Source organism: Muscardinus avellanarius, assembly GCF_963383645.1.
Source record: "Muscardinus avellanarius genome assembly, chromosome: 18".
Lineage (NCBI taxonomy): Eukaryota > Metazoa > Chordata > Mammalia > Rodentia > Gliridae > Muscardinus > Muscardinus avellanarius.
Genome location: NC_137804.1, coordinates 24,985,391 through 25,129,569, shown reverse-complemented (window position 1 = coordinate 25,129,569; position 144,179 = coordinate 24,985,391). Strand labels below are relative to the sequence as shown.

General features: G+C 41.7%; 3 protein-coding genes across 3 annotated transcripts; 1 reads left to right on the top strand and 2 right to left on the bottom strand.

Moving 5' to 3' along the window:
* Window positions 1–5,539: 5,539 nt before the first annotated feature.
* Window positions 5,540–9,351, top strand: PDE12 (phosphodiesterase 12; the record flags this gene model as incomplete). The annotated part of the gene is made up of 3 exons (XM_080715900.1): window positions 5,540–6,793; window positions 8,656–8,734; window positions 8,909–9,351. The coding sequence occupies 3 exons, from the start codon at window positions 5,540–5,542 to the stop codon at window positions 9,349–9,351; spliced, it is 1,776 nt and encodes a 591-aa protein (XP_080572026.1).
* Window positions 9,352–22,180: 12,829 nt separating this feature from the next.
* Window positions 22,181–36,306, bottom strand: LOC308276806 (ADP-ribosylation factor 4; the record flags this gene model as incomplete). Its single annotated transcript, XM_080715693.1, has 6 exons — window positions 22,181–22,267; window positions 23,726–23,851; window positions 26,380–26,451; window positions 32,175–32,284; window positions 32,468–32,548; window positions 36,240–36,306. 6 exons carry the CDS (start codon window positions 36,304–36,306, stop codon window positions 22,181–22,183), a joined length of 543 nt encoding a protein of 180 aa, XP_080571819.1.
* Window positions 36,307–45,723: 9,417 nt separating this feature from the next.
* Window positions 45,724–105,323, bottom strand: DENND6A (DENN domain containing 6A; the record flags this gene model as incomplete). Its single annotated transcript, XM_080715616.1, has 20 exons — window positions 45,724–45,855; window positions 46,805–46,879; window positions 49,763–49,865; window positions 50,873–50,982; window positions 51,087–51,140; window positions 56,915–57,004; window positions 60,121–60,185; window positions 60,826–60,891; window positions 64,945–65,039; window positions 67,126–67,221; window positions 67,941–68,063; window positions 77,777–77,832; window positions 80,142–80,204; window positions 81,166–81,245; window positions 85,049–85,154; window positions 89,026–89,106; window positions 93,737–93,849; window positions 96,808–96,850; window positions 96,958–96,996; window positions 105,087–105,323. The coding sequence occupies 20 exons, from the start codon at window positions 105,321–105,323 to the stop codon at window positions 45,724–45,726; spliced, it is 1,827 nt and encodes a 608-aa protein (XP_080571742.1).
* Window positions 105,324–144,179: the final 38,856 nt, after the last annotated feature.

The following is a 144,179-nucleotide window of genomic DNA, read 5'->3' as shown; positions in this document are numbered from 1 at the left end:
ATTGGAAAATAAATACTTATATATATATAAAGACTTTCAGAGGAGAATAAAGTCTTCTAGTGTCCCCATAGCGACTTTATGTAAATATTATAATCAATTGGCAATATTTTTTTTATCCTGTTTCCATATTTGCTATTTGTTTACATAACACTTTCAGGAAATCTTTGCCAAAATCAAACAGGTAAGATGTGTAAACTTTGTGGGTATGCTTGGAGAGAAAAATAGGAAAAGTTGTAATTAGAAGCCACACAGCATATTCTCCATCTAAATAAAAGCCTACATTAATACTTTGTGCCTAAATAAATTTGGGGAGTGAATACATTTTGGTGACACATTGATGGCATATTTGACAAATATTTGAGAACCTTCTCTGTGCCAGTCTCCATGTCAAAATTTTGTTGTTGTTTGTAAAATCAAACTATCTTACTGGAGAAAACAAAATTATTGGCTGGGTGTGGTGGCACATACTCATAATCCCAGTACTTGGGAGACTGAGACAAGAGGCTCACAGGTTTGAGAATTGAATCATTGAAAATGGAGCTAGTGAGTTGCAAAGGAGGTAAAATACCAGCCAGGTTATCAAACACTGCTGCTTTATTCGGACCCAGCACCCTCGGGGAGTCAGAGGCCATGGGGGAAGGGACCAATGAGCCATGCGTTTGGAGAGTCGCACATAGTCCCAATGAGAGTCGCACCTAGTCCCAATTGGCCGGCTGGGTTACATGGCATAGCAGAAGCACCGATGTTTTATAGGCATGCCGATTCTCTTGCAACATCTGTAGTCTCGTGACCTCTGGAGTCTGTCTTGCGATGTTTGGAGTTTCGAGGCAACTGGAGTCTCACGATATCTCTGCTTCTGGCCTCCAGGGTCCTGCCTCCTGTCCCCGCCAAGGGGTCACCTGGGGGTAGGGGGACCCGACCTATCAAGAACAGCCTCAGCAAGTAGTGAGACTCTCATTAATCTAGGGAGACTCTGTTTCAAAATAATATAGGAGTGGGGGTTTAGCTCAGAGGTAGAATGCCTCTGGGTTCAATCCCCAGTACCACAAAAAAAAAAAAAAGAAAAAAAAAAAAAATATATATATATATATATATATATATATATATATATTGGCTTTTTGAATGCTAATTTGGTCAGGCTAAATTATAAAGACTAAAGGCAGAAGGTGTATTTACACACACCTACTCCCAGCTATTCAATTCAAACACTGATTTGGTGCTCAGTGAAGAGGTTTTGCATACAATTCCAAATCTTAGCCAATTGACATTCATCTAGGGAAATTATCCTTGTCAGTGGAATTCCTTTTTTTTTTTTTTCCCTGTGGTACTGGGTGGGGATGGAATCCAGGAGCTTTCTACCTCTAGGTTACACTTCCAGACCTATTTTATATTTTGCTTGGAAACAGGGTCTCACTAGTTGCTGAGAGCCTAAGTAGTTGAACCTGGCTTTGAACCTGCAGGATCCTCTTGTCTTGGCCTCCTAAGTACTGGGATTTCAAGCGTGCGCCACCATGCCTGGCTTTAGTGAAATTCCTTTTAAAAAGTCTTATGCATGTTCTTTTGTGTGTGTGAGTGGTACTGGGGGGTAGAACCCAGAGGCTTTCTACCTCCGGGCTATACTCCCAGACCTATTTTTGGAAACAGGGTCTCACTAAGTTGCTGAGAGCCTCACTAAGTAGCTGAGGCTGGCTTCGAACCTGCGCGATCCTCCTGTCTCAGCCTACCAAGCATGGGGATTACAAGTGTGCGCCACCACACCTGGCGGCTTATGCATGTTCTGAGTTGGACTCCAAACAGCAATTTGGTCTACAATTGCTTTGATCTCTATAAAGGTTTGCAATTTTTGAAAATTTCATATGGATGGAATCACACAGTATATAATCTTTTTTCCCCCAATCTAAGAACTTTTTTTTTTTTTTTTTTTTTTGCAGTTCTGGGGATGGAACCCAGAGACATTCTACCTCCAAGCTACACCCCAGCCCTATTCTTTATTTGGAAACAGAGTCTCACTGAGTCGCAAAGGGCCTCACTAAGTAGTAGTTGAGGCCGTCCTCGAACCATGATCCTTCTATCTCAGCCTCCCAAATGCTGAGATTATAAGTGTGCACCACCACGCCCGGCTTCTAAGAACATTTTATTTTTAAGGCTTTTGGAATGTGGAATGGAATGGAATGAATACTTGTACTCCCCGGAATCATATGATGAAGCCCTAACCACTGAGGTGATGGCATTGATCTGAGGTGCTTTCTCTTACTGGGCTCTTGTGCAATGGGTCCTGACAAATAAAGCCCAAGGACTAATGGAAGGGGTAGTATTATGAAAATTCATTTGTGAGCCAAAGAAAGACAAAAAATAGACTAGCTCCCGCACAGGGAAGGGGCTCTGGAAAGGAAGTCGCCCTTATGTGGTCTTTTGTGTCCACCTTCTTTTATTTAAATGTGTCTGAGGTTCCTCTGTATGTTGTATGTAATAGAAATTCATCCTTTTTATTGCTGAACAGAATTCTATTATATATATCATACTTAAGTTACCCATTTGCCAGTTGATAGATGTAGGGACTGCTTCCAGTTTGGGGCTACTATTATGAATAGTGCTGCCATAAACATTTGTTTACAAGTCTGTGGATGTACATATACATTTTTATCTCTCATGGAGCAAAAATCTAAAATGGAATCGCTAAGTCAAATGGTAAGTCTATGTTTAACCTTTTAAAAAATTGTCCAGACTACTTTCCAAAATGGCTCATTTTACATTTCTCCCTGTGCCAGTATTGGGAAATGACTTCAAAATATATTTGAAAATAGCTCTGGTATTAGAAAGACGGAGCTTGGGTGCAGGCAGGAACTCAGAAAAGAACCCTGCAGTTTCCAGCACCAAGGAGAACAGAGATAGCCCCAGGGCCCTTTTTCATTGTAAAGACAAGCTAAAATTTCCCAAGGATGTGGGAGGATGCCACAAGCCTTCAAAAGATCTAAGGCTTGGGGTCTGTACCAGAGACAGGGAAGAACCTATAGGAAGAAATCCCCACATCAAAAAACCTGCCCTGGAGAAAGGGTGGATCTAGTCAGGTCAGAAGATTCTTTATAAAAGCTGTTCTGTATCCAAAAACTTCAGTAACTTATTTTCAAGTTACTCCCCTATAGTACCTCTGGTATAGGGCTTTAATCTGTCCCTTCTTTCTGCCTTTGTATGTTGTACCACTTTAACAGTTTTTGGCGCTGTTACACTCCCAAACAATGTAGAAAGGTTCCAGTTCTTCCACATCTTTGCCAGCACCTGATAATGTCTTTTTGTGTGTTTGGCAAGTGTCTGTTTGGGGCATTTACTGAAGCTTGAACCCTGGGGCATTCTAACTCTGAGCTATACCCTCAGTCCTATTTTATTTTTTTGTTTTGTAATACAGTCTCTAAGTTGCTGTGTGCCTCACTCAGTTGATGAAGCTGACCGCAAACCTACAATCCTACTGTTCCAGCCTCCCAAGTACTAGGGCTACAAGTGTGTGCCACCATGCCTGGCTCATATTTTATTTTGAAGCAGGATTTTGCTAAATTGCTGATGGCCTTGCTAAGCTGCTGAGGCTGGCCTTGAACTGGCACTTCTCCTTTCTCAGCCTACCAAGTATTGGGATGGAGGCATGCACCACCACGTTCAGCCCTTAATTCCAATTTAACTGGGAGTCTTGTATTTTTATTTGCTAAATCAGGCAACTCAAAATAGAAAAGATGCAGCTGGGCGTGGTGACCCACACTTGTAATCTTATATTTGGGAGGCTGTGAAACAGGACCACAGGTTGGAGGCCAACCTCCGCGACTTAGTGAGACTCTCAGTGACTCAGCCAGACAAAATAAAACCAGATGTGTAATTCCAGGACTTGGGAGGCTGAGACAGAAGGATCACAGATTCAGGATCAGACTTGGCAATACAATGAGATCCTGTTTCAAAATAAAAATAAAATTGGCTGGGGTAAAACAAAATAACAATAATACTAATAAATTATTAAAGACTAAGAATGTTTAAAAATAGAGAGCTGGGTGTAGTGATACATGCATGTAATCCAAGTACTTGAGAAACTGAGACAGGAGGATCACAGGTTCACAGCCAGCCACAGCAGTTTAGCAAGGCCCTGGGCATCTTAGATCCTATTTCAAAAATAAAGGATATAGCCCAGTGTGGTGGCGCATGTTTGTAGTCTCAGTACTTGGGAGGCTGAGACAGGAGGATCAAAGGTTCTAAGGCAGCCTCAGCAATTTAGCAGGGTCTCAGTAACCCTAGTGAGACTCTGTTTCCAACTAAGAAATAAAATCAGGCTGGGGTGTAGCTTGGAGGTAGAATACCTCTGGGTTCCATCCCTAGTGCCAAAAATAAATAAATAAATAAATAAATAAATAAATAAGATATAATGGGGCTGGGATCCCCAGTACCACAAAAATAAACAAAAGTAAAAACTAACAGGGGATGGAGGTATAGTTAGGAGGCAGAATGCCCCTGGGTTCAATCCCCACGGCAAAATAAATAGAAAAGAATTTCCCATCTCCTTACTAAAAATTAAGCTGGGCGTGGTGGTAGTTGTCTGTAATCCCAGCTACTTGGGAGCCTGTGAGACAGGAGGATAGCAGGTTCAAGGCCAGCCCCATCAGTGTAGCAAAGCCCTCTGCAACATAGTGAGACCTTGCTTCAAAATTAAAAAATAAAGCAGGGCTGAGGGGTGTAGCTCAGATGTAGACATCGCCGAGTTCAATCCCCAGTACCACACCACACCCAGACTCCAGCTTCCCCCAGTCAGTACTCTTCACTTCGGTCGGTTTCCTAGGCTGTCTCCCGCTGTGTCAATAATCTTGCTGGGGCTCCTATCGGCAAGCGATGGAGGGAGACCGGCCTCACTGTGAGGCTTGTGTGCGCCGCCTCTCCATTCGTCACGCTCACCATCAGGGATGATGGTTTGGCGCGTAGGCATTGGCAGAGCACAGAATCCACCCACCAAACCTCGGAAAAGGACTAGCAGGGTCAACAGTACTGTGGAGCGGCCTTCAGCAAGGCCCTCCACGCCCTGAGTGAAGCTGGCGATCCGGCTGGGGCTCCCCCAGTAACCCCGCCGGGGAGCCCGGGGCGGAGAGCGGAACCCGCCCGCCGAGCCCGCGCGACGCTCGCTTCCGGCGGAGCAGCAAGCACGCGGCACCGCCCAGCCACTTCCGGCTTGTTGTGCCGTCCCTCCGCCCTTTGTCTGCACTTTCCACAAAATCTTGAAGCCTGGTATTTCTCTTCGGCGCCTCTATAGTTCCTTAACTCTCACATTCGTATCTCCGGAGCTGAATACCAAAGTTAATCTGTTAGTTCCTAGAGGCGGGGATGGCTGTGGAAAGGAGGAGCAGGCAATTGGGCGTGGCGAAAGTGCGGCGCGGAAGCTCCGGCGGCCTTTCCTGGCCGGCCGGAAGCCTCGGGGCTGAATGGGTCCCGCGCCGGCGGCCGGGGGTCCTCGGTCTCCGCTGGTCGCCGGGCGGTGCCGCGGCCCGGGTCTTGCCGGCCGCTGAGCGCCAGGTTCATGTGGAGGCTCCCGGGCGCCCGCGCTGCGCTTCGTGGGGTCCGGACCGCGGCGGGGCGGCGCTGCCGGGCCGAGGCGGCCGCGGGAGCGATGGAGCGCGCGGTGGTGCGCTGCGTGCCCTCGGAGCCCAAGCTGAGCCTGTCGTTCGCGCTGGCCGACGGCAGCCACAAGAACATGCAGCGCGACCAGAGCGAGCCGCTGGGCCGGGCCCTCAGCCGGATCGCCACCAACGCCCTCAAGGGCCCGGCCAAGAAGAGCAGAAAGAGCCGGCCGAACGCGGGCGGCGGCGCGGCCTGCGCGGGGCCCGAGCCCGTGGTGAAGCTGTACTACCGGGAGGAGGCCGTGGCCGAAGACGTGCTCAACGTGGACGCCTGGCAGGACGGCGCGGTGCTGCAGATCGGTGATGTCAAGTACAAGGTGGAGCGCAACCCGCCCGCCTTCACCGAGCTGCAGCTGCCGCGCTACATCATGGCCGGTTTCCCCGTGTGCCCCAAGCTCAGCCTGGAGTTTGGGGATTCCGCCGGCTCGCTCTTCCGCTGGTACAAGGAGGCTGCGCCCGGGGCGCCGGAGCCTGAAGGCGGTGGCCCCTCTTCTTTGTCCCCCTCTTCGTCCTCGACTTGGACCGAGACCGGTGTGGAGGAGCGCGTCTACACTCCGTCCAACGCTGACATCGGGTTAAGGCTCAAACTGCATTGCACACCAGGCAATGGGCAGCGTTTCGGGCCCAGCCGGGAGTTGGAAAGTGTGTGTCCAGTGGAGGCCGGGCCCGGCACCTGCACTTTTGACCACCGGCATCTCTACACCAAGAAAGTGACGGACGACGCCCTCATCCGCACTGTCTCCTACAACATCCTGGCAGACACGTACGCTCAGACTGAGTTTTCGCGGACCGTGCTGTACCCATACTGTGCACCCTACGCCCTGGAGCTCGATTACCGCCAGAACCTTATCCAGAAGGAACTCACCGGCTACAATGCCGACCTCATCTGTTTGCAGGAGGTTGACCGCGCAGTGTTTTCGGACAGCTTGGTACCAGCGCTCGAGGCCTTTGGACTGGAGGGCGTGTTTCGAATTAAGCAGCACGAAGGCCTGGCCACTTTTTACCGGAAGTCAAAGTTCACCCTCCTCAGCCAGCATGACATTTCTTTCCAGGAAGCCCTGGAATCCGACCCACTTCACAAAGAACTGCTGGAGAAACTAGTTTCATACCCAATGGCTAAGGAGAAAGTGCTCCAGAGATCCTCTGTCCTTCAGGTGATGTAGCTCGGCCTGTCTCTTCACATAACTCCTCCAGGCCTCCTGGGAGGTGGGATGAAGGGATGGCAAGGGAGATTATAATTGAAATGAAACTACCCAGATTTTATTGAACGGTATGTTTACAGCCTAGAACGATGGCCTCCTGTAATCTAAGTATTCGGCAGGCTGAGGCTGGCAGACCACAGGTTTACGGCTAGCCTCAGCAAACTTCCACTACCTAGGCGAGACCTTCTCTGAATAAAAAATAAAATAGGGCCGGGGTTGTAGCTCGGAGGTGGAATGCCTCTGGGTTCAATTCCCAGTACTCCCGCCCCCCCCCATATATTTGTATCTTCTACAAAAAGTTTACTCTCTCATTCATTCAGCTAACAATCTAGAGAGACACATGATAAAAATAAATAATGGCCGGGCGTGGTGGCGCATGCTTGTAATCCCAGCATTCGGGAGGCTGAGACTGGAGGATCACCGTTTGCGGACAGCCTCAGCTACTTAGTGAGGCCCTCTGCAACTTAGTGAGACCCTGTTTCAAAATAAAGAATAAAAAATAGGGCAGGGGGTGTAGCTTGGAGGTCAAACGCCTCTGGGCTCCATCCCCAGACCCGCCAAAAAAAAAAAAAAATAGTAATAGCTATTGTGTGTGTGGGGGGGTGCTGGGGATGGAATCCGGGGACATCTACCTCTGAGCTTCACCCCAAGCGCTATTTTTTTTTTATTCTTTATTTTGAAACAGGGTCTCACTGAATTGCAAAGGGCCTCACTAAGTAGTAGCTGAGTCTGTCTGTGAACTGCGATCCTCCTTTCTCAGCCTCCCAAATGCTGGGATTACAAGCATGTGCCACCACGCCCGGCTGCTAATTATTTTATTTTATTTATTTATTTACTACGTGTCAAACACTGTTTTGACACATTTTAAAGTATTTACAATGCCTGGTGTGTTTTATGAAATGCCTCAACTACTAGGTAGTACTTTTTTTTTGGTGGTACTGGGTGTGGAACCCAGAGGCTTTCTACCTCCGAGCTATACTCAGAGGTAGAATGCCTCTGGGTTCCATCCCAGTACTGCAAAAATATAAATAAATAAGTAAATGTATGTTAAGAGTGTACAAACATAGGTCTGCCTGAATCCAAACCCTGAACTTACCCACTTACAAACATTCTCCATCCTCAGTGTTGCCATCTAAAATGTATTCTGGAGCCAGGCGTGGTGGTGCACGCTTGTAAGCCCAACATTTGGGAGGCTAAGACTGGAGGATCATGGTTTGCAGGCAGCCTCAGCTACTTGGTGAGGCCCTTTGCAACTCAGTGAGACCTTGTTTCAAAATAAAGAATAAAAAGATAGGGCTGGGAGTATAGCTTGGAGAAAGAATGCCCCTGGGTTCCATCCCCGGCACTACAAAAAAATATAAGTAAGTAAATAATAAAATGTATTATTTTCATATTAGCTTTATATGTAGGACTGTTATTAAAATGCGCTATGAAGCTGGGGAGTGGTGACGCAGGCTTGTAATCCTAGTAGTTAGAGGCCGAGACAGGAGGATCGCAGGTCTGTGGTCGGCCTCAGCTACTTAGGCCCTCCACAACGTAGTGAGACCTCGTTTTAAAATAAAAGAATAAAATAGGGCTGGGATGTAGCTCAGAGGTGGAATGCCCCTGGGTCCCATCTCCAGTACCACACAGAAATAAATAAATAAATAAAATGTACTATACTGATCCTATATCCTAAAACTTACCAGATTTCATAATGTTAATCTTCATCGAGAGGAATATGGAATAAAATACCCATTTACCATGTACTCTTAGATAAAAAATGTTCAGGAGAGTGGAGGACACTAACTGAATGCTTGGCATTTTTATTTTAGGTTTCAGTTCTTCAGTCTACAAAGGACTCTTCTAAAAAGATATGTGTTGCTAATACTCATCTCTACTGGCATCCAAAAGGTCGGTTTTATTTGGTTTCACAAGCAACTTAAATAAAGGGACTCAAGGTTGCTAAAGATGTTTTATGTAAATATGTATCTTGACTGTCACCAAATACGATAGTTTATAAGGGTTTTTTTTTAACCTTTTTTAAAACTTTAAAAATACTTATATTAGTGTTTTTTATTTTCACAGGTGGGTACATTCGTCTCATTCAAATGGCAGTAGCCTTGACTCACATTAGACACGTTTCATGTGATCTGTATCCTGGCATACCAGTTATATTTTGTGGGGACTTTAATAGTACACCATCAACAGGAATGTACCATTTCGTCGTCACTGGCAACATTGCAGAGAATCATGAAGACTGGGCTTCCAATGGGGAAGAGGAAAAATGCAACATGTCACTCACACATCTCTTTAAACTGAAAAGTGCTTGTGGTGAACCTGCTTATACAAATTATGTTGGTGGCTTTCATGGGTGTCTAGATTACATTTTCATTGACTTACATGCTTTAGATGTTGAACAAGTGATTCCGTTACCTAGTCACGAAGAAGTTACCACCCACCAGGCCTTGCCTAGTGTTTCCCATCCCTCTGATCACATAGCTCTTGTATGTGATTTGAAATGGAAATAGATTTCTGCTTAAAAGAACTTGTTTTAAGTTTGAAAAGGAAGTTAGTTACTTTGTAGAAAATTTCATAGGAATCAATGCTTATCTGTAACCTTCAAAAGAAGCCTGGACACTAAGGTAAAACATATTCATTCCCTACTAGTTATGTTCTAGATGTCTTTGCTATAAGATTATTCATAACGTTTGCATAGGAGAGTTTATCTTTTTATTTCCCCCGACACTTGGAGGAAAAACAAATATGTTTATGCCTATCAAGAAAAAAATTGGATTGTGTACATTTTTATAAGTGAATTTTAAGCTGATAATTAAGAATTTTTAAAATACCATTTGAATGATTTATAATTTTTTTTCATAACATTTCAAATTGAATCATGTTTCTATGACTGGGGTGGGGGTGTTACATACAAATTAAGGTGAGAGACCTAAGTTCTGACACATGAAAGGAATAACATTTGGGTCTATCTCTACCTCAGTTTGGTTAGCATTTTATAATTCCAGAGCTTTAACAAAAGATTAAAATGGACCATTATCAATAATTACTGTTTCCCTTTTTTTTCCTCTATTCTCCTTTTTTCTTTTCTCTTTTTCAACCCAGGGCTTCACACACACTACGCAAGTAGCCAGTCTACCACTGAACTGCATCCCCAGCACTTTTTATTTACATTAATCCAGCCTAGCTGGTCGTGGTGGCGCACGCTTTTAATCCCCGCGCTTGGGAGGCTGAGACAGGAGGATCACACAGGTTCGAAGCCAGCCTCAGCTACTTAGTGAGGCTCTCAGCAACTTAGTGAGACCCTGTTTCCAAATAAAATATAAAATAGGTCTGGGAGTATAACCCGGAGGTAGAAAGCCTCTGGGTTCCACTCCCAGTACCACCAAAAAATAAATAAATAAATAAAAATAAAAAATATATTAATCCAGGCTGGCCTTGATTTGGGATCTTCCTGCCTAAGCATCTCCAGCAGTTAGGATTATAGTCATGTGTCACTGCAACTGGCTTCCATTTTTTTAACAAAGTATTTTCATTTTCTATCTTCCCTCTTTTATGTGTATGTGGTACCAGGAATTTGAACCCAGGGCACTGAGCTGCACCCCCAGCCACTATACCCCTGTAATTTTGAAACAGAGCCTTGCTAAGTTACCCTATGTTAGTTTCAAACCTGCAATCATCCTGTCTCAGCCTCCCAAGTACTAAGTATTTTCATTCTCTTATTTTTAGTATTTAGTTTGTAGTGGATGGTACAATGGCCACAGTTTATATTCTCACTCATACTGCAGCTCACTTTAATATTTAGGATGGAAGCACAGTTGGCTATTCAAAGTGAATAGCAACATACTCAACTCGATCCTGTTGTCTTTAATAACTTGTCCACGAGAAAATGTTCATAAAACAACAGGGTTCTGTTGGAGAATATACAGCAGAATACATTACTTTATAGAAACTGCCTCTTACTGATAGGGCTTGAGACTTTGGCTCAACTCTGAGCATTTCTATGCTGGAAGCATTTCCCAAATTGTCAGTTTTTATAAATATGGGAAAGAGGAATAGGGTAGTGGGGCTTTTTTGTGTGTGGTACTGAGGATGGAACCAGGGGCATTTGACCTCCGAGCTACACCCCAGCCCAATTTTTTATTCTTTATTTTGAAACAGTCTCATTAAGTTGTGGAGGGCCTCACTAAGTAGCTGAAGCTGGCCACAAACCCAGACCCTCCCGTCTCAGCCTCCCAAGTATTGGGATTACACGTGAGCACCACCACACTCGGCTTCATAGTGGAGCTTTTGAGCATATCTAAAATAAACTATTCTTTTTACAAACTTGAGTTACAGAACAACACTGCATATATAATTTATTAAAAAAGAATATTTAAATGAGAAGTTACAAGAAATTATATTGATTACTATCCAGCCTAGAATGGTAATTAAGCTGTACTTAACCCATTTATTACCATACCTTACTTGTAATGCTTTAGCTGTTTCTTTATTGGTGTCCAGGATAACTATATTTCTGCATGTAGCCGGGTGTGGTGGTGCACGCTTGTAATCCCAGCATTCAGGAGGCTGAGACAGGAGAATTGCAGTTTGCAGACAGCCTCAGCTACTACTTAGTGAGGCCCTTTGCAACTCAGTGAGACCCTATTTCAAAATAAAGAATGAAAAATAGGGCTGGGGGTGTAGCTCGGAGGTAAAATACCCCTGGGTTCCCTCCCCAGTACTGCAAAATAAATAAATAATAAATTAAAAAATATATTTCTGCATTTAATTTGTAGCTCAGGAATTAAAAGGCTACTCATCTTAAGAAATTTTCTGGCCGGGCGTGGTGGCGCACGCTTGTAATCCCCGCGCTTGGGAGGCAGAGACAGGAGGATCGCGCAGATTCGAAGCCAGCCGCGTGCGCTGGCTTAGGAGACCCTGTTTCCAAATATAAAAATGTAAAGATAGGTCTGGGAGTGTAGCCCAGAGGTCGAAGGGCTTCCAGGAACCCCAGTACCACAAAAAAAAAAAAAAAAGAAAAGAAATTTTCTGTTTTCCAGTCTTGAAAAGCCTCATTTCAAATTTTTAATCTATGAAACCAATACTGTAAGAAGTGTCCTGTCTTGATAATGTGCTTTGGGCTTTCATATTCTGTTTACTAGTAAACATATTGCCAGCTCTCAGTTTAGTCTGTGAGAGAACAAAAGGGCTCACCTATACTTCAGATCAGTCCTTAAAGTTCTTGGCGGGCGTGGTGGCGCTCACTTGTCATCCCACCATTTGGGAGGCTGAGGCAGGAGGTCCGCGGTTTGCTGACAGCCTCAGCTACTTAGGCCCTTTGCAACTCAGTGAGACCCTGTTTCAAAATAAAGAATAAAAAATAGGGCTGGGGGTGTAGCTTGGAGGCAGAATGCCCCTGGGTTCCATCCTCAGTAGCAAAAAATAAAAAAAGTACTTGTTGGGAAATATTGAAGTGGCATTTTCTGGAGACCTTGCTTATAAAAAGTTATAAATTTAAAAAATGATGCTACTGAGTTGTACCTACCTAAATACCATTTTCAAGAGCATTTTAGCAGTTTATAAATATACAAAGCCAAAAGCTGATTCTTTTGCAAAATAATTATTTTCTTCCTAAAATTTATGGTCTGCTTTCAAATATTGACAGACCAATATGGTGACATAAGAGAAAAAATTAAGTTTCTCAGCAAAAAGTTGAGAATCAGCCAGGTGTGGTGGTGCACGCCTGTAATCCTAGTACTTGGGAGGCCATGACAGGAGGATTGAAGGTTTAAGGACAGCCTCAGCAATTTACTAGAGCCTGTTTCAAAACAAAAAAGGCCGGAGTGTAGCTCAGAGGTAGTCTGTCCCTGGGTTCAATCCCCAGTACCAAAAATAAAAGTTGAGAAACATTTTTGCAGAAAAATTGTTACTCGTGCCCATGAAAGAAGCATACAGGTAATATCATGGCTGGCTAGAGTGAAATCTGGTCAGAAAACTCTTAAGTACGTTTCAGATATTCTGAGGGTATAGCTCAGGTAGAATGCCTCTAGGTTCCATTTGGTACATCCAGTGTTGAGCAACCATCTAATTCTAAAGCAGGAAAGTTCTTACCCATTAAGCAGTCAAACCCCTTTCCCACCTCCCCGTAGCACCTGGCAGTTAATCTGATTTCTACCTCTATGAATCTACTTATTTTTGGTATTTCATGCAAATGAAAACAATGTACAACTATTTTTATTTGGCCTTTTCCAAGGCTCAGTCCATGTTATAGCATACATCACTACTTCATTCCTTTTGATGGTTAATGTCCCACTGCATGGACATACCACATCTTGATTATCTGAATAGACATTTAAAAATTGCTTCCAAGCTGGGCGTGGTGGCGCACGCTTGTAATCCCAGCATTCTGGAGGCTGAGACCAGAGGATCATAGTTCGCGGACAGCCTCAGCTACTTAGTGAGGCCCTCTGCAACTCAGCGAGACCCTGTTTCACAATAAAGAATAAAAAATAGGGCAGTGGGTGTAGCTCGGAGGTCGAATGCCCCTGGGTTCCATCCCCAGACCCACAGGAACAAAAAAAAAGCTTCTATATTTTGGCTATTGTGTCTAGTGCTGTTAATAGTCGTTTATGCACAAGTTTTAGGTTTGAACTAAATTTATCAATTCTTAAGGGTGTATACCCAAGAGTAGGTTTCTGGGTCATGTATAGTTTTAATTTCTTGGGAAACTGCCAAACCATCTTCCACAATAGCTGTACCACTTTACATTCCCTTTAGTGATACGTAAGTACAGGGTTCCATTTTCTCCACATCCTCCTCAACTTATTTTTCACTTTAAAAAATAGCTATCTTGCCGGGCATGGTGGCGCACACTTGCAATCCCTGCGCTTGGGAGGCGGAGACAGGAGGATCGCACAGGTTCCAAGCCAGCCTTGCTAGCTTAAGGAGACCCTGTTTCCAAATAAAAATATAAAAATAGGTCTGGGAGTGGAGCCCAGAGCCCGGAGGTAGAAGGGTTCCATCCCCAGTACCACCAAAAAAAAAAAAAAAAAAAAAGCTATCTTAGTGGATGTGAAACAGTATCCCTATGAATTTTTTTTAGGGAGGTAGGGCACTGCGGATTGAACCCAAGGCTGTTCTGTCTCCATGCCAAATCCCCAAGCCCTTTTTATTTTTTGTTTTGAAACAGGGTCTAGCTAGTTTGCTGAGTCTCACTAACTTGTTGAGGCTGGCCTCAATACAGACCTTTTCTTTGAATATCCATAAATGAAAAGCTGTATTACATGCATTTAGTATACATAGGATCATATATTTATCTCCAGTGCAACTTGTTTCTTAAAAATAAATTGTAGCTGCAGGGTGTGGTGGCCCATGGTTGTAATCCCAGTACTTGGGAGGCTGAGACCGGAGGCTCGCAGGTTTAAAGCCAGCCTTAGCAATTTATTGAGGCTCTCTGCAACCTAGTGAGATCCTGTTATCAAATAAATAAAATTGGGTTGGGGGTATATCTTGGAGGTAGAATCAGAATTCAGCTGATTCAATTCCCCGACCAAAACAAAAACAAAACCAAAACATTGTAGTTTAGCAATCCTAGTATGTGGGAGGCTGAGACAGGAGGATCACAGGTTGGAGCCTCAGCAACATAGCAAGAGTCTCAGCAACCTGACAAGACTGTTTCAAATTTTAAAAAAATTTTAAGGACTGAGGATGTAGCTTGGAGAGAGAATGTAGCTTGGAGATAGAATGCCCCCGAGTTCAATCTCCAGTACCACTACCAAAATAATAATACCACAAAAACAAAAACCTCAGGATTTCTGAAATGTTTCAGTTAAGATTTTGGAATACAACTAAGTAAGTATAATAATACAACTAAGTAAGTATAATAATAATAATTATTATTATTATATCATAATACACACTTTTCCATGTCAAGAGATGGTACCTTTTAACCAAAACACGATTTAGTTGTATTTTTATATTTTAAGCAGTGCATTAGGAACATCTTCACACACATACATTGTTCAGTTATTTGGTATAACTATAATAGTGGTCCAAGAGAATCATCAAGCCAGTGTTAACCGCAGGTGTCCTAGAATGAAGTGACATCTTGTGGTCTTGATTTACATTTCCTTGATGGGGATGTGTTCCAAGACCCCCCCGCCCCACCCATATGATGCCTGGAACAGCAGATACTACCAAGCCCTGTATATGGTATTTTTCCTTTCATCCCTATAATAAAATTTAATTTATACAGTAAGCATAATAAGAGATTAGCAAACACTAATAAAATAGAAAAGCTATAGCATATTACAATAAAGGTTATTTAAAATTTGTGGTTAGCTGAGTGTGGTGGTGTATGCTTTGATCCCAGTATTTGGGAGGTTGGGATAGGATTGCAGGTTTGCAGCCATCCTCAGCAACATAGTGAGGCCCTCTGCAATTTAGGAAGACCCTGTTTCAAAAAAAATAATTATAGGGCTGGGGCTGTAGCTTGGAGGTAGAATGCCCCTGGCTCAATCTCCAGTACCACAAAAACAAAAACAAACCTCGGGTTGGTTTTTCAAATGTTTCAGTTAAGATTTTGGAATACAACTAAGTAAGTATTGACACTAGAAAACCAACCATGGATAAGGGATGGGATAACTACTCTACGTATTACTTGAATGGCACTCAATCTAGCCAAAAAAGAGTCACTGTGATCAAAGTCAGGTTGGTAAATTCTTTAAAAGGCAGCTCCCAAACCGGGCGTGGTGGCGCACTCTTGTAATCCCAGCCTTTAGGAGGCTGAGACAGGAGGATCGGTTCACAGACAGCCTCAGCTACTTGGTGAGGCCCTTTGTAACTCAGTAAGACCCTGTTTCAAAATAAAGAATAAAAAATAGGACTGCGGTTGTAGCCTGGAGGTAGGATACCCTTAGGTTCCATCCCCGGTACCACAGCAAAAAAAAAAAAAAAAAAAAAAAAAAAAAAGAAGGCAGGTCTAAACCTGGCAACACATAGTACTTACGTGCCCACTAAAACTGGGTGTACACCATCAGAATAGTGTAGAAATCACTGAGAAGGCCAGAAAGGAAATTAATTCCACTGTCCTTAGCACACAAATGACATTCACTTAGTACAGCTTTTTTTTGGCCTTAGTTCAGATAAATAATAGCTTTTGCTACTCAATTATCATAATCTTGGTTCTTAAAACATTTTATATGATTTATGGTAGTAACATTTCCAATATTAAATAAATTTTAGCTGGGCGTGGTGGCACACGCTTGTAATACCAGCACTTGGGAGGCCGAGACACGAGGATTGCACAGGTTTGAAGCCAGCCTCAGCTACTTAGTGAGGCTCTCAGCAATTTAGTGAGACCCTGTTTCCAAATAAAATATAAAATAGGTCTGGGAGTATAGCCCGGAGGTAGAAAGCCTCTGGGTTCCAGCCCCAGTACCACAACAAATAAATTTTATATTTTGGTAATTCTATTTCCAATCTGTCTTAAAGTAATATAGTAAGAACCAAAAAGCAGCCAGTAACCTTCCAGTAATGGTAATTTAAGTTACCTGAATGTTACAACATATATACTAGAAGAAAAATATAAAAGTGATTGAACTTAAGGACTCAAGTAACTTTTGGAAGCAAATCCTAATCAATTCCATTCTTATATAATACAGCCATTAAAGTAAAATGTTTAGAGCTGGGCGTGGTGGCACACGCTTGTAATCCCAGCATTTGGGAGGCTGAGGCAGGAGGATGGCTGAGGTAGAATGCTCCTGGGTTTCATCCTCAGAGGTAGAATGCCCCTGGGTTCTATTCCCCAGTACCATAAAAACAAAACAAACAAAAATAACTAAATTGATAACTGGGAAAAGTTCTTGGCATACCAGCATTGCCAAACACTAATGATCTGTGAAGTAAGCTGCTGGTAGCGGACTCTTTCCAATCACATTCTTAGACTGGAATCTTTTGAAATCGGAAATGAGATTCTGGGGTTGTTTCACTAATTTTCCCAATATCAGATCTTCAGGGTACTAACATATATCACTTGCTTTTATTACTCCAATTTTATATCCTAAAAGTTGGTAATAGTGTTTACCTTACTGAAACATCAGCATGCCACCATCAAGTACCTGTTTTCAACAAGTCACAAGTCCACTTTCAACGCTTCAAAACATACCAGGACAGATCTCACATTTAAGAAATTTGATCCCAGTAAGAGACCTGAAAGTAATTATTACATGAGGTAAATTATGTACTTACACTGAAGTAAATAAGTCTCTAAGTGAGACACTGATACTCTACAAAATCAAGGTAACACATTTCACTTGTTTTATTTTCAATAGAGTATGTAAGGCAAGGGGGAGAATCCATGGGATCTGAAATCTTTAATAAATATCAAGATGTTATCAGTGAGGAACAAGGAAAAATATTTTTAAAAAATTACATCAAATCCCAGCATTTGGGAGGCTGAAACAGGAGGATAACTTGCGGCCTGCCTCAACTACTTAGTGTGGCCCTTTGCAACTCAGTGAGACCCTGTTTCAAAATAAAGAATTAAAAAAATATATGGCTGGGGGTCTGGTTTGGAGGTAGAATGCCTGAGTTCCATCCCCAGTACCTTGAAAAAAAATAAAATTACATCACAAAAAATCAGCTGATAGGCTCAACAAAAGACAATGGAGAACTGTATTGACTATTAAAACAATTCTAGCTTACTAGCCAAGGGGATAGAGAACAGATAATGGTACTTTCTTACCCTGATGATACCAGTGAGCCTTTAAGGGAATCAATTCCTCTTCAGTTTCTCTATTAACATGCTTGACAATTATCTGACAGAACAGTCTTTAATCTAGGGACACAATCAACTGTTCTGTGTAAGGGAGGCCAGAGACCTCTCACTGACTGACCAACACTGTCACATTTGAGTGAACAGTAACCACTGGACCGTGAGAGTCAAGTATTTCATAAAACCACTGAACAATGAATTAGGACTTCGACAGTGATTTCATAAGTTTACAAAAAACCAGGGAAAGGCAGTATATAGGGCCATCTCATAATTTATGCTTTTTCCTAAAGCATCTGATTGCTTTTATTTGACAATAAAACTCAAGGTAATTTTCTTTTAAATCTAATACTTTGAGGACTGAATAATTTCGAGGAATACTTTGAGGACTGAATAATTTCGAGGAAATATACATCTAGAAAAAACTGGGCATGGTGGTGCACACGTGTAATCCCAGTACTTGGGAGACTGAGACAGAAGGATTGCAGGTTGCAGGTTTGTGGCCAGCCTCAGCTACTTAGTGAGGCCCTCCACCACATAGTGTGACCCTGTTTCAATATTAATAAAAAATAGGACTGCGGGTGAAGCTCAGAGGTAGAATGCTCCTGTGATCAAATCCCCAGTGCCACAAAAAAATAAAAATAAAAACAAAGAATAAAAAATAGGAGCCAGGTGTGGTGGTGCACACTTGTAATCCCAGTATTTGGAAGACTGAGACGGGAGGATCACAAATTCGCTGACAGCCTCAGCTGCTACTTAGTGAGGCCCTTTGCAACTCAGTGAGATCCTGTTTCAAAAATAAAGAATAAAAAATAGGGCTGGGGGTGTAGCTTGGAGGCAGAATGTCCCTGGGTTCCATTCCCAGTACCGAAAAAAAAAAAAAAAAGAATAAAAAATAGGGCTAGGAGTGTATCTCAGAAGTAGAAAGCCCCTGGGTTCAATCCCTGGTTACACACACACACACACACACACACACACACACACACACACACACAATCTAAAAAAAAAAAAAAAATTCTAGCCAGGCATGGTGGCGCACACTTGCATTTGGGAGGCTGAGACAGAAGGATCTAAGTTCACAGACAGCCTCAGCTCTTTAGGCCATTGGCAACTCAGTGAGACCCTGTTTCAAAATAAAGAATAAAAAATAGGGCTGGTGGTGTAGCTTAGAGGTAGAATGTCCCTTCTTAGGATCTATCCCCAGTACGGCAATAATAGTAATAATAATAATAATAATAATAATAATAATAATAATAATAATAATAATAATTTCTAGAGGTAAAATACATCTGACAGGTTACAAAGTTAATGCTTAAAAAAAAGAAAAAAGCAGCCGGTCATGGTGGTGCATGCTTGTAATCCCAGCATTCCAAAGGCTGAGACAGGATTGCGGTTTGCGGACAGCCTCAGCTACTTAGTGAGTTCCTCTGCAATTTAGTGAGACCCTGTTTCAAAGTAAAGAATAAAATTAAAGGGCTGGGGGTGTAGCTCAAAGGTTGAATGCCCCTGGGTTCCATTCCCAGAATACCCCCCCCAAAAAAAACAAAGGCATCTTGCAAACTGCTTTTGTCCAGTTAATGAAAACTGGGCAATTGAAAAAATTCTTTGTGAAGCCCAGTGCGGCAGTGAATGCCTATAATCCCAGTACTTGGGAGCCTGGGACAGGAGGATCCAAGTTCAAAGGCAGCCTCAGAAATTTAGCAAGACTCTATTTCAAATTAAAAGAGGGGCCCCCAAGCTGAGCATGGTGGTGCATGCTTGTAATTCCAGCATTCGGGAGACAGGAGAATTGCAGTTCTTGGCCACCCTCGGCTACTTAGTAAGGTCCTTTGCAACACAGTGAAACCTTGTTTCAAAAAAAGGGTAAAAAAATAGGTCTGGGGGTATAGCTCAGGGTAGAATGCCCCTGGGTTTCACCCCTAGTACCACAAAAAAAAAAAAAAAAAAAAAAGAAAAAAGAAAAAGGGGCCGGGGTATAGTTCAGAGGTAGAAAGGCCTTGTGTTCACTCCCCAGTAACAAAAACAACAAAAGATTATATGGATTTTCTAGTCCTTCTTTAGGGTCCATGAAAGCACCTTGACTAAACTAGGATAGTTTTTAAAATTAATACAGTGGTGCTGGGCGTGGTGGCGCACGCTTGTAATCCCAGCACTTGGGAGGCTGAGACAGGAGGATCACAGGTTTGAAGCCAGCCTCAGCTACTGAGTGAGGCTCTCAGCAACTTTGTGAGACCTTGTTTCCAAATAAAGTATAAAATAGGTCTGGGAGTATAGTCTGGAGGTAGAAAGCCTCTGGGTTCCACCCCCACGACCACCAAAAATAATAATACAGTGGTGATTTAACTACATTCTTAACATTGAACTTACTGAAATTTTTTATCTACTACTTTGTATCCCACAAAAAAAAAAAAAAAGAGATCTCTTATTTGGATAGGAGGGAAGAGTTCATGTAGTCAACTTTTAGTGAAGTTGTAATCACATCAAGTGATACAAACTAGTTAAACATGTACTTAATCCCAGAACCTTTTTCCTTTTTCTGGCAGTAGGGGCTGAACCAGGAGCATTCTACCTGAGCTAGACCTTCTGCCCTTTCAAATGTTTTGTTTTGAAGAGGGTCTCCCTAGGTGGCTGAGCCTGTGATCATCCTATTTCAGCCTCCCACGTACTGGGATCAGAACCTATTCTTGACAGTGGTAAACTGCTTAATTCCAATCTCCTACTGCTTAATTGTTTTTAGAGAACAATTAAATACACATTTTATAAGCATGTTACTTGGTTTTAGAAATAAATTTTGAGTCATAAATCTATCTGAATCTACTGATGCTGCTAAGAACCAAAAAAAGGTAAGTTTGCATACATAAAACATTAGAAGACATGCAAAGTTATCAAGTTGAGCCCTTAATCAAGGGGCTCTATTTTTATTGCCTTATTAAGAATGAGATGCCAGCCAGGCAGCATGGTGGCGCACGCATGTAATCCCAGCCATTCGGGAGGCTGAGACAGGAGGATCGCAGTCCCTGGACAGCCTCAGCTACTTAGCGAGGCCTTTTGCAACTCAGTGAGACCCTGTTTCAAAATAAAGAATAAAAAAACAGGGCTGGGGGTGGAGTCAGGCACGGTGGAGCTCACTTGTAATCTCAGCATTCGGGAGGCTGAGACTGGAGGATTGCGGTTCACAGACAGCCTCAGATACTTAGTGAGGCCCTTTGTAATCAGTGAGACCGTTTCAAATAAAGAATAGAATAGGGCTGGGTGTAGCTCTGAGGTAGAATGCCCCTGGGTTCCATCCCCAGTACTATTAGGGGAAAAAAAAAAAATCAGAAGCCCCAAATAAAAGTATTAGTAATTTTAAAAGTTAGACACATGCAGCTTTGTACTGAAGTTCTAAAACTTGTGAGGTTGGAAAGTGCGTGTAGGCTTTGTTCTTTAGAGTAGCAGCAATTTGGGCATTCTGTCATGCAAACAGCACTTGAAAAACCATGAAATAGTATTACCTGTAAGTACACACGTGCAGGCTTTTGCTCACCTTATAGTACCAAATGGGATTTTATGAGAGGAAACGAAATTACTGATGTTTTGCCCTGCTCTCTTCTATACATAATAACCCATAATAAGTTTACTTCAGATTAAACAATTAGTAACCCCACGGGGGTTTGTATTGTTGCCTACAGTATGCAAAGTATGCTCATCAATTTGGCTACATAAGAAACACCCATTTCAAATACTGTCAAGACTCAAAAAGAACACATACAAAGATATTTTATTATTTTATTAGGAATAATTCCAAATGGGTTATGAAGAAAACTTACTGTGTTTAATGAGTTTTCAAAAAACTCTCAATGAAGATATGTTCACCAATAAACAATAAAACATTGACAGAACTACCATATACTGGGCAAAAAGACTGATACCAAAAGCAACATGCAACATAAAAAAGATAACAATATAAAGGAAGACAGTCTGCCGAGTATGAAAATCCATCTCAATACAAAGTCTTTGAAACCAGTAAGAATTAGCTATCAAATCCAAACCGCACCGAGGTAAGCCTGGCAGATGAGAGCCAGAAGTCAACAATGGAGGGAAAGTAAGTTCCTCAGTGCAAGAGAGCTGAATAGTGTTCTGGAGTATTTCCCTGGCTGGCATAAGCAGTATCAAAAACTCTTTTTGGTAAAGGATAGAAATAAATACAAATGGAATGCTACATTTTTAAATCGGCAGACTGTCCAGGAATGATAAAGGTGTAAGTAAAGTAGCAAGGGGATAACTTTAAAACATTATTTGTTGTGGGCTCAAAAAACATTCGAAACATTTATTTGGAAATGTCACATTAGCTTTGTCTAGGCATTTAGGCTTAAAGGAAGTAAAATCAAATGAGGATACTTTTTCCTAAGAATTTCTTTAAAAAACCAAGTACATTGCTAAATAGCAACATTACACTTGGTAAACAATAATTGGCAACAAAATAAGTTTAAACGGTGCCCGAAACCAGTCCCAGATACTGCTTTATAACCAAGATGCAAACTAACTTTGTTGTAACAAGCCTAGGCCAATTCTATCAGACGTGTCCTTGGTTAGATCTCCAGTTTCATTTAACGCTTTGAAAGCTCATTTGACAGCCAGTCAAGTCCTTCATACAGACCGGTTCCTTGTGTAGCACAAGTGGCTTGGACATACCACTGTGAAGAAAGGACAAGAAAACATGTGATCAGCAAGATTCTATATAGCCAGTGTTTATATTTTATTTAAACTTCCCCAAATGCCAAGGATACTTCTGAATTAGCAGTTACCATAAGTATATTTAAAAAGGAAACAAAAAATACATACCACAGGAATATGTATAAAGAAATGTATTACATGATTATATCTCACAAACATCATCAAATTTATACTTAATGATCTCTGTAACTATAAAGATCACTCATTCACCTTTAGCTTAAGAGTTTTCTCACGCCCTCTTTGACTCTCACAAGCCCCCTTCCCACCTTCTCACATTTAAAGCTTCTCTCTGTTCATTAGATTTAGTCAAGTCTCCACCATTTCATCTAAGTTGAATATTCATGGGGAAATCAGTGACTAACAAACTCCCCACCTAGTCTTTACAATATTTTATTGCCCCCAAACTAAATTAAATAGAAAAGTCTTATCTTTTCCCCTTTGCAGAGCTACCAGTGGAACTTTGTGCATATCAGGCAAGGACTATGCCCCTGAGCAACATCCCCAGCCCAGAAGAGGCAAAATTTTCAAAGGTTTCCTGACAGTTTAGGAGCCAACTTTTCAGAGAATTTTACTATTTGATATTATGCATCCCTAAAAGCTCTACCTTTTTACATGGACTGAATCTTATCTGTCAAGTAATCCCAGCATTCAAGAGACAGACTGAAGGACCGATCGCAGTTTACAAACAGTCTCAGCTACTTAGTGAGGCCCTCGCAACTCAGTGAGACTCTAGTTCAAAAATAAAACACTAAAGAAAAGGGCTGGGGATGTAGCTTGGCGGTAAAATGCCCCTGGGTTCCATCCCCAGGACCGCCAAAAAACCCCCAAAAACCTAGAGTGCAATTTAGTTACCTCCAAGAAATAGCTTATTTTTATTCTTTTTCTTTCTTTTTTTCTTCTTTTTTTTTTTGCAGGTCTGGGGATGGGACCCAGGAATATTCGACCTCCGAGCTACACCCCCTGCCCTATTTCTTATTCTTTATTTTGAAACCGGGTCTCACTGAGTTGCAGAGGGCCTCACTAAGTAGCTGAGGCTGTCCAGAACCGCAATCCTTTGGTCTCAGCCTCCCGAATGCTGGGATTACAAGGGTGCGCCACCACGCCTGGCCATATTTTTATATTTTTAATTGGCCAGTATTATGCCTTAGAAGAAAAGCCTGACTGTTGCAAGACCACTCATTGCAGATATACCATGTTCAAATTTTTATTTGAACCAATACCATAGTAACCTAGAAGACTCAGGAAAATCATGGATTCTTATCTCTGCAGCAGAGAACATTTGGTTCATTTGTAGCTTATCTTTTTTAAATTATTCTGGGACATCTCGAACAGGCCATAGGGTAAATAGTATTTTCCTTGTTGACACGTTATTGCAAAACTACTGTACAGTACATAAGTATCAACTTCCAAATACTTACGGTTCTATTACGAAGAGACTGAAGACCTAATTTGTCTGTCATCTCACTGATGGCCATGGCGTTTGGCAAATCCTGTTTGTTGGCAAAAAGTAGCAGCACCGCATCTTGCAGCTCGTCTTCCTCAAGCTGGAAACAAAAGCTAAGGAATCAACAACTACCATACTGGAGTCCAATTATTTTAACTAACTGCTCAAAATATGTCTTCCTACACTTATCTTTTTTTTTTTTTTTTTTTGGTACTGGGGTTCCCGGGTTACACTCCCAGACCTATTTTTTTATATTTTTTATTTGGAAACAGGGTCTCTTAGGCCAGCGAGGCTGGCTCTGAACCAGCACGATCCTCCTGTCTCCGCCTCCCAAGCTCGGGGATTACAAGCGTGCACCACCACGCCCAGCTATACTTATCTTTAATCAACATTAAATACAGTATTAAATATCAACCAACTCTATGTAAACTTCAGGTATTTGTGTGTGTGTGTGCGTGGTACTGGGATTCCTGGAAACCCTTCTACCTCCGGGCTATACTCTCAGACTTATTTTATATTTTTATTTGGAAACAGGGTCTCTTAAGCCAGCGAGGCTGGCTTCAAACCTACATGATCCTCGTCTCTGCCTCACAAGCATGGGGATTACAAGCGTGCGCCACCACACCAGGTTTCAGGTACCTTTTTTTGGTGGTATTGGAACTGGGGATTGAACCTAGGGGTGCTCTACCTCTGAGTTACATCCCCAGCCTTTTCTTTCCTCTTTCTTTCTTTCTTTCTTTCTTTCTTTCTTTCTTTCTTTCTTTCTTTCCTTCCTTCCTCCCTTCCTTCCTTCTTTCTTTTCCTTTCTGCAATACTGGATACAGAACCCAGGGGCATTCTACTTATGAGCTATACTCCCAGCCCTATTTTTTATTATTTTGAAACAGGGTCTCACTGAGTTGCAGAGGACCTCACTAAGTAGCTGAGGTTTCTGAGAACTGCAATCCTCCTGTCCCTGTCTCAGCCTCCCAAGTACTGGAATTACAAGCATGCCCCACCACACCTGGCAACATGCCCATTTTAAATGAAATTCATGGTGTGTGAATTATATTTCAATATAATTACTTACAAAAGAATAGAAGTTATCTGGTCATGGTGGTACAAGCCTGTAATCTCAGTACTTGGGAGGCTGAGACAAGATCGTAGGTTTGAGGCCAGCCTTGGCAACTGAGACTCTCAGTAGCCTAGAAATACCATTTCAAACAAAAAATAAAAAGACCTAGGGGTGTAGCTCAGAGAAAGACTGCCCCCGGGTTCAATCTCCAGTACCACAGAAAAGGGGAGGGAAAAAAAATTGATGATATTTGACCCATTAGGGTAAAAAAAAAAAAAAAGCCATCTGGGAATTAGTTATACATACAATGGCAAAATGGTTTTATAAACTGCAATATACTCATAAGGGCAATGAATGAGAATTATGATTTCATTTCAGTAAATATTTCATGGCTAAGCCAGGCGTAGTAGCGCACACTTGTAATCCCAGCATTACAGGCTGCAACAGAAGGACTGCGGTTTGCAGACAGCCACAGCTACTTAGTGAGGTTCTTTGCAACTCAGTGAGACCCTATTTAAAAAAATAAAAAATAAAAAATATGGCTGGGGGTGTAGGCAGAACGCCCCTGGGTTCCATCCCCAGTACTGCAAAAAAAAAAAAAAAAAAAAAAAAAAAAAAAGGAATAGGGTTGAGTCTGTTGCTCAGAAGTAGTAGAATATCCCTGAGTTCAATCTCCACCACCACATACAAACACAAAGCCTACATATCTGAAACCATGAAAAAGTTCCCCAACAAATTTTATCTCTTCAGTACTTTTAATAATATGAATACAGGAAAACATTAATCTCATACATTGCAAAGCCAAGATGGAAATGTCAACCAAATCAACACTTTCAAATGGAATTTTCTATTGTGGTTGCTATTACAAAACATTTCTCAAGAAACTATCGGCAGAGAGCATAGAGAAAACTGAACTTGATGACCTTGGGAACAGGGCTTGTTAACTAGGCTTCCCAGGTCAAAACTGGAGAACTAGAAATTTTATATCTGTAAAATAATAAATTGTACTACCATCAGATATCCTTAACCGGAAATATGTATAAAATCAATCATGGAACATTCTAAAAAACAATGTTCCATGACCCTTTAAGTTACCAAAGTAGTTACTCTCCCGTGTTGTTAGCTTTTAATTACTTATTTTCTGGCACTGGGAATTGAACGCAGGGGCATTCTACCTCTGAGCTATACCCCCTGGCTCTTTCAATTTTTTATTTTGAAACAGGGTTTCACTAAGTTGCTGAGGCTGGCCTGGAATCCGTATCCTCCTGTCTCAGCCTCCCAAGTACTGGATTAGACTTGGGGTGCACTACCATGTCTGGCTCTTGTGTGTTTTTGAAAAACTCTACAGGGGACTGTGGTCCTAGCTCAGTGGCAGAGTTTGCACTTAGCATGTACAATGGCTAGCATCAAATGAACATAAACAGCTCAGTAGGAAGTTTTTATGTCTATTCTTAAGAACCTGTGAATAATAAAATTTCTCAATTTCCTTTTTACCTATAAGAAAAATGCAACCACTAACACTTTCACCCAGAAAAACACACCCTGAAAATGATAAATTTAAGGTATATTCGTACCATTTTCTGCAGTACAGTCGCTCCTTCCTGAATTCTCTCACGATCATTGCTGTCTACCACAAAAATAAGGCCCTGGGAAAAAAGTTTCAATAAATTATAACAAACTTAAGGGACATACTATGAAACATACTAGCAAAATGTTACAAAGGGCTTGACATTAGAAGAAAATATTTCCTTATTAAAAACAAAATCCCTAGCTCTATTATTGAAAGCTGACTTGAATGCTATTTGTGATTTTATATTACTTCAAACAGAAAAAATACCTTATTCTTATCCAATGATCTTTTGGCAGTCCTGGGATGGAACCCTGAGCATTCTACCTCTGAGGTACACCCAGTCCTAGTTTTTTGGTTTTTGTTTGTTTGTTTGTTTTGCGGGTCTGGGGATGAAACCCAAGGGCATTTGACCTCTGAGCTACACTCCCTGCCCTATTTTTATTCTTTATTTTGAAACAGGGTCTCACTAAGTTACGAAGTGCCTCACTAAGTAGCTGAGGTTATCCACGAACAGCGATCCTCCTGTCTCAGCCTCCTGAATGCTGAGATTACAAGATGCACCATCATGCCCAGCCCCTGGTCCTATTTTTTGAAACAGGGTCTCACTGAGTTGGCAAAGGGTCTTGCTAAGTAGCTGAGGCTATCCTCAAACCGCAATCCTCCAGTATCCACCTCCCAAATGCTGGGATTATAAGTGTGTGCCACCACTCTTAGCATTATTCTTTATTTTGATACAGGTTCTCACTGAGTTGCAAAGGGCCTCACTAAGTAGTAGCTGAGGCTGGCCGCGAACTGCGATTCTCCTGTCTCAGACTCTCAAATGCTGGGATTACAAGCATGCACTGCCACGCCTGGCTACCAATGATCATTTTTCTCAACTATGCTAATTATAATTTTTATCCCTTTTCTCTAACATATTTAAGCACAGGTAAATAAAACAGCAAGACAGTCACAAAGTGAGGACAACCGGAAAAACAATAAACCAAAGCTTGTGAAGAGTCATAAATGCAGCCAGGTGTGGTGGTAAATGCCTGTAATCCCAGTACTTGAAAGGCTGAAACAAGGATTGTAGGTTGAAGGTCAGCCTCAGTGACTTGTAGAGGAATGGGCTGAATCTCAAATTTGCTATTCTATCTTGTGTATATTTTAAATTTTCCATAATATGGTTTTTTGGTACTAACGACTGAACCCAAAGACGTTCCACCTCCAACTATACCCTCACCCCTATTATTTTATTTTGAAACAGAGTCTCACTAAATTGCTAAGGCTGGCCTCATACCTGCAATCCTCCTGTTCTCAGACTTCCAAGTAGTGTGATTACAGGTGTACACCACTGCACCTGGCTCATAACAGTTCTTTAAAGCATGTACCTCAGCCGGGCATGGTGGTACACACTTGTAATCCCAGTACTTCAAAGGCTGAGACGGGAAGATCACAGGTTTGAGGTCAGCCTCAGCGAGTAGTGAAACTCTCATAAACTTAGTAAGGTCTTGTTTCTAAATAAAAATAAAATAGATCTGGAGACATAGATTGAATGTTGGTGGGCTCAATTCCCAGTACCACAGGGGAAAAAAAAGCATGTACGTTTACATCAAAATATCTTTTCTAACTAAAGCTATGCCAGTTAATGCACATAAACTTTTTTGGGGGGGGCAGTACTGGTGATTGAACCCAGGGGCATTCTACTTCCAAGCTACATACTCAGCCCTATTTTTTATTCTTTATTTTGAAACAGAGTCTCACTAAGTTGGGGAGGACCTCACTAAGTAGCTGAGGCTGTCCACAAACTGTGATCCTCCTACCTCAGCCTCCCAAGTATTGGGATTACAAGTGTGCGCCACCACGCCCAGCTAAACATTTTTCAATAAGAATGCCATCTAACAAGACATATTACTTGATTTGTTCCAGCTACCCACCTAGCATGTTCACTGCCCTCTATCGCCAATACACCTTACTTGTATGCAATGTTTTAAGTGTTGGAGAAAAAGCAGCATATTGCAAATCTAGTTCTTGCAATATCACACTTTCTATTTTTTAAAATTTTTCTTTTTTTTTTTTTCTTTTTTCTGTGTGGTACTGGGAATTGAGTCCAGAGGCATTCTACCTCTGAGCTATACTCTCAGATCGATTTCATTTCTTATTTGGAAACAGAGTCTCACTAGGTTGCTGAGACCCTCACTAAATAAGCTGAGGCTGTTCTCAAACCTGCAATCCTCCTATCTCAACCTCTCAAGTACTAGGATTATTAACTGCGCCAACACATGCAGCTAAGACCTTCTTTCTTTTTCCCCCTCTCCCTCCTTCCTTCCTTTTTTTCTCTCTCACCCTCTTCTCCCTCCCAGCAACAGCCCAGCCCTACTTTTTATTCTTTATTTTGAAACAGTCTTCTAAGTTGTAGATGGCCTCCCTAAGTTATTGAGGCTGGCTTTGAACCTGCAAGCCTCTTGTCTCAGCCTCCCAAGTACTGGAATTACAAGCATGTGCTACACTCCTGGTGAATACCCTTTTTCATTTTTCTTTTTGGTACTGGGGCTTGAATCCAGGAGCATTCTACCTCCTAACTATATCCCTAGCCCTAACTTTTATTCTTTATTTTGAAACAGAGTCTAAGTTGTGGAGGGCCTCAATAAGATGCTGATGCTAGCTCCAAACCTGCAATCCTCCTGTCTCAGCCTCCCAAGAACTGGGATTACAAGGGTTTACTACCACACCCACATGAAGACTGTTTCAAAAAAAAAGAGATAAAAAGGGCTAGCAGGGCATGGTGGCACATGCTTGTAAAAACCCAAGCATTTAGGAGGCTGCGACAGGAAGATCCGGGTTTGTGGACAGCCTCAGCTACTCAGTGAGGCCCTCTGCAATTCAGTGAGACCATGTGTCAAAATATAGAATTAAAAATAGGGCTGTGGGTGTAGCTCAGAAATAGAATGCCCCTGGATTCCATCAGTACCACACAATAAGAAAAAAAGAGAAAGAGGGAAAGAGGGAAAGAGGGAAAGAGGGAAAGAGGGAAAGAGGGAAAGAGGGAAAGAGGGAAAGAGGGAAAGAGGGAAAGAAAGAAAGAAAGAAAGAAAGAAAGAAAGAAAGAAAGAAAGAAAGAGGGCTGGGTTCCATACTCAGCTTGGAGGTAGAATGCCTTCTAGGTTCAATCCTCGGTAAAACACACACACACACACACACACACACACACACACACACACACACACACAGAAAAGAAAAGAAAGGAAAAGAAAAAGAAACAAATAAATGAATAAATTGGGACTGGGTTAAGCAGAAAGAATGCTCCAATCTTAAAGTTACTCCAAGTCTCAGTTTCCTCTTAAGAGATTTATGATTTAGATAATAGTTCTTTCCAGGATATTTTACAATTGTGGAAATTTTTTTCTTTGGCGCTGGGGATTGAACCTGGGGCATTTTTCTCTTAATCTACACCTCCAACCCTTTTGTTTGTTTTTGGTTTTTGTGGTTCTGGGGATGAAATTCAGGGTCATTCTACCTCTGAGCTTCACTCCCAGCCCAATTTTATTCTTTTTTATTTTTTTCTCTCTTGTATTTCAATTTTTATGTCACTTATTTGTGTTCTAATTTTAATTATTTACTTCCTTCTGCTTGCTTTGAGTTTAATTTCTTTTTTTAGTTCCTTGCATTTCAAGTTGTTTGTCGATCTGAGAGCTGTCTTTTTTTCCTCCCTTTCCTCTCTTTCATTTCTTTCTTTTTTTTTTAAGTGAGTACTTATTATAGCTATAGATTTCCTTCCTAGAAAATCTTTCACTGCATCTCATAAGAAACCCTTCTACCTCCAGGCTACACTCCCAGACCTATTTTTATACTTTTTTTTTTAATTTGGAAACAGGGTCTCTTAAGCCAGCGAGGCTGGCTTCGAACCTGCGCGATCCTCCTGTCTCCACCTCCCAGGTGCGGGGATTATAAGCGTGCGCCACCACACCCAGCTTATTCTTTTCTATTTTGAAACAGGGTCTCAATAAATTGCAGAGGACAGCCGGGCGTGGTGGCACACACTTGTAGTCACAGCATTTGGGAGGCTAAAACAGAAAGATCGTGGTTGGCGGACATCCTCAGCTATGTAGTGAGGCCTTTTACAACTCAGTGAGACCCTGTTTCAAAAATAAAAAGAAAAGCCGGGTGAGGTGGTGCACGCTTGTAATCCCAGCACTTGGGAGGCTGAGACAGGAGGATCGCACAGGTTCAAAGCCAGCCCCAGCTACTTAGTGAGGCTCTCAGCAACTTAGTGAGACCCTGTTTTCAAATAAAGTATAAAATAGGTCTTGGAGTATAGCCCGGAGGTAGAAAAGCCTCTAGGTTCCACTCTCATTACCACAAAAGCAAACAAACAAAGAGAAAAAGAAAAAAAATAGGGCTAGGGGTGTTGCTCAGAGGTAGAATGCCCCAGGGTTCAATCCCCAGTACCACAAAAAAAAAAAAAAAAAAAAAAAAAGCAGAGGGCCTCCCTAAGTTGCTGAGGCTGGCTATAAATCTACGATCCTCCGGTCTCAGCTTCCCAAATGCAAGGATTACAGTGTGCGCCACTATGCTGGCCTCTGTTTTTTTGGTTTTTGTTTTGTTTTGTTTGTTTTGCAGTACTGGGGGTGGAACCCAGAGTCTTTGTAGCCTATGAGCTATACCCCTAGCCTAATTTTTTTATTCTTTATTTTGAAACAGTCTCACTGAATTGTGAAGGGCCTCGCTAAGTAGCTGAGGCTGTCCGCAAACCGTGATTCTCTTAGCCTCCCGAATGCTGGGATTACAAATGTGCGCCACCACACCCGCTTCTGTTTGTTTTGAAATAGTGTCTCTCTAGGTTGCAGAGTCTTGCCAAATTGTTGAGGCCGTCCTCAAACCTGTAATACTCCTGTCTCAGCCTCCCAAGTACTGGGGTTTCAGGCGTGTGCCACCAGGCCCAGCTGTGGAGACATTTTTGATAGCCATAAACTGCTTAGGGAGAGTAACTACTAACATCTGTAGGTAGAGAACAAGGATCCTGTTAAACATTCTACAATACATGACAGTTCTCCTCACAGTTAAAAAATGTTAATAGGATTTTGCTATTGTAAGATCACAAACCAGCAACATCAGCATCACCAGAGAACTTGCTAGGAATACAAGAATCTCAGGCCTTAGCCAGGCTCTACTGAATCAATCTATAATTTTGACAACTATCCAGGTAATTCATATGCACATTAAAGTTGGAGAAACACTAATGATGCTTGGCTTACGTGCCCAAGAGATTCTGACTCAAGTGGTCTAGCACTGTGACTGGGGTTTGCGAATGTTACAGCTTCTCAACTGATTCTAACAAGCAGCCAAATCTGAGAATTCCTAAGCACTAAAGTCTCTTTCATGCCAGTATTATATGTACTACATGACAATAATAAAATATAAGTCAATACAGACTTACCTTAACATATTTTCAGTAAACACTTCACTAAATGCAAATCTATCAGTCTTTTACCATTAGAAACTACTATGATAGTTATACAGACCTTACTTTCAAAACTGAGATTAAAACCAGAAGAACTACTGAGACACCTAATTCATTCTTGAGAACCACATCTGCATCCATCCCACCCCCTCTTCCAAAATCATACCAGGATGGCTATGTAACTTCTACCCCAGGTAACTTAGTTTTCAAAGGCATGAATGAGAATTCCACTATATACGGGAGTAGTGATAAAAGAATATCGACTTATATTATAAACATCAACATGCAAGTAAACACTAATTATTAATATAAAACCCAGGGCATGAAGCCCATTTTTAAAAAGTTACAAAATTCCTTACCTGGGTGTTCTGGAAGTAATGCCTCCAGAGAGGCCTAATTTTATCTTGACCACCAACATCCCACACTGTGAAGCAAATGTTCTTATATTCTACTGTTTCCACATTAAAACCTACAAGAAAAACAAAAATGACCACTGTGCACAATAAAGCATTAAGAAAACAAGCCCTTCTATTGTGGAATTCTCTTAGAATAGCTTTTTAACAGTCCTATCAAGACAATCAGCAAGCTTAACAAAAACAGATTCTATCTGATTATTCCGTTATGATATAAAGCCAACTGTACACTTTCTTACCAATGGTAGGAATGGTAGTGACTATCTCCCCCAGCTTCAGTTTATACAGAATGGTCGTCTTGCCAGCAGCATCCAGTCCAACTAAAAGAACACGTTACAGATTTAAACTCTGAACCAAAAAGCATACGAAGAAATAATCTTACAACAATTCATAATCTGAAATAAAACTGACTGTTCAAGGCACAAATAGGAGTTCTGATTCCCCAAAGCAACACTTCCTACAAGAGACCTTTCCCTTTTTCTTTCTAGACCTAGAGAGGCAGTAAGAAGAGAAGACAAGACATTCTGGCTGATTTGGGCTTTGATCTCTAGTTTTGCCACAACCTAGCTGAATGCTCTTTTTTCTAGTTCTGTTTTTGTGGTGCTAGAGATCACACCCAGGGCCTTGAACTAGCATTCTAGGAAAGCACTGTAACTGAACTATATCCTTAGCCCTAGTTAAGAGTCTAGAGTTTTGTTTTTTAAATCAAGTTACATTAGGAAATAAAGGCCAAAGAATATAGTCCAAAAGGGAATGCGTCAGATAATATTTCTTCCAAGTTAGTTCTTGCTAATTCTATGAATCTGCTATTTTCTTTCTTCCCCCCTCCTTTTTTTTTTTTTTTTTTTTTTTAAGATATTGCTATGTTGCCTGGTCTGGCTTCAAACCCATCATCTTACTTGTCTCACCCTTCCCCTAAGTAGCTGGGATTACAGGTGAGAACTATTTTTAAAACACCAATTATAAAGTGAATCAGAGAACACAGAACAAGTAAATGACAAATTTAATTTTCTTTTTATTTACAGAACAATTTTTTTTTCTTTTTCTGTGGTACTGGGGATGGAATCCAGGGGCTTTTTTTTTTTTTTTTTTACCTCCGGGCTATCCTCCCAGACCTATTTGATACTTTTTTGGAAACAGGGTCTCACTGAGTTGCTAAGAGCCTTACTAAGTAGCTGAGGCTGGCTTTGAACCTGTGCCATCTTCCTGTCTCATCCTCCCAATACTGAAATTACAAGCATCTGCTACCACGCCCAGCTGCAGAGCAAATTTTGAGTAAAAGGTCTTGATGCTAAGGGGAAAATATATGAATTATATCCCAGTCCCCTTAAAATAAGTGAAGACAAGGCTAATTTCACCCCTACCTAATCCACATAAAATCCATAATTTAATTTCTGACATGAAATGTGCACAAATAAGAACCAAAGTCTGATTAATTTGTGTTTTAAAAATGGTCCTATCAAGCCAGTGATGTGCTGCACACCTGCAAGGCCAGTATTTGGGAGGCTGAGACAGAAGAGTGCAGATTAGAAGCAAGCCTCAGCAACCTAGGGAGACCCTGTTTCAAACACACACACGCACACACACGTGAACATACAAACACACCACTGAATCAAGAAGGCAAGGACTGCCGGGCGTGGTGGCGCACGCTTGTAATACCCGCGCTTGGGAGGCAGAGACAGGAGAATCGTGCAGGTTCAAAGCCAGCTGTGCTGGCTTAGGAGACCCTGTTTCCAAATAAAAATATAAAATAGGCCTGGGAGTGTAGCCCGGAGGCAGAAGGGCTTCCAGGAACCCCAGTACCACCAAAAAAAAAAAAAAAAAAAAAAAAAAAAAAAAGGGGGCAAGGACTTTATGCTTTATAAAGAAAAAAGAAGCACACTAATGAAATATGGGGGGGGGGGATTACTAACTGGCAATTCCAGTACTTGAATAGGGTTAAAAGTGATCTATTACAAACCACGTGTGGTGGCGCATGCTTGTAATCCCAGCACTGGGAGGCTGAGACAGGAGGACAGCCTCAGCTACTCAGTGAAGCTCTCCGCAAATTAGTGAGACCCTGTTTCAAAATAAAGAATAAAAAATAGGGCAGGGGGTGTCTCTCAGAGGTAGAATGCCCCTGGGTCCCATGCCCGGTACCGAGAAAAAAAAAAAAAAAGAAAAAAAAAAAAAAAAAGGTGATCTCTTACTTCTGTTGTCAATTACTCATAAAGCCACACAGAAAAATCTTAAAATTATCAAACTTCCCAAACCACCTCTTTCTCTGTACATGAACATACCCCCTCATGTTTATATTTCCTATAAGTTTCCATAAAAGCTGGCTTGGTGTCTAGCATTTTTTAATCAAGGAAAGCTGTTCCTAAATTAAAGTACAAAATAAGAATAGTAAACCTGAGTAATAATGTATGGCAAAATAAATAATCCCAAATTGTGACTTCTGTCCCTACAGAAGGTTCAATATTTGTCTGCTTTCCTTTTCTTCCAATCACTATTTGGGAAGGAGGGGAAAGCTTCCCTAATATAGCAAATATAATAAAGACTAAGGAAATAGTCCAGGTTCATTTCTAGAAAAAGTTAGAATTAGATTCATTTATCATAGTGCAAAGTCCTCCCATTGCCTTTTTCACACTGCCAATGTTCACTCACTTAAAAGCTTAATATGCCTGCCCACCTAAAATAACCCTGTCCTCTTCATAAAGGAGATGTGAGAAACATTTTGATTTAGCTTTGCAAGCAAATGGTGAATAACTGTTTTATGGATTGCAAAGAAGCTGGACAGGAAAATGAAACAAGAACCAAATAAGTACACTTATGCTCTTCATATGCAATACTACAGAAGCTTGCTTTTGAAACTTTCCATGGTAGCAGAGCTTGAAAATAGATCCTTTTATCTCACTCTCTAGAAAACAAGCTTCAACGTTCAAACTTAAGAGGGAACTGAGAAGGTCCAAGGAGCTCGGCTCTGAGCTACAGACTAGAAAGAAGGGGTTACTTACATCACCCAAGTATCAGTTCTCCCCGACCTGAGCAAACAAGGGCTCCTAAAACTGCTAAAAAGCAGTTTTTAAAACTCTATTTTCGAAGAGAATCTAAGAAAAACAACTTTGTAGTTACCATCTATAAACAAGGCCAACTGAAAAGTAAGCGACATGCTGTCCAGTTCAGGTGCTGAACGCTCATCGGGCTTTTTAAAAATACTGGTTCCTAAGATTGCTGTTGTTATTGTTTTGCATTAAACCGTAGGCCAGCTGGACAAATATTAGTTGGAAAACCAAAGATAATAAACCACATATATTTATAGAGTACCTGAAAGCAGCTAGAAGAAACAAATACAATGACAAAATCGGTTTCCATGAAATGAACTCATTACTAAGAAGAGGAGAAAATGAAGCTGAATCCAGCGAGGCAAAGTCTAGCAAAGCGAGCCCTGAGGACTCCGAACTCTTCGCAACCTTGGGCGCCCCCTCCCCAGCCAGCTGGGCTGGTCACTTCCTGCCCGGGCGGCTCCGGGCTCCGGGCAGGCGGCCGCCTCCCGCTCGCATACCAACGGTGTATGCAGTGTGTACACTACGGAGAAAGGGGGAGGAGGAAAGCTGGAGTCGCTCGCCCTCCCTCCCTCCCTCCGGACCGCTGCCCACACCCAGGGACCGGCTGCTGGAGATCGCACGCTCAGGATGGACCTCGCCAGTGTTCGCTTCGCAGATTTTGCTGCCCCCACATCTCTGCCCAATCCTGTAGAGCTTGCAGTTAAACTAAGGACTAAAGTTAGCCCACAAAGAGGGAGCCTCGACCAGGACTCTGACCACGCCTCTACAGGTGACAGATGCGGGGTGGTCGTTCAGTCTGGCCTTCCATTGTTCCCCCTCAAGACTCTTCCCGACCCCGACCCGCCACCCCTCCCCCACCACAGCCGCGCTGGATAAAAACAGGCCCCGAGGCTGCCCCGGGCGAGAGCCCCGGCCTCCTGTCCGCAACCGCGGGGCTGGCCTCGGCTCGCGGGCCCCCACTCACCCATCAAGATGCGCATCTGCTTCTTGCCGAAGAGGCGGGAGAACAGAGAGGAGATGGTGAGGCCCATGGCGGTAGTGGCACTTGCGATGGGCAGAAAAAGCGGTCAGGGGCGTCCCCGGGCCTTCTCCTTTCACGCTCCGGGAAGAGTGAGCGGAAGGGAAGAGACAAACACGGAGGCAGAAAAGGCGGCTGGGAGGGCTCGCTGGTCCGGGTCGGGTGAAGCTCCAGGGCTGGACCAAGCGGGCAGAGGACTTGCTCGGCGACTGGCGGGGCCGCTCGGGCTCCGGCGTTAAGACTCCTCCGGCTGTGCCACGTCACGTAGCGGCCCGGGCGACTCTGGCGGCGGCCCGGCCCCTCCAACGCGGACAGATCCGCGTCACCGCCGCCCCATCCTCCTGCGCTTCCGGCGGCGCCCGCGCCCATGCGCCTGCGCGCGCAGGGGATTGGCCGCCGCTCTGTGACGCGCCCGCTGGCGCACGCGTACTGGGCGGCGGACCGCGTCCCAGGATGCCTCGGCTGGCCGCGTCCAATCAGGCTCGAGGCAGCACTCTTCTCCCGGGTGAATGAGTTGTAGTGGTTGTAATCCCGGCTTCCGGAAGGGCGAGCTAAGCATTATGGGCCCGGTAGTGAGCCTCTGCTCTTTCTTCCTCCGGGGCGTTTTCCTTAGCTCCACGCACGCTGGGGATTCCCAGATCCCACGAATGATACACGTTGCAGGCATGCGAGCAGATGTATGACCTACTGGAGGAATGGAGATGGTCCCGGCCTTCCAGGCGGATCAGTGGTTGATAGCCGACCTGCAAGTGGAGAAACGTAGTACCCTGTTAAGGTGGTAGGCCCCCACACCTTGTCATACTGAAAATCCCAAATCTTTGTCAGGACGAGAACGCCTCAACAACTTTTGCATCGGCTGTTGCTTAAGAGAAGTCATAATCAGCCGGGGGTGGTGGCTCACGCTTGTAATCCGAGTACTTGGGAGAGAATACTGGAGGATCACTGGTTCGCAGCCTCTGCTGCTTAGGCCCTCCGCAACTTAATGAGACCCTATTTCAAAAAACAGGGCTGGGGGTGTAGCTCGGAGGTAGAATATACCTGAGTTCCATTCCCAGTACAGGGGGGAAAAAAAATCTTCAAGGAACGCTTGCTTTTCTTGGACCTTTACTTTCCTAGAAGCTAGATTCTTGATGCTAAGTAGAAAGCCTCACTTTTAAAAATATTCATGATCTCACCAGGCGTGGTGGCGCATGCTTGTAACCCCAGCATTTGGGAGTCTGAGACTGGAGGATTGCGGTTCGCGGACAGTCTCAGCTACTTAGTGAGGCTCTCTGCAACTAGAGACTTTGTTTCAAAATAAAGAATAAAAAAATAAGGCAGGGGATGTAGCTTGGAGGTCAAATGCCCCTGGGTTCCATCCCCAGACCCGAAAAAAAAAATTCACGATCTGGGTTCTACCCTCAGTAACACACACACACACACACACACACACACACACACACACACACACACTATATATATATATATATATATATATATATATATATATATATACACACACATACACACACACATGATCTTACTATTTTTCTGATTACAATATGACATCTTGTAAAAAGTGTTTATTTTTAAAGCAATTCCTCATGAATTTCACCACCTCTCACATATTTCCTCCATAACTACACTGTTGTCAAAGTTTAGAATTAGTAGTGCTCCAAACTCCCAACCTTAAGGTTAAGATACATTCAGCTGGGTGTGGCAACACACACCTGTAATCCCAGTATTTGGGAGGCTAAGACAGGAGGACCCCAGGTTCGAGGACAACCTCAGAAGTAGTGACACTCTCATCAACCTAGTGAGACCTGTTTCAAAATAAAAATTTAAAAATTTTCAAAAATAGAGCTGGGGTGCAACTCGGAGGTAGAATGCCTTGGGGTTCAATCCCCAGTGCCACACACACACAAATAATCCACCCTTCAGTTTTGACCTCCCCTTCCCTAACTTGTCTGAGGGCAAAGAATGAGTCCATTTCTGATGTCATTGTATTCCTTGGATTTGGCACACCACAAACAATAAATATGGTTATGATGGGAAAATGGCCAAATAAACTATGTTATGCCTGTACTGTGGGATACTATCGGGAATTCGACATAGTGTTCTAATAAAAAAGCTCCATAGTACAGTGGGGGGGGGGGTCATACATAAGATTGAACTGTGTGGTGGGAGGAAAGGGGTGCTTTCCCAGGAAGTGAGAGCCTGATATTGGAGCAGTAGTCAGAGAGCTTATCTGTACTTTTTAAAAATCTGCTTTATTAAGACACAGTTTACTGCAACAAGATTCACCGGGGGCGGGGGCGACTGAGGACTGAACCCAAGGTTATTCTACCTCTGAGCTTACATGCCCAGCCCTATTTTATTTTTTACTTTGAAAAGGATCTTGCTAAATTGCTGAGGGTGGCCTGGAACCTGTTATCCTCCTGTTTCACTCTCTTCCACGTACTAGAATTACAGGTATTTGCCACTATGCCCAGCTTCCCGTTAAATTCATGAATCCAGGTGGGTCTCAAACTTAAAAATTTCGAACCAAAGCCTAGAGTTGTTCAAATTAGATTGCCAAGACTCTCACATTTATCAAATCGCAAGGAACAAGGACTAGATTTACACTTCTCATGTTAAATAACCAGAGCAAAACCTAGGCAATTTATCGAACAGTGGTTTTCAAGATAGTGGATGGGGACAACAAAAAATCCTATCTCATAGGGAGCAGATGCATGGAGTCCTGAGCCCAAGCTGCCCCTCATCACCTTGCGAGTGCTGCCCCCTGTAGCCTGGTGAACTCCTTGAGCTGAGCACCAGAGAAAACCAAACCTTGGGAGAAAAAGAACACAATTCCTTCTGAATAAACTTATATGCTACCTATAGGGACGTCTTTAAATATAAAGACAAAAATAGGTTAAATGTATGGAAACAATATGCCATACTACCACTAGTCAAAAGAAAGATGAGAGTTGTTTAGGATGAGTAGATTTGGAGAAAAAAAATACACTCCACAATTATAAGCAAGAGATTTCAATAACCCTCCCTTCATTGATAGAACAAGAAGGTAGAAATTTTTTCAAAAAGGACATTATTAAGCCAGGCGTGGTGGCACATGGTTGTAATCCCAGCATTTGGGAGGCTGAGAATGGAGGATCGCAGTTTGTGGACAGCCTCAGCTACTTAATGAGGCCCTCCGCAACTTAGTGTGACCCTGTTTCAAAATAAAGAATAAAAAATAGGGCAGGGGGTATGGCTCAGAGGTCAAATGCCCCTGGGTTCCATCCCCAGACCTGCAAAAAAAGAAAAAAAGGACATTATTAGACAACTTGACCTACCTGATAATTATAAAACATTCTACCAACTAACAGCAAAATACATTGTTCTCAAGTATACCCAGAACATTTACCAAGATAAACAATACTGTGTAACAAGTCTGAAATATGAAAGAATTAAATCATACCGAGTATACACTTAATCCACACTGAAGTGAAATCAGAAATCAGTAACAAAAATATTTGGGGAAAATCTTCAAATACTTGAAAGTTAAGTAACTCTTTTTAAACAATCCATGAATCAAAGAAAAAGAGTTGGGGATTTAGCTCAGATGTAGAGAACTTGCCTAACATGTACAAGGCACTGGGTTCAATCTCTAGTACCAAAAAAAGGTGTTTTGAACAGAAAAAAATAGATATAGAACGTATTACCATTTGTGGGATGCTAGTAAAGCAGTACTTAAGAGAATATTTACAAAGGAAGGGAAGTCACATTATCTGTGACCTTAACTTCTGCCTTGAATTACTAAAAAAAAAAAAAAAAAAGGAGGGGAGTAAAACCAGTGTAACCAGAAGAAAGGAAAGACAAAAGTAGAAATCTATGAAATAGAAAACAGAAGTATGCCGGGCGTGGTGGTGCAGGCCTGTAATCCCAGTACCTGGGAGGCTGAGACAGGAGGATCCAGGTTCCAAGCAGCCTCAGCAACTTAGTGAGGCCCTCTGCAACTTAGGGCCTGTTTTAAAAGATAAAAATAGTGCTGGGAGTGTAGCTCAGAGGCAGAAAGTCCCTGGGTTTAATCCCTAGTACCACAAAAATTAACTAATTAATTAAAAGGGGTGGGAGTGCATCCCAGAGGTAGAATGTCCCTGGGTTAAATCACCCTGTACAAGGGAGGGAAGGAACGAAGGAAAGAGAGGGAAGGTGGGTACACTGAAAATCAGTATAACCAAAACCTGGTTCTTTGAAATAAAACTTATAAGCCTCCAATATCAGGAATGAGAAGGTTGTATCACTACAGGATATACAGACATTTTAAAAAATAAGCATATACTAAGAACAAGTTTATGCCCTTAAGTATGCTCACCTACATTAACAATATTCTAATATTCTTGAAAGACAAACTACCAAAGCTCACTCAAGAAAATACAATTTTTTGTTTTTGTTTTTGTTACTGGGGGTCAAAACCAGGAACATTCTACCTCCAAGCTACATCCCAAGTGATTTTTACCCCCACCCTGGTCCTGGGGATGAAACAGGACAGAGTCTTGCTAAATTGCTGAGGCTAAACTTAGACTTGCAATCCTCCTATTTCGGCCTCTCAATCACTGGGATTATAGGCATTTGTCACACGCCTAGCTAGATTTAGACATTTTAGTAACCTGTATACATACACACAAGTGTAAACACCATGCTATTACTTTTCTTCCCTTAAAGAGCTCCAGGCAAGCCAGATGCAGTGTACACACCTATAATCCTAGCTAGTTTTTTATGTGTGTCTGATACAAGGAATTGAACCCAGGTGTATTCTACCTGAGCTACACTCCCAGCCCTATTTTTTTTTGGGGGGGGGCGGGTCTGGGGATGGATCCCAGAGGCATTTGACCTCTGAGCTACACCCCCTGCCCTGTTTTTTTATTCTTTACTTTGAAACAGGATCTCACTAAGTTGCAGAGGGCCTCACTTAGTAGCTGAGGTGGTCTGCGAACCGCAATCCTCCGGTCTCAGTTTGGGATTACAAGCATGCACCACCATGACCAGCTTCCTATTTTATTTTTAAACAGGGTCTCGCGGCTAGGTTAATAAGAGTTTCACTACTTACTGAGGCTGTCCTCAGACCTGCAATCCTCCTATTTTAGCCTCCCAAGTACTTGGATTATAAGGGCGCAGCACCATGCCCAGCTAATCCTACCGACTTGGAAGACTGAGATAAAAGGATTATATAGTCTAGGCCAGTCTTGGCAACTTAGTGAAACATTCTTTCAAAATAAAATAGAAAGAGCTAGGGGTACAGGCCAGAGATACAGCAACCCTGGACTCATCCCCAGTACCACAAAAAAGGAAAAAAAAATGACTACAGCTATAGTAAAATGGCTTAGACAGATATAAGATGCCAGCAGATCAGCATACACAGTGCAAAAATAAATTACATGTGTGTGGAGGCCTGAATTCTGACAAAGGAACAAAGATAATGCAACCGATTTTTGACCAAAGATAATACTTCAACAAGTGGTGACAGATCAATTAGATAGTCATACACAAAACAAAAACCAGAAGCCAACATGATGGAGCACACTTGTAATCCCAGCATTCGGGAGGCTGAGACAGGAGGATCGCGGTTCACAAACAGCCTCAGCTTCTGCAGATACTCTTTGCAACTCAGTGAGACCCTGTTTCAAAACAAAGAATAAAAAAATATGGCTGGGGGTATAGCTCAGAGGTAGAATGCCCCTGGGTTCCATCCCCAGTACCAAAAAACAAAAAACAGGGCCAGGTGTGGTTATCCAAATTGTAATCCCTTGGTTGGCTGAGGCAAGAGGATAGCCAGTTTGGGGGTACCTGGACAGCTTAGACCCAGTCTTAAAATGAAAATTTTAAAAAATGGGGGGTCAGGAATGTAGTTCAGAGGAAGGACATCCTGGGGTTTAATCCCCAGTACCAAAAAAAAAAAAAAAACCAGATGAGTGAATGAAAACTATATTATGTTCATATTCATAGAATATTTCAGAGCAATAAAGAGGAATGGCCTATGCCTGCAATAACAAAAATGAACCTAACAATCATAATGCTAAGTGAAAGAAGATAGACAAAGGTGGGTATGTATGTATTCAGTATGTTTTCTCTTTGACTTGGAGTTACACTTTTTTTTTTTTTTTTGGGTGCTACTGGGAGTGGAACCCAGACCTATTTTATATTTTATTTGGAAATGGCCTCACTAAGTTGCTGAGACCCTCACTAAGTAGCTGAGGCTGGCTTCGAACCTGTGCAATCCTCCTGTCTCAGCCTCCCAAGCACTGGGATTACAAGCGTGCACCACCACGTCCGGCAACTTGGAGTTATACTTTAAGAGACTGCATCCACAAGAAAAGGGCACATTGTGTATTAGACCACAGCTACAAACACAGAGTCTTTCTGAGATCATGAATGCCCAACAGAGAACGAGATAGCTCTGAAGCTATTTCTTTTACAAATACTTAAAACTGCATGTGTGTGTGTATGTGTAGTATGTGCATATATATAACAAATGTTAAAAGTATATTTAAATAAAAATAAATAAAATTACATTAATTATTTCATTCATAGAAAACCCAAGAAAATAGAAATAGTATGACACAGAGTATCAGCTGCTTTTTGGAAGGAGAAAAGGAAAGAATGCAAAGGGGTATACAGAAATTTTGGGGAATGATGGTTATGTTCACTGTCTTAGATGTGATGATAGGTTTATGGGCATGTATCAAATGTAAAAACTTATCAAATTTTGCTGGGTGTTGTGGCACGTGGTTGTAATCCCAGCATTCGGGAGGCAGAGACAAGAGGATCGCAGTTCGCAGACAGCCTCAGCTACTTAGTGAGGCCCTTCACAACTCATGAGACCCTGTTTCAAAAATAAAAAGACTAAAAAATAGGGCTGGAGTGTAGCTTGGAGGTGGAATGCCCCTGGGTTTCATCCCCAGTACTGCAAAAAAAAAAAAAAAAAAAAAAAAAATTAGCAAATTGTAAAATTTCAATGTTCAGTTTGTTTTATTGGAAGGGTTGGGACTGAACCCAGGATGTCAAAATAAAAAAAGGGGTGGGAGTGTAGCTTGGAGGAAGAATGCCCCTGGGTCCAATCTCCAGTACAAGGAAAAGGAGAAAATAAAACGTCATACAATCAATGCACTGTTAGAAGATAGAAGATATCTTAATCTGTCACTAATTTGAACTACTCGCCTGCTTCATAGTGAAGTACACAGAAAAGGTTTGCATTTAAATTTCTTTTTAAAAAACGGTCAGGAGATAAAAGAAACCCCATAATGCATAAGTGTGATTAACTATGCTTATCAATTCTAAGCGTTCCAAACTAAGAAATAACACAAGATATCTGAGTGCTTTAAAATCCAAGGCCTTTAATTCAGTTTTTGGTAAGGACCACAAATGCCTTCACAAAACCTCTTTTCCACTGTAAATAGAAGGCACAAGGCATTCCATAATATCCTTAGATCAGTGATTTCTTCTGATGCTGGTGGAGATACAGCATTAAATGGCAGGGTTTCGATATTAACAAAGTCTTCTAAAAAAACTGTGAAAATCACACACAAAAAATCACCAGTCTTTCTCAGATTTCCAGTCTTTCTCAGATTTCCAATGCAACTTTGTTATTCTTACAAGTATATAATTTGAAATTAAGAGATAAACTGGGTGAGTATGATAGGTCAATATGTGTTAAGTATTAGTAAAATACAGTAAATATGTAGACACCATTTTCATGCTAATTGGCCTCTTCCGCTACTCTTTAGCTGTGCAAAATAAACTTGAAATGATATATCCTGTAGTGGTATAATTTAAAAGATCCTTGATATGACACTAACAACTTTCAGATTCTGGTCACAAACTGTATATAAATTGTAAGATTATTAAAATACACCTTTTTAAAAATAATAAGATGACCATTTGTACCTAAATAAAATTTCTCAGAAAGTTATGAAATACTTTAGCATATAAAAGTAGTTGCCCCTTTTCTGAATAATCAGCTGTTTCTTCATAAAATAACCCATATGATTCAAGGCAAATGATTTCTTCCAAATGCCATGTTTTCTCTTTGACTAGAGGTATACTTTAAGAGACTGTATCCACAAGAAAAGGGCACATTGCGTATTAGACCACAGTTACAAACACAAAGAGTCTTTCTGAGATCATGAATGCCCAACAGAGAACAAGAGATAGCACTGAAGCTATTTCTTTTACAAATACGTACAACTATATTTGGTTGTTTAGAGGGTAATTAAGACACAGCTATTTACATGTGCTACGTCACGTATGCCTATTTTAAACAGTGGCTTCTGCAGGACACTCCCATTCAAACAAAAAACCAAACAATCTTCCTTTACCAAGCCACATTCTTCTTTTTTTTTTTTTTTTTTTTTGGCAAGGTAGTATAAACAAAGCTGAAATAAAAATAACAAAACGCTAACAGTGATTTAGGCAAAAGTTCCCATGTCAAACAACCATAGGGAAAATGTTCTGAGAAACATTAATGTGGGGGAAATAACACTACCCCCCCCAAAAAAAATGCTAGAAATCAGTCTTATAATCAGTCAAATAACTATCACATGAAAGGCTTATGACTGCCTTTGAAATAATAGCTGTTTTTTAATAAGCACTGATTATAAGGCTCATAATTAGAATGTTTCTGAAAAACATCCAAGCTAATGACTTTACACAGGTCCAATTAATAAAGGGCAAAAGAAAAAAAAAACTCTTCCATAATTAATACTAGATGCCGTCTCTCCTTTAGGGAAACTGGTAAGAATTTTGAAAATGGTAAAATAGTAAAATGAAAACCTATGTGACAATGTAAAAAGCGACCCACCATGCCTACTAATAAACACGATGGGCAGCAAGACATATTTTTAAGCAATGATAACTCAATATAATGCCACACAAAATTACATATCATAATCAAGCGAGAAAAAGCTTCAAGACTACCAGCTGACGCTGTGAAACACGTGGGACAACAGAAGGCACTGCAACAGCATCACTTGCTCCTAAGCACAGTTGGACAGTGCAGTCTTTTCCTCTCAAGAAGACAGCCAGTGTGAGTGTTTTATATCCCCCTGAGTTTTAACATGATTGGGCAAAACAGCACCAATTTAAAAATATATCTGCAATGCCAGCACTGCAGTTTGGAATCATTTACACTGATGGCCCCACAGGTCTCTCATAAGAGCACTTTAGAACATGATTAAAAATATAGAAATGCCTTTCGGTGTTTTCAGTATTAAAGTGGAACCACCACAGACAGCCATTTTTAAAAATAATGCACTAAAAAGGTCTGTTTATACAGTACAGTCTTTCCACCCTGTATGTAGCATTCACAGCCATTTTCCATTCCACTGCTACCGAGAGCTTTCCTTCGGGTCTAGATGAAATGTCAGTATGCTTCATGGTGCACAATGCTTTCTGGCTGGCAAGCCCTGGTAGGTCATGTCATGCCCGTTTTGAGCAGTATGCCTTGCAGGTCCTCTGGCAATGCTAAGATAATTGCATCTATATGTGTCCGTAACTTTTCCATAGTGTCAGGTTTCACAGGTAAATGCTCTCGATCAGCCTGCAACTACATAAGGAAACATTTGACAGCATTTAAATTTATCTGTATTAATATATTAAATTCTCTACATAAACAGTTTTAAGTATTTAACACTTTAGAAACTCTCAGACTAGAATTTATAGAAACAAAAAAGTAAATAATATGCCATTTAAGCAATACATTTCTGAGCTCAATAAAAGGCATCTATGTAAATTCATAGATAATATTTAGATATACTATGTGGTATTAAATATGTTTTTCTCAACTTATTAAGACTCCATGTGGATTTTTGGAGGGGGAGTACTGGGGATTGAACCCAAGAAAAGGGGTCTGCCTTTGAGCTACACCCCAGCCCTTATTTTATTGTAATCTATTTGGGAGTGGTACTAGAGATTGAACCCAAGGGCATTTTACCTATAAGCTATACCCCCAACCCTTTTTTTTTTTTTTAGTGAGTGTGATACTAGGGATGGGATCCAGGGGCCTTCTACATCCAGGTTACACCCCCAGCCCTATTTTATTTTTATTTGGAAACAGAGTCGCCATAAGTTGCTGAGAGACTCACTAAGTTGCTGAGGATGATTCCAAACCTGCGATCCTCCTGGATCAGCCTCCCAAGTACTGGATTACAAGTATGTGCCACCATGCCCAACTATTTTTTATTTTGAAACAGGGTCTCACTAAGTTGCTAGATCTTGCCTTGAACCTGTGATTCTTCTGTTTCAGTCTTTCAAGTACTGGGATTACAGGTGTGCACCACCACACCTAACTTCCATGTAAATATCTTTAGAATAATATGGCATCGTATCTCCCTGAACAACTAAATATATTTAGTTCTATCTACCATCAACTGACCGATCTCAAATCCTATTCTTTAAAGTTACTTCAGTAATACATAATAGATTGTTAACCCATATGAAAGGAAAATATCTTCATGGAAAGGTCAACTTAATCTTCCTCTGCTTTTGCTACATACCAGCTTATTTTTCAGCTTCAATACAAGGTCTACTGTCTCTACTTCTGTGTGTTTCTGAATCCACAGTAGAAGATCCTAGGACAAAAAACAAATCCCAACTTAGTATATGCTAAAAATAATATTCAAAATTTTCTATTTCAATAGTCAGGCTAATAGGAAAAAAATAAGGATGAAAAATAAAACAGCGTATTTAACTCAGATACAGCATTACAGTGCAACAAACATTCTCATGATAGTCTAGAATTTTTTTGTGTTTATGGGGGGTCGTACTGGGGATTGAATCCAGGGGCATTCTACCTCTGGTCTACATCCCCAACCCTATTTCATATATTTTCTTTATTTGAAACAAGGTCTCAGTAAATTGCAGAGGGCCTCACTAAGTTGCTAAGGCTGAATGCAAACCTATGATCCTGTCTCAGCCTCCCAAGTGCTGAGATTAAAAGTGTGTGCCACCATGCCTAGCCAGAAATTGATAACTAGATATATTTTTACTTTAGCTATGTGGAAGAAATAAAATGAGAGAAAATTATTATCTAAGTAATTTCCCTTTAGGTCAAGAAAGAAAAATAAAATTGTAGCTCAATGCAATATTATAACCCCCCCTGCAAGATGGGCATGGTGGCGCAGGCTTGTAATCCCAGCGCTTGGGAGGCTGAGACAGAAGGATGGCATAGGTTCAAAGCCAGCCTCAGCTACTTAGTGAGGTTCTCAGCAACTTAGTGAAAACTTGTTTCCAAATAAAATATAAAATAGGTCTGGAAATATAGCCCGGAGGTAGAAAAGCTCCTGGGTTCCACCCCCAGTACCACTAAAAAAAAAAAAAAAAAAAAAAAAAAGTGATATTTTGGGGCCAGGATGCTTGCTTTGCAGGTGTGGTGCTCTGGGTTTGATCCCTGGTTCCAAAAAGACAAAAAAAAAAAAAAAAAAAAATTTCCAACCCCCACACCCATCATAAATAATAATGAGTTATTTAAAAGGAATATAACTCATACCCACTATAAATAATAATGTTGCAGGGTTTATTTTTCGGTACTGGGTACTGACCTAGGGGCATTCTACCTCTGAGCTCCACCCCAGCCCTATTTTTTATTCTTTTTTTGAAGCAGGAGCTGTTATAACACTAAAAAGTGTTGTAGTGAGCTTGCCTCAGTGTTGTTATCTCCCTAATCATAAGCTCCCAGTGAGTCTTTGTGGGAAAGAATGAAGGCAACCATAAAATAAGCCCAAGAAGAGCTTATTCGAAAATGCTGAGTTTACATCCAGCAACACACACATGCCCAGCTATACAGGCCCTACGCAACTTAGTGAGACCCTATTTCAAAATAATGAATAAAAATTATGACTAGGGGTGTAGCTCAGAGGTAGAATGCCCCTGGGTTCTATTCCTCAGTGCTGTAAAAAAGAAAGAAAGAAAGAAAGGAAGAAAGAAAGAAAGAAAGAAAGAGAATAAAAAAGAAAAGAGAGAGGCTGCTCTCTCAACTTATCAGACATACCCCACCTCAACATACAAATGAAAACAATCCTTTATATTTTCACAAGAATTTCAACTTAAAAACAGCCTGGTGATAAGTTAAAGAATATTAAAAAAAATCAATCCAAGTACATGAACAAATGTTAAACTGGAAAAGGTAAGTAAATCATATTGGAAAAGATTTAGAGCCAGACTGCTTGGATTTGAGTCTTGTCACCTCTAGACATTTAGGGTAAACATCTAACAACCAGTTCTCCAGAAAAGAAAACACACCTCTGATATATATCATATGCCGATTCCTGTGGCATAATCTGCCCACTGTTAGTAATTTCAAGTAATTAACCTGAATTCACCGAATGCAAAACTAAGAGATGTACACAATTGAGGTTTTTTTGGTACTGGGGAATTGAACTTGGAGGCATTCTATCTTCAAACTATGCCTACAATTTTTTTTTTGGGGGGGGGTCTGGGAATGAAACCCAGGGACATTCAATCTCGGAGCTGTACCCCCTGCCCTATTTTTTATTCTTTATTTTGAAACCCGGTCTCACTGAGTTGCAAAGGGCCTCACTAAGTAGTTGAGGCTATCCACGAACTGCAATCCTCCGGTCTCAGCCTCCCAAATTCTGGGATTACAAGCATGTACCACCACGCCCAGCTCCTCCAAATACTTTTTTATTCTAAAACAGGGTTTTGCTAAATCGCTGAGGATCGTCTCAAACCTGCAATTCTCCTGCAATTCTCCTGTCTCAGCCTCCCAAGTACAGTGATTACAAGTGTACACCACCTCACTGAGCTGTACAGCTAGCTCTTATGGACCAGTGCACGTGGACTCTAGCACACTGTTGGCTCTACTGCTGCAGGTGTCACATAACGCAGACCATAATGATGAACTGTGAAGATCAGAAAAGTGTATCCATATAGAGCACCTATATGTCCTTGATGCATAGCACATGGTCTGGAAACGTTGGCTAGTACTGCTATTTTTTTTTTTTTTGACCTCTGAGCTACACCTCCTTCCCTATTTTTTTTTATTCTTTATTTTGAAACCGGGTCTCACCGAGTTGCAGAGGGCCTTACTAAGTAGCTGAGGCTGTCCGCGAACCGCGATCCTCAGGTCTCAGCCTCCCAAACGCTGGGATTACAAACGTGCGCCACCACGCCCGGCTATTACTGCTATTTATAAAGAAGAGGTATTATCTTCAACCTCTAAAGGTAGGGGTGTGTGTGTGTGTGTGTGTGTGTGTGTGTGTGTGTGTGTTATTAGGAATTGAACACAGGGCATTCTACCTCTGAGCTACACTTCCAACCCTATTTTATATTTTACTTTGAAACATGGTCTTTCTTAAGTTACCACGTGCTGGCCTTGAACATGATATTCTCTCCCTCTGTCTCATAAATACTGGAATTATGGGTGTGTACAACTACACTCAGCTTTTATCTTTACTTTCAATAGTTGTTAGTCATAAAACAAACAGTTTTCTAACCTCTTCACAAAGAGCTTCTAAATGCAGGGCCTCTAATTTCTGAGTCATTTCTTTTCGCCGGGTCTTGAACCAGCCATCAAAATTTGGAGACTTTAGAAAGTGCCTAAAAAAAAATTTTTAAAGCAAAATTTGATTATGATTTATTTCTTCTCCTCAATATCATTCTTACCTATAGCTCAGAAAATTATGCCAAACAATAAAATTTTTGAAAAACAACGTAAATTTAAGTCCAGTTTTTATTTTGTGTTGGTTTTTTTCTTAGTATTTATTGTGGCATTGGGGATTGAACCCAGGGACAGCCTGCCATGAACTATATAGCCTACCCCTCTTGATTATTTGTTTAGTGGTGCTGTGTATTGAACTCAGGGATATTCTACCTCCAAGCTACACCCCAAGCCTTTATTTTATTTTAAAACAAGGTCTCAGTAGGTTGCTAAGAGCATCACTAGGCTGTTGAAGCTGTATCAAACTTGCTATCCTCCTGTCTCAGCCTCCCAAGTACTGACATTACAGGTGTGCGCAACCAGGCCCAGCTATTTTTTTTTTTATATTTATACTGGTGCATTGTACTCAATCATCTTAATGGAGTACAAGATGGAACAGGCATACATGCACACATCACTCATTTAGTCCTTCCCCAATTCCCTCTGCCCCCTCCTTTTCGTGTTTGGCTTAGTGATATGTTTGTGTATGTAAATCATGTGCGTTAGGGAATTCCCTTCCCCGCCTCCCACCACCCGAGTTAGGCCTCCTCATTGTTCATCCATAGTTTCTCCTCCGTCTAGAGTTCCTCCTATGATTCTTTTCTCCCTAGCTTCCACATATTAGGGAGAGCGTCCAATTTCTTACTTTTTTGACTGACTAATCTCACTTAGTATAATGTTCTCCAGTTCCATCCATTTCCCTGTAAATTACATAATTTTGTTCTTTATGGCACGCCTAGCTATTATAATAAGGTCTCACTATATTACCAAGCTGGCCTTGAACCTGCAATCCTTCTGTCTCAGTTTCTCAAATACTAGGATTATAGACATATACCACCGCATCTGGATTATTTTTCTTATTAAATAAAGCTCTTGGAATGGTGAAAATGAGGGGAAGAAGGCCAACCGGTAAAGTCCAATCCAATCGCCTTTTATTCTAGAGGTTAGCTGAGGTCCTGTTTTCTCAAGTGTTTTCATAAATTCTTCTGGTAAGAACTGTCTTAATTGGGGTGGACTCTAGGAAACAAGATGTATTTTATTTAGAAATTAGAAAATGGATACATTCAAAGGAGATAATTACAGTTATAAAACTCAAATAGTTTATTTGAATATATTCATACCTTCCATGGAGAAATACTTTTCTGCAAAGGCATTAAGCTTGCCACATATCTTTCCTAAAACAAACAACAACAAATTAACAATTAAGTATTCTTACTCAGACATCTTACTCAGAGGTCTTTTTTTTGTGTGTGTGGGTCTGGGAATGGAATCCAGGGGCATTCGACCTCCAAGCTACACCCCCTGCCCTATTTTTTTTTACTCTTTATTTTGAAACTGGGTCTCACTGAGTTGCAGAGGGCCTAAGTAGCTGAGGTTGTCTGCAAACCACAATCCTCCAGTCTCAGCCTCCCGAATGCTGGGATTACAAGTGTATGCCACTACGCCTGGCTTACTCAGAGGTCTTAAATAAAAAAATAAATTAAAAAAAAAAAAGAGCTGGACATGGTGGTGCACACCTGTAATCTCAGCATTTGGAAGGCTAAGATCGGAGGATCACGGTTTGCAGACAGCCTCAGCTATTTAGTGAGGCCCTCCGCAACTTACTGAGACCCTGTTTCAAAATAAAGAATAAAAAATAGGGCAGGGGGTGTAGCTTGGGGGTTGAATACCCCTGGGTTACACCGGGCGTGGTGGCGCACGCTTGTAATCCCCGCACTTGGGAGGCGGAGACAGGAGGATCGCGCAGGTTCGAAGCCAGCCGCGTGCGCTGGCTTAGGAGACCCTGTTTCCAAAATGAAAATGTAAAAATAGGTATGGGAGTGTAGCCCCGAGGTAGAAGGGCTTCCAGGAACCCCAGTACCACCAAAAAAAAAAAAAAAAAAAAAAAAAGAATACCCCTGGGTTCCATCCCCAGACCTGCAAAAAAAAGGGGGGGGGCTTCCAAGTATGAATGTGTGGTGTATTTGTGTGTGTGTGTTTTACTGAGGATCACCAGGGACATTCTACCTCTGACCTGCACCCTCATTCCTTCATTCCTATTTTACTTCTTTATTTTAAACAGGGTCTAAGTTTCTGAGGGCCTTGCCAAGTTGCTGCGGCTGGCCTCAACCCTTTGATCCTTCTGTGGGATTACAGGCATGTGCCACTATGCCCAGCTCCAAGTGTGATACTGTACTGTATAGTTTTTGGTTTTCATTCACAGTTCCTGGATCGTAACTCCCACCCCAAGGCAGGATACAGAAACTCTAGTTTTCCAATGACTTTTTGTCTGGAAGTTGCTGGCCATAAAGAAATTCTCTGATGTACCTTGTCTGTAGTGGATGCTAAGACCCTCACTTTAGATGGATCCAACTCCACACCGATAAGGAAGGGAAACTTACGAATCTGGACAGACAGGCCTTGCTGGTTTTCCCTAGCCAGTCTAGTAGCATTAGATTATACCTTTTTTCCCCAAATCATATTTTGACATTTACCTACACTTCAATTATGCCTATGCAATCAAGTCTCCATAAAAACCAAAAGACAGAGTTTAGAGGACTTCCAGATAACTGACTATGTGCGTTTCCTGAAGGCAGGCAGCAAGAGGCATGGAAGCTGCGGGTCTCTTTCTCCATACCTCGCCTTCTGCATCTCTTTATCTGTACCTTTGCAATAACCTATTTATTTGTTTATCTATTTATTTATTTATTGCCATACTGGGGTTTGAACCTAGGGGCATTCTACCTCTGGGATACACTCCCAGACCTATTTTATATTTTTTATTTGGAAACAGGGTCGCTTAAGCAGCAGAGGCTGGCTTCAAACCTGCATGATCCTCCTGTCTCAGCCTCCCAGGTACTGGGATTACAAGCATGCGCCACCATGCCCAGCTTCTCAGCAATTTAGTGAGGCTCTTTTCAACTTAGTGAAACCCCGTTTCAAAAATTAAATAAAAGCCAGACATGGTGGCGCATGCTTATAATCACAGTACTTGGGAGGCTGAGACAAGAGGATTGCACAGCTTCGAGGCCAACCTCAGCTACTTAGTAAGGTTCTCAGCAAATTAGTGACACCCTGTTTCCAAATAAAATATAAAACAGGTCTGGGAGTGTAGCCTGGAGGTAAAACAAACAAACAAAAAAAACCAACCTGGGTTCACCACCAGTACCACACATACACACAAAATAAAATTAAGTAAAATAGGACTGGGGGGGTGTAGCTCTGAGGTAGAATGCTCCTGGGTTCAATCCCCAGTAACACACACACACACACACACACACACACACACACACACACACAATTTAAATAGGGTTAGGGGGTTTACCTCGGATGTAGAATGACCCTGGGTTCAACTTAAAAAAAAAAAAAAAGTGCTAGGGGTGTAGCTCAAAGATAGAATATCCCTGGGTTCAAACCCAGGATCAAAAATAAATAACTGCTGGGCATGGTGGCGCATGCTTGTAATCCCCGCGCTTGGGAGGCAGAGACAGGAGGACCGCGCTGGTTTTAAGCCAGCCTCGCTGGCTTAAGAGACCCTGTTTCCAAATAAAAATATAAAATAGGTCTGGAAGTGTAGCCCAGAGGTAGAAGGGTTTCCATGAATCCCAGTACCACCAAAAATAAATAAATAAACAAATAAATAAACAAACAAATAAATAAATAAATAAAATAGCTGAGTGTGGTGGTACACACCTAGTAATCCCCATACTTGGCAAGCTGAGACTGGAAGATCACAGGTTCAAGACCAGCTTCAGCAATCTAGCCAGGCCCTCCAGAATTTAGTGAGACCCTGTTTCAAAATTAAAAATAAAAATAAAATAAAGGATGTGATGGCACACGCTTGTAATCCCAGCGTTTAGGAGACTAAGACAGGAGGATTGTGGTTCGCAGACAGCCTCAGCTACTTAATGAGGTCCTTTGCAACTCAGTGAGACCCTATTTCAAAATAAAGAATAAAAAATAGGGCTGAGAGTATAGCTCGGAGGTAGAATGTCCATGAGGTCCAACCACATTATTATTTATAAATAAATAAATAAATAAATAAATAAATGAAGTAGGGTGGGCTGGGGGCATAGCTCAGAGGTATAATGCCCTTAGATTTAATCCCCAGTAACACACAAACACACACACACACACACACACACACACACACACACACACACACAGTAGCAGGGTTATAAAGAGAGCTTTCAACTGTGGGATCTGATGTTATTTCCAGACAGATAGTGTCAGAACTAAATCAGAGGACACCAGATGGTATCTACTACAGAACTGATGGCTTGCTGCAGGCAGAGAGAAGTCCTGCACCACTCTGAGTCACAGTGACCAGTGTTGCGTGCACAGCAGGAGACCGAGATGAGTTTTCTACTCACCAAGTTTTTCATCGTATGCCCTTTGAGTATCAACAACTCCACCACTCCCCGCAAAAGATATCACTAAATTTAGATTGAGCTGGAAAATGGTGCTTTCAAAAGTATTACTAATCTTGGATAATCCAAGACTACATTCCTTGTTTCCTTTCACTGTTTTGTGGCACCGTTGCATTCTATCTAAGCTATACCCCTAACCCTATTTTGTTTTTATTCTGAAACAAGGTCTCACTGGGTTGATGAGAGCCTCACTACTTGCTGAGAATAATACTCCTCCCATCTCAGCCTCCCAAATACTGGAATTATAGGCATGTGGCCACCATGCCTGGCTTTTTTTTTTTTAAGATGGAGGTGTCATTATGTTGCTCAGGCTGATCTCAAACTCATGGGTTCAAGTAGTCCTCCTTCCTCAGCCTTCCAAGTAACGGACTGAGGGACATCTAAGCCCAGTGGATATTTTTTTTAAGAGCTTTTGAAGCAGATACCTATAGCACTGGAGAAAACTACAGCTCCTAGTCCAAAGAAGATGATATGTAAAGAAGGAAAGATGTTAAAAGCATCTTAAAGAAAAACTCAGGTAGGATATAGCACTGGTCAAGTCATTTGGAAAACTGCCCTCCCCGAAGAGGTCCTCCTTAAACATCAGAGGCGCATATCTACTCTCACTGTGTGTCCTTCATCTCTGCTAACCTTTCCTCTATTGGCCATTGACTGGGGGTCTATACTGAAAGGTGCGTGACAGCACGTGTGTGTGTGTGTGTGTGTGTGTTATTGGGAACTGAACCCAGAGACGGTTCTACCTCTGGAGATACCTATTGTTATTACCTGAAAACTATTTTTTATTTTTTATTTTGAAACAGGATCTCACCAGGTTGCTGAGGATCCCACTAAACTGCTGAGGCTGTTCTCAAACCCGTGATCCTCCTATTGCAACTACCCAAAGATTGTGTTAGTTCGTCAGTTAGCAGTCACAGGCTCAATATAAATCAAAAACAAAGCTGGACCAATTCTTTATCAGAAGGTTCTAGCCGGGCGTGCTGGCGCACGCTTGTAATCCCAGCATTCAGGAGGCTGAGACCGGAGGATCATGGTTTATGGACAGCCTCAGCTACTTAGTGAGGCCCTCCATAATTTAGTGAGACCCGGTTTCAAAATAAAGAATAAAAAAATAGGGCAGGGCAGGTAGCTCGGAGGTTGAATGCCCCTGGGTTTCATCCCCAGACCCGCAAAAAAAAAAAAAAAAAAAAAAAAGAATACAAAATAGCACAGGCGGTGTAGCTTGGAGGTCGAACACCCCGAAACCCGCATACCTGCAAAAAAAGAAAACAAGGTGCTAGTAAGACAGATGTGTCATGTATGCCTGTAATACTGGCACTTGGGAGGCTGAGTTGAGAGAATCAAAGGTTTGAGGACAGTCTTAGCAACTTGGCAAGACCTTTAGCAATTTTGTGAGACCCTGTTCCAAAATTAAAAATAAAATATAAATGGGGGTATAGCTCTGAGGTAGAATACCCTTGGGCTCAATCCAGTACCATAAAAAAATTAAAATAAGAAGCACTTAGGGATGTAGCCCAGTGGAAAAGTACAACTGAATTCAATCCTCAGTACTGAGAAAAAAACAAATAAATAACCCTCCACTGTATAGTTCAAATATGAAACTGATCTTGTTTTCTGCAGCATAAAGAATTCAACTTCTGATTGTTAGGTAATCACCTGGCACGACTGGTTTTCTGTCAAAGGTACCTACTTGATATCGTTTACCCTTCACCACTCTGGCCTATTGGATTAATCCTTATAGTTTGTGTTTTAGTTTTTGTGTGCTCTTGAAATCAGCTTCAAGCCAGGTGTGGTGGTGCACACTTGTAATCCCAGCATTCAGGAGGCTGAGACAGGAAGATTGTGGTTCACAGACAGCCTCAGCTACTTAGTGAGGTCCCTTGCAACTCAATGAGACCCTGTTTCAAATTAAAGAGTAAAAAATAAGGCTGGGGGCATAAGCTTGGAGGTAGAATGCCCCTGGGTTCCATCTTCAGTACCACAATAAAATAAAACAAAATCAGCTTCATTCTAGCTGGGCATGGTGGCACATGCCTGTAAAATCACAGTACTTGGGAGGCTGATACTCAAGAGTAACGGGTTCAAGAACAGCCTCAGCAGGTATGATACTATCAACCTAGTGAGATCCTGTTTCAAATTAAAATTTAAAAAAGGGCTGGAGGTCTAGCTTGGTCGTAGAATGCCTCTAGGTTCAATCTCCAGTAAGTTCAATCACACGCGCGCACGCACAACACACCAGCTTTATTCTATGTCTACTTTAGAAGAATGGAAATAGAAACAAATTTCACATCAATTATCCCGTTCAAGATTTACAACAGTAGAATCAGCTTTATTTTACAGACAAGGAAGCTGAGAGTTAAGAAGAAAGAATTGACTCACTCAGTTGCACAGTTAATACTAGAACAAAGAACACAGGTCTTTTGCAAATAGCACTAAACACACTAAAAGGCAAAACAAACAACTTAAGGTTTGGAGGATGGAAAAACATTCATATACCCTTCAACAAATCATTAAATTTAGCAAAGATGGATCTGTTAACTTACTAGTGGAATAATGAAGCTTTGTGTCAGTTCCAAAAAATATCGTCGGAGAATAACACTTTGAGCCTCAGAAGGACGTTTCTGTTGTACACCCTTAAAAGAGGAAATAACGAGAGCTTATGTTCTAGTGTCAGGGAATATAAAACAGTGATAATTATAAAGTTCAACTGCTTTGTAAAATATACATTACAATAATATAAGAAAAACTTAAATCTTCATGTTTAAGTAATTTAATTTGAAATTCACTGGCTGATATATCCTGTAAGAGAATCTTTAGACAGAAAATGAGAATAAAGGGAGCAGGAAACATTGATACATGAGTACTAAGTTAGTTAAACAGAAGCAAGAAGTTCTGGTGTGCTATGTGCACAGTAGGGTGATCAGAGATAACAATCAAGTATTGTATATATCCTGTGTGTGTGTGTGTGTGTGTGTGTGTGTGTGTGTGTGTGTGTGTGGTACTGGGGATGGAACCCAGAGGCTTTCTACCTCCAGGCTACACTCCCAGATCTACTTTATATTATTAATTAATTAATTTATTTATTTATTTAGTGGTACTGGGGATGGAACGCTTTGGGCTACACTCCCAGACCTATTTTATATTTTATTTGGAAACAGGGTGTCACTAAGTTGCTGAGAGCTTCACTAAGTAGCTGAGGCTGGCTTTGAACCTGTGTGAGCTTCCTATCAGTCTCCCAAGTACTGGGATTACAAGCGTGCACCACACACCTGGCTAAGTATTGTATATTTCAAAAAGCTAGAAGAAAGCTAGGTATGGGGTAACATGCTTACAATCCTAGTGTTTGGGAGGCTGAGACAGGAGTATTGCAGATTTGTGGCCAACCTCAGTTACTTAAGCCCTCTGCAACTTAGACCCTGTTTCAAAATAAAGAATACAATAGGGCTGTGACATAGCTCAGAGGCAGAATTTCCCTGGGTTCAATCCCCAGTACAACACACACACACACACACACACACACACACACACAGCTAGAAGAAACCATTTCGAATGTTACCATAAATAATGTTTGAGGATATGGTTAACTGGATTTAACCAGGTTAAATCATAGGTTTGTGGCCAGCCTCAGCAACTTAGGTCCTCCCCAACATAGTAAGAGCCTGTTTTCAAAAAAATAGGGCTGGGGATGTAGCTCACAAATAGAATGCACCTGGGTACCATACACACACAAAAAAAGTATACATCATATATGTATATCTATATATCATATATGTATAAAAAATTCCATGGTACTCCCTAACAAATAATTTTTATGTTTTTATATATTAGTTAAAAATAAATTTTATTTAAAGAAAAATAAAATCTTTAGAGCAAAATCTAAGAAACTTTAACTTAGGTAACATTATTCATTGCATACTTAAAAGTTACACAGCCACATGCCTCTATAATCCCAGATACTAGGGAGACAAAGGCAGAAGGATCACAAGCTCAAGGCCAGCCTCATCAATTTAGTGACAACCTATCTTAACATAAAAAAAAAAAGTTGCTAGGGATGGTCTTGAACATGTGATCCTCCTGTCTCAGCCTCCCAAGTACCAGGATTATAGGCATGTACCACCACACTGGCTTCATGTACCTTTTTTTTTTGTGTGTGTGTGTGGGTCTGGGGATGGAACCCAGGGCCATTCGACTTCTGAGCTACACCCCCTGCCCTATTTTTTGTTCTTTTATTTTGAAACTGGGTCTCAATGAGTTGCAAAGGGCCTCACTAAGTAGCTGAGACTGTCCGCAAACTGCAATCCTGTGGTCTCAGCCTCCTGAATGCTGGGATTACAAGCCTGGGATTACAAGCGTGCGCCACCACACCTGGCTTTATTTTTATTTTGAAACAGAGTCACATTAAGTTCCTGAGGGGTTTGCTAAATTATTGAGGCTGGCCTCAAACCCATGATCCTCCATCTCAGCCTTGCAAGAACTAGGATTACAGGCATGTATCACTATACCTGGCTTTTTCTATTTCATCTCTTCTATATTAATGCTATTTACATTCTAAAAATTATAACTCCTATTGTTAGATACTAAACTACCTCATGGTAGAATCTGATTTTTTTTTTTTTTTACAAGTACTTTTAGTTTCTAAAAAGACTGGCTGGCATTTATTTTACCTGCAGACTCAATATTCAAGCCTAAAATTGCTACTTTCGTGGGTTGGTTTTTTTTTTTTTTTTTTTTTTTTGCGGTACTGAGGATGGGGCATTCTACCTCCGAGCTATACTCCTAGCACTATTTTTTTTTTTTTTTAAAAAGGTCTCACTAAGTCGTAGAAGGCCTCACTAAGTAGCTGAGGCTGTCCGTGAACCGTGATCCTTCTGTCTCAGCCTCCCAAATGCTGGGATTACAAGCATGCGCCACCAATGCCCGACTTTAGTTGCTTTTTTTAAATGTGTGTGTATGCTGGGGATTGAACCCAGGGGAATTCTACCTATGAGCTCTCAGGCCTATTTTTTTATTATTATTATTTTGGTTCTTTTGTTTGTTTGTTTGTTTGTGGTGCTGGAAACTGAACCTAGGGGCATTCTACCTCTGAGCCACACCGCCAGCCTGATATTTTTTTATTTTGAAATACGGTTTCACTAAGTTGTGGAAAGCTTCCTAAGTAGCTGAGGCTGAGGCTGTTGGTGGACCACAATCTTCCTATCTCAGTCTCCCAAGTACTAGGATTACAAGTGTGCACCACCACAACTTGGCCTTTTTTTTTTTTTTTTTTTTTTTTTGAAACAGGGTCTCACTAAATTGCTGCTGGGACTAGCCATGAATCTGTGATCCTCCTATCTCAATCTCCCAAGTACTAGGATTATAATTACAGGCCACCACATCCAGCTACTGCTTGATTTTTATGAAGATTTGTTTTAAATGACAGACCCCAAGCCAGGCACGGTGATGAACACCTGTAATCCCAAAACTTGGGAGGCTGAGACAAGAGGATTACAGATTCAAGATCAGCCTCAGCCAGCAACTTAAGGAGGCCCTCTGCAACTTAGTGAGGACCTGTTTCAAAATAAAAAATAAAATAGGGTGGGAGTGTACCTCAAAGGTAGAGTGCCCCTGGGTTCAATCCCTAGTACTGCAAAAATAAAATAAATAAATGTGAGACTCCATTTCACATTATTATACAAAAACACATTTTGTCTAAATGGATATTACATACCTGACAAAGAAATTTAAATTAATAATATGAACAAGTAATTACCTTCTGTAACTGCTTTATGATCTCTTCATCTCTATTGAGATATGGCTTGTAAGAAGTATAAACACCTAATGTAAAAAAAAGAAGGTAAACAGAAAAGCCCAACTACACAGAGAATGTATTTAAAAATTAATAAGGCACTGGGTTGTAGCTCAGTGGCAAGGCATTTGGTTTGTATTGTGGTGCTCTGGGTTCGACCCCCAGTTCCAAAAAGACAAAAAGAAGACCCCAAAAACAATTAAGCTAAAATAAAAACTTAACTGGCTGTGGTGGCGCATGCTTGTAATCCCAGAACTTGGGAGGCTGAGAAAGGAGGATCAAAAATTTGAGGTCAGCCTCAGCAAGTGGTAAAACTCTCATCAACCTAGTGAGACCCTGTTTCACAGTAGGAATAAAATAGGGCTGAGGAAGGCCGGGCATGATGGCACACACTTGTATTCCTAGTGCTTCAGAGGCTGAGACATGAAAATCTCAGGTTTAAGGCCGGTGTCAGCTACTTAGTGAGGTCCTCTATAACTTAGAGAAACCCTGTTTAAAAATAAATAGGACTGGGGATGTAGCTCAGAGGTAAAATGCCTCTGGATTCAATCCTCAGTATCACAAAAAAGAAAAAAACTAGGGCTAGGAGTGTAGCTCAGAGGTAGAATGGCTTTGAGTTCAATCCTTAGACTCACCAAAAGAATTTAATTAATTAGTTAAAGTTAATACCAGGTTTAGAATCCAGAGTCTTTAGGTTCTTCAATTTTTTCACTTTAACTTGCTTAGGAATTTCACCTGAAGGAAAAAGCATAACATTTTTATAATTATTATAACCATACATACTACAAAACTGCAATTTAATAAGATTAATAACCTACTACTAGTTAGGAATGTTATAAATAAAGCATTCATCTTTAATACCAATTAAGAGTTAAGAGTCCATTTCTGGGTTGTTCTGTTTTGTATATGTGGTACTAGGAATTGAGCCCAGGGGTATTTGATCTCTCATCTATACCCCTAGCCCTATTTATTTATTTATTTATTTATTTATTTATTTAGTGGTACTGGGGGTGGAACCCCAGGGCTTTTCTACCTCTGGGCCAGACTCCCAGACCTATTCTATACCTTCTTTGGAAACAGGGTCCCACTAAGTTGCTGAGAGCCTCACTAAGTAGCTGAGGTTGGCTTCAAACCTGTGCGATCCTCCTGTCTCAGCCTCCCAAGCGCGGGGATTACAAGCGTGAGCCACTATGCCCGGCTTATTATTTATTTTTGAAACAGGGTCTTGCTAGGTTGCTGAGGGTCTAAGTTGCTGAGGCTGGCTTCAAACCTGTGATCTTCCAATTTCAGTGAGACCCTCAGGAATTTAGCATGACTCTCAGCACTGAACAAGATCCTATTTCAAGATAAAAAGGGCTCAGGGGAGCCAGGCATGGTGGTGCACACCTGGAATCCCAAGTACCTGAGAACCTAACACAGAAGGATTGTAGGTTTGAGACGAGCCTCAGTAACTTAGCAAGACTCTCAGCAACCTAATGAGACACAGTTTCGAAATAAAAATAAAAAGGGATTGTGGTGTAGCTTAGAGTTCAGAATGGCCTTGGGTTCAATCTTCAGTGCCAAATATATATATATGTATATGTATATATATATATATACACACACACACACACATATATATGTACTATATAATATATTATATACATAATATATATATTATTATAAATAAATATATAAATATATATAGTGTGTATATATACATATATATTTGGGGGGGGCAGTACTAGGGATTGAACCCAAGGGCATTCTACCTCCAAACTATACTACATCTCTTTTTGTTTTTTGTTTTGTTTTTTGCAGAACTGGGGATTGAACCCTGGGGCATTCTACCTCCAAACTACACCCCCAGCCCCTATTTTTTATTTTTATTTTGGAACAGGTTCTCAATATATTGTAGAGGATCTCACTACATAGCTTAGGCTGGCCACAAACCTGCAATCCTCCTGTCTCAGCCTCCCAAGTACTGGGATTATAAACATGCTCTACAGCTGGGCATGGTGGCGCACGCTTGTAATCCCCGCGCTTGGGAGGCAGAGACAGGAGGATCGCGCAGGTTCGAAGCCAGTCGCGCGCGCTGGTTTAGGAGACCCTGTTTCCAAATAAATAAAAAAAAATGTAAAAATAGGTCTGGGAGTGTAGCCCGGAGGTAGAAGGGCTTCCAGGAACCCCAGTACCACCAAAAAAAAAACAAAAAAACAAAAACAAAAACAAAAAAAAACAAAAAAAAAAAACCCATGCTCTACCACACCTGGTTGATCTACAAAATTTGAACCAAGAGTATATTTTACTTTATTTTTTTGCGGGTATGGGGATGGAACCCAGGGGATTCAACCTCTGAACTACACCCTCTGCCCTATTTTTTATTCTTCATTTTGAAACAGGGTCTCATTAAGTTGCAGAAGGCCTCACTAAGTAGCTGAGGCTGTCCGTGAACCATGATCCTCCAGTCTCAGCTTCCCAAATGCTGGGATTAAAAGTGTGCGCCACCACGCCCAGCTCCAACAGTATATTTAAAATAGGTTAATAGGTCAGAAACAAGCCTATAGAAGCAACAGTGAAATATTTCCCTCCAGACATGGCTGTCACATGCCTGTAGTGGGGAGGCTAAGACAGGAAGATCACCTCGCAGCCAGACTAAGCAACACAGTGAGACCCTATTTCAAACAAAAAATTAAAACAGGGCTGGGGGTGGAGCTCAGAGGTAGAGCATCCCACCCGGACACACTGGCATACACCTGTAATCCCAGTACTTGGGAGACTGAGACAGGAGGATCATGGTTCAAGGCAAGCCTTATAGGAATTTAATAAGACCCAGTTTTAATATAAAAAATAAAATAGGGCTGAGGGTATATATTTTTAGCCATCAGAGAACTGCAAGTCAAAACTACACTGATATTCCATTTCATTCAGACTGAATGGCTATTATCAAAAAGATAACAATAAATGCTGCTGAGAATGTGGAGAAACAGGAACCTTTATACACTTTGGTGGGAATGTAAATTAGTGCAACCACTGTGGAAAACAGTATGGAGATGCCTCAAAAAAAACTAAAAATAGCCAGGAATGGTGGTGCACACTTGTTATCCCAGCATTCAGGAGGCTGAGACTGGAGGATCGTGGTTCGCAGACAGCCTCAGCTACTTAGCGGTACCCTCAGTGAGACCCTGTTTCAAAAATTTAAAAAAAGACTAAAAAAATAGGGCTGAGGGTGTAGCTTGGAGGTAGAATGTCCCTGAGTTCCATTCCCAGCACCGTAAAAAAAAAAAAAAAAAAAAAAACTAAAAATAGAACCACCATATGATCTAGTGATACCACTTTGGGGTACTGAAATCAACAATGAAATCAACCTACAAAAGAAGTGTCTGCATACATGTGTTCACTGTAGCACTATTAACAAGGGCTAGGATATGTATCAGTGTCCATCAACAGATGAATAAGGAAAGAAAATATGGTGCATATATACGAGGGCATATTATCTAACAATGAAGAAGAATGAAATCATGTTATTTGCAGGAAAAAGGACAGAAATGGAGGACATCATATTAGGAGAAATAAACATGACCAGAAAGGCAAGTATTGCAGGTTTTCTTTCATATGTGGAAATTAAAAAAAAAAAAAAAGACCTGAAAGTGGAACAATTAGGGAAGGGGAAGAGGAAAGACAGAAGGGAGGATCGACGCGACCAAAGTATAACATATACATGTATGGAGATGTCACTGTGAAGGTTTGCAGCCAGCCTCAGCTACTTAGTGAGGCCCTCCACAACTTATGAGACCTTGTTTCAAATAAAGAATAAAATAGGGCTGGGGATGTATATACCCAGAGGTAGAATGCCTCTGGGTTCAATCCCCAGTACTGACAAAAAAAGAAATGTCACTGTGAAACCCCTTAATTTGTACAATTAAAGCATTAATAGTTATAATAAAAACCTTTCAAGATGAGCCGGGCGTGGTGGCGCACGCTTGTAACCCCAGCATTTGGGAGGCTGAGACCGGAGGATTGTGGTTCGCGGACAGCTTCAGCTACTTAGTGAGGCCCTCCGCAACTTAGTGAGACCCTGTTTCAAAGTAAAAAATAAAAAACAGGGCAGGGGGTGTAGCTCGGAGGTCAAATGCCCCTGGGTTCCATCCCCAGACCCACAAAAAAATGAATAAATAAAAAAAACTTTCAAAAAAAGAAGAATTTACATATTGTGAAAAGTTGTAGTCTTCTTAAAAGGCTTTTATTGATTTAAACTGCCTCAAAGAAAGCTTCAAATAATGTAAAAAGTAACTGAGTAATAAAAATAAAAGGAGCTGGGAGTGATGGGGCATACTTGTAATCCAAGTACTTAGGAGGATCACAGGTTTTTGGCCAGCCGCAGCTACTTAGAGACCCTGTTTCAAAATAAAGAATAAAAAATACAGCTGGGGGTGTAGCTCAGAGGTAAAATGCCCCTGGATTCTACCCCTAGTACTGCAAAAATAAATGAATGAGTAAATAAAAAATAAAAATAAAAGTGAAGGCAGGACATGATGACACACACTTGTAATCCCACTACTTCGAAGGCTGAGACAGGAGGATCGCAGGTGTGAGGCCAGCCTCAGCTACTTAGTGAGGCCCTCCACAACTTACTGAGGCCCTGTTTCAAGATAAAGAATAAAAAAATAGGGCTGGGGGCGTGGCTCAGTAGAATGCCCTTGGGTTCAATTCCCAGTACTGCAAAAACAAACAAAAAATAAAAGGAAAGAAGTAAACCTGTTCAGCCACGTTACGCACGAGAAACAGGACAATGAATTTATACTTTACCTGCAGGCTTAAGGTCTCCTATTCGAATAATGTGCGGCCAGTGTTGCAGCGTTTTCGCAAAAAAGGGATTGGTTACTCCTAATATGACTGAGGGCCTATAATAAAAATGACACAAAACTTTAAAAGGTGAGAAAAAGATGAATGTTATCCAGTGAAAAATAGTTTATAATTTCCTTTGAGTGAACAATATATAATCTTTTCCTTTACTCATGCCAGGGAACATATTTAGAACTAAGCCAATGAAGATGAAAAGACATGGCCCTGACAAAGCACACAGGAAGAAGGGCTTACACACCAACTGATGCCAGTGGTAAGCCTGTGAAAGGAGCATAAAATGTATAAAAATCAAAGGACTCTAGTTCTCCAGGATATAACCTGCCTGGAGACTGAAGGAAAGCTTCACAAAGACATGAAGAGTGAGTCAGAGCCTCTGCCAAGTGGATAAGGGAGGCAAGGGTTATGCAGGAAAGAAACAGTACGTGCCATGCACTGAGCTGAGGTCAGAGTCTGCACAGAGAACCCCACTCCTCCAACACAAGGAGGAAGGATGAATAATCAGAAATGAGTAGAGATAGGAGGCACAAAGTTTACACACTGAGAAATTTAGATGTTATCTTATAGGCAAAAAGAAACCACTAGAGAACCAAGTAGAGGCGAGCCCCACGAATGAGAAAGATTGCTAAGGGAAAAATCTGGAAGATACCTTTCAAGGAGGGGAGGGAAAGCAACATGGAAGGAAAGAAAATATGGTGTATATATACAAAGCATATTATTCAACAACAAAGAAGAATGAAATAGGTCAGGCGTGGTGATGCACGCTTGTAATCCTAACATTTGGGAGGCAGAGACTGGGTGATCGCGGTTCGCAGACAGCCTCAGCTACTTAGGCCCTTTGCAAAACAGTGATATCCTGTTTCAAAACTAAGAAGACTAAAAAATAGGGCTGGGGGTGTATCCTGGAGGTAGAAGGCCCCTGGGTTCCATCCCCAGTACCACCAAAAAAAATTTTTAAATTCAGGGATATATATATATATATATATATATTTTTTTTTTTTTTTTCAATACCGAGGATTGAAGGATTGAACCCAGGGGTATCCTACTTCCAAGCTATACCTCCAGCTCTATTTTTTCTTCTTTATTTTGAAACAGGGTCTCATTAAGTTGTGAAGGTCCTCACTAAGTAGTTGAGGCTGGCTTGCGAGCCTGTGATCCTCCTGTCTCAGCCTCCCAAGTCCTGAGATTACAAGCATGCACCACTATGCCCAATTCAAGATCAGAATCTTCCCGTAAATGTTACAATAAAGAGAAGGTGGAAAAGTAGGGCAATATTGTGCCCACTGGGTCAGACAGCAAGAAGTATTTTCATAACTTTAACAAAAACTATTCATTGAATATAGAGAAGTCAATCTGTAGTTGACTGCAATGTAGTCAGACAATCAAGTAAATGGAGATTTTTGTTGTTCTAGAAATCTTAGCTATGGGAAGAAGATAAGCAAAAGAACAGAATCTAAAAAGGGGGAATTATGGCCGGGTGTGGTGGCACACGCTTGTTATCCAGCATTCGGGAGGCTGAGACCGGAGAATCACGGTTCGCAGACAGTCAGCTATTTAGTGAGGCCCTCTGCAACTCAGTGAGACCTGGTTTCAAAACAAAGAATAAAAAATTGGGCAGGGGATGTAGCGCGGAGGTCGAATGCCCCTGGGTTCCATCCCCAGACCCGCAAAAATAAATAAATAAATAAATAAATAAATAAATAAATAAAATAAATAAATAAATAAAAAGAGGGCTGGGTACATAGCTCAGAGGTAGAATGCCCCTGGGTTCCATCCCCAGTACCAAAAGAAAAAATAAACAAACAAATAAATAAATAAATAAATAAATAAATGGGGGATTATTTTTTCCTACTACAGACTAGAAAGATTAATAAAAATGACAGCAGAGTCAAAAGTACAAACTGATGGCAATACAAATTCCATTAATAAATAAAAATCACTCAAAGAAAATAAGTTATTATCTCTTAAAATCTTAATTATTCCCAGAAACTCCTCAAACTTTCCCTTATAAAAGTAATCTGCCTATAAGTTAACACCTTTAAGTTAAAATTTTATCGCCAAAAAATTCTACATAACTTTGGTTAGAAAGGTAATACCTGGTGAATAAAAGTTATTCTGTTTACTCACGGGGCTTGAGTACGGGTTGTATATTCTTTGAATTCACTATCATGAATAGTGAAATAAGGTCGGAAATCACTGAAGTACTTTAATGGAGAAATACAGCTGTGGAGCAAGGAGAATTGTAAAACAAAGGTCAGAAAACTTAGACTCTACCCCATAAGCATATATATCTACACAACCAGTATATACCTAATGGATTCACTTACTTCTGGGGATGGAACCCAAGAACATTTTACCTCTGAGCTACAACCCCAGCCCTATTTCTGTATTCTTTATTTTGAAACAGGTTCTCTCTGAGTTGCAAAGGGCCTCACTAAGTAGCTAAAGCTATCTGAGTACCGCCTTCCTCCTGTCTCAGCCTCCCAAATGCTAAGATTAGAAGCATGTGCCACAATGCCCGGCTAACTTACTTATTTTGATAAAAATAATAAACTCATTTTTGGAACTAAAAAGAAGAGTGGAATATGCAATATAAAATGGCATAGTGTAAGAATATTGGTTTTGGTGCAGAAAATGAAGTGAAATTCTGGCTCTACCATTCACTAGCTATGTACCTCTGATTACACACTGATCATTCAAACAACTAATATTCACCCAGGGCTAACTTCACGGATGTAAATTATTGTGCCTGTGTTCATACCAACAAAAACATGATTTGGCCCTCATGAAGCCTAAATCAATCTACTTACCCATAAACTGGTGCTATAATAAGCATAACCTCTGACAGAGTTGTTAAGCAGATAGATGCAATAATGTGTGGGGAACATACTACTGATAAGAAAATGATGCAAATATCACCATCGGGAACCAAATATACTCACTTAACAAGGGCCAGTACAGTCTCTGATGACTCTGACGGTGATGGTGCCATGACCACGAGAGGCTCCCCCAACAGCACCAGCTCCCAAAGCATCTGACTATGAAAAAAAACTGGGCAGAAACACCTGGAAGGTGTCCACACAGTAGAAATATTTTGTTATTTATCCAATTCCACTTTTTAGGTCCATACTATAATCATTCTAAAAACTTCAAACCAGGCATGATGTTGCACGCTTGTAATCCCAGTACCTGGGGGACTGAGACAGGAGGATCGCAGGTTCACAGCCAACCTCAGCAACTAAGTGAGGCCCTTCACAACTTAGTGAAACCCTATTTCAAAGAAAAATAGGACCGGGGGTGTAGGTTGGAGGTAGAATGCCCCTGGGTTCCATACCCAGTACCACAAATAGAAAAAAACCTTCACATTCACCTATATTTGTCCTGCTATTTGCATCTTTTTGTTTTGTTTTGGTTTGGTTCTAAGAATTGAACCCAGGGGCATTCTAATGCCAAGCTATACCCCTAGCCCTATTTTCATTCCTTATTTTTTAATGAGGGTCTCACTAAATTGTAGAGGGCCTCACTTAGTAGCTGAAGCTGGCCAAGAACCTGCAATCCTTCTGTCCTAGCCTCTTAAGTACTGGGATTACAAGTGTGCCCCACCACCTGGCTTATTTTTTATTTTGAAACAGGGGTCTCACTAAGTTGCTGAGGGACTCCTTAATAAATTGCTGAAGCTGGCCTTGAACCTGTAATCTTCCAGTCTCAGTCTCCCAAGTACTGGAATTACAAGGCATGTGCCACCATACCCAGTGATTTGTATCTTAATCTGATATACAAGTTAATTTAGCATATGGCAATGCATAAACCTAAGTTCCATTTATATATGTACTTAGAAGTGCTGGGGGATCAAACCTGGGATCTCAAAATACTCGCTCTACTAATAAGCTAAATGTAGAAATGATAGAGGTATTTTGAAAAGAATTCAGAGAGAGCCAAAAAGAGATAAAGGATGCAATTAATGAAGTAAAGGCCTCAATTCAAAGTACAAACAACAGATTAGACCACATGGAGAATAGAATCTCGCTCTTAGAAGATAATCATTCCAAAAATGAATGCAGAGTTTCTAATTTAGAAAAAAAAATCCGACAGCAGGAATCTGACATTGAAGAAATATGGGCCCATTTTAAGAGAGCTAACCTAAGAATAATTGGAATAGAGGAGGGAAAAGAAGGTGAAACCAAAGGGATCAACAATCTCTTCAACAAAGTAATAGCAGAAAAATTTCCAAACATAGAGCAATAGGTTGATACACAGGTCCAGGAAATTTATAGAACTCTATTTAGACAGGATCAGAGAAGAGGATCCCCACGACACACAATTGTCAAAATGACCAATGTGGAAGCCAAGCAGAGAATCTTAAAGGCAACAAAAACAAAAGGCCAGGTGACATTCAGAGGCAAACCAATTAGAATCACTCCAGACTTCCCAAACCAAGTCATGAAAGCCAGAAGGGCTTGGAGTAACATATTCCAAACTCTAAAAGAAAACAACTTCTGGCCAAAAATTTCCTACCCAGCAAAACTTTCTATCAAATTAGATGGAGAAATAAGAAGCTTCCATGACAAACAGAAACTGAAGGAATTTATGTCTTCAAATCCAGCACTAGAGAAAATACTCAAAGAGATTAACTACAAAGAAGAATTAGGTAACACACACCAGAACCAGAGAAACAAGATTTTCCATCCAACAGACAACTAAGATTGGTTATCTGTGGAGATTCATTATTTATGTTAGTCTTTTATATATCTCTAAATTGTATTGTTTGCTTTTATTGTTGTTAATTTTTAGGATTTCTAGTTGGAATATTAATATACCTTCAGATATAGCATTTGGAAATATTTTATCCCATTCTATCAGTAACTTTTAAGTCTGTTTACATTGTCTTTGGATATACTATATATATATATATATATATATATATATATATATTTTTTTTTTTTTTTTTTTTTTTTAGGGAGTTTGTATACCCTTTTGTTGCCTGTGCCAATGAAATCATATCCAAGAAATCACTGCCAATTTCAATGTTGTGAGGTTTTATGACCCAGATTTTCTTCTAAAAGTTTATGGTTTTAAGATTTATATTTAGGTCTTTTATCTATTTTGAGTTAATATTTGTATATGGTGTGAGGTAAGGGTCCAATTTTATTCTTTTTCATGTAATTATTATGTTTCAACAATATTTGGTTAAAAGATTATTATTTCCACCACCAAATGTTCATGGAAATCTTGTCAAAAATAACTTGACAATATATGGAAGAATTCATCTCTAGGCTTTTATTTAACTCCAATGGTTTATATATCTGCCTTTATAACAGTACTACACTATTTCAATTATTGTAGCTTTATATGGTTTGAAATCAGAAAATATACATCTTCTAACTTTGTTCTTTTGCAAGATCGTTTTGGGTATCTAGAGTCCATATTCCATATTAGGATAGATTTTTTTTCTGAAAAATAAATAAATAAATGTATGATAGTTTCACCTAAAAAAAAAAAGATAAAAATATTCTCTGGTAAGAAAGAAAACAAAAAGAAATACTGAAATGTTATTTTTAAGTCATCAAAAGCTTGGTATCAGACAAATGAAACTGTTATGTGAGATTATCATTGTTAATTTTGGATAAATTGCCATAATACTAGATGTCAACCACTAAGCCAAGCATAGGAAGGAGGGATGGGGAGGGAACGGGGTGGGGATTGGGTAGGGCCTAATTGGGCGATGTGTGCATGTATGTCTACAAAATTTTTTTTATCCCATTATGATGTATGAATACAGTGCACCAATAAAAAAAAAAAGGGTAAGGAGGGTATCCATGCAGAGGGGCAGCCGGGTATGGAGTCTCAGAACCCAAAAGAAGTGAGAACAGCATCTTCACAGAGGACAGGATTGCAAGAATCTGGTTACTAACCAGAGGATTGGTCAAATCCGTAAAGAAATTAAAAATAATAGGGGAGAGCTTCTTTTTTTTTTTTTTTTTTTTTTTTTTTTTGCGGGTCTGGGGATGGAACCCAGAGGCATTTGACCTCCAAGCTACACGCCTGCCCAATTTTTTATTCTTTATTTTGAAACAGGGTCTCACTGAGTTGCAGAGGGCCTCACTAAGTAGCTGAGGCTGTCCGCGAACCGCTATCCTTCAGGCTCAGCCTCCCGAATGCTGGGATTACAAGCGTGCACCACCATCCCGGCTAGGAGAGAGCTTCTCAGTGAGAAAAAAAGCAACACAAATATAAAAGGGTTTGAGAAAACTAGAATGAGCCTGTCGCACTACACTGGAATTGAGTGTAACTGTATGGTCTTCAGTACATATTGATAAAAACGACTGTGTTATAAAGTGCATACACAGATGAAAGCCTACACGTGCACTTTCATACACATACACACTATTCACCGAGGCAAGTCTAAACTCAGTGACATCCCATAACGTTACCTTCTCTGCCAGCGGGCAGAGAGCCCAAATCGATCATTCTCAGGGCACAGGGTTACGGAGGGGTGCGAAGGCGCAGCGATGTGCCTCTCGCCACACTCAGCACCAACAGCAAGACCATCAGGCCACAGTCTCTCCCTCCACACAACTCTACGGCAAGAAACGACAGGCTCCTTCAGCCGTTTCAGAAAACTCCTCAATTCCAACCTTAACTCTGAAGCTGCTTCCATGATCAGGAGAGAGGTGAAACCAAAAGCCATGGGATAATCTGAAGCACAACTGGTCTCGGCCTAATGAGAGTAGGTACATGGGGCCTGCATGCAACTGCAACTGCCACCCAACTCCACCCAACCTGCCTTTTCAGGCCTCTGTCTTTCGCTCTCAAGCTCAAGTCTTGTGTAAAAATATTTCTTCAAGAACTAGGCGTGGTGGCGCACACTTGTAGTCCCAATACTTGAGATGCTGAAATAGGAGAATTGCAAGATCCAGGCCAGTCTCCGCAGCCTAGGGAGACCCTGTTCCTAAAAAAAAATAAAAAGGTATAGGGGTATAGCTTAGATGTAGAATGCCTCTGGGCTTGAATCCCAGTACAAACAAACAAACAAGCCTCTTCAATATAAGTGATAGATGTTTGAGTTCCGGTTCACATTAATAAACATAAAATCAAAGTTCTAAAACACACAAAATAAAAAGTAAAAGCCGGGCGTGGTGGCACACGCTTGTAATCCCCACGCTTGGGAGGCAGAGACAGGAGGATCGCGCAGGTTCGAAGCCAGCCGCGCGCTGGCTTAGGAGACCCTGTTTCCAAATAAAAATGTAAAAATAGGTCTGGGAGTGTAGCCCGGAGGTAGAAGGGCTTCCAGGAACCCCAGTACCACAAAAATAAATAAATAAATAAATAAATAAATAAATAAATAATAAATTTAAAAAAGTAAAAGACCAATCCAACAGTCAGGTACTAAGTGCTTAACGTAGTACTAGCACTGCATCCTAGGATTATTGTTCAAAGATAGTTTTCTTGCCAGGCCTGGTAGCACACGCTTGTAATCCCAGCATTCGGGAGGCTGAGACCGGAGGATCGCGCATGGTTCGCAGACAGCCTCAGCTACTTAGTGAAGCCCTCTGCAACTCAGTGAGACCCTGTTTCAAAATAGAGAATAATGCCGGGTGTGGTGGCACATGCTTGTAATCCCTGCGCTTGGGAGGCAGAGACAGGAGGATCACACAGGTTCAAAGCCAGCCTCGCTGATTTAAGAGACCCTGTTTCCAAATAAAAAAATATACAAAATAGGTCTGGGAGTGTAGCCCAGAGGTAGAAGCGCTCCATCCCCAGTACCACCAAAAAAATAAATAAATAAATAAAATAAACAAAATTAAACAAAATAAAGAATAAAAAATAGGGCTGAAGGTATAGCTTGGAGGTAAAATGCCCCTGGGTTTCATCCCCAGAATCGCAAAAAAAAAAAAAAAAAAAAAAAAAATTAGCTTTCTCGTATCCTAAGAAACAAGAAAGAAAAACAACCAACTGGGCTAGGGACGTAGCTCAGGGTACAGTGCTTGCCTAGTATGCATACAGCCCTAGATTCAATCCCAAACACCACCAAAAATAAAAAATAAAAAATTAACTTGTTCTACTTTGAAAACAATTTTTTTTGTCTTGTTTGTGATCCTGGGGATTGAACTCAGGGGCATTCTACCACTTAGTTATACCCGCAGTCCTTTTTATTTTTTATTTTGAATCAAGGTCTTGCTAGATTGCTGAGGCTGGCCTCAAACTTGCAATCCCCCTATCTCAGCCTCCCAAGTACTGGAATTACAGGCATGTGCCATTGCCCTATTCTTAACAGTTCATTTGTATTCAGGAAAAGAAATGTATGCTAACCAAAGGTGTTAGTAATGGGGTAATTATTCCCAGAAGTTCAAAAGACAAAAATATCTGTTAACAAATTCTGTATTAACTTATGCCAGTTCCTCATATCTTTCCCTAATGAATGATATCAAAACTATCAACAGCACACCTATAATCCCAAATACTAGTGAGGCTGAAGGAGAAAGATCACAAATTCAAGACCAGCCGGGCAGTTTAGTAGACTTCTCTCTTTTAAAGTGAAAAATAAATTGAAATGGCTGGGGGTGAAGCTCAGTGGTAGAGCACCTGTGTCCACCTGCTAGTACCCAAAACAAAAAAGCAAAAACGGTCGATAGTAGGCATTCCTCTCAGTCTGTTTCCGTGATAGTCATGCACTTATTTGGGAGGGACTCCCTTTTTATTCTGAGAATGCCACACTGTATCATTATTTAACTAATCGATTATTTATTTTGCAGTACTGGGATAGAATTCAGAGGCATTCTACCCCTGAGCTACACCCCCAGCCCGGGTCTCACTGAGTTGCAGAGGCCTCACTAAGGAGCTGAGGCTGGACACAAGCCGCGATCCTCAGTCTCAGCCTCCCAGATGCTGGGATTACAAGCATGCACCACCATGCTCGGCTTGTATAATGTTTTTAAATAAACGCACTTGATTTTTAACTCAACGTTTAGTATAACTTATCTTTACCAAAGATACAGAATAGTTCTATCACCTCAAAAACTTCATCCTCTTTGTAGTAAATTTTCCTTAACTAGCCTCAAAGAACCACTGATCTGATTTTTGTTATTACAGTTTTGCCTTTACCAGATTATTTATAAATGGAATCATCCAGTATCTTTCAAACTTCTGGCCCGCTTCACTCAGTATGTTTGTGAGTCATACATGCTATATTGATATATTGTATATATCAATGACTCATTCTTTTTTTCTGCTGAGTAGTATTCTATGTGTGTGCATGTATTACATCATTTCGTCTATTCATTTACCAACTGATAAGTATTAGGACTCTGTACAAGTTTCAGGATAATATGAATAAAGCTATCACTAAGTATAAACACTTACATGTTAATCATTTATTTTTTTATTTTTATTTTTTGCAGTACTGGGGATGGAACTAAGGGGGCATTCTATCTCCAAGCTATACCCCCAGCCCTATTTTTTATTCTTTTTTTTGTAACAGGGTTTCACTGAGTTGCAAAGGGCCTCACTAAGTAGCTGAGGCTGTCTGTGAACCATGATTCTCCTGTGTCAGCCTCCCATATGCTGGGATTACAAGCATGTACCAACATGCCTGGCTCCCAGTTTTTTTTATTATTTTGAGACACAGTCTCCCTAAATTGACCAGGCTGGCCTCAAACATGAGATCCTCCTTCCTCAACCTCCCAAGTAACTGGGAATATAAGTATGCACCAGTATGCCTGGCATATACAAGCTTTTGTGTGGACATATATTTTCATTGCTATTGAGCAAATATCTAGAAGTGGAATTAGTGTACTATGCTAGGAGCAAGTGTATAAAATAAACCAAGCACATACAAATCAACCTTTGGAACAGTACTTTATGTAGATGAAAAGTCATCAAGAGCTGGGGGTGGTGGCACGTGGCGGTAATCCCAGTACGTGGGAGACTGAGAGGAAGATCACAGCTTCAAGGACAGCTTCAGCAATTTAGTGAGGTTCTCAGCAACTTAGTGAGACCCTGTTTCAAAATAAGAAAAATTAAGAGCTGAGTGTGGTGGCGCACACTTGTAATCCCAGAATTTGGGAGGCTGAGACAGGAGGATCTTTTCTGAGTTTGCAGATAGCCTCAGCCACTTAGCGAGGCCCTTTGCAACTCAATGAGACCCTGTTTCAAAATAAAGAATAGAAAAATAGGGCTGGGAGCATCGCTCAGAGGTAGAATGACCTTGGGTTCCACCCTGAGTACCACAAGAAAGAAAGAAAAAAGACTCCAGTTCTCCCATAAGCCATTTTATGTCTTTTGTGACTCAATATAGAGTAACTGCTCATGGACAGCGATGGTTTCTCAAGCTGACTGTTATGGTTTGGATATAGAATGTCTCCTGGAAGAACCCATGTACTAACAAGGAAAATGTTCAGAGATGAGATAAATTATTCATGAGGGTTCTAATCTCATGAGTTGATAAATCCATTGATGGATTATGGATTCACTGGGTGGTAAGTTGCAGAGTGTGGCTAGCCTCCTCTCCCCTTGCTCTCTCTGCTTCATGCCCCTATGGCCTGAGCTCTGCCGACTTGACCTGGCCTAACACAGACTGAAACCTCTGAAACCTCCAGCACTGTGAGCAAATAAATCTTCCTCCAAGTTGTGGTTATCAGGTATGCTGGTCACAGCAGTGAGAACACTGGCTGAAACACTGGGCTACACATTACCACCACCACCACCAATGCAGCTAGAACTGGCACCAACCCAAAGACTCTCACTTGGCTGTTCTGGGTAGAAGCATAAACATTGGTGCTTTTTTCTTTTTCTTTTTCTTCTTCTTTTTTTTTGTTTTGTTTGTTTTTGCAGGTCTAGGGATGGAACCCAGGGACATTCAACCACCAACTACACCCCCTACCCTATTTTTATTTTTTATTTTGGTACTGGGGTTCCTGGAAACCCTTCTACCTCCGGGCTATACTCCCAGACCTATTTTTATATTTTTATTTGGAAACAGGGTCTCTTAAGCCAGCGTGGCTGGCTTCGAACCTGCGTGATCCTCCTGTCTCCACCTCTCAAGCGCGGGGATTACAAGCGTGCGCCACCACACCTGGCTTCCCCTGCCCTATTTTTTTATTCTTTATTTTGAAACAGGGTCTCACTAAGTTGCAGAGGGCCTCACTAAGTAGAAACTGAGGCTGTCCAAAAACCGTGATCCTCCAGTCTCAGCCTCCCAAATGCTGATTACAAGCGTGCGCCACAATGCCTGGCTGGTACTTTTTTCTTTTCCCTTCTATCTTAAGTACTAGGATATCTCTTCTTTAATATTTTAAGTTTACATTTTGAAATTTTTCAAACACACAGAAAAATCAAAACCCCATATACATCACATAGATTGAACAATTAATATTTGCCAATTTAAATTCATCTATTTTTTTCTTACTGAAATATTTTATTTTATTTGGTGGTACTAAGGTTCCTGGGAGCCCTTCTAGCTCTGGGCTACACTCCCAGACCTATTTTATACTTTTTATTTGGAAACAGGGTCTCTTAAGCCAGCAAGGCTGGCTTCGAACCTGCGCGATCCTCCTGTCTCCACCTCCCAAGCGCGGGGATTACAAGCGTGCGCTGCCACACCCGGCTCTTACTGAAATATTTTAAAATAAAGCACAAACCAGGCATGATGGTGAGCGCCTATAATCTAAGTACTTGGGAGGCTGAGACAGAATCTCACATTCGAGGACAGCCTCAGCAAGGAGACTCTCATCAAACCTAGCATGACCTTCTGTGTGTGTGTGGTGCTGGGGTGGAGCCCAGGGGCTTTCTACCTCCGGGCTACACTCCCAGACCTATTTTATATTTTGTTTGGAAACAGGGTCTCACTAAGTTGCTGAGAGCCTCACTAAGTAGCCGAGGCTGGCTTCGAACCTGTGCGATCCTCCTGTCTCAGCCTCCTCAGCGCTGGGATTACGAGCGTGCGCCACCATGTCCAGCTTGAACTTGTTTTAAAATAAAAATAAAACAGGGCTGGTGATGTAGCTCAGAGGTAGAATGCCATTAGGTTCAATCCCAAGTACCACAAAAAATAAATGCACAAATCTTGGCCTAACAGAGCACGCGAGTACCATTACTTGGGAGGCTAAGATAGAAGTATCATAGGTTTGAAGCAAGTACTCTATAACTTAGTGAGACACTGCTTCAAAACAAAAAATAAGACTGGGGGGATAGCTCAGAAATAGAATGCCCCTGGATTCAGTCCCCAATACCACAAAAAATAATAAAAATTTTAAAATAAAGCACAAGCTCAAGATATTTCGTTACAAAGTCCTTTAAAATGCATCTCTAGGCCAGGCGTGGTGGCGCACGCTTGTAATCCCCGCGCTTGGGAGGCGGAGACAGGAGGATCGCGCAGGTTCGGAGCCAGCCTCGCGGGCTTAAGAGACCCTGTTTCCAAACATAAAATAGGTCTGGGAGTGTAGCCCGGAGGTAGAAGGGCTCCCAGAAACCCCAGTACCACCAAAAAAAAAAAAAATGCACCTCTAAAAACATTTTCTAACATTACATTACCATTATCACACCAAACAAAAAAAACAACACAATGATTTTTTTCTGACACATAATAATTAATCCATATCCAAATTTCTCTAATTGCCAAAGCTCATAAAATGTAACCAGGATTGAACCTTTGATTTTTACCAGATATTGAGTATTTTCTTCCAATTTTTTCCACGCCCTATATAAGAATACTTATTTTCTAAATAAAAAACATCATTACAAAGCAAGAAAGAGAAGGCAATTAACAATTTATTCATTTTACCTGAAAAGATCCACCTCATGAACAGTAGGTAAAATAACCGATATGTGTGTGTCTACCTAAGAGATTAAAGAAGGAAAATACAGAGGACATTACTGAAATGAGAAGTTGATTTTTGAAATATTCCTGTCTATCTTATGATCAATATATCATGTGACCTTGTCTACCTTTTCTTTTTCTGTCTCCTTCCTTCCTTCATTGAGGAATGAGTTCGATTTATTTTGCAGTACTGGGTATTGAATCCAGGGGCATTCTACCTCCAAGCTATATCCCCACCCCAATTTTTTATTCTCCATTTTGAAAAAGGGCCTTATTAAATAGTTGAGGCTGACCACAAACCTGCGATCCTTCTGTCTCAGCCTCCCAAGTACTACTAGGATTACAAGCGTGCACTACCACACCCACCTACCTACCTTCCTTCCTTCCTTCCTTCCTTCCTTCCTTCCTTCCTTTCTTTCTTTCTTTCTTTGTTTCTTTATTTATTTATTTACTTATTTACTTATTTGCAGTACTGGGGGTGGAACTCAGGGGCGTTCTACCTCCGAACTACATCCTCAGCCCTATTTTTTATTCTTTCTTTTGAAACAAGGTCTCAATGAGTTGTAAAGGACCTCACTAAGTAGCTGAGGCTGTCTGTTAACCGCGACCCTTCTATCTCAGCCTCCGTAATGCTGGGATTACAAGTGTAATTTTAAAACAGGGTCTCACGCCGGGCGTGGTGGCGCACGCTTGTAATCCCCGCGCTTGGGAGGCGGAGACAGGAGGATCTCGCAGGTTCGAAGCCAGCCGCGCGCGCTGGCTTAGGAGACCCTGTTTCCAAATAAAAATGTAAAAATAGGTCTGGGAGTGTAGCCCAGAGGTAGAAGGGCTTCCAGGAACCCCAGTACCACCAAAAAATAATAATAATAATAAAAAAAAAATAAAACAGGGTCTCACTAATTTGCTGAAGCTGGCCTCAAACCTGCAATCCTCTGTCTCAGCCTCCCAAGTACTGGGGTTATAGGTATGTACCACTAGACCTGGCTCCCTATCCCTTTTTTGATTTTTCTTTATTTTGAAACAAGGTCTCACTAAGTTACTGAGGCTGGTCTTGAAACTGCATTCCTCCTGTCTCAGCCTCTAAAGTACTCAGAATATAGGCATGCACCTCTGCACCTGGCTTCCCTGTGTATCTTTTCAAGATTCTTTTCCTCCAAGAGCAGCCAGAAAGAGAATGGGTCTAACCAATCTCTCATAACACAGTGGAATATAGAGAAAAACATAGACCATGGATAAAAAAAATTATGCAACAGTCAGATGTTAGAATAGTTCACAACTTTCCTATCATTAATACTAGCTGATAGCTGGGCGTGGTACCACACGCTTGTAATCCCAGTACTTGGGAAGCTGAGACAGGAGGATTGCAGGTTCTTGAACAGGTTCAGCTACTTAGTGAGGTCCTCAGCTACTTAGTGAGACCCTATTTCAAAATAAATAATAAAAAAAGGACTGGGGTTATAGCTCAGAGGTAGAATTCCCCTGGATTCAACCCTCAGTACTGAAAAAAAAAACCCTAATAGCTAATATATAAAACAAATTAAGCAGTTTTTCTGCTATTCTCCATTTTTACTCAGCTCAAAGAACAAAGGGAGTAAAACATACCAATTAACCATTTAGCCAGGCATGGTGGCACATGCTTATAATCCCAGTACTTGGGAGGCTGAGACAGGAGGATCGTGGTTCGAAGATAGCCTCAGCTCCTACTTAGTGAGGCCCTCCACAACTTAGCGATACCCTGTTTCCCAATAACGAATAAAAAAATAGAGTGCTGGGCGTGGTGGAATACGCTTGTAATCCTTGCGCTTGGGAAGCAGAGACAGGAGGATCGCGCAGGTTCGAAGCCAGCCGGGGGTAGAAGGGTTTCCAGGAACCCCAGTACGACCAAAAAAATAAATAAATAAAAAATAAAATAAAAATAAAAAACAGGGCTGGGGTGTGGCTTGGAGGTAGAATGCCCTAGGTTCAATCTCCAATACCACCACACACACAAAAAAAAATTTAAATGATTAAGTCAAATCCACCTGTGAACAGATGTTGCCTACAATCAGAAGTCTGCTGTCCACTCTAAGAGGTTTTGCCAGAATTAAACCTTGTTGAAAAAATAAAATACTTTACTACTGTCCTCACAATTACAGCATAAATTCTGAGCTCTCCAATGTCTACTGGAAAAATAGCAAGAAAAAAATCCTAAGAAATATTAGAAAGTTTATTATGAATTCACTTAAAAATTATTTGGAGGGATATTTTAATATTTAGAAACACATAATAAAACAAGCGGCATTTGCTAGTTTAAAAACTCTACGATCACTTCACCACAGTGCCACACTACCTGCTGAGTTAACTGTGCTATTTGAGTTGTCCCAGGCTTGTCATGACATGTGGGAATCCGTACCTTAAAGAGAAAAAGAAGAAATTATCTTTGGCTAAAAAAAAAATTGAGGACTCAGAAGTACCCTATGTCTAAAAAGCTATAAAAATAAAACATTTATGTCAGATTAAGAGTTTATATCCATTTTAGCCATAGCAGAAAGTAAGTGAACTAAGGTCTCCATACCACATACAGAGAGAAAATACTATTGAGAAATAGATGTGTTAAAAAACCACAAATGGACAACAACCCCTTACTGTTCCTGTTTATTATCTCAACCTTTGCTTCATTAATATACACAAACCCAAACAGACCCTCTCAAACTTGCCAAACTTGTCGTTAAATTCCACAGGAAACAATGAGAACTCTCAACCCAGAACTATCAGTATTACTTTTGATGATTTCCCAAGAAAAAGAAGAATACACAGAAAAAATGAGCACCATTTAAAAAGAGAACCTTGTCAAAGCTAAATCCAACTTGACAGTGAATTACAGAGTATTTACAGCATATTCATACAAAGCCTGAGAGTACAATACTAATTTTAAAAAAACCCACCTTAACAGAGAATACCCCAGGATGAATGTGTTTGTTCTGACATTACATGTTAAGAAGATCAGTGAATGAGAACCAATAGCTTTCCTAACTTCTTTTAATTTTTAGTAATTCATAAGTCAATTTTTGAAAAGTAAACCTTTTCTGCTTATCACCCATCACTGGAGGTGTCGGTAGAACCACGGAGTTACAGAATTCTAGGAGGTGGCATTCCTGCGAGACTCTACAGGATGCAATGGACTGGCAGCACCTGGAGTCATGTGATGATGATTCTGTGATGCAGGAACTGTGGTACCGCTGTAATGCCTCACATCAACAACACGTGAATGAAAACGGTAACACCGCTAAACTGTTTAGGAGTTAAAAAGCAAAGCTTTGTGTGAGCTACCTAGAGTTCTTTAAAAGGGAAGTAAATAAAACACAAGTTCTTACCTTCATTACCACCCCCATGATGGGCAAATGTAATGTTTTCCCTGGCACTGGGGCAGGCCATCGATCAACATCATTACAAGCTGAAAATAAAACAAAATATTTTCTTAACATAAGGAGAAATATTGAAGTATTAAAAATAGGACGTTAGGAGCCAGGCATGGTGGCACCTGCCTGTAATACCAATATTTAGCTGAGACAGGAGGATCACAAGTTCAGAGCCAGCCTCAGAAACTCAGTGAGGCTCTCAGCAACTTGATGCGACCCTGTTTCCAAGTGAAAAGTAAAATGAGCAGGGGTAGCTGGGTGTGGTGGCACATGCTTGTAATCCCCGCACTTGGGAGACTGAGTCAGGAGGATTGCAGTTCATGGAGTGCCTCAGCTACTACTTAGTGAGGCCCTTTGCAAATCAGTGAGACCCTATTTCAAAATAAAAAATAAAAATTAGGGCTGGGGGGTTATAGCTCAAAGAAAGAATGCCCCTGGGTTCCATCTCCAGTATAAAAAAAAAAAAAAAAAAAAAAGAGCAGGGGTGTTGTTCGAATGCCCCTAGGTTCAATCCCCAGCACCAACACACACACACACATAGAGCATTAGAAGCTAGAACTCAGCCGGGCATGGTGGCGCATGCTTGTAATCCCCGCGCTTGGGAGACTGAGACAGGAGGATCACACAGGTTCAAAGCCAGCCTCAGCTACTTAGTGAGGCTCTCAGCAACTTACTGAGACCCTGTTTCCAAATAAAATATAAAACAGGTCTGGGAGTATAGCCCGGAAGTAGAAAGCCTCTAGGTTCAACCCCAGTACCACCAAAAAAAAAAAAAAAAAAAAGAAGCTAGAACTCTTACCCAGGCATGGTGGCACATACCTATAATTCCAGTACTTAGGAGGCTGAAACAGGATTGCAGATTCAGTAACTTACACCATGTTTCAAATTTTAAAAATAGATAGCCGGGTGTGGTGGTGTATATTTGTAATCCCAGTGCTTGGGAGGCTGAGACAGGAGGATCAATCAGGTTCAAAGCCAGCCTCAACTACTTAGTGAGGCTCTCCGCAACTTAGTGAGATGCTGTTTCCAAATAAAGTATAAAAATAGGTCTGGGAGTGCAGCCCAGAGGTAGAAAAGCCCCTGGGTTCCACTCCCAGTACCACCAAATAAATAAATAAATAAATAAATAAATAAATAAATAAAAATAGATAAATAATTAAATAAATAAATAGGCTAGGGGTGTAGCTCAAAGGTAGAATGCCCCTGTGTTCAATCCCCAATACCAAAAAACAAACAATTTAGAACTTAACTTTTTTTTTTTTTTTTTTTTTGGTAGTACTGAGGGTGGAACCCAGAGGCCTTCTACCTCTGGGCTATACTCCCAGACCTATTTGATATTTTTATTTGGAAACAGAGTCTCACTAAGTTGCTGAGAGCCACACTAAGTAGCTGAGGCTGGCTTCGAACCTGCACAATCCTCCTGTCTCAGCCTCCCAAGCGCGGGGATTACAAGCATGTGCCACCACGCCCGGCTTAGAACTCAACTTTCTTTAAAGCAGGAAAAAATATACAAGAAAGAATGGTAAATAAGGTTAAAAGAAAAGCAAGTGCTGAAAATACAGTTCACTCAGAAATACATGTTCTAGGATATAAACTGGTTAATAAATTTTTGAGAGGATCAAATTAATAGGTTTAAATTAATAGGTTCCTATCCATTTATTACTACTTAAATTGGCTGCAAATGCACACCATTTAGCAGAAGCCTTTCATCTGTATCATTACTAAAGATTGCTGTCCAATAATACTGAGAATTGTCAAGCTGGGCATGGTGGCTCACATTTATAATCCCAGAATTTGAGAGGCTGAGCCCGGAGGATCGTGGTTCGCAGACAGCCTCAGCTTCTTAGTGAGTGAGACCTTGTTTCAAAATAAAGAATAAAAAAAATAGGGCAGGGGGTGTAGCTCAGAAGTTGAATGCTCCTGAGTTCCATCCTCAGACCCACAAAAAAAAAATACTAAGAATTGTCAACTCTAAATTATTACCATAATAGACATCACCTGTATTTTATTATATATATATATATTTTTTTTTTTTGGGGGGGTGGTACTTGGGTTCCTGGAAACCCTTCTACCTCTGGGCTACACTCCCAGACCTACCCAGACCTATTTTATATATATATTTTTTATTTGGAAACAGGGTCTCTTAAGCCAGTGAGGCTGGCTTCGAACCAGCGTGATCTTCCTGTCTCCGCCTCCCAAGTGCAGGGATTACAAGCATGCGCCACCACACCCGGCATTTATTTATTTATTTATTTATTTTGCAGTACTGGGAATAGAACCCGGGGTATTCTACCTCCAGCCCTATTTTTTAATCTTTATTTTAAAAGAGTCTCACTGAGTTGTAAAGGGCTTCACTAAGTAGCTGAGACTGGCTTTGAAACTGCAATCCTCCTGTCTCTCACCCTCCCAAAGGTTGGGATTACAAGCATGTACCACCACACCCAGCCACCTGTATTTTAGAGAAGGTTAAAACAGATACCATTTTTATATTTGTAGAAAATTATTCCAAATAATTTTGTATCTGTCTCCCATCACATAATCCTTATTATATTTATTTACTTCCTTATTTATTTTTGAAGTACTGGGGATGGAACCCATGGACATTCTACCTCTGAGCTACACTCCCAGCCCTATTTTTTAGTCTTTTAATTTTTTAAATTTTTTTATTTTTTTTTTATGGGTCTGGGGATGGAATCCAGGGGCATCCGACCTCCGAGCTACACCCCCTGCCCTATTTTTCTATTCTTTATTTTGACACAGGGTCTAAGTTACAGAGAACCTCACAAAGTAGCTGAGGCTGTCCGCGAACCGTGATTCTCTGGTCTCAGCCTCCCAAATGCTGGGATTACAAGAGTGTGCCACCAGGCCCGGCTTAGTCTTTTTATTTTTGAAACAGCGTCTCACTGAGTTGCAAAGGGCCTCACTAAATAGCTGAGGCTTCCCACGAACTGTGATTTCCAATCTCCACCCCCCAAATGCTGGGATGACAAGTATGTGCACCACCATACTCTGCAATCTCTGACATTTTAGAAAATCAACTTTGTCAACTTTTTTTTTTTTTTTTTTTTTTTTGGTGCTGGGGGTTGAATCCAGGAAAGTCCTACCTCCTCCAAGCTCCACTCCCAGCCCTAGTATTATCATTATTATTATTATTGTTATTATTATGTGTGTGTGTGTGTGTGTGTGTGTGTGCGCGCGCGTGTGTGTGGTATTGAGGATTGAACCCAGAGGCATTCTACCTCCAAGCTATACCCCCAGACTGGTAGGGTTTTTTTGTTTTTCTTATTTGAAAACAGGAACTCACTAGGTTCCTGAGAGCCTCACTAAATTACTGAGACTGGCTTTGAACCTGCGATCCTTCTATCTCAGCCTCTCAAGTACTGGAATTACAGGAATGCACCACTATACCCAACTTCTATTTTATTTTTATTTTAGGACAAGGTCTCACTAAGTTGCTGAGGCTGCCCTTGAACCTATGATCTTCCTGTCTCAGCCTCCCAAGTACTGGGGATTATAGGTATGCACCACCTTGATCAACTAAACTGGGTTTTTTTTTTTTTTTTTTGACAGTACTAGGGATTGAACCTAGGGGCATTCTACCTCCAAGATATACCCCAAATCCTATTTATTTTTTTTTATTCCTTATTTTGAATCAGGGTCTCACTAAGTTGCAGAGGGCCTCATTAAGTAGCTAAGGCTAGCTGCAAACCTGCAACCCTCCTATATCAGCTTCCCAAGTACTAGAATTACCAGTAAACTTTAATTTTATCATGCATTTCCAGTAAAGTTTTTAAAACCCCTTCTTAAAGGTACATAATTCTTATAATGTTCAACTTACCTGCTTCCAAATAAGGTTCATTCTTTTCAAAGTACTCTGGTGCTATTTGTTTGAGTACGGTGTGAAAAAAATGAATGTAAGGTAGTTTGCTGATCAAAACCAATGACTGTGGAAAGAGAAAATAACAGCTGTTAATTGTACAATGATCATAACTTAAACCTGTCATTCATGACTTGCCAGAGCAAAAAGTGTAGATTTTTAAATAAGTAGGCTTTTATAGCAGATGGACAAAAGAAAACACAAGCTGGGCATGGTGACACACACTTGTATTCCCAGTACTTGGGAGGCTGAGACAGGAAGATCGTGGCTTCGACACTAGCCTCAGCAACTTAATGAGGTCTTTTATAATTTAGTGAAATCCTGCTTCAAAATAAAGAATTAAAATTAAATAGGACTGAGGGTGTAGCTCAGATAGAATGTCCCTGGGTTCAATCCCCAGGACCACAAAAGAAAAAGAAAAAGAAACACAAAACCATATTTAACCTTACTACCACACCAAAAAGAAAGAAATATTAACTTTATAGCTTGATCGTGTCAGTTTGGGATTATGCTGAGGATTTTTCTTTGCTTTGCCATACTGAGAATTGAACATAGGGCATTTTATCTCCAAGCTACACCTCAGCCCTATTTTTTATTCTTTATTTTGAAACAAGGTCTCACTAAGTTGTGGAGGGCCTCACTAAGATCCTCCTGTCTCAACCTCCCAAGTACTGGGATTATAAAAGTGCACCACCACGCCTGGTTTAGGCTGGCTTTTAAATATCTGTTTATTTATTTATTTATTTTGCAGTACTGGGGATGGAGCCCAGGGAGGTTCTACCTCCAAGCCACACACCCCAGCCCTATTTTTTATTTTGAAACAGGGTCTCACTGAATTGCAAAGGGCCTCACTAAGTAGCTGAGGCTGTCGGTGAACTGTGATCCTCCTGTCTCAGCCTCCCAAATGTTGAGATTACAAGAGTGTACCACCACACCCGGCTTTATGCTGGTTTTTTTTTTTTTTTTTTTTTTTGGCAGTACTGGGGATAGAACCCAGGGTCATTCTACCTCTGAGCTACACCCCCAGCCCTATTTTTTATTCCTTATTTTTGAAACAGGGTTTCACTAAGTTACAGAGGGTCTCACTAAGTAGCTGACACTGTCCACGATCCTCCGGTCTCAGCCTCCCGCATGCTCAGATTACAAGCGTGTGCCACCTCACCAAGCTCCAGCTATGCTGGTTTTTAAAATTTCATTCTTTTTGAAAACCACTCTTTACTTTTCCACCCAACATGACCACATGCCCAGTGGTCAGGGCAAATTTTGGTTACAAATTAAAAAGATGGACCGGCTGGAATTAAAAAGAACTGATTCAGTGGGGTGTGGTGGCACACACTTGTTACCTCAGCATTTGGAGGCTGAGAAGGGAGGATCACGGTTTGCAGATAGCCTCAGATACTACTTATTACTCCCTCTGCAACTCAGTGAGACCCTGTTTCAAAATAAAGAATAAAAAATAGGACTGGGGTGTAGTTCAGAGGTAGAATACCCCTGGGTTCCATCCCTAGTAACACATACACAAAAAAAAAAAAAAAAAAGAAAGAAGAAAGAAAGAAAGAAAGAAAGAAAGAAAGAAAGAAAAAGAAAGGGTTTTTTTGTGGATCTAGAGATTGCCTAACCAGGGGTGACCTACCACTGAACTACATGGCCAGCCTTATTTTATTTTTTTATTTTTAATTTTCAAATGAGGTCTTACTGCTGGGCATGGTGATACACACTTGTAATCTCAGCATTCAGGAGGCTGAGATAGGAGGGCTACAGTTGACAGACAGCCTCAGCTACTTAGTGAGACACTTTGCAACTAGGTTAGACCCTGTTTCAAAACATAAAATAGGGCTGGGGATATTGCTTGGAGGTAGAATAACCCCAGGTTCCATCCCTAGCACCACAAAAGGGGGAGGGGGGGTATGTGTCTTACTAAATTGCTAGGGCTGGTCTCAAACCTATAATCCTCAGCTTCCCAAGCGCTAAGTTTACAGGCATGCACCACCACACCCAACTCTTTTCTTTTTCCTCTTTCCTTCCCCTTCTTTCCTTCCTTCCTTGAGAAAAAGATTGTTTAGAATGGAAACAGTAATTGCTAAGAAGTTGCTAAAATAGACTTACTGGCTCCTCAAAAAGATACTACAAGCTTACGAGTTGTAACAGTAATACAATCTATCTTTTCCTTATTCTAAAATGTCAAAATCAAGCAGATTCAAGCACATGGTACAAGCCTGTAATCTCAGTACTTGGGTGGCTAAAACAAGAGGATCGTCAATTTAGCAAGACCTTCAACAACCTGAGACCCTGTTTCAAAGTAAAAAAAAATTAAAAGGGCTGGGTTATAGCTCAGAAGTAGAATCTTCCATATAACTATAACATATATATCTTCTAACTGTAACGTATTAGCAGGAGTCTAGCACAGACAGCAAAAATTCAATAACAGTTAAAAATCTTGGGACAGAACCAATTGTGGTACTGGTGGTGCACACCTGTAATTCCAGCAACACTGGAAGCTGAGGCAGAAGGTTCACAAACTTCAGGCCTGCCTTGGCAATTTAGCCAGATCCTGTTTCAAAGTAAATAAAAAGAGAGCCAGGCGTGGTGGCACACACTTGTAATTCCAGCATTTGGGAAGCTGAAGCAGGAGGATCGAGGTTTGTGTCAGCCTCAGCTACTTAGTGAGGTCCTTTGCAACTCAGTCAGACCCTGTTTCAAAATAAAAGAATAACAAAATAAGGCTGGGGGTGTAGCTCAGAGGTAGAATGCTCCTGGCTTCCAACTCCAGTACTGCAAAAAATAAAACAGGTCAGGCGTGGTGGCACATGCTTGTAATCCCTGTACTTGGGGAGGCTAAGATAAGATTACACAGGTTCGAAGCCAGCCTCAGCTACTTAGTGAGGCTCTCAGCAACTTAATGAGACCCTATTTCCAAATAAAATAGAAAATAGGTCTGGGAGTGTAGCCTGAGGGTAGAAAGCCTCTGGGTTCCATCCCAAGCACCACACACACACACACACACATAAATAATAAAATAAAATAAGATGGGCTGGGTATTCAGCTTAGAGGCTGAATGTTCCTGTGTTCAATCAGAAGCATAAAAAATAAATAGCTGGTTGGTGACACATGCCTGTAATCCTAGTACTTGGGAGGCTAAGGACAGGAGGATTATAGGTTTGAGGACAACCTCAGCAAGCAGTGAGATTCTCATCAACCTATAGCTGAGAGATAGCATGCCCCTGTGTTTAATCCCCAGTATCAATAAGCAAATAAATAAATGCTAGGGATATAGCTCAGTGGTAGAACACTCTGGGTTCAATTCCCAGTACTACACACACACACACACACACACACACACACACACACACACACACACACACATATCTAGGGACAGTTGTAAATAATCTAAAAACTTGAGGTATAAACCATTTATTTATTATTATTATTATTTATTTTTGGTGGTGGTACTTGGGTTCCTGGAAGCCCTCCTACCTCTGGGCTACACTCCCAGATCTACTTTTTATATTTTTATTTGGAAACAGAGTCTCTTAAGCAGGAGAGGCTGGCTTTGAACCTGCGCAATCCTCCTGTCTCTGCCTCCGAAGTGCGGGGATTACAAGTATACACCACCACGCCCAGCTATGTATTTTTGATACTGGGAATTAAACCCAAAGGCTTTCTATTTCTGCCTCCAAGCTACAACTCCCATCCTGATTTTATTTCTTATTTGGAAACAGGGTCTCATTAGGTTGCTGAGAGCCTCGCTAAGTTGCTGCGGCTGGCTTTGATGAACCTGCAATCCTCCTGTCTCAGACTTCCAAACACTGAGAATACAAGCATGCACCACCAGGCCCAGATCTCTATTATGTTTAAAGATAATAATACCAAAAACTGTGGACCATTAAGTAAAATAATTCTATTTTTAAACAATTTTTAATAATGTACATGAAAATTACCTTCTGAAAGTATCCTCTTTTAAGAGTTTTATCTCGAACTTGCCGAAAATATACATATCCATAAAAATAAGCAGGATCTTTCTATAAAAGAAGTGATTAATAAATAAATCATTAAATAAAGCAATAAGGCCATCCTTTAATATTAACAGGTTCCTTTATAAACCCAAATCAAGAAATGCTATACATACTTTCCCAAAGATGAAACCATCATAATCTGAGCACTAAAGGGAGACTTTCCCCCTTAGCTTATATTCTTTGTCACACCTACAGTAGTTAAAGTTAGAAAATAATCTAATTTTATATTTCCCCAATAGTCTATTCAGTTGCTAAGTTGCCAAGTGCCTCATTACGTTGCGGTGCCTGCCTGCAAACCTGCAATCTTCCTGTCTCAGCTTCCTAAGTACTAGAATTACAGGCATGTAAGACTGCGCCTGGCCTGATGTCGACTTTCAAGAGAAAAGAACAGAAAGAATTAAACACCAATCTGAATCTTCTGTAGCCAGTTAAATGTAAACTCAGAGCCAGGCATGGTGGCACATGCTTGTAATCTCGGTACTTGGGAAGCTGAGATAGGAGGGTCATAGGTTTCAGCCAGCCTCAGCTACTTAGTAAAGCCCGCCACAATTTAGTGAGTCCCTGTTTCAAAATCAAGGATAAAAAATAGGGCGGGAGGTGTAACTCAGAGGGAGAATGCCCCTGGGTTCAAACCTCAGTATCGCAAAAAGTAAATAAATAAATAAATAAATAAATAAATAAATAAATAAATAAATAAATGTAAACTCATTAATAAAGAAACATAATATTTATTAGCATACAATTTGAAAGGTGATTGATTATAAGCCAAAACCTTAAAGAACTTTTATAGTCTAATAAAATAAGCTTTGGCTCCATTCCTAATTAGGTTGTTATTCCTTAAATATTTATTGATCACCTACTTTAAACAAAGTACTGTATTAGAAAAGATAAAAAGATGTGTAAGACAAAGTTTTTTAGGGAGATTACAGTCTAGGAGGGACAACAAAAGTACAAAAGTCACCATTATGTAATAGGAGTGTGGGTATCAAGAACAAAGCACTAAGTGTCACAGGAAGGGAAGGGGGAAGAATAACAACTTCATGGAGACGACGATCATTAATAAGGCAGAGAAGGAAGACGATGATTTAAATAAATACAATGACATTCCGGGTCTAGAGAGCCAAGAGCTTGAGCAAAAGCACTGGGACAGAAAAATAAAAGCTATCTCAGAAAAAAGCATATACTTCATTTTGCCTAAAATGTGGCAGTGTATATAAAAGAGAAATCACAAAGATAAAGGGTCTTATTTTGAAAGGTCCAAAAAGTAAGGACAAGAAAACATTATTGTCATTAGCTCTGAACTCGTTCAGTAATTGGTAGTCACTTATAGTCATTTAGAGTCTACTTTCACCTATACATGTATATATACGTATTGTGTATAGAATTTTTTCCTGTGATACTAGGGATCGGACTCGGGGGCATTTTACCTCTGAGCTACTCTACTAGCCCTTTTTTTTTTTTTTTTTTTTAAATTTCTCGGTACTGGGGGTTGAACCCAAAGGCTTTCTATCTCCAAGCTACACACCCAGCCTGATTTTATTTTTTATTTGGAAACAGGGTCTCACTAGGTTGCTAACAGCCTGGCTAAGTTGCTGAGGCTGGCTTTGAACCTGTGAACCTCCTGTCTAAGCCTCCCAAGTACTGGGATTACAAGCATGTGCCTCAACACCCAGTTTTGTTTGTTTTTGCAGTACTGGGGATTAAACCCAGGGGCATTCTACCTTCAAGCTACACCTCCAGCCCGATTTTGTGTGTGTGTGTGTGTGTCTGGGGATGGAACCCAGGGACATTCGACCTCCAAGCTACAACCCCTGCCCTATTTTTTTTTTCTTTATTTTGAAACAGGGTCTCACTAAGTTGCAGAGGGCCTCACTAAGTAGCAGCTGAGGCTGTCCGCGAACCGGGATCCTCCAGTCTCGGCCTCCTGAATGCTGGGATTACAAGTGTGCACCACCACACCCAGTCTCCGATTTTTATTTTTTCATTCTTCATTTTGAAACAAGGTCTCACTTCAGTTGCAGAGGGCCTCATTAAGTAGCTGAAGCTGGCTACAAACCTGCCATCTGTATCAGCCTCCCAGGTATTAGGATTACAAGCGTGCACCACCATACCTGGCTATATTTCATATTTTGAAACGGGGTCTTGCTAAATTGCTGAGGCTGTCTTCAAACCTGCAATCCTGTCTCAGCCTCCCAAGCACTGGTTAATACCAGTGTATTAACCACCAAACCTGGTATGTACCACCACACCTGGCTCCCTAGCCCTTCTTTAATCTTTTTTTATTTTTTATTTTTTGAAACAGGGTCTAAGTTTCTGAGGCTGATCTTGAAACTGTATTCCCCTGTCTCAGGCTCCCAAGTACTCAGAATATAGGTAAGCACCAACATCCGGCTATTTATTTTTACAATATATATGTATACTTTAGCTGGTAATGGTATTTAAGATATACTGTGTAAAAAACACAGAGATGGAGCAAAAAAGCAAGAGGTGGAGCAAATTTCGTACCTTACTAGCCCTAAATTCCCTCATCTGCAAAAGGAACTCTTTCAGGGAACTATATAGAGGATTATAATACAGTCCTAAAAATATGAGCTTTAATAAAGCACAGCTATTATCATCAACAGTAAGAACATACTAATTGTGGTAGGAGTAGGTCATGGAAAGGAACAGATAGCTCTAATGCTTGACATTTCAAAGGTGGTATCTTTGCTAACTGAGTTAGTTCCTGCCGTTAGTAGAACCAACAAGGGCAGCTAAAAAAGTTGATTTTAGACAAATGATGTCAAGTTCATACTGGATGTGTTGATAGGATATTATGGTGAAATATTCTCCATCCAATAAGAAACGTAAGCACAGACTACCAAAGGAAAAAATTTACAGGTTCTCAAATCATATGAATTACTTAAACTGTTTTATTAAGCCAGGTGTGGTGGCACACATTTGTAATCCCAGTACCTGGGAGGCTGATACAGGAGGATCACATGTTCAAAGCCAGCTTCAGCAACTTAGCCAGACCCTGTTTCCATATAAAAAATAAAAATAGGGCTGGGGGTAAAATAGCTTGAGGTAGAATGCCCCTGGGTTCATTCCCCAGAACCATAAAAAATTGTTTTAATAAACAGTAACTATAAAACAAAACCCATTAAAAAAAAAAAATAAGTTGGGCATGGTGGCACATGCTTGTCATCCCAGCATTTGGGAGGTTGAAACAGGAGGACTATGGTTCGCAGACAGCCTCAGCTCCTTAGTGAGGCCCTTTGCAACTCTATGAGACCCTGTTCAAAAAAAAGGAGCAGGGCATGGGTGGCGCACGCTTGGAATCTCAGCATTTGAGAAGCTGAGATAGGAGGATCTGGGTTCTTGGCCAGCTTCAGCTACTTAGTGAGAGACCCTTGCAACTCAGTAAGACCCTGTTTCAAAATAAGGAATAAAAGCCAGGCGTGGTGGCGCATGCTTGTAATCCCCTAGCTTGGGAGGCTGAGACAGGAGGATCACGCAGGTTTGAAGCCAGCCTCAGCTGGCTTAAGAGACCCTGTTTCCAAATAAAATATAAAATAAGTCTGGGAGTGTAGCCTGGAGGTAGAAGGCCCCTGGGTTTCATCCTCAGTACCACCAAAAAAATATTTAAAAAATAAGGAATAAAAAATGGGGCTGGGGGTGTAGCTCAGAGAATGTATGCCCCTAGGTTCAATCCCCAGTACCGGGGAAAAAAAAAATAGGGCTGGGAGTGTAGCTTGAAGGTAGAATGCCCCTGGATTTCTTCCCTAGCACCACACAAAAAATAATAATAATATATAATATGTAATAAACATATATAACATATAACATTTTATATATCTTTGTTTTGGTGGTACTAGGTACTGAACCCAGGGACATTCTGTCTCTGAGCTATACCCCTAGTCCTATTCTATTTTGCATTCTGAAATAGGGTCTCGTTAAGTTGTAGAGGGCCTCACTAAATTGCTGAGGCTGGCTGGAAACTGTGATCCTCCTGTCTCAGCCTCCCAAGTACTAGAATTAAAGGCATATACCACTATGACCAGTTTATAAACTATCTATAAGGGATTACCCAGGGAATGACTACTTCAACTCTGGATGATATTTACTGTATAGCACCACATCATCCCCACATTTAAACAAAGAATTATTAACAAAAGAATATCATCTCAGCACTTTAATCCAGTTCTTTTTTTTTTTTTTTTTTTGGTGGTACTGGGGGTGGAACCCAGAGGCTTTCTACCTCCGGGCTATATGGGCTATACTCCCAGACCTATTTTATATTTTATTTGGAAACAGGGTCTCACTAAGTAGCTGAGGCTGGCTTCGAACCTGTGCAATCCTCCTGTCTCAGCCTCCCAAGCCGCGGGGATTACAAGCGTGCGCCACCACGCCCGGCTGCACTTTAATCCAGTTCTATAATTCATAATGGCAATAGGCTTCAAGAATAATAACATTATAAAGTCTTCTACACTTACTTGTTAAATCCTTATCATTTAGACTCACTTAAGAAATTCAACTATTTAATAAAGTAACAAAACAGAAGCAAAATATTTCTGAATCCTATCAAAGATAACTGAATAAATGGGTTCTCGAGTTTCTTCTCACATGGATATTTTTCTATGGTTACTTTTCCAACCTTTAAGTAAACTGGTAAATCTTTGTCAAATTGATCCAGAAGACAATGGAGAGACACCCTCCTCCCAGAAGACTGTCGAAATCTAAAACAAAACTGGGTATCTCCAAGACAACCTAATGAAAACAAAAAAGAAATTAAGGATATCTTAGTATAATATTTATTTATCCAGTTTCATCAGTCTTAGAGTTGAAAGAATCCTATAAATCATTTTAACCCATTCTGTCACATTTTTAAGAAAACAAAGTGCCTTTTCCAAGTGCCTCACAAAACAATTGTGATACGCTCTAACCAGCAAAGACCGCTATGGAACTAATGACATTACAATACATACGAAATTTACTAAATATACTACATCCATGGGGTAGTGACTATGTTCTAAAGTTGACTGTAACAACATTGTAAAATTATGCGTGTGTGTTTGTGTGGTACTGAGGATTGAACGCAGGGGCATTCTACATGTAAGCAACACCCCCAGCAATATTTCATTTCTATTTTGAAACAGGGTTTCCCTAGGTTATCATATACTAGCTTTGAACCTGCAATTCTCCTCTCTCAGTAGTTGCATAATTCTGTTAATATACTAAAAATTACTAAATTGTATGAGGCCGAGTGTACAGTTCAGTGGTAGAGGACTTGCGTGGCATGCATAAGACCCAGGGTTTGGTTCCCAGCACTACAAACAAACAAATCCACTGGATTATACACTTTATATGGGTAAATTGTACATAATATAAATTCTATCTCAGTAAAGCTACTATTTTTTATGTCACTTCATTGCCAATTTGAGCAAAAATTGAAATTTCTTTTCTTCATTCAAAAAATGAGCTGGAGCCAGGCATGGTGGCACAAGGTTGTAATCACAGCATTCGGGAGGCAGAGACTGGAGAATTACAGTTTGTGGACAGCCTCAGCTACTTAGTGAGGCTCTCCACAACTTAGTGAGACCATTTCATATATAAATAAAAATAAAAAATAGGGAAGGGGGTATAGCTTGGAGGTTGAATGCCCCCGAGTTCCATCCCCAGACCTGCAAAAAAAAAAAAAAAAAAAAAAAAAAAAAGCCAGATGTGGTGGCATACACTTGTAATCCCAGCATTCGGGAGGCTGAGACAGGAGGATCACGGTTCTTGGACAGCCTCAACTACTTAGTGAGACCCTCTGCAACTTAGTGAGACTCTGTTTCAAAATAAAGAATAAAAATTAGGGCTGGGCGTATCGGTTGGAGGTAGAATGCCCTTGGGTTCCATCCCCAGAACCATAAAAAATTTAATAATAAGAATAATAAGAATAAAAAGTAAAAGCCAGCGGGCTTGGTGGCGCAAGCTTGTAATCCCAGCATTTGGGAGGCTGAGACCAGAGGATCGCAGTTTGCAGACAGCCTCAGCTACTTAGTGAGGCCTCCACAACTCAGTGAGACCCTGCTTCAAAATAAAGAATAAAATAGGGCTGAGGGTATAGCTTGGAGGTAGGATGCCCCTAGGTTCCACCCCAGTGCTAAAAAATAAAAAGAGAGAGAGAAAGCTATAACAATAACCAGCCATGGTCTAAAGAAAAGAATGCACAATACAATCTGCTCAGAGTTCATCCTACAATTCATATGACTCAGTTTGAGTCCTAGAAATCTAATCCAACACTCACTGTACATTCAGAACTGTCCATGTAGATTTTATAAGGAAAATAAAGACAGATCCTATTTCTTCATTATGTCATTAATAGACAAAAAAAACTCAGTAAGACTGTAATAACTACAGGTCAGAAGAAAAGACCTATGGACTCTCAAAGGCAAACATCTAATTTACAGAGAAATCACTCTTTTTTCACAGATCTAACCAAGGCTGAGTTCCAAATATATAGGAAAAAAATCTGGAAGCATTTATACAGAAAAGAGGAAAATGCTTAAAATATTTTTAAATGGCAAGTTTTCTAAATCAGATTAACTAAATTAGCAGGATGTTAGAAGTAACCACAAAAGAAGAGGGAACTGGTATGGATGCTCTTTTTTTTTTTTTTTTTTTTTTTTGCAGGTCTAGAGATGGAACCCAGATGCATTTGACCTCCGAGCTACACCCCATGCCCTATTTTTTATTCTTTATTTTGAAACAGGGTCTCACTAAGTTGCGGAGGGCCTCGCTAAGTAGCTGAGGCTGTCTGCAAACCATGATCCTCCAGTCTCAGCCTCCAGAATGCTGGGATTACAAGTGAGCGCCTCCACGCCTGGGTGGCTACTTTCTTTATAAGGGTCTAACTGTGTGTGGCCTGAGAAGCTGAATGTTCTGGTCAGTATACGCCTAAAAAGCTGTTTTGAAAATAAAACAAAAGAGGTAACCTGAAAGATTACAATTAGGACCACACAAAGGGAAAAAGCCTGAAAGAGACCAGAAAAACAAGCTTAATAATAAGCAAAGATTTCTGTTTTTAATACACCAAGCACAATTCCAAGTGCTTACATAATGTATTAGCCCTTATAAAAATAATCGGTGGCCATGTTTCATAACTGAATTCACCCTGTTTTTTTTTCTAACTCACTACTTTTACAGAGTTCTGGCAAGCTTCTAATAAAGTACACACTCTGAGTCCCCAAACACACCAATGTTGTTTATTTTCAATCTCTTCACTATTTCAACAGTTTATCATCCTTGATGTTTTACTTCATTATATCTTAACAGTTACTTTAAAAGCTGAACCAGCCAGGCATGGTGCACACTTGAAATCCCAGCATTTGGGAGGCTAAGACAAGGAGGATCACAGTTCGCTGACAGCCTCAGCTACTTAGTGAGGCTCTCCGCAACTTAGTGAGACTCTTTCAAAATAAAGAATAAAAAATAGAGCAGGAGGTGTAGCTCAGAGGTCGAATGCCCTTGGGTTCCATCCCCAGTACTGCCAAAAAAAAAGAGTTGAACCAACTAAAATCAACAATGACGTGACTAGGCATGGTTAAACTAGGAATCATAACCTCTGCTAAAATCAAGTGTGTACTCTAATATGCTATCTCAATTAATTTTCATATTTTAAGGTTATAACCAGTATCCTGAGTATAAAATTCAACAAGATATCACATGAAAAATAGTTACCTGAATTTGAATCTGGAAAAGACAAATAGCAAATATTGGTTTTCTGTAAAAGAAAACAAAAGCTATATATGCTGACATACACACACAACACACTAATAAAAATAAACAGAAATATAATGGTAGACTATACAAAGCAGTATTTTTACTTACTTCTTTATCAGTAAGTTTGGAATGTTGAGGATAAATTACCTAGAAAGAAAAGAGATAATTTTTTAGACATAATATTAGAGTGTACTTCTGAAATTCTGGTTGGCTATGGTCAAAGAGCTTTAAAAACTGCTTCGCATCCAGTTGTGGTAGGGTGTGCCCATCTCCCAGCCACTCAGGAGGCTAAGGCAGGAGGGCTTACTTGAACCAAAGAGTTCAAGGCCAGCCTGGGCAACATAGCAATACTCGATCTCAAAAAGAAAATAAAAAATCATGAACTTTAACAAGGAGGAAGCTGGACAGAGCAAAGACTTTAGCAAGGGGCACTGGCCTTGGAATAGAACAGGACAGACATGCAGAGAGAAGCAGAGAGGAAAGACCACACAGCCTGAGACCAAAAAATTACATAAGGAACTGAGTAAGATTTACATTAGGTTAAAAGAAACTGACATCAAAATTATCTCTAAAATTGGCCATAAAAGGGACTAACATATTGGTTACGCATTAAATAATAGACATCAGTTTTTACATGCATTAACCTTATTACCTTTAGTGACACTCTCAGGATATTATTTTCCTATTTTATAATTTAAAAAAGGGAGATTCAGACAGTTGAAGAAACTGGCCAATAATCACACAATGAGAAAATTTTCCAAACTCTAAAGTTTAGGGCTCTTTTCACTAGACTGAAATCTTGTCCAAGAGTTGATAGGTCTTAGCGAGGAGTCCAGAGTGGTGGCACACACCTGGACTCCCAGTGCTTGAGAGGCTGAGATAGGACTGAAGGTTCAAATCTCTAAAGTCTAAGCTCTGTCCATTGGCCTGGTTCCAGAAGAAAAGAGTCGAGTTTGGCTAAAATTAGTACCAGGGCAACCCAAAGTCAAGCATAAACTATGAGGGAGCAAAGACTTTCACAAGGGACACTGGCCTTGGAATAGAACAGGACAGACATGCAGAGAGAAGCAGAGGAAAGACCACACAGCCTGAGACCAAGGCCAAAGCCTGGGTTTCACGTCCCATGGGACTCACGCTACTTCCTGCACTCGGCTCTCAGGCTGTCTACAATCCTCTCTCTCCCTTTAAATTTGTTTGAGAAGACTTTTGTTCCTAATAATAAAATTAATCCTTGGTGGATACAAAATTACATAAAGGAAATGAAGCATTGACACAAATGCCAAATATTAATAGAAGTTTGATATTTTCTAGTGTTTATTTTTTATTATTATTTATTTATTGCAGTACTGGGGATGAAACCCAGGGGCATTCTACCTCCAAGCTACACCCCCAGCCTATTTTTTAATTCTTTATTTTGAAACAGGGTCTCACCGAGTTGCAAAGGGCCTCAGTAAGTAGCTGAGGCTGTCCGTGAACGGTGATCCTGTCTCAGCCTCCCAAATGCTGGGATTACAAGCATGTGTCACCACGCCCGGCTTATTTTCTAGTGTTTATAACGTTCTCTTCTGGCCAAGTTTTCATGTTATTCTCACTCAAGAAAAAAAAATTTTAAGTAAACTAGGTAATTTTGGATTTAGATAACTAATTCTTTACTACATAATCCAATAATTTGAAAGCTAGAAATGAGAGCATAAAATCCAGGGGATTTCAAAACCTTGTTTCAAAAGGACAAGGATTCTGTGATGCTTCCCTGGGGCCACCTCACTAAGCACATCCTCTATGGTCGACACAGTTTTTAGTCTCTTCTCACCTCAAAAGATCTCTTTAATGTCTCCCTCACTCAGGACAAGTCCGTCCATAGACATTTAATGCCCAGTCAACCACCCCGCACCCAACCAAGTCCTCAGCCAATTGTATCAGAGTGAAAACCTGCTCCAAACAAGGCTTGAGTACCTTCCTCTGGCATCTGAAATAGAGGAAAGGAATTGCCCTTTTCAATGATGTGGTTGAAAGGGACAATTTCTTACCATAAAGAACAGAGAAATAAGAAGTAAGCCAGGCATGGTGGCACACCCTTGTAATCCTAATACCTTGGAGGCTGAAACAGGAAGATCACAGGTTCAAAGCCAGCCTCGGCAATTTAGCAAGGCTCTCAGCAACCTAATGAGACCCGGTTTCCAAATAAAATCGGGCTGGAGTGTAGCTTAGAGGTAGAATGTCTCTGGGTTCAATCCCTAATACTGAAAAAAAAAAAAAAAAAAAGAAAAGAAAACCAGAGAAGTAGAAATAATTCTGTAGGAAATGAGCATGAACAAAACCCATTAAAAAAGAAAAGGACAAAAACAAGGCTTTTCTAAGCTAGGCATGGTGGCACACATGGGAGGCCGAGACAGGAGAATCTTGGGCTCAAAACCAGCCTGAGCGACCTAATGAGGCCTTGTTTCCAAAAGATAAAATAAAAAGGGCTTGGGATGTAGCTCATGGGTAGATTGCCCCTGAGTTGAAACCCCAGTACCAAAAAAAAAAAAAAAAAAAAGAGGTCGTGCTAGATCTGGGCTCCCTCTAGTCGTTTTCTGAAGCTCTACTAGGCTTGTACTTAAATAGCTTGAAACACTGTGTTCTCACAGTAAGTTCTCCTTTTCTGCCTGAGCTAGTTTGTTTTTGTTTAAAAAAAATAGTTTTTGTTGTATACACACACACACACACACACACACACACACACACACACACCATTTCAGCCAGATTAGCCATTAAGATTTTACATTAGACTTTTTATTACACAAGAACAAAATTCCCCTACTTGAAAAAAGTACTTCTAGGTGTGGTGGTGCATGCCTATAATCCCAGTACTTGGGAGGCTGAAACAGGAGGATCTCAAGTTTGAAGGCACCCTCAGCAACTTAGTGAGGCTGTCAGCAACTTAGTGAGACCCTGTTTCAAGATAAAAAAATAAAATAAAATAATAAAAATATAGGGCTGGCAGTATAGCTCAGAGATAGAATGCCCTGGGGCTCAATCCTTAGCACTACCAAAAAAAAAAAAAAAAAAAAAAAGTACTTATTCTAATACCTTTTTTATTTTTCTTTTGTGGTACTGGGAATTGAACCTAGGGGCATTCTACCCCTGTATATATCCCCAGCCCTATTTTACTTTTATTTTGAAACGGGGTCTCACTAAGTTGATTAGAGTCTCACTACTTGCTGAGACTGTCCTCGAACCTGTAATACTCTTGTCTCAGCCTCTCAAGTACTGGGATTACAGGCATGCACCACCACATCTAATTGAGGCTTAGTACCTCAATTCCATTTTACAAGTGAGAAACTTAAGACCCAACTTCACAAAGTTGGAGATTCTCTCCACTGAGAAGGGAAGTTCTAGAAAATCAGCACTGCCCAAATGCAGAACTAAATAGGTCTTAAAAATACTTTACCAACATTAATGTACCTAATTCTCACAACAGTGCCATTATATAGGAACTGTTATCCTATTATAAATAAAAACGAATGTGAGGCTCAAGTAATTTGTACAAAGTCACATGGACTCTTCTTGCTGCTATTGCTGTTTTGTTCTGGGGGTGGAACCCAGAGGCTTTCTACCTCCGGGCTATACTCCCAGACCTCAGCCTCCCAAGCGCAGGGATTACAAGCGCGCGCCACCATGCCCAGCACATGGCTCAAATTCAGGCAGGCCAGCTCTAGAAAGTAGGTTCTTGATCACTATTCTATACTGTCCCTATAGCAGGGATTTAAGCTCAAACAACGGCACTGTTAATGCATTTGTAAGAAAACTACCAATAGGTGCGGTTTGTCCTGGAAGAAAAGCTACTTCAATGTGTCACAGGTCCATGAGATTCAATGACTGCCTTTTTGATAACACAGATGGGTTCAATAATACTAATGTACAATTTTAGTTTATATCTATTTTTTAATTAACCTTCCTTTTGAACTCAAGGGCATTCTCCCTCTAAGCTACACCCACAGAACTATTTTTTTGAAACAGGATCTAAGTTGTGGAGAGCCTCAAGAGGTTGCTCAGGCTGGCTGAGACATCCTCCTGTCTCAGCCTCCCAAGTACTGAGACTACAAGCTTGGACCATCACCCCCAGTTTAACCTTCCTTTACAGCATCCTTCCTTGTGCATTATGGGATGTGGCTGGAGCTACTATGTCACTTCTCCAACACAAGTTTACACTTCCAATCCCACACTGGCCATTCTTTCCTGTCCATCTGCAACACATACATGGCAACAAAAGTGAAATATATTTTTCAGAGCCGGGCATGGTGGCTCATGCTTGTAATCCCAGCATTTGTAAGGCTGAGACTGGAGGATCGTGGTTCATAGACAGCCTCAGGTAATACTTAGTGAAGCCCTTTGCAACTCAGTGAGACCCTATTTCAGAATAAAGAATAAAAAATAGGGCTGGGGGTATAGCTTGGAGGTAGAATGCACCTGAATTCTATCCCCAGTACCACAAAATAAAAAAATATTTTTCAACTATGTTGTTATGTTAGTTACTAATTTGTGTTCATTTTCTTCTTTTTACTTGGGGCAAGGTAGCCAGGTATGATAGCACATATCTATAATCCCAGTACTTGAGAAGCTGAGACAGGAGAATTACAAATTCAAGGCCAGCCTCAGCAATTTAGCAAAATCCTCAACAACTAAGCAAAACAATGTTTTGCTTAAACATTAAAAAAAGACCCTGAGAGCTGGACCTGGTGACGCATGCTTGTAATCCCAGCATTCGGGAGGATTAGATGGGGGGATCACAGTTTGTGGACAGTCTCAGCTACTTAGCGAGGCCCTCTGCAACTCAAGGAGACCATGTTTCAAAATAAAGAATAAAAATGGGACTGGGGAAGCCAGGCGTGGTGGCGCACGCTTGTAATCCCCACGCTTGTAATCCCCGCGCTTGGGAGGCTGAGACAGGAGGACTGAACAGGTTCGAAGCCAGCCTGAGCTCCTTAATGAGGCTCTCAGCAACTTAGTGAGGCCCTGTTTCCAAATAAAATATAAATAGGTCTGGGAGTATAGAACAGAGGTAGAGAGCCTCTGGGTTCCACCCCCAGTACCACCAAAATAAATAAATAAATAAAATAGGGCTGGGGTATAGCACAGAGGTAGAATGCCCCTGGGTTCCATTTTTAGTACCCCCCCCCCGCCAAAAAAGGACTGTAGCTCAGAGGCAGAATGCCCTGGTACCAAAAGGGGGAGGGGTTATAATATTCTACACTGCTCCCTCAAAAAAAATAAGCAAAATTGTTTTGCATCTCATCTAACGTGTTTCTTTGGACTCTTTATTAAAGAATCTTTCCCATGTCATCCTATGTCTTCTAAAATCAGTGACCCTTAATCTGTAGGAAATGAAATAGAAGGCTTATGGAGAAACCCAAACAGTCCATGAAAGCATACACATAAATATTTCTTAGCTTTTTTCAGTGAAGAGTTCATGGTGTTCCTTTATTAATTTTTTGGTAGTACTGGGAATTGAACCTGGTACACTCTCTCTCTGAGCTACACTCCCAGCCCTATTTTATCTTTGTACTTTGAAACAGAGTCTCAAGCTAAACTGTGGAGGCTGGTCTATAATCTGAGATCCTCCTGTCTCAGCCTCCCAAGTACTGGTATTACAGGCATGCACCACCAATCCTGGCTAATTTTTTTTAAGGTCCAGGAAACAAAAGTTAATGACCACTGACCTAAAAAAAAAACTCTGTAGAGTAGTATATATCATGAGAAATAAAGTACAAAATAAGTCCTTTAATGACTCATATTTTTGTAACATCTTAAGCATGTTAAGCATTCTGTTTGTTTAAATATATATATATATATATATATATATATATATACACACTCACACACACTCATCCTGTATGAAGAATGTCCCAAATGATGAGAATACAAAAGGATCTCCTTTAGCTATTTGAAAATGCAACAAACTACAACCCAATCCTGTAGTTTTTGGTTAAATTCTACTTTGCTGTACATGTAACTTCAGGTTAACGTGTCAATGTAAATAATAAGTGGCTTATAAATGTCTCCAAATGGTTTGTTCCTACCTCAATAAGAAAAAGAACTGCTTAAGTATGCACTTACTCTACCAGCAAGTGCCGAATGCCACCGTGTCCGGCAGTGCATTTGACTGTATGTACTACTGAGAGTTTTCATTCCCCAATGAATTGCTGTCTCAGTCTACAAACATACAATAAAACGTGTTACATTTCAATGTCCAGTAACAAGCACACTTCCTAGATTAGTAAAAATGCAATGCTGACTGGACTGCGTAAGGATAAGACACCAAGACAACAGGTTGAATACAAAAGCAGTAATTTCACTTTAAGCACAACTTCCCTGACCAATGTTCTTAATCAATTTAGGCCACCAAAGACAGGATGAGATTAAAATCTGTCACCACGCCGGGGGGTGGGGGTGGGGTGGCACACGCTTGTAATCCCAGCATTCGGGAGGCTGAGACCAGAGGACCGCGGTTTGCAGACAGCCTCAGCTACTTAGTGAGGCCCTCTGCAACTCGGTGAGACCTGGTTTCAAAATAAAGAATAAAAGATAGGACAGGGGGTGTAGCTCGGAGGTTAAATGCCCCTGGGTTCCATCCCCAGACCCCCCCCCCAAAAAAAAAAATCTGTCACCACCACCAAAAGAACAAGAAAAAAAGAAAAGAAAAAAATATCCTCAACGCATGTCTTTCTGATACAGATTTTCTCAGGACACATGAAGACAATTTCTTATGTTACAAAAAAGACCCTAAACATTGCCAAAAATGACTAAGGTCCTAAAGCTTCTCAATACAATGCTCTAAAGAGGGAAAATATGACAGACTGACAAGCAAACAATTTTCCTTATATTCATCTTGACATCACTTTTCTGTGCAACTGTTCCAGAAGCTGTATTAAGAAATAAAAGCCGGGCATGGTGGCGCACACTTGTAATCCCCCTGCTTGGGAGGCTGAGACAGGAGGATCGCACAGGTTCAAAGCCAGCCTCAGCGGCAAGACCGCTGCTTGAGCCTGCGAGGTCTGGATCAGTCCACCGGGTAGCCAGGCCACAACTGGGGCCGTCAAGAGTGGGATCGGTATTTGCAATGCAGCATGCACAGAGAAATATCGCAGAAAATTAAAACCAGATGCTTCCCCTAATCAGCAATAACTAGGAGGAAAGGGGCAACAGGCAAAGGTCGAGATATAGAAAGGGCCCTATAGTGAAGCAACTAAGGTGACCAATCAGAGGGTATGGAATAGGGGAGGATGGAGCCTCTTTAAAAAGCAGGAGGTACATAAACACATGTATCAAAGTTAATCACCAAACAAGCATGGGATAGAGGGAGGGGGAGGGAATGGGATGGGGGCTGGATGAGGGCTAATTGGATGATGTGTGCTTGTATATCCTCTAAAGTCTTGTATTCCAATGTGATGTATGATTACAATGCACCAATAAAAATAAATTAAAAAAAAAAGCCAGCCTCAGCTACTGAGTGAGGCTCTCAGCAACTTAGTGGGACCCTGTTTCCAAATAAAATAGGTCTGGGAGTATAGCCTGAAGGTAGAGAGCCCCTGGGTTCCACCCCCAGTACCACCAAAATAAAAAAAGAAAAGAAAAGAAAAGAACAGAGCTGGGCGCAGTGGTGCATGCCTGTGATCTCAGTTCCTGGGGGTCTGAAACAGAAGTATCACAGGTTCGCGGCCAGCCTCAGCAACTTAGTGAATCCCTCCGCGACTTAAGTGTGAGACCCTGTTTCAAAACAAAGCATGAAAATAGAAGTGGGGGTACAGCTGAGAGATAGAATATCTCTGGGTTCAATTCGAAGGAGGAGGAGGAGGAGAGAGAGGGAGAAGTAAGAAGAAGAAATAATAATGAGGAACAAATCGGAGACAACGCATGCTGAGACAAGCATTTTGGCTCAAACCGACTGAGATGCTCTGAGTTACTGCAACTGACCAAAACAATTGAGAAAGTCCCAAACATCTGCGTGCAGCCTTCCCCGGGTGCAGCTAACCCTTTTCCTAATTCCTGGCCTCTGGGTTGGTGTTTTGTTTTGTTTTGAAGCAAGCATTTAGGAGGGGCCTGGAGAGAACTTTTCACCCCTAGCCGCAGCCCAACATCCTCCCTCGGGGGCTGCCGGCCACGCCCGGATGCGCGGCAGCTGGTCCAGGTCCTGGCCCGCCGGCCTCGAGCTCCGCTGGAGCGGCCAGCGCGGGAGCCGGGGTGCGGCCGAGCCTCACCTCCACCGCCTGGCCCAGCTCCAGGTCGAAGCCCACCACGCACACGCAGTGCAGCCAGGCCGAGAAACCGTCCCAGCGCAGCAGGCCCCGGCCGCGGCCATCGTCCTCCTCTTCGTCCTCCAGCGCGGCTCCCGCCGCCACGAGAGACGACACCTGGCGCCCCTCGGCCGCAGCCACAGCCTCGTCCAACTGCCCGAGGGAGCCAGGCCCCAGGCCCGCCGGGGCCCGCAAAGCCATCCGCCACCCACTTGCTGTTCGCGCCGCCTCCGCCGAGGACCGCGCCGCAGAGCGCCCCCGGCTCCGCGCACGCGCAGCAGCCGCTGCCGCAGCCGCCCGGACCCGCTCGAGCGGGGCGGGGCCGCGGCCACGTGACCCTGAGAGCCGGGGCCGCCGGCGTGCTGACGTCACGCGCCGCCGGGCACGGATTGCCCCGCCCGCCCTGATTTCCTTGTCCTAGGGCCCTTGAGGGCTGGTACCTCGATGGGTGAATCTTTGTCGCTCTGGTTCTCAGTCCAGCGACCAGGCAATAAGTTATTCTTGGAATGGCAGCGTTCATAATTGTAGTAAGATAGTATTACATTATTAAAACATAATGTTAGCCTGGTGTGGTGGCACACGCTTCTAATCCCAGTACTTGAGAGGCTGAGACAGGAGGATTGAAGTTTCACCGCCAGCCTCAGTAATTTAGTGAGACCCTGTTTCAAAAATAAAAATAGGGCCAGGGGTGTAGCTCCGAGGCAGAAAGCCTCCGGGTTCAATACACACACACACACACACACACACACACACACACACACACACACGGAAAAAAACAATGTTAACAGTGGCTAACATTTATTAAATTCTTACTCTAGTGCTAGTTGATGTGACAAGTTCAAGTACAAAATATTTACACATTTAATTGAATCCTCTCATCATCGCAAGCAAGTAGACATTATTTCTTTTTACAGATAAGGATATTGAGGTTTTTGAGAGGTTAAATGACTAGCCTAACAAGTGAGCCAGCCCTGAAGCCTGTTGACTTCCTGTTGACTGGGGCGCCACAGATCTGGACCTTGGCTCAGTGTCCCCTCTCCACCCAGGCCCCTCCCACATTCGTTGGCCTGGCTGACTCATGAAACACACAGATCCAAACTTTTCAGGAACCCCAGGTTTTGCAGGTTGGCCTCCATAGCTACCTGCGAAGCTAGTCTGGGGCAGGTTTGTGTTTTCAGAAATCAGCACTAGGCTGGGCACCAAGGAAACACTTGGTTGAAATGTTACTGGTTACTGCTGCAGCGTGATACTACTGACTACGACTTATTATTCAACACCCATTATGCTGACAAACAGATAGTGAAAGGAAATAGGAAACACACAATAATATCCCCAGAGAAAAACGGATAAAAGAAACAAATTATCAAGTCCGGCACAGTGGTGTGCAATCCCAGTACTTGAGAATCTGAAACAGAAGGATCCCAGGTTTGAAGCCAGCCTCAGCAATTTATCGGAACGCTGTTTCCAATAAAAAATAAAATAGGGCTGGAGGTGTAGCTTGGAGGTAGAATGCCCCTGAGTTCAATCCCCAGTACCTTAAAAAAAAATGATAGTAACATACAGTAAACATACTTAAAAGGAAAAAAAAAAGCAACAGCAGCAGCATAACTGAGCATGGTGGCACATGCTTTGTAATACCAGTATTTGGGAGGCTGAGACCAGAGTATCCCAGGTTTCTGGCCAGCCTCAGCTACTTAGTGATGCTCTCTGCAACTTAGGGAGACTCTATTTCAAAATAATAAAAAAAATAGGGCTGGAGATGTAGCTCAGAGGTAGAATGTTCCTGGAGTCAATCCCCAGTGCCACAGAAAAATTAAAATAAAATAAAGACAAACCCAGGTCTTTTTGACTTAGTATGATCTCGTACGCATTTTTCTGTGCTGCCCAGTCAGATCTACTTCATTGGACAAACACAGCCTTCTCCAAATCCTTATAATGTTTGCTTGGAGTAAGTGTTAACATCCGTATTTCCAGGGAGATGGTCGGATATTCTGAGGCAGTAGTGGTGTAAACTGGAGGCTTCCTTTAGGACAAAAGGTGAACTGGGGACCAAGACTTTGATCAAAGCAACCTGATAGTCTACTCCACAGAACCATGACAGCTAAGGGAGGAAAAACATAGATCTGTATTCAAGTAAGGCTCTCCATCTACTATTATAAAAAAAAAAAATAGTGGCCTTTTGTATTAGAACACTGTACCAGAAGTCAAAGTTCTGGATTCTAACACCGGCCCCACCCACATCACGGTAGGCAAACTTCAGAAACCCAGTTTCTGCACTGGTAAAAGAGAATGATTCGTTCCCTGATTACTAATGGTTACGATCATTACTAACTTCCCTCACTAATGTTGGAAAGAGCCCAACTATCCAAACACACCCATTTTACCGATGATACTTAACTATTAATGACTGCTGAACTCTGAAGACCAGATGTTCACAGGGGAGGGTTTTTAACATTCAGCACAAACTGCCATTCTCTGAAATGCCACTTTGTGATATCGGGTAAGGGTAAACTTGTCAATATGTTGTGCCCTGAAAACAACATAATAAGAGAATTAGGTGTTAATGAGAAATAAAGCACACCAAGGTCTAGAGAATTGTTTAAATGGAAAAAAAAAAACCTCATTCTATCTGTTTAGGAAAACACACCCACATTCCTCTACTTAAACCTTTATACACAGAGTCCGTAACTACCAGAGAAAGCAGAAAATAACTCACAACTCATTCTACCTTAGAGTCTATTTTAACAGTTTCTGTGGTTAATACTTGTGTGAGATCTGGGGGTGAGGGAGAGAGTAACACCTTCTATCTTCCTAAGGTCTGTCATTAGAGCCTTGGAATCTGAAAGTTCTTGGATTAGTCATCTCACCAAACTATCCATCGTCTGCATGGATCCTCTGATGGTCAGTCAGCTGGCCTCTTATCCAATATCCCATATTAAAGATAACCGACCACCTTTCAAAACTGCTGTTGTTATTATTACTATTATTATTAGTAGTAGTATTATTTTGGTGGTACGGGGGGTGGAACCCAGGGGCTTTCTGCCTCCAGGCTATACTCCCAGACCTATTTTATATTTTATTTGGAAACGGTCTCACTAAGTTGCTGAGAGCCTCACTAAGTAGCTGAGGCTGGCTTCAAACCTGTGTGATCCTCCTGTCTCAGCCTCCCAGGGCTGGGATTACAAGCGTGCGCTGCCGCGCCAGCTTAGATCTGCTGTATTTAGATGTTCATAATGTCTAGAAAAGTCTTCCTCCTATGGAGTCGAGATCAGCCACTTTGTAATGTACATCCATTGGTCTAAGTTGCACCTGCTGAGATTACAGAGAACAGTCCAATTCTTCTACATAATAGCCCCCTGCAAATGCTTCGAAATAGTATCCCATACCTCATTGTCTTCTAATTTCCAGAGCAAACCACCCCAGGTGCTCCATCTGTTCCTCAGAGGATGTTGTTTCTTGGCCATGCATCATCCTGTTGCCCAACTTGGCCAGACTCCAACTTGTCAGCATCACTCTTAAGATTCAGAAGGAAACACCATCCTCAGGTGTGATCTGTCCACTGTAGACTACACCCTGCGACTATTACTTTCTTTGTCCCCGCTACCAGCCTTCTATTAATGCCAGTTCAGATCACCTCTGCTTGTTTTGGCAGCCAGGAAACATCACTGGCTCAGGTTGCATTTACTGTCAACTAACGCCCTAGGTCTTTTCTCCTGTGGGAAACATTGAAGTCAGGATGGGCTGCTTTAGCCAGTCGCATGATTAGATTCATAGCTCTGCTGCTCTTTTAACATTACCAAGAATACTGAACACAGGATTAAAAAACATTCCAGACTTCTGTACTCACTCCTAACCAGACTCCTGGCATTTCAGCAATTTTCATAAAGGAGAGAGAGAGAGAGAGGGAGAGGGAGGGGGAGGGGGGGAGAGGGGGAGAGAGGACAGAGGGAGGGGGGAGGGGGGAGAGGGGGAGAGAGGACAGAGGGAGGGAGGGAAGGAAGAAGAGAAGGGAAAAGGGAGAGGAGAAGAGGAGGGAGGGGAGGCGAGAAGAGGGAAAGCAAAAGGAGGGGAGGGAGGAATGGACTGTAATGTCAGAGTTCTGGGCTTAGTTTCACCAAAAGGACCTGAAGGGAGTATAAATGTCCCAGATAGTCATCTGGTGGACAGGCTGATGAGGCAGAACTACATTGCAGTGGCAAGAAAATACATAGAGCGCTGGGTGTGGTGGTTCACACCTGTAATCCCAGTACTTGGGTGTCTGAGACAGGAGGATTGCAGGTTTGAGGTCAACCTCAGCAATGTAGCAAGACCTGTTTCAAAATATAAAATTAAAATTCGCTTGGGATGTAGCGCAGAGGTAGAATTCCCCTGAGTTAAATCCCCTGTACAAAAGAAAAATTAAAATAAAATACATAGAGAAATACACAAAGGCCAGGTACCAATGTGTTACCAATAGCAAACTCGGTTCACTGCTATATATTTCTAAAAGACAAAATGCTCTAATGCAGATTTTTTTAAACTTATTTATTTATTTATTTATTTGCAGTACTGGGGAAGAAACCCAGGAGCATTCTACCTTTGAGCTACACCCCCAGCCCTATTTTTTTTATTCTTAATTTTAAAACAAGGTCTCACTGAGCTGCAAAGGGCCTCACTAAATATCTGAGGCTGTCCAGGAACCAAGATCCTCCTATCTCAGCCTCCCAAATGCTGGGATTACAAGGGTGTGCCACCAAGTCTGGCTTCCTCTAATGCAGATTTTTTTTTTTTTTTTTTTTTTTTTTTTTGCGGGTCTGGGGATGGAACCCAGGGGCATTTGACCTCCGGGCTACACCCCCTGCCCTATTTTTTTTTTTATTCTTTATTTTGAAACCGGGTCTCACTGAGTTGCAGAGGGCCTCACTAAGTAGCTGAGGCTGTCCGCGAACCGCGATCCTCCAGGTCTCAGCCTCCCGAATGCTGGGATTACAAGCGTGCGCCACCACGCCCGGCTTCTAATGCAGATTTTAAAGGGATGGTCAACGAAGACTGTAAAACACGCCATTAGGAGGTGTTTCCTAAAGTGTTTGGAAGCACTTAAAAAGAAAACGGTGTGTGTGTGTGTGTGTGTGTGTGTGTGTGTGTGTGTGTGTGTGTGTGAGATACTGGGGATGGATGGAACACCAGAGGTTTTCTACCTCCGGGCTATACTCCCAGACCTATTTTATATTTTATTTGGAAACAGGGTCTCACTAAGTTGCTGAGAGCCTCACTAAGTAGCTGAGGCTGGCTTCGAACCTGTGCGATCCTCCTGCCTCAGCCTCCCAAGCGCGGGGATTACAAGCGTGCGCCACCACGCCCGGCTCTGGTTATATTTTTAATGTCTATACAGTGCCTAGCACATGCCAGGTACTCAGTAAATATCTTCTGAGGGAATGGATGCACTAATTAGATAGAGACAGAGATTGTAGGCACGTGAAGTGTGGCTGTGAGGCCTGGCCAGGGGAGGCTGAGAACAAAGGGCTTCTGGAAAGGAGGGAAAATACCCCTAACCATCCCCAAGCCCCATAAATAAACCTATCCTGGCCTGCTGTTAAGCCGCCAATCAGAGAAACCCACGACTGCCTTGGTCTCCTTCCCTTTTCTAGCCTCCCATAAAGAGCCCCTGACCTGTAAGGAAGCGGCTCCTGACGCTTGAGGACTCTCTCCTGCTCAGTTGCCTCCTCCCAGGTTTATTCCAGAATAAAATCTGTTTCCGCTGTCAAGCTGTGCTCCTTTTGATCCATGTTTACTTTTTTCTTTTTCTTTTCTTTTCTTTTCTTCTTTCTTTCTTTCTTTTTTTTCTTTTTTTCTTTTTTTCTTTTTGTGTGTGTGTGTGTTTGTGTGGTTCTAGGGATAGAACCCAGGGGCCTTCTACCACTGAGCTATACCCTCAAACCTATTTTTATTCTTTATTTGGAAACAGGGTCTCACTAAGTCTCAAGAGCTTCACTAAGTAGCTGAGACTGGCCACAAACCTGCAATTCTCCTGTCTCAGCCTCCCAAGTACTGGGGTTACAAGCATGCACCACCACGCCCAACTTAACTCTGTATTTTCTTTCTTTTTTTTTTTTTTTTTTTTTTTTCGGTACTGGGGATGGAACCTAGGGGCATTCTACCTTTGAGCTACACTCCCAGCCCTATGTTTTATTTTCTATTTTGAAACAGGGTCTCACTGAGTTGCAAAGGACCTTACTAAGTAGCTGAGGCTGTCCTCCAACCTCCATCCTCCCATTTCACCTCCCAAATGCTGGGATTACAAGTGTGCACCACCATGCTTGGCTATATTTTCTAACAGAGATAGATCACTTATTTTACATACATTTCCCTTTCAAATGCATGAAAAGCCAATATTAAACATTCTCTTAAAGAAGTGCATCCTCAACTTATGAAAAGTAAAGACAGTAACACCTCACTTATTTGAAGGTTGCTTTTTCAACTGTCTGACATAGTACTAGAAAGCAAGTGGGTTTAATAGGCCTAATAATAGTTGAAGCGCAAAATAGAAAAGGTAACCAGTGAACTTCATGCTTTCCTTTTATTTGTTTGTTTTATGCTGTACTGGGGATTGAACCCGGGGGTATTCTACCTCCAAGCTATAGCCCCAGTCCTACTTTTTATTCTTTATTTTGAAACAGGGTCTTACTAAGTTGCAGAGGGCCTCACTAAGTAGCTGAGGCTAGCCTCAAACCTGCAATCTCCCTGTCTCAGCCTCCCAAGTACTGAAATTACAGCATATGCCACAACACCTGGTTCCATGCTGTTTTTGATTTTATTTTTGGGGTGTGTGTGTGTGTGTGTGTGTGTGTGTGTGTGTGTGTGTGTGTTTTACTGGGGATTGATCCCAGGGGCTTTTTACCTACAACATACACCTTTCATTTTTATTTTTATTTTTGGAACAGGATCTCACTAAAGTTGCTGAGGCTATCCTCGAACCTGCAATCCTCCTGTCTCAGCCTCTCAAGTATTGGAACTATAGGCATGTGCCACCATGCCTGGCAGCTTCATACTCATTAATAAGAGAGACATGAGGAAGCTGGGCATGGTGGCACACACTTGTAATCCCAGCATTCGGGATGCTGAGACAGGAGGATTGCTAATTGCAGACAGCCTCAGCTACTTAGTGAGGCCCTTTGCAACTCAGCGAGACCCTTTTTCGAAATTAAAAGGACTATAAAATAGGGCTGGGGTGTAGCTGGAAGGTACAATGCCCTTGGGTTCCATCTCCAGTACTGCAGAGAGAGGAGAGAGAGAGAGAGAGAGAGAGAGAGAGAGAGAGAGAGAGAGAGAGAAAGAAGGAGGAGGGAGGAGGGAGGAAGGAGGAAGGAGGAGGGAGGGGAGGGGGAGGGGAGGGGAGGGGAGAGGAGAGGAGAGGCCTTTACTCACACATTATTTTATCTAAATTTACACATAATTCTAACAGATTTGTTTTTCTGGTTTCCAAAACTAAGCAGAAGAGCCAAGAAACTACTTCAGGCTGAGCATGATGAAAGCAGAAAACAAAAGATTACAGGTATCCAGGCATGGTGGCGCACACTTGTAATCCTAGTATTTGAGAGGCACAACAGGAGGATCACAGGTTCGAGGACAGCCTCAGCAAGTAGTGAGATTCTCATCAACCTAGTGAAATCCTGTTTCCAAATAAAAATAAGACAAGGCTGGGGTTGTAACTTGGAGGCAGAAGGCCTCTGAGTTCCATCCCCAGAGGCAAAAAACAAACCATATATATATATATATATATATATATATATATATATATCACATACACACACACACACACACACACACACACACACCTAACAGAATAGAAATAAAAGAGAAAAAGCAGGCAGAAAGCCAAAAAGAGTTAGAAGGATATAAAATAGACTAAACTATCTCGTGGGGAACAGAACCATTAGAAAAATAGAAATATGGGTGAATAAAATAAAGAATTTTGCTTTTATTTTACAAATTTTTTTATTTTACAAAATTCTGTATTTTCTTAGTTATTTAGAGAGGGCATGTATTGCTTTTGTAACTTAAACATTAAAAAATGCCAAGAGCAAAGCCAGACATGGTGGCGCATTCATGTAGTCCCAGTACTTGGGAGGCTGAGATGGGAGGATCTTGGGTTTGTGGACAGGCTCAGCTACTTAGCGAGGCCCTGTGCAACTTAGTGAGACCTTGTTTCAAAAAGAATAAAAAATAGGGCTGGGAGTGGAGTTCAGAGGTAGAATGCCCCTGGGTTCCATCTCAGTACTGCAAATAAAGAAAAAAGGGGAAAAAAAGGAAGAAAGAAATGCTAAGAGTGTCATAGAGTTGCTTTTAATACTGAAAACTTGGAAACCACCTAAAAGTCCAGCAATAAGAGATAGACTGAAAATATCATATATCCATTCAGCAAATTTTTTATGCAGTCACAAAATATTTTGTGACAGAAAATGTTCAAAGTATATATAGTATATGGAAAGTATATAAATCCTAGTACTGGGAATGATTCCAAGGATACTCTACCACTGAGCTACAGTCTCAGCTCTTTTTATATTTTATTTCGATACAGAGTCTCACTAATTTGCCCAGGATGGCCTGAGCTTGTGATCCTCCTTTCTCAGCCTCCTGGGTAGCTGGAATTATAGGGATGCACCATCAAAGTATGTATTTTAAATTTAAAAAAAAAGTAGTTTACAAAAAATACAATGAAGTGTCCTATATTTACAGACTATATGAAAAAAGTCATTGGAATAGATTAAAATATTCTGACTTGGGAGAAATGTTTTGCTTGGAATCAAAGTATTTATTTATTTATTTAATTATTTATACTAGAAGTAGAACCCAGGGCGTGTAACTTTCTTTTCTTTTCTTTTCTTTTTATTGGTGCATTGTAATCATATATCACACTGGAATACAAGACTTGAGAGGATATACAAGCACATATCATCCAATTAGCCCTCATCCAGTCCCCATCCCATTCCCTCCCCCTCCCTCGATCCCATGCTTGTTTGGTGATTAACTTTGATACATGTGTTTATGTACCTCCTGCTTTTTAAAGAGGCTCCATCCTCCCCTATTCCATACCCTCTGATTGGTCACCTTAGTTGCTTCACTATAGGGCCCTTTCTATATCTCGACCTCTTCCTGTTGCCCCTTTCCTCCTAGTTATTGCTGATTAGGGGAAGCATCTGATTTTTATTTTCTGCGATATTTCTCTGTGCATGCTGCGTTGCAAGTACTGATCCCACTCTTGATGGCCCAGTAGTGGCCTGGCTACTCGGTGGACTGATCCAGACCTCGCTGGCTCAAGCAGCGGCCTTGCATCATGAGAGGCCCTAATTCTGGTCTTGCTGGCCCCGACACTGGCCTAACCCCTAAGCTGGCTCCGATCCTGGCCTCGCTGGCCCCAGCACTGTCCTAGCCTCAAGGCAGGCTCTGATACCGGCCTCTGCAGCCTCAGTAGCGGCCTTGCCTCACGGGAGTCTCCAATGTCGGCCACTGGCCCTGGCACCAGCCTAACCCCTCGGCAGGCTCCGATCCTGGCCTTGGAGGCCCCAGCTCCGGCCTTGCCTCACGGCAGGCTCTGATCCCGGCCTCGGAGGCCCCAGTAGCGGCCTTGCCTCATGGCAGACTCCGATGCCGGCCATTGGCCCCAGCACTGGCTTAACCCCTCGGCAGGGTCCGATCCCAGCCTCGGAGGCCCCAGCACCAGCCTTGCCTCACAGCAGGCTCCAATGCCGGCCTCGCTGGCCCCGGCACCAGTCTAACCCCTCGGCAGGCTCCAATCCCGGCCTCGGAGGCCTCAATAGAGGCCTTGCCTCACAGAAGGCTCTGATGCTGGCCACTGGCCCCGGCATTGGCCTAACCCCTTGGCAGGCTCCGATCCCAGCCTCGGAGGCCCCAGTAGCGGCCTTGCCTCATGGCAGGCTCCAATGCCAGCCATTGGCCTCGACACCGGCCTAACCCCTCGGCAGGTTCTTATCCTGGCCTCGGAGGCCCCAGCACTGGCCTTGCCTCACGGCAGGCTTCGATGCTGGCCTTGGAGGCCTCAGTAGTGACCTTGCCTCACGGAAGGCTCTGATGCCGGCCGCTGGCCCCGGCACCGGCCTAACCCCTCGGGAGGCTCCGATCCCAGCCTCAAAGGCCCTAGCACCAGCCTTGCATCACAGTGAGCTCTGATCCTGGCCACGCTGGCCCTGGCACTGGCCTAACCCCTTGGCAGGCTCCAATCCCAGCCTCGGAGTCCCCAGCACTGGCCTTGCCTCACGGCAGGCTCCGATGCTGGCCATTGGCCCCGGCACCGGCCTAACCCCTTGGCAGGCTCTTATCCCAGTTTTTCTTTTCTTTTTTTTTTTTTCTTTTTTCTTTTTTTTGGTGGTGGTACTGGGGTTCCTGGAAGCCCTTCTACCTCCGGGCTACACTCCCAGACCTATTTTTATACTTTATTATGTGGAAACAGGGTCTCTTAAGCCAGCGCAGCTGGCTTTGAGCCTGCGTGATCCTCCTGTCTCCGCCCCCCAAGCACAGGGATTACAGGTGTGCGCCACCACGCCTGGCTGGGTATGTTACTTTCAAACAGGGTCTTGATGAGTTGTTGAGGGTCTCGCTAAGTTGCTGAAGCTGTCCAACCTGTGATTCTTCTGTCTTAGCTTTTAAGTTCTGGGATTATAGACATGCACCACCATGCCTGGCTGTGATGATTAATTTTATGTGTCAGCTTGGCTGAACCATGAAGTGCACAGATACGTGGTTAAACATTATTCTGGGTGTGTCTGCAAGATGTTTTGAGTGAGATTAATATTAGAATCAGCTTTCTGAGTAAAGCAGATTGCTCTCTCCAATGTGAGTAAGTCTGAATAGAACAAAGAGGCTGAGTAAGGGTGAATTTGTTTTTTCTGCCTGATTACCTTTGAGCTGGGACGTTGGTCTTCTGACTTCAGACTCAGGCTTAGACTGGAACTTAAATCATCATTTATTCTAGTCCTCAGGCCTTTGGACTCAGACTGGAACTATACCAGAGGTTCTCTTGGGTCTTCAGTTTGCCAACTATAAATCCTGGGCTCCAAGCTGGGCATGATGGCACACGCTAGTAATCTTAGCATTCAGGAGGCTGAGACAGGAGAATTGTGGTTTGTGAACAGCCTAGATACTTAGTGAGGCCCTTTGCAACTCAGTGAGACCCTGTTTCAAAATAAATAATAAAAGCCGAGCCTGGTGGCGCACGCTTATAATCCCAGTGCTTGGGAGGCTGAGACAGGAGGATCGCACAGGTTCGAAGCCAGCCTCAGCTACTTAGTGAGGCTCTCAGCAACTTAGTGAGACCCTGTTTCCAAATAAAGTATAAAATAGGTCTGGGATCCTGGAGGTATAAAGCCCCTGTCTTCCATTCCCAGTAACACACACACACACACACACACACACACACACACACACACCACCTAAAAAATAAATAATTAATTAAAAATAGGGCTAAGATGTAGCTTGAAGGTAGACTGCCCATGGGTTCCATTCCCAGTACCACAAATAAATAAATAAATAAATAAATCCTAAGCTCCTCAGCCACCATAATTGTGTGAGCTAATGCTTTATATGTGTGCATATATATAATATTATACATTAGTATATTATATGTTAGCATATTAATATACTATATATTATTATATATTAATTTTATATACATGTATATATGTGTGTATGTGTGTATGTGTGTGTGTGTGTGTGTGTGTGTGTGTGTGTGTGTGTGTGTATATTTTTTGTTCTTTTTTCTGGGGAGCCCAGGTTAATACAAATTTTGATACTAAGAGTAAGGTGGGCATTCTTCCTCTGAGCTACAACCCCAGCCCTATTTTATTTGGGAACAGGATCTCGCTAAGTTGCTAAGGCTGTCCCCAAACCTGCCATCCTCTTATCTCAGCCTCCCAAGTACTGGTATTATAGGCACATGCCACTGTGGCTGGCATTTGGAATTAGAGCATGGGTAGGGGCTTGAGTTTTTAGATTCATAATAGAAATATGGATATTAAAGGTGATGGTTTTGGTAAGGACTCAAAAAGAAGAAAGTTGAAGAAAAAGCTTTTATCTTCTTATAGAATACATGAATAAGCATCAACCAGAACAGTAATAGGCATAAGGATAGTAGAGGCCAGTCTAGTAGGTCTTAGGTGGAAATAAGGAAGATATTATTAGAAAATGGAGAAAAGACGATCCTTGTTATAAAGTGGCAAAGAAGCTAGGCATGGTGGCGAACACCTGTAATCCCAGTACTGGCTGAGTACTGAGGGTCCTCAGCGGAGACAGGAGGGTCTCAAGTTCAAGGTCAGCCCCAGCAAGCCTTTTAGTCCAACAAGCTAGCAAGACTATTTCCAAACAAAAACATAAAAAGGGCTGAAAGGGCTGGGAGTATAGTTCAGAGGTAGAATTGTCCTGGGTTCAATCTCCAGTCACACACACACACACACACACACACACACACACACACACGCACGCACACAAACAGTACTTAAAGATATGGAGAAATTTCAGCCTATTTGTAACGCACAAAATAAAAAAGCTTGTTTTGAAAGGAAAGCTAAGAATGTGGCTGAACAACCATTTGATAATAAGATTAGTATAAGTATATACCAGACATCTGATCAGCCACCCCAGCAGAAACACTGCCAGTTTTAACTGAAAGGAACAGAGGACAAAATACAGAAAGGTGGTGGGACATAGACCCTGTAAGACTGGACTCTACAGCTCGCCGGGTGTGAATGTGCACTGCTCTACAAGACAACAACACAAAATGACCCCAGAGGAAATTCAGTGGTAAATAAGGCTGCCACCTCAGTGTCAAAGTGAGGACAATTGGGGAAGAGCTGAGCTCAACAATCTAGAAAGTCACTGCCCAGAATCTCGGGGGCACATCCCTCACCAGAAGGAGCACCCCTGCTCCAGTGTGTCCTGGAGGTGAGACCCCTGAGCTAGCGGGTCCAGAAGGCAGAGCAAGAACCAAGGAGGATTCTCTCAAGCCTTCAGATCCATTGGTATTTGCCTTACTGTTTGGGGGTTGCTTGGGACTCATCATGTCTTTCTTGCTTTCTTTCTTTCTTTTCTTTTCTTTTCTTTTCTTTTCTTTTCTTTTTGTTGTTCTTTGTTCTTCCATTTTGGGACAGGAATGTCTATCCTATGCTTATGTGCCTATTATGTTTTGGAAGCACAATATATCTGACTTCACAAGATCATAGGTGAGGAGGAATTTTTCTCAGGCTGAATCGTATCTTGAGTCTCACCTATATCCAATTTAGATGACATTTAGATGAGGCTTGGGTCTTTAGTCTTTGAAGCCAAAGCTGATACTGAACTGAATTAAGAGTTTAGAAATTATTAAGAAGGAGTGATTTCTTTCTTTCTTTTTTTGGTACTGAGGATTGAACTCAGGGATATTCTTCCACTGAGCTACGTCCCCAGTCCTTTTTATTTTTTACTTGTAATCATTCTGCCTGGGATTCAACTGGGATTACAGGCATGTGCCAATGCACCCAGCAAGTAAAAATATATATATATATTTTTGCAAGAGAGCACATAATGTAATCCCAATACGGGGAGGCTGAGACGGGAGGCTTGAATCACAGGTTCAAGGACAGCCTCAGCAACTTAGAAAGAATCTCAGCAACTTGATGAGACCCTATCTGAAAACAAAAACTAAAAAGGGCTGGGGGTATAGCTCAGAAACAGAATGTCCCTGAGTTCAATCCCCCTACTACGAGAGAGAGAGAGAGAGAGAGAGAGAGAGAGAGAGAGAGAGAGAGAGAAGGGGAGGGGAGGGGAGGAGAGGAGAGGGAAAAGAATATGAATAAATACTAGGGGGCCAAGTAGGAATAATATTATAGACTGAATATAAGGTCTTTGGGAAATAATGGGTTTCAGAAGAAGTCATGAAAGTGGACCTCGTGGTGGATTAGCTGGCACCTTGATCTTTAACATCCCAGATTCCAAAACTGTGAGAAATAAATGTCTACTGTTTAAGCCGTGCACTCTATATTTTGTTATAGCCGCCCAATATCCTTTATTCCCCTTCTCCTTAGTAACTCATCATGGTTTAATTTGGGGGTGGTACTGGACTCAAAAAAGACTATTTGCAGCCTCTACTGAAGATTTATGTAACCATGTGAAGAATAGAATGTATGGAAAGCTGCTGATTGAAATATCAGGTTATGCTCTTTAAAAAAACAAACTGGCCAAGCGTGGTGGCGCACGCTTGTAATCCCAGTGCTTGGGAGGCTGAGACAAGAGGATCGCACAGGTTTGAAGCCAGCCTCAGCTACTGAGTGAGGCTCTCAGCAACTTAGTGAGACCCTGTTTCCAAATAAAATATAAAAAAATAGGTCTGAGAGTATAGCCTGGAGGTAGAAAGCCTCTGGATTCCACTCCAAGTACCACCAAAAAAGATAAAATAAATAAATAAATAAAAACAAACTGGAGCCAGGTGTGGTGATGCATGCTTATAATCCCAGTACTTGGGAGGCAGAGACAGGAGGATCACAGGGCTGTGGCCAGCTTCAGCTACTTAGTGAGGCCCTCTGCAATTTAATGAGATGCTGTTTCAAAATCAAGAATAAAAACTTGAGCCAGGCATAGTGGTCTACCTTGTAGTCCCAGCATTTTGGGAGGCTGAGACATGAGGATTGGGATTCACAGACAGCCTCAGCTAGTGAGGCTCTTTGCAACTCAGTGAGATGCTATTTCCAAATAAAGAATAAAAACTAGGGCTGGAGTGTATCTCAGAGGTAGAAGGCTCCTGGGTTCCATCCCCAGTATAGCAAAATAAATAAATAAATAAATAATAAATAAATAATAAAAATTAGGGCTGGGGTGGGTGTGGCTCAGAGGTAGAATGCCTCTGGGTTCAATCTCCAGTACTAGAAAAAAAAAACTGAAAAAAGAAAAAGAAATCAAATAAGTGTTACCCTTTTGTACTCCTCTGCTTCCTCTTCTGCCAACCTGGATGGAAAGTTTAAAATTCCTGCCGCCATTTTAAGACTATGAAGAAAATATCAAGAGAATCACACCTATAAGGTGCAATCCAATGACAGCAACAACCAGCTTCTAGACTTATTCTTACATGAGAAAAATTAAGTCTTACTTATTTTTAGTGCTGTAGTTAGATCTGTCAGTTGCCACCAAATGCAACTCATAACTGACATGAGTCAGCTCTTTGCATGATAGTTTTTATAATGTATAAAACTACATCAGAAAGTTCACCCAGGTGTGGCAGTTAGTACATCAGTAATCCTGGTACTTGGGACGCTGACACAGGAGGATTGTAAGCTCCACAACAGCTTTGGCAATGTTGCAAACTCTTAGAAAACTAGCAAGATAAAATAAAGTAAAAAATAAAAAATAGCCAGGCATGTTGGTGCATGATTGTAATCTTAGTACTTGGGAGGCTGAGACAGGAAGATCAAAGGTTCAAAGCCAGCCTCAGCAACTTTAGTGAGGCTGTTAGCAACCCAGGGAGACCATGTTTTCAAATAAGAAATAAAATTGGACTAGCCGGGTGTGGTGGCTCACGCTTGTAATCCCCATGCTTGGGAGGCAGAGACAGGAGGATCGCATAGGTTCAAAGCCAGTCTCGCTGGTTTAAGAGACCCTGCTTCCAAATAAAATATAAAATAGGTCTGGGAGTATAGCCCAAAGGTAGAAGGGTTCCATCCCCAGTACCACCAAAAAAAAATGGTCTGGGGGTGTAGCTTAGAGGTAGAATGCCTCTGGGTTCAATCCTCAGTACCAAAATAAATATGTAAACAAAAATAAATAAAAGAGCTAGGGGTATACTTCAGAGGTAGAACTTCACTGGGTTCAACACCCAGTACCAAAAAAAAAAAGTTCAAGTAGTAGATAGAAGTTAGAAACAAATTTGTGTTTAAAACTGATTTCTCAGTTACTTACTTTATATAAAAACAGACTTTAAAATAGTTTTTGAGGATAAACTAACACTTGAAATTTACTTTATTCAAATTCACTCAGGATTCCAAAAAACTTTGATGTCATGAGCGAAGAAGATCCTGACTTGACTTTTAGGTGGTCCACATATAGTACTTAATGTGGAGTCTTTTACTTAGCAGGAAGAGTTGGTAAAGTGAATGATACACTATATTTGTAAGATAATCATGAAGGGTATGAAAATTTGAAGTCTGGGCTCCTTTAAAAAAAAACAAAAAACCTAAACCAGACATGGTGGCGCACGCTTGTAATCCCAGTGCTTGGGAGGCTGAGACAGGAGGATCGCATAGGCTCTCAGTCAGCCTCAGCTACTGAATGAGGCTCTCAGCAACTTAGTGAGACCCTGTTTCCAAATAAAGTATAAAATAGGTTTGGGAGTATAGCTCAGAGGTAGAAATGCCCCTGGGTTCCACCCCCTGGAAACAGGGTCTCACTAGGTTGCTGAGAGCCTCACTAAGTAGCTGAGGCTGGCTTCGAACCTGTGCGATCCTCCTGTCTCAGCCTCCCGAGCGGGGGGGAATCACAAGTGTGCGCCACCACGCCCGGCTAAGTATACATTTTTTAAAGTATTATTTTGCAGAAGTAGGATTTGTTTTTGTTTTGTTTGGTCCTGGGGATTGAACCTAGCTCAAAGGCATTCTACCTCTGAGCTACATCTCAGCTCTTTTTTACTTTTTGCTTTGAAACAGGGTTTCTCTAAGCTGAGGGTTGCTAGGTTGCTGAGTCTGTCCTTGAACCTGCAGTCCTCCTAAGTAACAGAACTCTCAGCCTCCCAAGTCCTGGAATTACAGGTGTATACTACTACATATGGCTAAAGTAGTTATTTTGAAGCAGGTTGCTCACTAAATTGCTAAGGGTCTTGATTATTTGTTGAGGCTGGCCTTGAACCTGACACTCTGTCTCAGCTTTTCTAGTAATCTTAGCCTGGGATTTAAGGCAGGTATCAGCACACCCAGCAGGATTTATTTATTTATTTTTGTTCTTTTGTTTTGTGTTTTTTGTGGGGCTGGGGATTAAACTCAGGAGCATCCTACCTCCGAGATACATCCCCAGCCCAATTTTTTATTCTTGATTTTGAAACAGGGTCAAGAGGTAAGCACCCCCTAAACTCCAGGCACTTAACCTAGGCCTGTCCAATCAAGTATTCCATGAACCTAAAACAGAGATAGGTGCGGGCATGTCCCCAGGCATAACCAAATCAAACAGCTTAACTCAACTCTGGGAGTCACAGAACTGGCCTCACAGAGGCACTGTCCTAACACCAGGATTGCTAAGGGCACAGAGGTTAAACTTGGAGTTGGGAGCAGCCTCATCACCATAAGTGAAGAGCTGACTCAATAAAGAAATGAAGAGTAAGACTAAGTCCTAATGACATTGAATGATACTATTTATCCCTGGATTCAGCCAAGCTTGAACTTTTCACATAAACCAAATAAATTTTCTTTTTTGTTGAAGCCAGTTTTACTTGAGTCTTCTGACATTTGCAGCTGTGAAAGCCTTGACTGACATAATTATACATGGTAAGTCGTCCTGATCCAGTACATCAGCCTTCGGCCACGACAAGTGCTTATATGAGATCTTGCCTAAGAGTTTACTTACAAAAAAGCAGGATCGTAGAACATTTTTGCATTGTTTCTGGGTCTTTGTATTCCAAATTAATCCACAAATGATGTTTAATTGAATGAAATTGGGGAAATATTACTATAATAATCATAACCTATTTAAAGGTTATATATCTCACAAAAATTAAATGTCTCATTGGAAAAATAGAGAACTCAAAACAAAAATAGATATTCCAATTCATTCTCCCTTCCTTCATTCAAATATTTACTAAGCCAGGCATGGTGGTCTGTAATTCCAGTACTTGGGGAGGCTGAAACAGGAGGATCACAAGGTTCATGGCCAGCACCAGCAAAACTTAGTGAGGCCACCCACAACTTAATGAGATCCTGTTTTAAAACAAAAAATAAAATAAGGCTGGGAGTGTGGCTCAGAGGTAGAATGCCCCTGTGTTCAGTCCCTAGCATATGCACTCATGTGTACACACACACACACACACACACACACACACACACACACACACACACACACAAACACAGCCTCCACAATGTAGCAAGACTTTTCCTTCCTTCTTTCCTTCCCTCCTCCCTTCCTTCCTTCCTTCCTTTCTTTTCTTCTTTTTTCTTTCTTTTTTTGTGGTGCTGGAGATTCTACCTCTGAACTACACCCTCAGCCCTATTTTATTTTTTATTTGGAAACAATGTCTTGCTAAGTTGCTGAGAGCCTCACTAAATTGCTAAGCCTGGCTTTGAACCTGGAATCCTCCTGTTTCAACCTCCCAAATACTGGGATTACAGGCATGTGCCACCTTGCCTGGCTATAGGTAGAATGCCACTAGGTTCAATCCAGTCCCCTTCCTCCACACACTTATGAAGGACATAGTGATGAATTATAAGAAATAGCAAAGAAGTAAGATACATTTTCTAGGACTTTACAATGTGTGTGTGTGTGTGTGTGTGTGTGTGTGTGTGTGTGTGTGTGTGTGACTAGAGAGATTGAATCCGGGTTGGGGGGGGTTCTACCTCTGATTTACACTCCCAGGCCTTTTCATTTTTTATTTTAAAACAACTTTTTTTTTTTCAGTACTGGGGATTGAACCCAGAGGCATTCTACCTTCTGAGCTACACCCCAGCCCTATTTTTTGTTCTTTATTTTGAAACAGGGTCTCACTAAGTTGCAGAGGGCCTCACTAAGTAGCTAAGGCTGGCCATGAACTTGAAATCCTCCTGTCTGAGCCTCCCAAATACTGAGATTACAAGCCTGTGCCACTACACTCAGTTGTAACAGTGTCTTGCAGCTGGGCATGATGGCACACGTCTGTAATCCCAGTACTTGAGAGGCAGAGACAAGAGGATCGCAGGTTTACAGCAAGCCTCAGTAACTTAGTGAGACCCTCCACAACTTAGTGAGACCCTGTTTGAAACTAAAAAAATAAAATAGTGCTAGGGGTATAGCTCAGAGGCAGAATGCCCCTGGGAAAGAATGAAAGGAAAGAAAGAAAGAAAGAAAGAAAGAAAGAAAGAAAGAAAGAAAGAAAGAAAGAAAGAAAGAAAGAGGGAGGGAGGAAGGGGATCTTGCTATGTTACCAAGTTACCAAGCACTGGTCTCAAATCTTCAGTCTTCTTCTTTCAGCCTCCCAAGTACTGATATTACAGATATATACCACCACAGCTGGCTAGGACCTTACAATTTAGCAAATAAGACATATATGCAAATAAGTTATTCAAAATTCTCTAAGAATTAGAGAATAATAATAAGAAATAATATGTAAATAAGGAAAAAATAAAGCCAGGCATGGTGGCGCATGCTTGTAATATCAGTACTTGAGAGGCTGAGACCGGAGGTTCACAGATTCTCAACCAGCCTCAGCTACTTAGTGAAGCACTCTGCAACTTGTGAGACCCTGTTTCAAAATAAAAAATAGGGCTGGGGGTGTAGCTCAGAGGTAGAATGTCCCTGAGTTCAATCACCAGTACCACAAAAAAAAAGGTAAAATAAGAACCTATAATTGTATTATGCTGTTCAAGTTCTTGGAGATGTGGCAATTCTCTCAATACACGGTGAAGGGGATTGGTGTTGAGAGAGCCAGTGTCTTGGTTTCCTAGCAAGTCAGTGCAAAATCTCTGGCAGATGTCAGACCTGAGACACAGTGCAACATTCTTTCTCACTACCTCACCCTAACTCTGTTAGGAAATAATCAAAATAACAAGAAGTTTCTTTCTTACAGAGGCTTTCCTGGAACCTGTGACCCTCCTCTCTCAGCCTCCCAAGTACTGGATTACAGGAGTGTGCTGCCACGCCTGGCTACAAGAAATTTCTCAAACTCATTTTTCATCAGCACAACCTAGAATGGAGAGCAAATCTCAAAACCACACTAACATAAGCTTGATTCTCTCTTTATCATGTACAGAGGTAAAACAGCCGGGACTCCCTCTCAGTTACCAGAGTTAGGCTTCAACTTTCTGTCATGGTTTTCCTCTCAATTGATTTTTTTATTGGTCTAACTTTGAATATGTGACAACCCTCCCTGAAAACAAAAACAAAACTCCCAAACAGCTTGTTTTGAACATGTTCTCTTCTCTATTCTAGGCAAACTAATGGAATCTGCACAAACTAAGAGAATTACTTAAATGAAACTTAATCCAGGAAGTCTTCCTTGGCTGATTTCCCAGTTAGGCAGGGCTGGCCTGCACAAAGGACTAGGACGCTACACATTCCAAGTCTATTCTGAGTAAGAGCTTTGTCTAAAGAGAATAAAGGAAATATAAAGATGCCAAACTAGGACTGCTGCTCCTGGACACTGTCTTGTCGCAAATTTACAAAGGGACCGGTTCTCATTAGAAAGAAGAGGTATGAAATATTGATTTTTAGTGTCGCGGAGAGAGCAACCTCTATGAATAATTCGAGATAGTGGATTATAAATTCATTGTTGTTGTTTGTACTGGGGATTGAACCCAGAGGCTTTCTACCTCTGAGCTATACCCTCAACCCTTTTTTAACTTTTGAAACAGGATCTCACGAAAGTTGCTGACCTCAAACCTGCCATCCTCTCGGTTTACCCTCCCAAACACTAGGACTACAGGCAAGCGCCACCACACCCAGCTTTGACTTTGTTCTTAATTACACATCTGTAATCCCAGGTGTGTGTGTGTGTGTGTGTGTGTGTGTGTGTGTGTGTGTGTGTGTGTTGTGGTGCTGGGGATGGAACTCAGAGGCTTTCTACCTTCGGGCTATACTCCCAGACCTATTATCTATTTTATCTGGAAACAGGGTCTCACTAAGTTGCTGAAAGCCTCACTAAGTAGTTGAGGCTGGCTTCGAACCTGTGCAATTCTCCTGTCTCCACCTCCTAAGTGCTGGGATTACAAGCGTGCGCCATCAAGCCCAGCTAATCCCAGTTTTTAGGAGGCAGAAACATGAGGGTTACAGGTTCAAAACCAACATCAGCAATTTAGTGAGACCCTATGTCAAAATAAAAAATGAAGAGCCAGGGGTAGTGGCACATTTGTAATCCCAGTACTTGAGAGATTGAGGTAGGATGATCGAAGATTAGCGGCCAGCCTCAGCTACTTAGTGAGACCCTCCACAACTCAGTGAGACCCTATTTCAAAATTAAGAATAAAAAATAGAGCTGGGGGTGTATCTTGGAGATAGACTGCCCCTGGGTTCAACTGCTAGTTCTGCAAAAATAAATAAATAAATAAAACAAAATAAAGCAAAATAAAAATAAAATAGGTCTAGATATAGCTCAGAGGTAGAACGCCCCTGGGTTCAATCTCAGAAACAAACAAACAAACACCTCATTACAGTGCTACAATAATCAAAACAGTGTGGTAGCTGGGCATGGTGGTGCACACTTGTAATCCCAGTACTTGGTAGGTTGAGACAGTAGGATCATAAATTTTAGGCCAGTCTCAGCTGCTTAGTGAGGCCCTCCGCAACTTAGGGAGACTCTGTTTCAAAATAAAGAATAAAAAATGGGCTGGGGCTGTAGCTTGGAGGTAGAATGTCCCTAGGTTCAACCCCCAGTACTGCAAAATAAAATAAAATACAAAAATAATAAATAAATAAAAAGGGCTGGGGGTATAGCTCAGAGGTAGAATGCCCCTGAGTTCAATCCCCAATACAAAATAAATAAATAAGTCTCTTGAAAGGAAACATAGGATAAAAGCTTTTTGACACTGGGTGTGGCAATGATTTCTTAGATATGATACCAAAAGCACAGGCAACAAAGGAAAAACTAAATAAAATGGATTTAATCAAAATCAAAATGTTTGTGTATCACCCTCTTTTCAGAAGAAAAAAATTACTCAGCACCCCATGGAAATCTGCCTTTAAGCAAATAAACAGAATGATCCAGTGACCAAAAAAAAAAAAAAAAAAAAAAAAGTTCCTGTATCAAAGGGCATCACTAATGAAAACAACACCCACAGAATGGGGGAAATACTTGCAAACGATGTATCTGAATAGAAACTAATCTCTAGACTATATTAAAAATTCATATAACTTAACAACACAAAAACAACTTAATTCCAAAATGTGCCAAAGAGGAGGCTGTCCATGGTGGCGCACGCTTGTAATCCCAGCATTCGGGAGGCTGAAACAGGAGGACTGTGGTTCGCGGCCAGCCTCAGCTACTTAGTGAGGCCCCCTGCAACTCAGTGAGACCTTGTTTCAAAATAAAGGATAAAAAATAGGGCTAGGGGTGTAGCTCAGAGGTCGAATACCCCTGGGTTCCATCCCCCCCCCAAAAAAAGTGACAAAGGACTTGAATACAATTTATCTAAAGAAGATAAACAAGCACATGAAAAAATGCTCCACATCACTAATCATGGGAAAAATGCCAATCAAAACCATTATTACAAATCATTTTACATCCATTTGGATAGCAATGAATGAGACAGAGAAAAAGAGAGGGTGGAAGGGAAAGAGCGAGGGAGGGGCGCGAAGGAGGGGAAAGAAGCGAACATCCAATTTTGGCAAGGAAATGGAAAAACTGGAACACTTGTGCATTGTTGGTGGGAATGTAAAGTGGTAGCTGCTTATATAAAACAGTATGGAGGTTGTGCAACACTAACTAAATGAGTAAATATGGCGGGGCGAGGGATGGGGTTCAGTGACAGAGTACCTGCCCAGCATGAATGAGACCCTGGCTTTTATCCCCAAGGCAGCAAAAAAGAAAGCTATCATATGATCCAGCAATCATACTACTTCTAGGTATATTCCCAAAAGAAGGAAAATCAGGGACGCAAAACAGATATTTTAGCTGGGCGTGGTGGCACACACTTGTAATCCCCGCGCTTGGAAGGTGGAGACAGGAGGATTGTGCTGGTTTGAAGCCAGACTTGCTGGTTTAAGAGACCCTGTTTCCAAATAAAAAAAATAGAATAAGTCTGGGAGTATAGCCCGGTAGAAAGGTTTCCAGGAACTCCAGCACCACCAAATAAAAACAAACAAACAAACAAACAAACAAACAAAATAGGTATTTGAGCCTGGCGTGGTGGCACACACTTGTAATCCCAGTACTTGGGAGGCTGAGACAGGAGGATCTGGGTTCTCAGGCAGCCTCAGCTACTTAGTGAGGCTCTCTGCAACTTAGTGACACCCTGTTTCAAAATTTTTTTGGACTGGGAATTTAACCCAGGGAAATTCTACCTCTGAGCTACACCCCTAGCCATTTTTATTTTTTGTTTTAAGACAGAGTCTCACTAGGTTGTGGAGAGTCTTGCTTACTTGCTAAGGCTGGCTTTGACTTTCATTCATTTATTCATTCATTCTTTTTATTATTATTATTCTTTATTTAGAAACAGGGTCCCACCAAGTTTTAGAGAGCCTTGCTAAGCTAGCTAAGTTTCCAAGCCTGGCTTCAAACCTGTGATCTGCCTATCTCAGCCTCCTAAGTACTGGAGTTACAGGCATGCGCCAACACGCAGGTTCATTTTTATATTTGTGCTTTCAAGAGTCATTCAACAGACATTGATTGACAACTTGCTGACATTACAACAGTGTGCAAGACATATAATTATAAAGCTCATCCGATCTTATAGTTAATGGGGGAAACAGGTATAAAGAAAGTAAACAAGCAAGTAAATACTGATGATTGATGGCCAATGTGAAGAAATAAACACTGTGATAAGATGCAGAAGAGGGGAGTAGGGAAGACCTGCTTTAGATGAATCTGATGGATGGGTTCTTTGTCAACTACAGCTGAGAAATATTATAAAAGTAAGTACAAGCTAGGTGTGATGGTGCACACCTACAATTCCAGTACTTGGGAGACTGAGACAGAAGGGTGACAGGTTTGAGTCCAGCTCAGCAATTTAGGGAGACACTGTTACAAAATAAAAAAATAAAATAGGGCTGGAGGTGTGGCTCAGAGGTAGAATGCCTCTGGGTTCAATCACTCACACACACACACACACACACACACACACACACACACACACACACACGGCGAGGGAATGGGAATCCTGAAGTTACAGCTTGCAGGTGAGAAGTACAAGTGGCTAGCAGGACCAGCATCAGAAGCAGGAACAGTCTAGGGGGTCTGAGCCTTCAACTTGTGGACTCTGATGCTGAATCCAGATAGACTGGGTCAGAAGCGAATTGAATTGGCAGATACCCAGATCGTGTATGGAATGTCGAAGAGCTGGTTGGTGCAAGGGAAACAAACCAACCAGCCCCATGGTTCTCTCCCTCTTGAGATGGCCGGTGTTCACCCTTGAACATGTGTCCCCCTCTTTCCTAAATAAACCTCTGTCTTTGTCTTTGAAAGCAACAACAGTAACAAACCACCCATTTGGTGCCAGAAGTATCATAAGCAAACCCAATTTGGAAACTGCCATAACAATATACCACTGACTGGGTGCCTTCAATAACAGAAATTCACTTTCTCAGAGCTGTAGAGGTTAGAGTTCAAGATCAGCTGGGCGTGGTGGCGCACGCTTGTAATCCCATCACTTGGGAGGCTGAGACAGGAGGATCACGCAGGTTCAAAGCCAGCCACAGCTACTTAGTGAGGCTTTCAGCAACTTAGTAAAGCCGTATTTCCAAATAAAATATAAAAATTAGATCTGAGAATGTAGCCTAGAGGTAGAAAAGCCCCTGGATTTCATCTCAGTACCACAAGAAAAAAAAAGTTCAAGATCCATTAGACTTGTGGTGAGACCTTTCCTCCTGGCTTGTAGACAGTTGGTACCTTGCTGTGTTCTCTCAAGAACTTATCTCTGTGCTGGGAGGGAGGGAGGGAGGGAGGGAGGGAGGGAGGGAAGGAGGGAGGGAGGGACAGAGAGAGAGAGAGAGGGAGAGAGAGAGAGAGAGAGAGGGAAAGAGAGAGAGAGAGGAGAGAGAGAGCGCTGTTTTGTTCATATATATATGAACTATATATAATATATGAACAAACATATGTTAAATTATATATATATGTGCGGGTCTGGGGATGGAACCAAGGGGCATTTGACCTTTGAGCTACACCCACTGCCCTAATTTTTATTCTTTATTTTGAAACAGGGTCTCACTAAGTTGTGGAGGGCCTCACTAAGTAGCTGAGGCTGTCCGCGAACTGCTGCGATCCTCCTGTCTCAGCCTCCCGCATGCTGGGATTACAAGTGTGCACCACCATGCCAGGCTTAAATATATATATTTAATTGGTACATGCCCTCTTCTATTGGATTAGAGGACCACCCTATGACCTAATTTAACCTTAATTGCTTCCCTAAAAGCCTTCTCACCAAATACAATCACACTGGGTATTGGTGCTGCAACATAAAAATCTGGGGAGGATTTGATTGAGTCCATTAACCAGTGGTTGATCAGGGAGGCCCCACTGAAGAAGGAACGTTTTCACTGGGACCTAAAGGATCTATCGGAGCTCGATATAGGATGAACCAGAAGAAGGATACATGATATACAGGAAACATGTGGAGGTGTACTGTGCACTTTGTCATACTGCCAGAGAATATTCAGTGATGCTAAGGATGAAAATAAAGAACAAAGAAGATAGATAAACCTCCTAAAACTTGTTAAAGCGTAGGTGAATAATTACTGGGTAAAGTATGGGTAGAGAAATGAAAGAACCACGATTGATATTCATGAAGCATAAATATAAATGAGGCACCTAGGTACTAAATATTCATAAAAATTAAATATATATGAGAAAGTTAATGTCCAGGAGAGACTAAATATACATGAATCCTTAATATTTATGAAGGCTTAACCATTCATTCATAACTATTCTGGTTCATGTGTCCTCTGCCCAAAACACATAAACTTACAGCCCAAATAAAACCCATAGTTGTAGAGCTGGAGATGTAGCTCAGTGGGTGAATGCTTGCCTAAGCATGCATGAGGCCCTGAGTTCAATCCCCAGACCCACAAAAACAAACAAAAAACAGTTGTCCAGCAGGTCAGTTGGCAAGCTACAGCTATAGGTCAGGTGTACTTGGCCTTTCTGAGCCTTTCTGGTAGAAAAGGCGTATGTAACTGACCCAGGGCACCTTCTCACTGTGGCCTCTTTGCTTGAACCTCAACTCTGGTCCATCAATGCAACAGGGAAATGCAGGACATTCAAACATTGCACAACCAGGATTTAAGTAGTGTGATCCTACTTCAAAATAAAATGGAAAGTGCTGGGGGTATAGCTCTGGGGGTTCAGCCGGGCGTGGTGGTGCACGCTTGTAATCCCAGTACTTGGGAGGCTGAGACAGGAGGATCGCACACGTTCGAAGTCAGCCTCAGCTACTTAGTGAGACCCAGAGGTAGAAATCTCCTGAGTTACACACACATACACACACACATACACACACACACACACACACACACACACACACACACACACACACAATGGATGTCCCTGGGTTCAATCCTCAGTACCAAAAAAATAAATAAGTAAGTAGCATGATCCTTTTGTAGTCGTGTTAACTTGTCCCATTTTTCTTGCTTTTCACTACGTGGCGTGTGTGTGTGTGTGTGTGTGTGTGTGTGTGTGTGTGTGTGTGTTACTGAGGATGGAACTCAGGCATTCTACCTCTGAGTTACACCCCAGCCCTTGTTATTTTTTACTTTGAAGCAGCATCTCACAGGCTACTAGGGGATCTCACTCAGCGTTGACACTCAATATTCTCTGGCAGTATAACAAAGTGCACAGTGAACCCTACACCACGTTTCCTTCCTCTGGTTCACCCTACATCAAGCGCCTGTAGATCCCAGCAGTACTGCGTTGCTGAGCTGTCCTCACACTGATCTGCCTGTCTCCGCTTCCCAGGTGCTGCGATCACAGGCATGCATCACCAAGTCTGACTTCACTGTGTGTTTTAAGTGGATTTAATAAATTTGAAAGGAGCTGGGGATGGTGGCCCACACCTGTAATCTCAGTACTTGGGAGGCTAGGACAGGAGGATCGAAGGTCTAAAGACAGCCTCGGTAACATAGCAAGACTTCACCGATTTAGTTAGGCCTTTGGAAAATTAACGAGACTCTATTTCAAAGTGTAATAATAAAATAGGGTTGGGGATATAACTGAGAGGTAAAATGCCCCTGGGTTCCATCCCCAGTATAAATAAATAAATAAATAAATAAATAAATAAATAAATAAATAAATAAATAGGGGAGTTGTGGTGACACATGCTTGTAATTCCAGTACTTGAGAGGCTGAGATAGGAGGATCGACAATTTTTTTTTTTTTTTTTTTTTTTTTGGTGGAACCCAGAGGCTTTCTACCTCCGGGCTATACTCCCAGACCTTTTTTATATTTTATTTGGAAACAGGGTCTCACTAAGTTGCTGAAAGCTTCACTAAGTAGCTGAGGCTGGCTTCGAGCCCATGCAATCCTCCTGTCTCGGCCTCCCAAGCGCAGGGATTACAAGCATGCGCCACCATGCCCGGCGGAGGATCGCAAATTTGAGGCCAGCCCCAGCTAAATTAGTGAGACCTTCCATAACTTACTGAGACCCTGTTTCAAAATAAAGGATAAGAAAATAGTACTGGGGTGTGACTTGGAGGTAGAATACCCTTGGGTTCAATCCCCAGTACTCCAAAAGAAAAATAATAATAATAATTTAAAAATTAAAAAATAAAAAGGGCTGGGGATGTAATTTGAGGGTAGAATGCTCCTGGATTCGATCCCCAGTAACACACATAAACACACACACACACACACACACACACACACACACAAAGAGGGGAAGCCTGATGTGTTGTAGAACTGCATTGCTCAATATGGTACCCACTAATCTATATGTGGCTACTTAAATTTAAAATAAAATAACTTGGGCATGGTGACGCACGCCCGTAAGCCTACTACTTGGGAGGGTGAGGCAGGAGGATCGCAAGCTGGAGGTTGGCCTCAGCAACATAACCTGTTTCAGAACAAAAACTTTCAAAAAAGGACGGAGAAGTAGCTCAGAAGTAGAATTCCCTTGGGTTCAATCCCTAGTACCAAAAAAACCCACCTTTTTAAATTAAAAAATAAATAAGCCGGGCCCACTTGTAATCCCAGCATTGGGGAGGCTGAGACTGGAGGATTGCGGTTTGAGGACAGCCTCAGTTACTTAGTGAAGCCCTCTGCAACTTAATGAGACCCTGTTTCATAATAAAGAATAAAAAACAGGGCTGGGGGGTGTAGCTCAGAGGTCGAATGCCCCTGGGTTCCATCCCCAGACCTGCAAATAAATGAATAAATAAATAAATAAATAAATAAATAAATAAATAAGAGCTGTGTTTGTGATTCAGATGTAGAATGCTTTGGGGTCTAATTCCCAGTGGCCCCCCCACACACAAATTAAATAAAATAAAATTTGAAATTTATGTCCTCAGGTGCACTGGCCACATTTTGCATGCAGTTGGTAGAAACCAGCAGAAAACTGGCAGTGCAGACGCTCTCAGCACCGCAGCACTGCGGCACTGAGAAGCTAGGAACCCGAGGCCATGCGGCTAGAGGGGGATGCTGAGCAGGGGCCGCTGCTGAGCTGGGGAGGAGCACTGTGCTGAGGTCAGGTGGGGAGGAGCACTGTGCTGAGGTCAGGTGGGGAGGAGCACTGTGCTGAGGTCAGGCGGCATGCCGAAGAGACTTTGGACTTCGGTCTTAGTGTTTATCTGGCATGTATGCATATATACATACATTTTATTTATACACACACACATATGATTGAGCTCAGGGGCAGTCTACCTCTGAGCTACACCCCTAGCTCTATTTTATTTCTTATTTTGAAACAGGGTCTTACTAATCACCGAGGCTGTCCTTGAACCTATGCTCCTCCTGTCTCAGCCTCCCAAATACTGGAATTACAGGCATGTGCCACTATGCCTAGCCTGGTTTAAATATACATAAATATATATAATATATTTATATATACATACATATGAATAATATATTCATATATAAATTTATAATATATATTTATTTTTTGCAGTACTGGGGATAGAACCCGGGGTATTCTACCTCTGAGCTACATCCCCAGCTCTATATTATATTCTTTATTTTGAAACACTGAGTTGCAAGGGGCCTCGCTAAGTAGTAGCTGAGGATATCTGTGAACAGGATCCTCCTGTCTCAGCCTCCCAAATGCTGGGATTAAAAGCATGTGCCACTATGCCCAGCTGCCTGGTTTATATTTTAAGAAGATTCTCTCTAGTCCGTCCTTCCTTCCTTCCTTCCTTCCTTCCTTCCTTCCTTCCTTCCTTCCTTCCTCTTTCTCTTCTTTCTTTCTTTCTTTCATTCATTTTTTCCTCTCTCTCCATGAAGGATAGGTCTCTCTGGGACCTGTTTTTTTTTTTTTTATGGTACTGGGGATTAAACCCTGGAACATTCTATCTCTGAGCTATACCAACAGTCCGATTTTATTTCTTATTTTGAAATAGGGTCTCGCTAGTTTGATGAGAGTTTCACTACTTGCTGAGCTGTCCTCAAACCTATGATCCTCCTGCCTTCCCAAAACCCCACTCCTCATACCACATTGTGAGTGAGGATTTCAAGATATGAAATTTGGGAGAACAGAAACATCCAAACCGTAGCCATTCAGAACCTCCTGCTTTCCTTTGAGGAATCTGGAATTTTGGCATGTACCGGGCAGAGAATGATTAATGAGTAGCTCCCAATAAAATCCCTGGTGCTGAGTCTTCAGCAAGCTTCCCTGACGAGCAGCATTTCACTTAATGTGGTCACAGTGGATGGTGGGGGGTTAAACATCTCATCAACTCCGATGGGAGAGAGAATTTGGGCTTGATTTCCTCTGAGCTCTGCCTCACATGCGTTTTCCCTTGGTTGATTTTGCTTTGAATCTTTTTGCTATAATAGATCATAGCTATGTGATTATATTCTGAGTCCTGTGAGTTTTCTTTGCCAATCAGTAACACTGGGGATGGTCTTGGGGGACCCCTAATACTGATGAGGTAGGAAGGCCATTTACGAGGCCATATTAATCATAGAGATGAGATACAATGATGCCCTGGATCAGAATGGTGGCAAACAGATCAAGATTTCCATATTGTACAAAAACAAGCATAGAATGAGAATCCCCATCTGATATGGTGATGGAAAAATTGGCTCTTTCTCCCCAATTCCCCACTTCTTTCTTTTTTTGGTACTGGGGATTGAGCTATACCTCTGAACTATACCCCCAGCCCTATTTTTTATTCTTTATTTTGAAACAGTGTCTCATTAAGTTGCAGATGGCCTCACTAACTTGCTGAGGCTGTCCTTGAACCTGAGATCCTCCTGTCTCAGCCTCCCAAGTACTGGGATTACAAAAGTGCACCACCACGCCTGAATCTCCACTTCTTTTTTTTCTTTTTTCTTAATTTCTTATTGGTGCATTATATTCATACATCATATTGGGGTAAAAAACTTGTGCGGACATACATGTACACATCACCCTTTTAGCCGCTTCCCCACTTTTTTCATGTAAATTTGATTCAATTTACTAAGTATTGGTCTATATTTACTTTAATTTTTAAGCATTATTATCAGTGTGTATACATGGTACTGGGGATTGCTAGGGGCATTCTACTTCCAAGCTATACACCCAGCCCCTTTTTATTTTTTATTTTTATTTCCTTTTGAAACAGGATTTTGTCAGGCATGGTGCCCCACTCTTGTAATCCCAGTATTTGGGAGTCTGAGACAGGAGGATTGCAGGTTCATGGCTAGCCTCAACTAGTTAGTGAGACCTTCTACAACTTAGTGAGACCCTGTTTCAAAATAAAGAATCAGCCAGGCGTGGTGATCTACACTTGTAATCCCAGCATTTGGGAGGCTGAGATGGGAGGATCGCAGTTTGAGGATAGTCTCAGCTACTACTTAGTGGGGCCCTTTGCAACTCAGTGAGACCCTGTTTCAAAATAAAGAATAAAAAATAGGGCTGGGAATGTAGCTTGGAGGTAGAACGCCTTTGGGTTCCATCCCCAGTACGGCAGGAAAAGAAAAAAAGAATAAAAAAATAGGCTGAGGGTGTAGCTCAGAGGTAGAAAGGAGTCTCACTAGGTTGCTGCGAGTCTTGCTATGTTGCTAAGGCTGTCCTCAAAATGTGATCCTCCTCTCTCAGCCTCCCAAGTACCAGGACTACAGGTATGTGCCACCATGCCTGGCTGTTTTTTTTTTTTCTTCTTCTTCTTCTTCTTCTTTTTGAGTTACCGGGTTTGATAGCAAACCCGGGGCCTTGTGCATGTTAGGTAAGCATTCTACGACTGAGCTACATCCCAGCCCTTTATGTTGTTGTTGTTGTTGTTGTTGTTGTTGTTGTTGTTGCTGTTGTTGTTTGGGGTTTGTTGTTGTTGTTGGGTTTTGTGGGTCTGGGGATGGAACCCAGGGAATTCAACCACCAAGCTACACCCCCTGCCCAATTTTTTATTCTTTATTTTGAAACAGGGTCTCACTAAGTTGCGGAGGGCCTCACTGAGTAGATGAGGCTGTCCGCAAACCTCCATCCTCCACTCTCAGCCTCCTGAATGCCGGGATTATAAGAGTGCGCCACCACGCCCGGCCCAGACCTTTATTTTGAAACAGGGTCTTGCTAAATTACCACATGCTGGCCTCAAACCTGTGATTCTCCCGTCTCAGCCTCCCAAATACTGAGATGACAAGTGTGTGCCATTGACTTGGCCTATTTGCCTGCTTATTATGTTCAAAGGGTAAAGCCAGCTTTATCTAGGGCCTCACTCAAACCTGGAATCCGGCCTAGCCTCCAAGTGTGGGGTGACTGGTGTGCACCACCACACCTGGCTTCTGTTTTCCGCCTTTAAACGTTCTAATTTCTGTCCTTTCTGCCTCTTTACACCGCCGCTTGTCCTCTGCGTACCACTTGCCCTTTCCTCCCTGTCCACATCACTGTATCAATCAGGATCCGTCTTCTTCATCGCAGGCTCTCCCATCCTCGACCACATTCAGCCTGATCTAATTTGCCTTGATTATCAGTCCATCCCACTGTTATCACATTAAATTCCTTTACCCTGGCCCTTGTGGTGGGGCATGCCTGCAATCTCCATATGTGGGAGGCTGAGACAGGAGGACCACAGGTTCAAGGTCAGCCTCAGAAATTTAGTGAGACCCTGTTTCAAAATAAAAAATAAGAAGGGCTGGGGGTGCATCTCAGAGGTAGAAGGCCCTTGGGTTCAACCCCCAGTCTCTCTACCCTCCCCCCAAAACACACACAGAGAAAAGAAAAAATGTGCCGGGTGTGGTGGCGCACGCTTGTAATCCCCGCGCTTGGGAGGTGGAGACAGGAGGATGGCACAGGTTGGAAGCCAGCCGCGCTGGCTTAAGAGACCCTGTTTCCAAAAATAAAATAGGTCTGGGTGTGTAGCCCAGAGATAGAAGGGCTTCCAGGAACCCCAGTACCATAAAAAAAAAAAAAAGAAAAGAAAAAATGTTCCTTCCCCCAGCTTCAAGGCCCTCCCATTACCTAGCTCCATCCTCCTCACCCGCCTGGCTCGTCCTCCCTGGCACTCCTCCTTTTCCCAGAAACCAGCTGGCCCAATGTGCTCATTCCCAGCCCAAAGCTTTAGTTATGTTCTTCTTTCATTTCTCTCCTTATCTTTTTCTGATTCACTCAAGCTCCATTTTATTATTGTAAAAGCCTTCCCAGACTCCTTAGTCTCTTTCAACCAAAACATTTAAAGTAGGTACCGTCCAACTTATGTATGTATCACTGAGGAATCTTTTTGTTGCAAGTGACAAAAAACAGTACATTTATTAAACAATAAGAGGAAACAGAGAGGGTGGTAGCAGATACCTATAATCCCAGTACTTACAAGGCTGAGACAGGTGGATTGGGGGTTTGAGGTCAGCCTCAGCAAGTAGTGAGACTCAGGAACCTAGTGAGACTCTTTCAAAATCAAATTAAAATAGGGCTGGTGGTGTACACTGGAGGTAGAATGCCCCGGGTTCAACCCCCAGTGCCACACACATACGCACACAAAAAAAGCCTGGGGTTATGGCTCAGAGGTAGAACACCCTGGATTCAACTCCCAGTACACACACACACACACACACACACATTCACTGGCAGTGAAACCTACCCTGGGGGAAAATGATTTCCTGGAAGGTAAAGAGGATAAACAAAAACGGAGAAATGTCAGTTTCATGGTGGTGATTCTTTCCTATTGGTGAGGAAGAGCCAATTTAACTGTGGTTCTCAGGTCATGCATTAGGGCTTTAGATTGTTCACCCTATGTAACTGCTGCTTTGAATTCTTTGATCTATTTCTGCATTTATATATAAATATCTCACCAAGACGGGTGTGGTGGTGCATGCTTGTAATCCCAGAATTTGGGAGGCGCAGACCAGAGGATCGTGGTTCGTGGACAGCCTCAGCTACTTAGTGAGGCCCTCCGCAACTCAGTGAGACCCTGTTTCAAAATAAAGAGTAAAAATAGGGCAGAGGGTGTAGCTCAGAGCTCAAATGCCCCTGGGTTCCATCCCCAGAGCCACAAAAAATAAAAATAATTTAAAAATTTTTTAATTTAAAATTTAAAAATTAAAAAATACATATATATATATACATATATATATATTTCAAGAAGGGCATAGTACCCCATACTTTTTTTTTTTGGTGGTACTGGGGTTCCTGGAAGCCCTTCTACCTCCCGGCTACACTCCCAGACCTATTTTTACATTTTATATTTGGAAACAGGGTCTCCTAAGCCAGCGCACGCGGCTGGCTTCGAACCTGCATGATCCTCCTGTCTCTGCCTCCCAAGTGTGGGGATTACAAGCGTGCGCCATCACGCCCGGCAGTACCCCATACTTGTAATGCCAGTACTTAGGAGGCTGAGTCAGGAGGATCACAGGTTCCAGGACAACCTCAGTAAGTAGTGAGACTCATCAACCTAGTGAGATCCTTTTTCAAAATAAAAATAAAATAGGGCTGGAAGTGTATCTCAGAGGTAGAATGCCCCTGGGTTGTTTGATCCCCAGTACCACAAAAAAGTAAATAAATAAAAATAAATAAATAAAAGGAAACAATAATACACATATTTTAAAATTTCAGAGAATTTTTTTGGTACTAATGATTGAAAAAGGGGGCATTATAACTCTAAGCTACAAGGCCCCAGTCCCTTTTTTATTCATTTTTTAAATTTTTTGCAGTACTGAAGATAAAACCCAGGAGCATTCTACCTCCAAGCTACACCCCCAGCCCTATTTTTTATAATTTATTTAGAAACAGAGTCTCACTGAGGTCTTAGTGAGGCAAAGGGCCTAAAGGGCCTCACTAAGTAGCCAAGGCTGGCTTTGAATCTGTGCCATCCTCTTGTCTCCGCCTCCCAAGTGCTGAGATTACAAGCATGTGCCACCACACCTGGCTCATCCTATTTTATTTTTATTTTTATTTATTTATTTATTTTTGTGTGTATGTGTGGTACTGGGGGTGGAACCGGGGGGCTTTCTACCTCCGGATATACTCCAGACCTATTTTATACTTTATTTGGAAACAAGTTCTCACTAAGTTGCTGAGAGCCTCACTAAGTAGCTGAGGCTGGCTTTAAACCTGTGCGAACCTCCTGTCTCAGCCTCCCAAGTGCAGGGATTACAAGCGTGCGCCACCACACCTGGCTTTTATTTTTATTTTGAAACAGGGTCTCACTAGGTTGATAAGAGTCTCACTACTTACTGAAACTGTGCTCGAACCTGTGATCCTCCTGTCTCAGCCTCCCAAGTACTAGATTACATGCTAAGCCATTTATTTATTTATTTATTTATTTATTTATTTATTTATTTATTTATTGTGTGGTACTGGGGTTCCTGGGAGCCCTTCTATCTCTGGGCTACACTCCCAGACCTACTTTTTTATATTTTTATTTGGAATCAGGGTCTCTTAAGCCAGCGCCACTGGCTTCGAAGCTGCGCGATCCTCCTGTCTCCACCTCCCAAGCGCAGGGATTACAAGCGTGCACCCCACGCCCGGCTATTTTTTATTTTAAAACAGTGTCTTACTATGTTGCTAAGGCTGGCCTCTAACCTGCAGTCCTCCTGTCTTAGCCTCCCACATGGGCCACCAATGCCCAGCTGTTTCTATTTTTATATTTTTAAATTTTTTATTGGTGCACTGTATTCATATATCATAGTGGGATACAAACTTTTGTAGACATACATGTACACATCGCCCAGTCAGCCCCCACCCGATCCTCACCCCATTCCCTCCCCATCCCTCCTTCCCATGCTTGGCTTAGTGGTTGACATCTAGTATTATAGCAATTTATCCAAAATTAAAAATGATAATCTCACATAACAGTTTCATTTGTCTGATACCAAGCTTTTGATAACTTAAAGATAACATTTCAATATTTCTTTTTGCTTTCTTTCATACCAGAGAATATTTTTTTTCTTTTTCTTTTTAGGTGAAACTATCATATATTTATATATTTATTTTTCAGAAAAAAATCTATCCTAATATGGAATATGGACTCTAGATACCCAAAATGATCTCGAAAAAGAACAAAGCTAGAAGATATATATTTTCTGATTTCAAACCATATAAAGCTACAATAATTGAAACAGTGTAGTACTGTTCTAAAGGCAGATATATAAACCATTGGAGTTAAATAAAAGCCTAGAGATAAATTCTTCCATATATTGTCAAGTTATTTTTGACAAGGTTTCCACGAACATTTGGTGGTAGAAATAATAATATTTTAACTAAATATTGTTGAAACATAATAATTACATGGAAAAGAATAAAGTTGGACCCTTACCTAATCCCATATACAAATATTAACTCAAAATAGATAAAAGACCTAAATATAAATCTTAAGATTATAAACTTTTAGGAGAAAATCTGGGTTATAAAACCTCACAACATTAAAATTGGCAGTGATTTCTTGGATATGATTTCAATGGCACAGGCAACAGAAGAGTATACAAACTCCCTAAAAAATAAAAAAAATATTGTATATCCAAAGACAATGTAAACAGAGTTAAAAGTTACTGATAGAATGGGATAAAATATTTCCAAATGCTGTATCTGAAGGTATATTAATATTCCAACTAGAAATCCTAAAAATTAACAATCAAAGCAAACAATACAATTTAGAGATAGGTAAAAGACTAATATAAATAATGAATCTCCACAGATAACCAGTCTTAGTTGTCTGTTGGATGGAAAATCTTGTTTCTCTGGTTCTGGTGTGTGTTACCTAATTCTTCTTTGTAGTTAATCTCTTTGAGTATTTTCTCTAGCGCTGGTTTTGAAGACATAAATTCCTTCAGTTTCTGTTTGTCATGGAAGCTTCTTATTTTTCCATCTAATTTGATAGAAAGTTTTTCTGGGTAGGAAATTTTTGGCTGGAAGTTGTTTTCTGTCAGAGTTTGGAATATGTTACTCCAAGCCCTTCCGGCTCTCATGACTTGGTTTGGGAAGTTTGGAGTGATTCTAATTGGTTTGCCTCTGAATGTCACTTGGTCCTTTGTTTTTGTTGCCTTTAAGATTCTCTGCTTGGCTTCCACATTGGTCATTTTGACAATTATGTGGCATGGGGATCCTCTTCTCCGATCCTGTCTAAAGGGAGTTCTATAAGTTTCCTGGACCTGTGTATCGACCTCTTGCTCTATGTTTGGAAAATTTTCTGCTATTACTTCCTTGAAGAGATTGTTGATCCCTTTGGCTTCACCTTCTTTTCCCTCCTCTATTCCAATTATTCTTAGGTTAGCTCTCTTAAAATGGGCCCATATTTCTTCAATGTCAGTTTCCTGCTGTCGGATTTTTTTTTTTCTAGATTAGAAACTATGTGTTCATTTTTTGAATGATCATCTTCTAGGAGAGAGATTCTATTCTCCATGTGGTCTAATCTGTTGTTTGTGCTTTGAATTGAGGTGTTTACTTCATTAATTGCATCCTTTATCTCTTTTTGGCTCTCTCTGAATTCTTTTTGAAACACCTCTATTATTTCTACAGTTATTTTCCTGATTTGATCTTCTAGAAATCTCTGAATTTCTGTTTTATCGGGTTCTGATGTTGTGGGGTTGTGGGTATTCACTGCTCCATTGTTATTCCTCTTTCCCATGATTTTGGAAGTTTGTGCCTTCTCTGGATTCTTTCCTTGGGTCACAGCGACTTCACTTAAGGTGCTCTGGATCTTGAGTCTATGGTATCTCAGACCCCACTACTCCTTTACTGGGTTGTATCACAGAGTCTCTGACTCAGGGAGTCAAATGAGGCTGCTTTAGACTATGGGGGGTGCCAGGTTGCGCGTTCTCCTATGGTGTGATATCTTTGCCACCGCCACTCCCCCACTGGGTCAAGTCCCTGGGAGTCAGTACTGGGATTTCTCCTCTGGGGCCCGCAATTTGACTCACTGTTGTTGAGTGCGCAGTTGGAGCTGTAGTGGACTCGGTGAATTCGCTGCTGCTGCTGCCGGTGGCAATATGGCGCCACTGGCCCGCCCTCAGCCGTGAGGCTGGCGTATTTCTTCTCTGGTTTTGAGTTCCGCTCTGAGTCCCTGCAGTGTGTGCTGAGCTCAGCCACTGGGAGCTTTAGATGCTCACTGCGCCAAAAAATCCCGCCCGGCTGTTCCGCAGTGGCTCACCTCGGCTCGCTGTAGCCGTCTGGTGAACTCGCCACTGCCGCCGGCAGTAAGGCGCTGTTGCTGCGTCCTCAGGCGTGAGGCCGGAATGTCTCCTCTGTGGCTCTGAGCTCCGTTTTGAGTCCCCTTCCTCTCTGGAGCCTGGTGATTTTTTTGTTTCTCTGGTGATGGTGTTTTCTGGCTATGAAAGGTGCTGATTTTGTGGTAATGGAGATTGGTTGTTAGCAGGGCTCTTAAGCCCCGCTTTTTTCGGTCGCCATCTTCCTGGAGGTCCCTCTATTATTAATTAAACAAATTTTCACTCAGCCAGATGTGGTGGCACACCCTCGGAATCCTAGTGCTTGGGAGGCTCAGACCAAGGAGCACAGGCTCACAGCCAGCTACAGCTACTTAGTGTGGCCCTGTACAACTCAGTGAGACCCTGTTTCAAAATAAAGAATTTAAATAATAGAACTGGGAGTGTAGCTTGGCAGTAAAATGCCCTTGGGTTTAATCCCCGTTTTGAAAAAAGCAACATATTCAATACCTTATTTACCAGTGGTGCAATGGACTATATGTGGAATAGCAAGTAAACACAAGAAGAGTGAAACCAGATAGCCGGGCATGGTGGTGCACACTTGTAATCTCAGCATTCGGGAAGCTGAGACAGGAGAATTGCGGTTCACAGACAGCCTCAGCTACTTAGTGAGGCCCTCTGCAACTCAGTGATACCCTGTTTCAGAAAAAAGAATACAAAATTGAACAGGGGGTGTAGCTTGAAGGTCAAATGCCTCTGGATTCCATCCCCAGATCGCAAAAAAAAAAAAAAAAAAAAAGAACAGTGAAACCCTGTTTCAAAATAAAAAATAAGACTAGGAGTGTAGTTTGGAGGTAGAGAGCCCCTGGGTTTAATTCCTAGTATCAAACACAATTTTTTATTTTTTGCGGTACTGGGGATTGAACCCAGGGGCATTCTATCTCAGGATCTCACTGAGTTACAAAGAGCCTACGTAGCTGAGGCTGGCCATGAACCCAAATCCTCCTGTTTCAGCCTCCTGAGTGCTTGTATTACAAGTGTGTGCCACCACGCCCAGCTCATAAAAATTATTTTTAAATAGGGTCTCGCTGAGTTGCTGAAAATCTCACTAAGTTGCTGTGGCTGGCCTTGATCCTGCGATCTTTCTGTCTCAGCCTCCCAAGTACCAGAATTACAGGTGTGCACCAAAGGGTCCGGCTCAATGAGATTTTTAGTGCCGATTCCAAGGCAATGATTTGAAATGTTGAACCACATCTTCAGGGGTTTTGTACCTCCTAGGACATACCTGAACAGGATCAGGACTCATATCTGCCTCAGTCAGATACTTACATGTACTCTCAGAGTAACAGCTGCACTTTTACACAGGTAAGATTTTTTTTCCAACTTAAATTATTTGCTTTATAATTTGTGCTTTTGTATATTTCATTATGCTGGGCATAGAGGATCCAGTAACTATTTGTTGATAGGTACGGAGAAGAGAATGCACTGGAAGTTTACAATGA